The sequence below is a fragment of the Melanostigma gelatinosum genome (genome assembly GCF_949748355.1).
Source record: "Melanostigma gelatinosum genome assembly, chromosome: 13".
Classification (NCBI taxonomy): domain Eukaryota; kingdom Metazoa; phylum Chordata; class Actinopteri; order Perciformes; family Zoarcidae; genus Melanostigma; species Melanostigma gelatinosum.
This window is the reverse complement of record NC_136646.1, coordinates 23,823,606-23,967,784: the sequence shown is the minus strand read 5'-3', so window position 1 is coordinate 23,967,784 and position 144,179 is coordinate 23,823,606. Positions and strand designations below refer to the sequence as shown.

General features: G+C 44.0%; 1 protein-coding gene across 1 annotated transcript; it reads right to left on the bottom strand.

Annotated features, from left to right (window-relative positions):
• Positions 1 to 30,105: 30,105 nt before the first annotated feature.
• On the bottom strand, positions 30,106 to 88,977 carry LOC306787538 (shisa family member 6; the record flags this gene model as incomplete). Its single annotated transcript, XM_079282707.1, has 8 exons — positions 30,106 to 30,779; positions 37,485 to 37,613; positions 38,532 to 38,552; positions 39,989 to 40,051; positions 77,970 to 78,038; positions 78,443 to 78,538; positions 83,573 to 83,730; positions 88,415 to 88,977. 8 exons carry the CDS (start codon positions 88,975 to 88,977, stop codon positions 30,106 to 30,108), a joined length of 1,773 nt encoding a protein of 590 aa, XP_079138833.1.
• Positions 88,978 to 144,179: the final 55,202 nt, after the last annotated feature.

The following is a 144,179-nucleotide window of genomic DNA, read 5'->3' as shown; positions in this document are numbered from 1 at the left end:
TCGCTGCCATCTCGAGGCCAAACAACATGATTCTTGAGAGTAATGTGAAACACATAAATCTTGCATTCACCCGTGGCCTCTAAGGTGCAACAATGCAGTGCACCTTTTAAACAAAGTGCATTCACATTTTCCTCCATATCTGAGCCACTGGACTGTTTTGTTTTTTAATACGGCAGCGAGACATGAATGCTAATGCAAACCACAAAGAGGAAGCTTCAAAGAATATATTTGTATTGAGCCAAAAGAAGAGATTTGAGAAAAACAAAGTCATTTTCAAATAGCCTCTTTAAAAGTAGAATGTGGAGCAGGTGACCTGGAGGTGTCACTGCCAGTGTGCACTCAGGTGAGAGATCAGCCTGAATGAACAGCCTGTGACGACACAGCCTCAGAGGCTCAGTGGTGAACCACGCTGGCCGGAAGAAGACACTCAAAGGGCGATTTTCACACTTGAAATTAATAATTTGATGTTTTTTCTGAAACGTTTTCGAATAATGAGTCTGTGATGAGTCACGTTTTTTTGGCCCATTTTAAATGAGAGAAAAGGCGAGCAAGAGAGCAAGAGACGGCCAGCAGCCCTCTGACAGAAACGCAGCAGAGGAAACCTTGACTCAAGGAACGGCTACTCGAGTGGGATCCAAAAAGCTTTCAGCAGTTTCATTTTTAATGTGGGCCAGATTGATGTCTACATGAAGATTTATGTAAATTGTAATTGTATTTCGAAAGGCTGGTGCTGCTCACCTGCTATAACATTTTCATATGTTTCAGAGGAGTTTTGTTTCCCAAATTTCCGGAAGAGGGCGGCGAGTTTATCATTATCACGCAGATTCAGAGTGTCCACGGTTCTGACACTTCCTGGAGTCTTGCTATCATCGTGGTTTCGGGCAATTTAACTTTAAGAAGTTACTCCCACAGCCAGGAAATATATAATCCATAAGTCAATCATAATAATATTAATCAATGTAAAACCACAACATGACGTTTTACTTTCATGTTTGTACAGATTAAAGATGTACGTGTAATTAGTAAAGGTTTTAGGAGGTGGATTTTCTCATGTTTTTTATTGTTATTATTGAAGGCATGTGTTCAGGATTTTGAGCGGGAACCAAATACCTTTTTGTATTTTTGATGCTGGTCAGTTTAATTTCCACACATTATAACTGTAACCAACAGATCAAAACACTTTCTAAGAATAATAGCTTCCATCTCGATTCAGACTTTCATATTGAACTCCATACAACTTTCATCAAAGAGCATCAGAGGTGTTTTATGTTTGGAGGACCGGCACGTACCGCATACTGAAAGTGCTAGTCAGAAATATACAAAAGACTGTGTGGAGTACGGCTCACTTAAGGTGAATAAGGGCTGCGTGAAAGGGTTTCTCCAGTCCTCCGGCTAATATATACAGCCTGCAGAATGTCTAAGAGAGTACAAGTGTGGTAGAAATTGTGTTAAAAACAGCCATACTGGAATATATGTATAAGAATCTCACTTGAAATTCCAAGTCTCAGAATTATCCGCATTAAGGCAACACTTTAAAATGTGCAATCATGTCCACTAAGTGACATAAATGTACCTAGAAGTATATGAGATCTTTCAAGTTTTGGTTCATTCTCAGGTGTTGATGTCGGCCGCAGCAAGTGGGGAAAAAAGCTGTAAAAAAACCTCACTGTACTCCACCTGCTCAGCAGCAAACAGCAGACAGAGAACGTTAGAGACCAACTGGTGAACATAGTGGAAGCTAAAGAAAGAGATATTTCCCTCAGGAGGTGGTGGAGACCAAAACCAGAGCTAGAAAGAGAGAATATTGGTCTTACATTCATCAGGGGACAAACACAACGACTCTTAATGAATGATGATGTTGCTCCGTAACTATTCCATGTTTGTCAACTAAAAAGGTGATTATATTATCGTGTTGTGTTTAAGCTGTTTCTGCTGTTGCTCTCCAAAAACATCAGTTATTGGGAGTTTAACTGAGCCTGTTTATTTCATTCTTGCTCTTGTTTTATTTCTAAATACAGCTAAACTTGACACTGGGGTAGAGGGCTATTATTTCTCTGTTATGGAACATCTGCGAAAGCATGTTTCACAGCAGCAAATGTTATTAATGTTAATTGTTCCTTGGAATATGAAAGTCATTACACACCAGGAGCATGACGAATTGACGACGCGAAAATCTGAAATACTCGCCTGTGAATATTATTTGTTTTGGGCTTTTATTGTAAGTGGAGCGGATCTGGTCTGTGCTGCTGTTTTAAAGTTGAAAGGAGTATTCAAGTTTGCAATCCTGGTCTGGACTTCATGGTGATTGATTTATAAATATAGATGTGACCGATTTCGATCAACTTGATTGGTTGATGCTTTTATTCACGGTGCGAAGGCTCAGAAATATTGACCTTTTTGTGGAAAAAAATGACTTTTTCGCCGTGTGATATTCGTGTTGTATGCAAGTACTCAAAAAGAACAGTCAGATGTTATGTAAAGGCCTTAGGTAGAGCTGTAGCTTGATGGCTGACCAAGACAACGTAGACGGGGCAGATGAAGGAACAAGCTCCGCTCACATCAAGTCAAACGTCCCCGAGAGAAGGACAGTGATGTCACAGGGCTGGACGCCGATTGACATGTGACCTCTGGGAACGAAAAGGGATTTTCCAGTATGTATAGAAGACTCTGGATGTTTGTCAGAAACAAAAGGAAATGTGAGCCGACAAAAGACCTGTGCTGCGAATATCAAATTTTCAAGATGTCTCCGAGGATCGTTATTGATGTGAAAGCTCGCTTTCCGTCAACGAGGAGGGATGATGTTATTTAAAACCTTTTAGCAGGCGAAGGCCAATCGCCCAACACAGAAGATTTCGTGACCAAACAAAGAAAGTGAGAGAAAAAGCTCTCAAACTAAAAGTCTGATAAACACCGTCTGTTGCCTAAAAAATAAGTTGTCTGCGCAAACCTCTCGGAAGCAATAAAACTCTTAATAGTGTCAGCCCCCGAAACGGAGTCGAGAGCCTTCGGTCGGGGTTACAAACCCGAGTGAAGCAATATAACAGCGAGTTATGTTGCTTCATAAGAGAGACTCTCACATCTAATTGCAGATATCAAGAGGGCTCCGGCTTCCTGAACCATGGGAAATAAGAGCAATCTAGCCGGGGTCAAAGCGATGAAGGCGGTGCAGCTATCCCTGCCTGCGTTCATGACGGAGTCATCCCGTAATGCGGATGTTTCCATGGTGAGCAAAGCTGCAGTGTTTTTGGTCCAGTCGGTCTTTGCTGAGGCACAGAGTTCACAGGTCAGGGCATTGACATGTCCCGCCTTTTGATGGAGAAACCCTCCGGTCGATGTCGCTTCACTGTCGTAGCTGGAGTTCATTTTGGAAATGCCAATCCCCCCACAGAGCAGCGGTGACCAATCGATTCATATTGATCCACATGCCCATCTGCCGAGAGAAGAGGATCCCGCAGTCATATGGATGAGTATTTTACCTTCTTCCGTATTTCCGTGCGGACGCAAAGGAAGACTCGCCAGCAGTAACGTTCAATGGCGCTTTGATGGCCCGAGGCTGTGCAGACGTTCGGGGCCTAATCAAGATAAATGGGAGCCTTTTGTTGCATGCTGTACAAGTCAATACGGTGGTCCCACTGAGCAATACCTGCAGCTCCCTGTGGAGCGCAGAGGCCTGGCAGACTTTAGATTACTCCGAGGAAACAGTTCGGGACTCTCGCTGCAGTGACAATTAGCAAGTTTCCCTCTCGACTGTTCCCTTATTCTGCAGCTTCAGCTCCTCAAAATTCAGAAGAGAGTTTAGGAGGCGATTCAACAACATATCCTCCAATTTATATGGAACAATAGTTCGTCTCCAGGATTTATTATTGTGTAATCTTAATATGTTGCCCTCAGCATCATCTGTGGCCCGTGTTGAAGTCCTGATGAGATAACGCGCTGACAACATCCGATAACAGGCTGGCTAGTATACTTGTCTTTGTTGCTTGGGTTGGTTAATTTAAGGCATGAAGAATGAGCGGTTAGAATAAGTAAGTTCGGTATCAGGGTCAGCCAATCAGAGGCAGAGTAGAGCGGGTCATGCTTTCGCCATAATAGGATATGAAAACATTGCAACTGGGAAGGTCTAGTGATGTCATTCTGCATAATAAATGAGCCATATTTGCTTCAGTTTGTTGTAATCTCGCAGCACTGGGCCTTTAGTACAGTGAGCTTTTCTTTTCAGGATAACAGGCTGTTGGACAAATGGGGACTTCTTTTTGACGATTGAGGTTTCAAAATAATGGGTTGTCGGAAACCACAGACTGTAGATAATAAGTGGACGTAGTCATCGGGACGTCACCCATTGGTTTGTGGACTGTCGTTTTGAAGTCTCGGGTTCGGCTATGTCGTCGTCGCCATTTAGTTTTTTTTCGCAACCACTGAACGGAAGTTACCATCTTTTGACTGCAGAGGAGTGACGTAGAGACACCTGTCAATCATAGTAGCCCCGCCCTAAAGCATCCCCTGCTTTATGGTCTGTGTGACTCTAAATGGACCATAATGTACTAAATGAACATCATGCTGTATTGAAGAAGACTTGAAACTAGAGATTGAGACCATAAACTCACAAAAGGTTGCACATTCCTTTATAAGCTGGATGCCAAATACTATATGTCTGTGATTTACATGGTAAAAACAATGATTGATTCCAGCAGATAAAAGCTGGAACCTTTATACACAATTCACATGAAAGCCTGGTGTAGTTTTTAAAAGCATCTTAGCACCCAAGATGCACGGAGGAACAGGATCTTAAGGACTCGTGTTTTACAGAATATCACTGTGAAAAGATAACGTTGCTGTTGGGGTGCATAGATCAAATCTCACATATCAGGGATCACATTTGTTGGTGTGAACACAGAGAACCAGCACTCGCAAACACTCAGCGTGACGAGCTGCCTCGGCCTCTTGGTGCCTTCATGAGGTCATCCCATTAATTTCCCCCTCAGCGTGGAGACGGCACATTGTTAGATGAAGTAAGACCTCCTGTTCAACTCGCTCCATTTATGTGTCAGTCCGAGGAAAACACGCATTGATTTTATGCTCTTTTGCTGATTGTGTTGTGTATTTGTTGCATCGCTTGTCATGCAGGGTAGCGTTTAGCCAAAGCAAAGAGAAATTCAGTCACTTTGAGTCCGGCATCGCACATGATCGTAATCACAAATACTCTTAGTTCGGGCAGCCCTTTCCTCTCCAGAGAGGTTGTAAAAAAATTACAATACCCATCATGAACTCCTAAAGGGACGCCTTCATGAGATGAATGTGAGCAGAGCATTGCTTTAAATGTAACTCGAGGAAAGAAAATAATTGATGGATGTAACGCTATGACGGCTTCTGAATGTCGGCCTTAGAAATAACAGTTTGACTGTGACTATGACTATGAAGAAAACTCAACTGATTCAAATGATCTTTTCCATTTGTGTCCTGGTGTTTAAATGTTTTAACAAGAAAGCCTCAGTTGACTTTTGTCCATTTCTACAGCAACCAGAGCGTGAGGTCGGGGAGGTCGGGGGCCTTTTTAAAGTTGGACGCTGACATCGCTGAGACTATTTTATCAATGAGCCGCTCCAGCTGATGATGCAATGTATTGATGACATTCCTCTGTGATGATGGAAGTCTCACTTCCACCGTGCTGTTTGAGCTTGAAAAGATTTCATTCAGGTTTAAAGATTTTGTTCAGCACTTCTCCCGACGAACAAGCGGAGGAACACTAACTCCCTCAGATTACGTCGAAACAATTGATTTCTTTCTCTCCATCTTCATCTCTCTATCGAGACAAACATTGATTTCTGGTTGGGGTTTTTTTTCCACCCGCTTCATTTCTAAAGAGGAACAGGCTTGTGATTACAGCAACTTCTCTGTGTCTGAAGACTCAAAACAAACCGGTTGAAAATGTTTTTCATGCAAAATTACTCAAACTGTATATCTGAGTGTATTTGTCACCTCCTTTCTGCACGTTCGCGCTTGTGCTTTGCAATTGACTCAAACATTGTCAGTATCAACACGTTCTTGGCAGCTTCACTTTCTTACACTCACAGTTCATTACAAAGTGGTGTTTGCTGAAAGACTAGCGTTTTGAATTATTCATGAGCCGATACTCTTTTTCTCCCCAATCTGTTTGTTATTTTTGTTTGCTCAAAACTGTCATATCGCATTTTAATTATTCCGCTGCCTTCACAGACCTCTAGTGGAAACACAAAGAGGTTTGACCTTAACGGGGCAATCTTTTTGGCATTTCAGATCAAAACATTTATACGTTTCTTTATTTTTGCTTTAGCAGAATACTCGCAGTGGTTGGCAGGATGGTTGAAAGGTCAGATAAAGTGAATGAAAGTGAAAAAAACACCTCCTTTTCTCACTGTTTCTTTCTCCCACCAGAGAGTTCAAACCATTTAAACAGTTTGTTTTTCTTTATCAGGCTTAGTGAGAGCTGGCCCATAAATCCACATTTAAGAATTCCTCGATTTGATTCCTGCGCTCTCGTACGCTCAAAATCAATACATGTGACTGTGAACGAAAAGCCAGAAACCAGAGACTCAAACTTGAGATAGGAGAGCCGGGAGCCGGCCCGCACTCAGTGAATTAGGGAAGATAGTGGAGGTGAGTGGTGGAGCTTCCAGGGTTATTTTCTGCAGATATAAGAGAAAAGCTGACAACGCAACAAACGGATGAAGCAGAAGAAGTAAAACCTGCAAAACACAACAAAGAGTTTTTATAGACTTGTTCAGTTATAGTCTGTAGTTTCCATTCCTTACATACATAATGTATTTTCAAAATAAACTTCTGTCTTCACAGAAAGTGAGGTTTACGCAAGATGAGCACTTAGTTAGGTTCAGGAAAAGATTGTGGTTGGTGTTGACTTGACGGACGACCGACTCACATGACGAAATATGTCACTGTTGTCCTTTGGTGTCACACAGAACACGAACAGCGGCCTCCTGGGTGAAAGTCCTGTGCTTGTTTGACCACACCTCTTGGTTGCCTTTATGAAGCCGCGCCATCTTGGATTTTTGCAACCAGTGAACAGGAAGTGACCATCTTTGGACTGTGGAGGAGTGACGTAGAGACCTATCAATCACAAGGTAGCCCCGCCCTAAAAGAACCCTGATTTCTTGGACCGTTTTATACCGTCATTGACTCCTGACACCTCTTCACCGGTCGGTAGGAGTTGCGAGTGATCAACAACGACTTTATTTTGGACTCTTGTTTCCCTACGGATTATGAATTGTTCCTTCTTGATTTGCACGCCTTCAGAAAGACAACAATGTAATGTGTAACTATCGCCCATCTAGCATATGTCTTCTTGTCGGTAGCATGATAGCTAGTTAGCTGTTAGCAGCTGATGGGAGTCCTACGGTGTGTTTGGCTAACAGAGCTAACAGCTAACGGAACTAAATGCACAGCAGGACTGACAGTTTCTCTTCAGAGGAAGCGTTGAACAGTCAACATGAAGCGTAACAGCGAGCTGCACGGAGCCCCTGCAGACAGCTGCATAGATCAAAATGAAATCCGTTGCATGATGCGTGCATGAGAAATACGTGCCTGACACGGTCTTGCATTGTTTGTATTGATTCAATAAAACATTACGTTGTTGAAACTGTAAAAGCAACAAAAACTACAACCTCAAACGGGACCACAGAGTTGAATCAACAAATCTCTGACAGTCTCAACATAATGAAGAATTGAAGAGTATACAGGTGTTATTATCTGTACTTTGCAGCCCAGTTATCAAACAAAATGAAACCTCAGATTACTGCCTATAGGCCTCGGAACCTCCGAATAAGCACACTGAACTGTATAACTCGTGAATGTGAAACAGCCTTTAAAAGCTTTATGTCCTCTTGTCGTCGGATTAAAAAGACATAACTTTACACCCCTAAAATGGAGCTCTTATCTCCATCTTGCTTCTTTTCAGCCGAAAGCGTTGTGAATCACCGGAGCACATCAATAAACACACAGCAGTTACCTGATAACAAACCAACACTCACACTTTTCTCTCGGCTTCAGGTAGCTTGTGCAGCACTGGGTGAAATTAGCACTCTGATTTGCCAAACCACAGGAGGGAAGACACGTTAATTAGGTTAGCAGTTAGCCTGGTTTCCCACATCCCAGGAATCGAATGTGGCACTTTTCATTTTGCATTTCATGAAGTCATTGATTGAACACAGCTTTTATGGCGTGTGACCCCGTTTTTTAGGTCGCAAAATCCCGATGACCCCAATTGCAGAGATTTGAATGGGTTCCCAGTGGGGGGTTGAGACAGGCTCAACTTTACTTATGCATCCTCAGTTGTTGTATGAAAACAGTTCCAACAACGTGGACCAATAAAAAGAAGATGGCAAAGAAACTATTCTGTACGCTGAAAACGAATGAATTGCTTCGGCTGAGTACGGCTGCAAAGTCAGAACATGAGTCTGGTTTTGCACTTCATTAGGATCCAGTGACTTAGTTTAAATACACAAAATATTCTACTATTATTCCGAAAATGACAATATTCTGAATTTGATACGGCTCACACCTACTTTTGAAAAAAACAACACATATTTAATGCAAAGAAGCAAAATGGCACAAGCAGCTCCATATTTTGACGTGATAAACGACACGTTAGGGCACGGGTGTCAAACTCATTTTTACTCTGGGCCACATCAGCATCATAGTTTTCCTCAAAGGGCCGGTTGTAACTCTAAAACTGTATAGATGTAACTAATCCCAAACATATTGTTAACTAACTCTCTGCATTTGATTGTTGTTCATTCAAGTGTGGTGGATGCGAACAAAACGACGCCACAATCGCAAAAGACTCGGTCCTTCACAACGGTTAAAAGTAGGTGTGTTACTCCTGATTTTCTTTTGGGCATGCATCTCTTCTCCAGCTTTGAAAATAGTTGCATTGTTGGTTCGTGTTCGATGCACACAACCCAACAGGAAACAGGAAAGAGGCCTGTGTCGCAAACTGCCGTAAAGCTCCCATTGAGACGTCTGAATGAGCTGTACGGATGTCCAGAGAATGCTCTTAAAACCTGAACAATATTCGGCCCGCGGGCCTTGAGTTTGACACGTGTGCGTTAGGGCATCGACCCGTCAAACACAGAAGAGAATAGCGTCGACGTGGCGTTCACTGGCCCCGTTATGAGGATGCTGCATGGGGTCTTTTACATTAACCGGAATATGCACAGCTGCATGTAAACGAGAATATTAGTGGATTAATCAGTCATTAGCCATGTAAACAGCTCAGTAGGAATATTGTCTTTTTCAGAATATGTGCAAAAACTGGAATATTTGATGCGTGTAAAAGTTAATGCTATTCCACTTTCAGACTCCACGTTCAAAATGTCATCCTCCCTCCGCAGCCTCTACACTGAAGTAGGCTGCGACCCATCACACCGCTCAAACACAAGGTGCAGCTTTTCCTTTAGGCTTAAGGAAATAAAACGGTGCTCTGTAGGTTTCTCTCCTGGAGAAATCAAGGCCACACAGTGTCTTTTTAAATCTAGGACAGCTCTCCTCATGAGACAAGCTGTTCATCCATCTCACATTAGGGTGGCAGAGCGATGGTGGAAGCGAACAAAACGACGCCACAATCGCAAAAGACTCGTGCAGGTTTATTGCACAGCTGTATAAATACTCCCCTGAATCCTTTGTACTCATGTAAAATCTACAACTGGACCCGGTGATCCACCGGGCGTCACGGTGCGCAGTCTGCAGCGTCCGTACTGTTGATTGATGAATTTGTGATGTGAACAGCCAACCGTGCTGGAGGCCTCTCACAGCTGTTTACTGGCTGAGAAATGAATGAGCCGTGGTGAGTACTTTCTTTTCTTTTGTGTGCTTTTACTCTGTGGCCCTCCAGGAAATCCCTCTGAGAGACTTCAGCCTAGTTGCCCAGATTAAATAACTCTGCCTGTAAGTGGTCGGTTTGAGCCGACCTGCAGCTTTTAGTGAAGCAGAAGAGTGAGCTAGCCTCACTGCAAATAAATGTCAAAAATGTTGAGGAGCAGATGTTTTAAACCCCTCACTTACAAAGTCTCATACATCCAACACTTGAAGAATAGGAACTATAGCGTGGAAAACAGAACTCACACAAACAAGCGCCGGTCTCTGTTGGAGGCTCCCGCTGTCAGATAGTTCTCAGCAGGATGCCGTCTGATCAGCAGCATCTCGTCGCGATCATCCTCGTTTCATCATGTTCAAACAGTAGGAAGCCTCACACCATCACACCTCACCTCAGCCCCCCCTCCCTCACACAGAGGAAACAGGAGGTGCCTCATCATGTTCCTGTGTTAGCACCAGAAACCAGACCAGTATAAGTAGTCAAATGTAAGCATGTACTCTAAGAAACAGAAAGTGTGCCATGAGGTTATATTATATATGTAACATTAAATACTTTATTGGGTTCATATCCTACGTTTTTCAAGTCCTGGAGGTCTACGTTCTTGTACCACACCTGTTGAATGACGGGTGAACGATGTACAGGACTCTGGTTTGGGTCCTGAATCGTGTTTAGGTCTCCCACCAAAGGCACTGGATCTAATTTGTCCAAAGGGGGTCCGTTTGGGTCCACAAACAGACGTGAACACAGGCTCACTTGGCACAACCTGTTGCGTTTCTGACTGGCATTTACGGTGGAAAAAAACGTTTTCCACTATTCATATTTTGCAAATGAGGCTTTCAAGGGGTCACGGACCCCCCAAATCCGCACACTGGTTTTGGCTTTTAAGTTAGTTAAATCCGGAGAATTCTTCAAAAATCGTGTTTTTGATTCAATATTGAAGACGTAAACATGTCCCGTCTTCTGCTTTGAGTCGGCAGTGACTTTTTAAAGATCATACCAGGGGTTCTCAACCTTTTGTAACTTGTCTCTTTTCCTTATAGCAGATTTTGTTTTGGCTTCCCAACACGTCCCGGTTGCTTTGTGTTCACGCGTCTCTGGAGCTTCGATGGTTTAACACACAGTGCACACAGTCGGCTCAGCATCACTGACTGCCATTATGAATCCAAATTGAATCCAAGTGAAGGGATTATCTGACAATTATCTCTTGTCCACTCTGTACCACTTTCGTACCCGTGGACGCGGAACATACAACTTCAGCTTTACAGAGTGGACAAGAGATGATTGCAAAAAGCAAAGCCGGTGACGACCGTAATCCAAGATGGCAACGACCAAATCACCAAACTCAAGGCTTCTAAATGACAGTCCACAAACCAGTGGGCAAAGGTTGTGATGGCTAACATCATCATCTCATCAGAATCACATTGGTGTCCACATGATGAATGGAAGTCCACTATTCACTCTGCTTTGGTCTCCACCAGCACCTAGAAAATCTCTGGCTCTTCAGCTGCCACTTTCTTCCCCTGCTCGTCTCCAACTGTCCGTCTGCTGTTTGCTGCTGAGGCGAGTAAACACACAGAGTGGAGTTTATCAGAGCTTGTTTTGCTGACAACAGCCTGCTGTGTCTGGAATCTGTGTTTTGAGCGCTGACACGGAACCGAACAGTAATCCTGTAAAATATAAACTAACGAGCTGCAGATTTGGTGATAATAAGTCGTGAACAACTTTTGTTCAGTTATATTTCACCTCACAAGTTTTGCAGCAATCCCTCATTGGAAAAGTTTGAGTAAAATTCAACAAGTTGACAAATTGCTGGTTTAAACTGGCAGGTTGTCTGTTCCACATAGAGCAGTTGATAAACCCCTGAGCTCTTTCATTTTGTCACAAGGTGTTCGCTCAGATTGCTCTATATATTTATAGATATATATTTATATATTCTGCTGGCATTTGATCAAATGGACATATGAGTTATCTGTGAGTCGGTCTCGGCCTCTGGAGAGGGGCCTGATCTCTGGTGTGCTGCACATTGATCCGCTCTGTGGCCCGGACTCGTCTGAAGTCTGGGATCTCTGCTCGGCTTTATGACTTCAACTCCAGACTGGGGAGAGATAATAAAATAAAAAAACTCAAAGTGACATTGACCGGAAGATGAAAATAGTAAAATTTAAAAAACTCAATGTGAAGAGAGGAAGGAAGGAGGAGAATGACAAGAGAGGAGTAAGAAACCGGTGTGTGGAGAATTTAACAAACCACTGCCATTGTTATCTTGGCAGCAGATGGAGACTGAATTGTGTGCATCTTCTCTGATTAATGAAGGTGTTTGTCCATAAGACAAAGCAGGCGGGATATTAATTCATCAGTCTGGCAGGAGGCTCTGGCTATAATTGAAGAATGTTTTCTCTGGATGTGGAGCACGTAGAAATACGACTTCATATAGAAACAAAGCGGAGAGTTGTGTTCAATGTCATAATGTAGCATAGTGAACTATATTTGACGTAAAAATCTCACCTCAAGGTCCATTTGGGCAGCTTTCTATCACATCACATGGTCTTCAGCTGATTTTATGCTTAAAATAAGTGAAACGTCAACAACGTAACAAATTAATGGAAAACACGTGACAAACATCGCTAACGTAATTTCAAAATAATAACACATTGGGACACTAACACCGGTCTCCTGGTTGAAAGTCCTGTGTTTGTTTGGGGTTAAACTTTTCTGTTTCTGAGCATTAAACTATGCTTCTAAATTTCATTATTTTGCATCCAATTATGGGCATATATCTGTTTTTGGTAAACATGCATAAAATAGTCCTTAGATCATTTAACCAGTATCTTAAAGTTATGTATACACTAAATTAATTTGGCAGATGCTTCTGCCTAAATTGGCTCACATTTGGTTTTTACAATGTAGACATTTGGGTCCACATTGGTACTTTTGTCTTAATTATCCAATCAAACAGGTTTGAGGTAAAAAAAGAGAAAAAGGTTTTATTGCAACTAAGAAATCTGCCAGTACATCGAGTAGAAGAATGGGAACCCGTAACAAAACAAGTCGCCAGCTTACCATCGTCAACGGAAAAAAAGGACAGCGGTCTTCAGGAATTTGTTTCGATTGGGCAAGTTTTTCTTGTTATTTCATGTCAGCTAGTATACGCCATGTTTCACGGCATCTGGAGATGAAGAAGAGCATTCAGTTGAGGTAAATGTTGGCGAAGTCAGAATGTTTTCGGCAAAGGCGTTTTGATAATCCATTTCAAACCCCCACAAGTGAAAAACTGTTTTGCGCAATTGTGCTCATAAACATGCCAATGGTGACACGGCTAATGCTAATGTGAGCATGTTAGCGTGCTGACGTTAGCATATAGCTCAAAGTGTCGAGGTACACCCTGGCTATCTACATCTTCTTCTTTTTCAAACAAAATAAAACAACTAAGTAGTTTACGTATTTGTTTTAATTACAAATAGGCCTATCTTTTTTTCCAGGAACTTTCTTCAATATCTTGGCTCTAGAGCAGGGGTCTTCAACGTTTTTCAGGCCAAGGACCCCCAAACTGATTGAGCGATGGAGCAGGGACCCCGACAATATATATTGTATACAATTGTGTTTTATATTAAACTGGGCCTCGTGCCATGTATAAAGATACCTCTTTATTGTGCATTCAATACTAAGTTATTCAAATAATACACAGGTTCATATATTCATGTTTTCATTTTAAACATGTGCGAGGTACAGTGAGTAGGGAGGCCATGCCACTGACATTTATAAACATACCTTGTCAGCTGACACCAATGCCAATATCAACATTGTCAATTGCATGATAATCATCATACAAGCTGTTCAAATTGATGTTTTCATTTTAAACGTGGAAATGAAAAATGAGTCATGGCCAATTAGTACCACTGCCATGCATACAGATACCTGTTATCTTTCATACAACACTGAACTATTAAAATAATGGACACATTCATGTTTAGAGAAAAACATATACATTTTTTTAATTGTCTAATCAACCAAACATTTTGCAGACCCCCTGCAGTACCTCCGCGGACCCCCTGTTGAAGACCTCTGCTCTAGAGTAACAACATCTTCTTTCTGTGGTCAACTCAGCTCATCATTTATCCTTTTGTTTTACCAAAAGCGGGCGTTTTAATATAAAACCAGCGCTGCAGCCGCAGTGGTAAACACACTACTTTCTGAATGCAGTGTTCCCTGATGAGGATATTATCATGATATTTGAGGAGGGATTTCATGATGAATCCCATAATTGTTGTGATTGCAATTATGCCGCTAATCACCGTCATTACTTTGCGGTCAGAGTCCTCGTCCCCGATGCTTTGTTGGCTCAGCGGGCCGGTAACTTCCCTCGCTGGCTAAAACCGACCGAGCTGATGAAGCCTGAGCACATTCAGGGGGAAACTGCGGTGCTTTGCAAAGCCTCATTACGAAACTGCTCAAATCATGTCCGAGTCATAGATCACACCTGCAGGTAGCGTCTTCATAGTCATTAATATCTTCATTTGTAAAAGATCTGGGTTGTAAAAATAAGGAGAGAGCTCACTGTGAGGACACGGCCTCTGCAATTAGCCATTTTGGAAGGAGTACAAATTGAAAGTATTCGTGTCAAGTTTTTGGTCCCAAACCTCCAGCATCTGGTGGACGATTCACTGGTAAGGAATCCCTTTGGAGATGATGAGTTCAATGTTTCCAGTTGGAATAAAGCAAAGATCTGGACAGACAACAAGAAAATAAATAACGCCATACTACAATTTCCACTCTTTTTACCATTGATATTGGGGAGGAGACTGATTTCTCAATGTCAAAAGAACACGTCTGATTTATTCTGGAGAAATGGTTTCGACATTTTCCTTTTGCCAGTGATAAAGAAATCTATTACCTGAAACAACCTCGATCACGAAGGTCAATGTCTTCCATTTGAAAGAATCTCTAGCAACCCACCCCCCAAAAAAACCGGACATTCAGATTGTCTGAAAAGACAGATTTTTGTGGATGTTTCCTCTTTAGGCTGTAGTTTTGACAAATCTTTCCTTCCTCATTCAACAACTATCCATTCCACTGCAGAGACACTCGGGCCGTCTCACAGACAGCTCTGCTATTGACTGCTCTCATTTAAGCAGTGGTGAAGCAGCGTGTCGGGGGGGGGGGGTCGGTCGATACCAGCCGCCTATGAGCACCACGTATGTGTGTGCATGTGTTTGTGTAGAGAACTGCCTCGGCCTGTTAGCTGCATCCATCATCACACTCCCGGGTGGCATGCACGGTCACCAGTGAATGCCCCGCTGTTTCCGTACCATTAACTCCCTGCATTTACATGGTGCACACATCCACTGGCTTTCTCCCCGGAGGCGAGGAGCTCGAGCTGTGGACCATAACTAACAGGAGCTGGGCAATTTCTGTTCAGGTTGGATGCTGTTGGTTTAATTGCAGCTCAGTTAATGGTTTCTATTTCTGCCCAGGTGTTTGGTTAGCAGTGGAGAGTAAACGAGTACATTTATTATTTGAGCATTTCCCTTTTAATGCAGACAATGTTCTACTTTTCAGTCCATAGTATAGGGACTAGACACTGGGCCCTGCTGGAGTCTGAGCTGACGGAGGTTCTGGTGATCCTGAATGTCTCAAATAGTTTTATCAATACAACTATAAAGAAATAGCCAGTCTTGATTAAAGAGTGGCATCAGTATGACATTTAGATTGTTTCATAAGCAGTTGAAAGTTCATTGTAGTAACTTTAATGTAGCAATATTGGTTCATGCAGCTTCAACCCCTGTTGGTCAGACTGTGTTTGTTTGTGTTCTACCGGCTCTGTTCCACCCGGCTTCCTCCGGTCCCACTGTCCTTTGTTTGGCACATCAATCACTCGGAGCAGAACTTATCCCTCGCCGTTTTGCCGCTTCTGATCGGATCAGGTCGGCAGTGATTTATAAGGTAAACTGCAGCCATTTTTTTTTTACTCTGCCAGTGTTATGGAAGAATTTTACCTCACAACAAGAGAGAAGGCCAGAGCACATGTGACTGCCATGTGGCCGGCTTTGTGCCGTCGACACACACGCTGCGATAATAACGCTACCCAAACTGGTTCACAATTATAAGGAATTTAATTCCACTGATGTAAGCACGATTACAGTTATACATTGGAGTGTACACTCCTATGTATAACTGTAATCGTGCTTACATCAGTGGAATTAAATTCCTTATAATTGTGAACCAGTTTGGGTAGCGTTATTATCGCAGCGTGTGTGTCGACGGCACAAAGCCGGCCACATGGCAGTCACATGTGCTCTGGCCTTCTCTCTTGTTGTGAGGTAAAATTCTTCCATAACAAATTTGGCGAACCCCAGATGGGACAGTCTTGCCGGCCTCGCTGTGTGTGCTGACGGCGACGTTAGTCAAGCAGACAATCCTGGGCCCACAATATCGGTCGGCAGAGCCGTTTCATGAAATCTGTGAGTTAGCTACTAGATCTTAGGGGAATCTCTGCTTGGCTAAGCGCTGCTAACGGCTAGCGCTGCGTTGCCGGTGGGTACGTTCCGACGAGGGAGGCCATGTTGTTCCACTGAGGTAAGTACGATTTGCAGTCTGAAGAGAGGGGACTAGTTCAGTGAATACTGAGATTCAGAGCGTTTGGTAAACTGCGAGGACTGGGAGCGCTGAATCGATAAGCGTTGATGGGCGGCAGCCCTGATAGGCCGAACTGCGTGTTCTTTGGGAGTGGCGGACCAACACTGCTCGGTATAGGTAAGAGCCCGATGTCCGCGGATTACCTCGCCGGCCTTACCTAGAGTTTGAGTTTTGGATGGTGTGGTTCAAAATGGAATAAATACACTGACAAGAAGGAGCTGGTGAGCCAGGACAGCTTCGGTAGCTTTGGAAGCAACCAGGCACTGCTGCCGGGAATCGAGTCTGCAAAAGGTAAGATTGCCGCGGGGTGCTGGGAGGCTTTTGAATGCAAGATATTAAAGGACGTTCGGGTGGGTAAAAGATAAATAAGTCCGGTAACAATTGTGTCTTGTCATGTGCGTGGTTGCCGTGTTGGCGATACGATTGTGAGAACACACTGGGTGAAGGGTTATATACGACGATCGTAGGGTCTGGTTAAACCAGAGGGTTTAAGGAAAAAAACCGGACGATAAGTCCGATAATACGTGTGACTAGTCTGTGTTTTAGCAGCGTGGAAATACGTTTAAAATGATGACTAAATAAGTCCAATAATACGTGTGACTAGTCTGTGTTTTAGCAGCGTGGAAATACGTTTAAAATGATTGATATTGCATGACCGCGCTGTGAGGAGCTAACGCTAGCTACGTGTAGCTCCGGCGTTGCGGGACCCTGTATGTAAAATAAGTGCTTATAAAATAAAATAACGGCTGGATTGAGAGAGGAGACAGAAGGCGTATGAGTGGAATTAAAGTGTGGGATTTTGGTGATACTTGTGTGTGCGTACGCTTTATCAGAAGCTCCGTTTTTTCGTTAGCATTGCGGATAGCATATCTGTAAAAAAGCCGGTTTCATGACAACTTCCGGTTTGGCGCAGAACAACTTCCGGTTCGGCGCAGACGGCAAGGCAAGTTTATTTATATAGCACATTTCAAAGTGCTTCACATAAAACCATTAAAAGCATCAGAACATAAGGCAAAAGAAAAGGAGATTTAAAAACAATTAAACAGAAGAAGGACTAACTGCAGGTAACCGTAAAGAAGTGTTTAGAATCTGAATTTTCAGAGATTCATTGTCTAAGAGCTGTGAGCTCATATCCTGACCTTAGTTTTAATTAAGCATTATAACTTTAGTCGTTGACTTTGGTTTTAGTTCAGCATTTTAACAAAGATTAATGGTTTCAGTTGTGTTTCTTCAATTCTTGAACTTAATTGTGACTCAGTATTGTGCAGACCAGAGTGTAAGTGCAGTTCAACAGTTTGACTTACATTGGTATTTCTGATTGAATATCTTTGAACACAGTTATTGATTTTTAAAGTTGAATTTAATATTTAATTGATTAATTATTCATTGTTTTTTAATTTCATTTTACTTCCAATTTTAAACCTTTCAAATTCTGATTTGGAACTGGATTGTGACTGTGATTCGGATTTAGATGTTGAGTTTGATTTCGGAATTCCAGCTTCAATTTTGGATTCGAGATTCCTTCACATATCCAGTATTGACTAATTTTGGTACATTTACTAATTTACACAGTTCCTAAGAATCAATTTTGACACAGACGGCGCAACATATTTGAGAGATCGTTGACCTCTCTTACACTACAGACGTATGCTAACATTTACTGCTGAACTTTTGGCAGTTCTGTGTTTGTTTCAGTCAAGGTGCGTGGCTGAGGGTCCAGACCTGGGAAGTGGAGCAGCGGATCCCAGTTTTGGAGTCAGCGGCCACACGCCATACAGCACAGAGGGTGAGTTGACTTTGATTCAGGTGATGACAAGCATGCACATTTAATACACACATTTGAATACTCCTAGGCTGCATAATGTTTACATTAAAGAAGCAGAGTAAGGAAGTAGGAGCACTGGTAAGAAGACTAAAATGTGAAGTAACAGAAGTAGAACGCATTAGAAAAGATTTGCAACAGCAGATAGAGGAAAGACGAGCAGAAAGTAAAGAAGACGAGGATATAAAGAGAATGCAGCGGCGACTGCTGAAACTGCAAGTAGCAGAGGTCGACAGAGAATTAAATAGAAAAGTTCAGGCCAAGAAACAGATGATAGCAGCAGAAGCCCAGCAGCAACAAAATCTAGCAGTACCAGCCCCCACGGTGGTGTACAATCAACCTCCACCACATTATAGAGGCAGAGGACGTGCACGTGCATCCAACAGAGGCAGAGAATATGGAAGAGGCAGAGCTTACCAAGCAGGCGGATATGGCCAACCAGGAAACAGAGAAAACCCTGACAGGTTTGGTGAGTGCTACGTATGTGGGAGATGGGGCCATTGGGCCCGAGACTGCCCAAGGCAAATGGGAAGAGGAAGACAGATCAGTGCAGCACCACAACATGCTCCGTTCCCACCACAACATCAGCAGTACCTACGACCAGGTCCAGCTGGACCTCCTCCCGTGAGACATCAACAGATGCCCATGCTGTCACCAGGACCATGGGGGGGTTCACTGTATAGGCAAGATACATAGATGGTTGCCATGTGATCCCTTACAGCAGAGATATCGAGGTGAAGGGGGGATATGGTAAGGTGTCAAACATTTATGGTAAGGTGTCAAACATTTTTTGTAGATCCACATTTAGAATCGTTTTCAGTAAAGGTGCTACTCACAAATTATGAGATTTAATAACGTCATGATAAACCACAACTAGACTTGCTAACTCTAGAAATTGAGAAATATACGGGAGCTCTAACTAACATGAGCCGAGTGTTGTTTCCTCAGGTGACAAACGCAGAAGCAGCAGCTGACGAAAGGAAGCAGGCTGATGTGTCACCAGGCAGTCTGGTGTGGATAAAAGTCCACAAACGCAAGTGGAGTGAACCAAGGTGGACCGGTCCATGGGAGGTAGTATTGGCAACCTCACATGACACCACCTCACTCACTGTGCAGCAGCGAAGGTAACGAGTAAGACACTCGCAGAGACAGGATTGAACATCAGACAGGAAAATTTGAAGTTAAAGACACCTCAAAAGAGGGTTTAGACAGTACTGACAATGACGTTTCCCCCACAGTTTAAGCGAGGCTTTCCATTGGGAGACTCTAGCTTCAGTAGGTTATGGAAGTCTGTAATTATTTTATTCCTGAGTTGAGTAGCTTCCCTCTTAGTATGTGGAATTAACCACAGACAGGAACCAGAACACATGCATGACTACATCAGGATTCGACATTTAGCCTCAGTAGCTAATCAAACCGATCTTAGACCACGTAGAGAGGCTTCTCTGACGACACTCACCTATGAAAATGTAACTCTCACTCTTATGTTCAAAGAAGGTACAACATCAACGGTCCAGTTCGACTTCTGTGAAGTAATTTCCAGTCCCAAGTATGAACACGCCTGCGGGTGGATGACCAAAACCGTGTGCATCATAACTGACGAGTGTGGGCCTGCCACACATAAGTATGGGAAGCTGTTATCATATTATGCCTGTGATGTGTACAAAGGGGGTGGGTAGATGTAATCCTTAAGACTTACCTAAATTGACTGACTGAGGACTTTACGTAATACAGGGAAAGGCTACTGATAGTCCTGTCCCACAAGGGCTCATTAGGATTATTGTTAAGCCTGTAAAAAGACCAGGTTCGACATACGACTGACGCAGAGAATGAGGTAAGGGGTGGAAACTGGAATGGCAGATGGGAATTTATGGTGGGTACAATATACGGCTTCAAGCCAGTAGTACATATTGTATTGTGTGTTTAGGATCTAGACCCCTAGCAACACCAGTTCCTTCAAGATTCAGACTCCTAAGTCCTGAATTAGTTGTATTTTAACTCTGTTTACTGATGACACTTTGCCCCTCCAACACACTTGTCAGAGGCTGCACTGGCATTACCCACCTGTAGAATATAATACCCCACCTCTGTTCAAGGTTTCAGAGGGTCCATTTGATTGTATAGCCTCAGATACAGCTATGGGGCCCAATGTAGGCAGTATTATTGAAGCAAATTGTAGCAACAGTCACCTATATCTTGCCTGTCACTGATGCAACTTATGGAGAACTCATCTCTCCACGCCCACATGCTAACAGAAGATCCAAAAGAGATGCCGGCGGCCCGAAGGGGGCCTTTGATGACCAAGTGTACATAAGATGTCATAAAAATGCCAAGGGGGGTGTCTAATGATTTTCAAGCCAGAAATCAAATAGCAGCAGATTTAGAATCTGTTTTCTCTCAGAGGGTGATGATTAATAAAAATGTCGATTGGATCAACTACATTTACTATAACCAACAGCGTTTAGTAAACTTCACCAGTGACGCCATATCAGGACTGCATGCACAGCTGGCGAAGACTAGTTTAATGACCTTGCAGAACAGAATGGCATTAGATATGATTTAGCAGAGAAAAGTGGCGTGTGCCAGATGTTTGGGTCTGCGTGCTGCACTTTCATTCCAAATAACACAGCTCCTGATGGATCGGTGACCAGGGCTCTGGAGGGACTGACAGCACTCAGCCAAGAGCTAGCAGACAACTCTGGTGTCACGAATCCATTCACCGACTGGTTGGGAAGTATGCTTAGCCAGTGAAAACATACATTTTTGGCAATCGTAATTATTCTGTGTGCTGTCATCATAAGCCTCCGAGTTGTCTGTGGATGGGGGTTCCCGTGCATCCGTGGACCTCTACAGGGGTTTATTGTTTCACCGATGAGCCAGACACCAGTCCAGGCAACCAGTTATGTGACGAGGATGAGGACGAATTGGAGCTTCTGATGGCCACAGTCTAGATGAGGCCACCAGAGGGACTTCACGAGCGGTTCCTGACCATCCTCTCGGAGATCCTGAAGGACCTGATAAAGGCCCAGATGGACTTCTAAAACATCCAGTGAGATGTTGGAAGTTTGGAAAATAGACGGATTGTTTTGGATGAGTATTTGGAGATTAAATTTTTTGTTTAATTGGGTTATAAAGGGATTTTAGGGTGGAAAAGATTAAGAAATGTAATTTTGTCACGTGTAAAAGAACAGTCAAGGCTTCTCAGTATGTGTTCTCTAGCCTACAGACTGTATCCTGATCCTGCCAGCCCCAAGACGTGGAAGGCAGTGACTCTCAACGCACTCTATCTTGAAACGAACTGAACAGAAATACTTGAAATGATATCTGGGTGCATGCATTCTTTGCCTCGGTTTAGATAGATAGGGAGCCTTTCCCTGGATTGAGTAGGGGGGAGGTCTCCAGGGACATTTGAAAAACTAACTACATTTGAGTAGCTAACTCACAGTGAACTGTGAGTTAGGGGGGAATTGTAAGAAATTTGAGTAAAAAACTGTAGTTAGTAGATATAATAAAAGTGTTTAATAATTCATAATTAATAATTCATAGTTAGTCATAATCATAAGGGTTTTGAGAATGCATAATTAAGATAAACATAAGCATAAACATACATGCAGAAGCATGAAACTTCTGCCAAGTGCAGAAGTATAACTTTTATTTTGAAGGATTATTATAGATGGGATTAAACAATAACTGACAATCATTGAATGTGTTAGCTGCTCAGAAGAGACAGATGTGAAGACAGGCGTTTGCTGAGCTGAGGGTGGGTAGCCAATAGAAATTGAGATAGACGGAAGGGAGGAGTCGTGAATTAATATGTGGGCGGGTTAGAAGCGTTTTTTCTGCCTCTTTTAGCTTGTGAATCTGCGGGACGGCTGTGTCCTGGGACCTGAGGTAGTTTTTTTCCAAATGGGGTTGTATTGTTTTAATATGTCATAGGAGTGTACACTCCAATGTATAACTGTAATCGTGCTTACATCAGTGGAATTAAATTCCTTATAATTGTGAACCAGTTTGGGTAGCGTTATTATCGCAGCGTGTGTGTCGACGGCACAAAGCCGGCCACATGGCAGTCACATGTGCTCTGGCCTTCTCTCTTGTTGTGAGGTAAAATTCTTCCATAACACCAGTCAATTTCAAGAATAATAGAACAATGTGAAATAAAGGCGTAAAGTTCAGACGTCATCCCTGAGCTCTGCATGTGTTTTCTTCCATACAAAATGGAAAGGTCATCCCATCAGAGCAAGACTTCAGTGATACACAACGACTGAACGGGAAGATTTATGGACAAATGTGGATGTTTTTCATTGTTGGCGGTGGCATTTAGTTTGAATAGTATTTTTCCTAGAGGCACAGACGAACTCCTCTGATGGTTAAAATACTGATAATAAGAGTGCATGTTATAATACACACAAGAGCACCTTTGTGGATGGTAAATAGATAAAGAGTGGTAGTTTGAAGCAGCGTAGTGACATAATTCACATGATAAGTACAATAACTAAATTCTTGAATGGCCAAACGTTCGACTGTTGCTCCTCCATTTGGGCCACATTTGTCCAAATAACCTTGCTCCTTTTTTCCCATCTAAATGCAAATGGATGTTGAAGGAAATTGAAACAACCTCCATTTGCTATCTGCCCATTTGTCTCTGTGCACTGTTGCAACCATACTTTTTTTTTTGTCCGGTATTGTGAGAAATACATTGGACGCTCAACCCTCTATGAACTTCAAGGAGGTTTCAGACAGCCCAGGATGTGATGGGAACAGTGGGTATTAATGCATGTGTCATAGATGAAGTAGGAGTCTCAATGCTTTTTAGTTGATGGTGACCAGATGTACAATAACAGTTTTTAGCTTGTGCGGCAAAAAGGAGATTGGGATATCTAATGATAAAACAAAGGATGTCTGTCTGCGTGTCCTTCGCATACCTTGAGAACCGTCTGCCCGATCTACGTCACACTTGGTGGGTGTTTTACTGGGGATCCCATAGAGTGCTATGTCGGATTTGGTGCAATTCGGACACACTAATATTCATAAACTTTGACTAAGTTAGCGAACGGCGTTCCGTGTAGCAGCAGGGGCGGAGCTTCAGGGCTCTGCGGACTTGAACACGTCGTCCTCAGTGAGGCTTTACAGCCCACGGTTATTGATTTCAGTTCATTTTTACAGCTGGGCGTTCCCGTTCGTTGCACGTTTGGAACGTGTGCAACGAACGTGAACGCCCCCAGACAACGCTGTGAGCAGCAATTACTGGAGCCAAGCAATAGATGGCTCGCAACGGACACTTCACTACAGTCTTTCTTGTGGTTTTTTTGTGCAGTTTTGAAAAATATTTCAGGATTTTTTGCATGTGTTGGTGAATATTTTTTCCACTGACCAAGGTACGCAGCTCTGTTCAGAAGTTTTTAAACATGCTTCCTGTTTCCTGTCTTTATTGATTGTGCACAATGTCAACCACATGTCAGTTTTTATCGGTCTATAAACTAGAAGAAAGTTGTTCTCTCCAAACAGCTTTCTCTCCGAAGAGACTTGGGAGGGGGGCTTTGTCCACAAGGTCACTAGTATCGACTTCCATTCTTGGACATAATGATCACAGATGGAGCTGCATGTCGGGAACAACAACGCAAAAGAAAATAGAAGTCTTTTGACCACATCTTTTAACTACAAGATAAAGGGATTGGAGATAACACCTTACAAAGACCGGCTCTAAGTAAATGGTTGTTCAATCACATCCTGAGATTGCTTTAACTCCGTTAGTCTTCTGATAGTGTGAGAACTGAAAAGCATCACTTCTCAAGTGCCACAATCAATTACGTTTACGGTTGCGCCTCCATTGAACCGTGAACAAAGATCTGTGCTCTCTTTGATGAAATGCAAAAACAACCCTGTGATGGAGGAGGCAAAGCAACGGGAAGAGTAAAAATGACTGGGAAGTCTTACCTTTATGGATAAACGTACATAAGCTAAAGGAGTTCCAACACCATCAACACAAATGTCAAATGTTAAGTATAACGAACAAATTTGACATAAACAAACTTCAGCGTTCTGTTCCAGAGGTAGGAAAACCTCATTCAAAATCCTATTGACAATTGTAGCATCGATAAATGTTCCGATAACATTTTATCCTCACCGATAACGATCCAATACCAGTGTGTTAAAAACAAAAAATTGTATATGTATTACTCTTTTTTTAACCACTGTAAATTACTAACCGTGTATGGATGTGATTTGCTTTCAATGCTAAGGTCTGGCTCAGGTTCAAACCCTTCATAAGACATAAACAAATACATACAGGGAACCAATGTCATAGAGCTTTCTTTTATTATCCAGTTTGACAGATTTTCCAGTCATGCAATTTTGCCAAATTGCGGACATATTGCTCGCTCTTGCTCACGTCACACTCTACACTAGCCCCTGCAACTCTCAACAGAGACGAGAAAGAAGCGTTAGCTACTTCCATCACTGACTTCAGACGCAGCGACCGTTTTTTAACGTAAATGACAGAATGTATGGATAAGCTGATGAATGATATGATAACGGGATGGCGGATCGGTGCAAAGGCTTGTATACTCGCCATAGCCGAACAGCATTTTAAGCTGTATCAGAGGCATTTCTGTTACAGTCATTGCTATCAGAACAACTCTCGTAACAGCTATAATAACTAAAAGAATACAGCCTTTTGGTGCAAGTCGTTTCTGTACTCACAAGGTAATCGTTGTTTAATTTTGATAAAATCATAACGGTTTTATTTAGCTCTCATAACTTTAGCTCTCTATACTGCTGACAGCTAATTTAGATTATTCAGTACAAAAAGAATCAAGTTCAGTCAACAGTAGAATCATCATTGTGCAAGGGCTTGAATACTAATACGTCCAGCCTGTTTCGTCTTACTGAAGAAATGTTCTCACTTTAAAACTTCTAACCAAACTCCCGTCCGAAATGTAATTAATTTGGTCGACAAAGCCGACCAAATACCAGCTCACCTCCAGGATTTATGACTCAAAACTGGACCGTAACATTTATTCATCTGCATTATTTTGCACACCATGTGGGGAAGTCCTTTGCGATGGCACTTATTCCGTAAATATGTCAGGGATTAAATCGATGTACACAACACACATGATGTGCTTTAATAGTTTGTAAACAAACAGAAAATGCACAAAAACAGTCGTATTTTGTTGTTTTGAAGCCTTTAACCTTCCAGTTATTTGTGCAATTACACAGACACCTGTTTCATTCATACCACATTTAGGTCTATTACACAACAAACCTCCTCCTTGACTATTAAAGACAACAGCTCTAAATGGAAAAAGGACAACAACGCCTTTATGGCAGCGAATGAACCTCACGACATTTTAGAAGTGGCTATAGTTATGCTGCATGACGAGCGAATATTGCACATCGATAAAAAGGCTCTTGGGATGACATCATTATTAATTCAGTGACAAGAAGTTTGATTCGATTAGTTGAGCGAGGTGGAAGGGTACAGATATCCCTCTGAAGCAGTCTACTGAAGAAATAACACTCCCTCTCACCCATAGCTATCAAATGTACTTCATTACCTCCAAAAAACAAAAACACATTATATGTACAAAGACAGTCATTTGGGGGAAAAACTAATTGACATCATTTATACAGTCCTGGCATTACAAAAAGGGAAATCAGCACAAAGTTACGATAAATTAAAGAAAATGAATTTGTTGAATTCATTTGGACAATGTTCCACATCCCTACAAGGTCATCAATTATTAAAAACACAACATAGACAGATGAAGAAATAATGTGCAACAAGACATGAGCCCATTGCAACATACCCATGGATTCATGTGTAGTGAGACATTGCTTTCCTGCGGTTGTTCCAATCACAAATAACTTATCGTATTCTTTATATACAGTAGCGTACAACTTAATGATCTGATCATAGGAACAGCAATGTTCCTGTTGTTTTACTGGTACATTCAGGTTTTCATCTGATCAATGTTGATCTCTAAGATGATTTCATAATTGTTCTTGGCATTTTAGGGAATGGACAGTGCAAGTCTAGGAAAGACAAAGATTTTCAGACTGAAAGATTGTTTATTGTCAAACAGTTTGAGGGTAAAAAAAACAAGCATATTGTCAAGGCCATTGGACTCTTTATTAGAGGGCTTCATGGGTCCGCATTCTGGACTCACCATCTTGATTTGGGACTTAAAAGCTTGGGTAGGTAACATTGGTGAAACTAACAAGAGTACGCTAGATTTTAAACATCATCCAGCTTAAAATCCAGCCCAGTGATGACAATTATTTTCCGATAAAAGTAGCTCGCAGCACTTGCTCCAACTGTTGCTAATTCTAGCAAAAAAGTCAACAACACAGCAGACATATAAAGATACAGCATTGGAGGCGTGGCCACGTTCATTGCTATAAAAGTTGCTCAGTGGCGCATTAAGCAAAAAAAGTTTGACTTCCAGTCATAAAATTGGCCGGATCTTCCAACGATCTTCCACATTATCGGGCCCATAGAGCACGCTCACGAGAATTTCCTTTAGCCCCACCTCCCAGCCCATGGCTTCGTCTTGTTCTCGGAGGGAGAGTAACTCTGGATTCAACTATTTGTTAATTTTACAAATTTTAGGACCTAATGAGTGTTCAAGCGTTTGTATCGGGAAAATGATTTACTTCAAAAGAATGTATCCACTGATTTACAGATGTCTTGTATGTGTATGAATGTTTTTGGGCCCAATGGCTTTACGTGACCGACCAGGAAGTTATAATTCCACCGTTTGGCCACTATGTCGAAATTTCATCAAAAGTCCCGTGCTTATCTTTAAGGGCCTGGGCAGCCGCCCCCTCAGGCCTTCCTCTAAAGTGACTCCTAAAATGATCATTATGAACATAAACAACAAACATGGTCAACAAGTAGGTAGGAACATTTGATTTTCTGATTCCTGTAAGGATGTAATACGAATTTTGACAAGTATAACAAAAATGTTTCTACAGTACATTACCTACTTTAGCTTTAAATCTGGATTCATAAGACTTGACTTACTCTTGTCTGTCTAAACAGCAGCAGGGGTCTCAAACTCCCGGCCCGCGGGCCGAATCCGGCCCGCCACGTCATTTTATGTGGCCGCGAATCCACCAGCACAAAAAAAAAAGTTTTTTTAAGTTAGGCTTGATAATAAAAATATCCCCATAGTCGAAATTATGAGATAGAAAGTCAAAACTATGATAGAAAGTCATAATTCTGAGATAGAAAGTCAAAACTATGATAGAAAGTCATAATGATGAGATACTTAAACACAGAAGCAGCTCTTTGGCTGGTTACTGTACATTTTAAATGGAAATGTATTGTGAGAACATTGAAGACTACTTCAAACGTGGCTTTAAAAACACATGAAATACTTCATGTCGGATTGTGCAAACGCACCCTTGAAAGGATTTTAAGCATTGAACAAAGTTATTGTAATAACTTGTGTTTGATATTTGTCTTTGCTATTTTCTTTAATAGTTTGGTCTTTGATAGAGTAATGTGGGTTTCTTAACCCTAAATTAAAAGGATTTAAGTTATAATAACAGAAATGTGCTTAAATATATGTTTACATTTATATAACTACATGTACAATATTTTTACACTTGAATAAACAATAATCAAATGCAGAGACAGTTATTTACCAATATGTTAGGAGTAGTTACATTTACACAGTCTTACATTTACAACCGGCCCTTTGAGGCCGACCGTGATGCTGATGTGGCCCAGAGTGAAAATGAGTTTGAGACCCCTGCCATAGAGAGTCCATTTGGATCCACTCAGGTATTTAGTCATTTTAAACAGACCAGAGGCTCTAATCCGACCTGAACTTACCAAACTGCTGAAAACAAAAAGCACCCATGAGCCCATAAACCTACAACAAAGCTGATTCAGTAAATGTGATTAATGTGACACATTTAGAATATAGACACCCTCTAGTACATATTGATTGTTTTCCTCTTAAAGTTTGAGACTCCTTCAATTGAATTTAGTGTTTTTGAGGTATAAGTACTGTATCATCCATCACTGTCCAGGGCTTTTACTGCTGGTAAACTATTATCCATAATATTGAACAAAAAGCTGAGACAACGAGACGAGCGATAAAAGCATGATTGTTCAATTAAGAGCACATGGGATTCCATACAATAAGGCATTGCTTTAATGAAAACATCTGGACAAACAGTTCACAGTTTTAATTAATGCTTGACTGACTAGCGATTATGACGTCTTTTTGATTGTTTCAGTCAACACAGCGTCTCAAAACTACGAGCTATGAGCTCCGACATAACGGGTACCTGATCTGTAGAGATGGAAGCAGCTGGCCAATCACAAACCGAGCAGAGTGGGCGGGACATCCTCGAGGATGATGAAGTAAAGGAAATGCGTGAACAGAAATTCATCGAATTTAAAGAACCATTTTTGGGCTCCAATTTCACATGTGGAGTTACGTTTGCAGACTGAAGCTGCCAGTCGGCAGTGGTAAAAGGTTGTTTCCATAGAAATAGAATAGAGTAGAACAGACATTCCCATGCAAACAAACGTAGCAGGGTGAGCGGCGGCCATTTTTATGTATCATTGCCATTGCTAACAACTTCTGTATAAACTAAACCGACTTTAGGGAAGTTGCAGTCTCACTGAGGTGATGTTTTACAGTAAGATTGCTAGTTAGCTAGCTCACTAATTCCACCATGCTTTAATGCTACACTTAATAGAAAATGAGCCCAACAGCGGATTGGTGCCGAGCAGCAAGCGCTGGGTCCAACATTCCCTCTGCCTCCCCCCGGTGCTCTGGAGAAGGACGAGCTAATTAGCCAGCCATCTGTCTCCAGAGCTTCGTCCGCTCTCTTCCCGGCGAGCAACACTTTACGGATACGTGTAACAACAGGCACCATTTTCTTTTGCACTTTTCAAATTACCTCTGAAAACAGTGTAATGTCCATTCTACTCCTATTCTATTCCAATGTTTTTTTTCATACTCATCATTCTATGCTACAAGCAGAGGTAAAACAGAAAAGAATACTCCCCATATACATATTACATCCACATATTTTGCAGACATCTGTGGAAATAATAGTCGATTTTTGCCTTATCTAAAATGAAAATGATTAATTGGGAATCCAGGATAGATTCCAGGTGGGAGAAAACAAAACGATAAAATCAAAAAAGGCCAGCTTTTCTTGTTTTAATGCCGCTAATTTAGCCTATTTACAATCTTCTATTGTATGCAACAGAAATGTCTGTTTTTACTAATAAGCTGATATGTGCTGGCCGTTTATCAAAGAAGAAGAGTGAAATAAACCAAACGGAAAAAGGGAATTCGTTAATTGTGCTTTTTAACCCACAAATCCACTTCATCGCTGAAATGGGGCAATTTTAAGGGGCACCTCTTGAAGTGCTTACATCAGTCAATCTCTAAAGCTATAACAAGGACTGAAAATACAAATAGTAAATATAGTATATTTATATATTTATAAAGTTGATACAATTCCCTGCCAGTCCCATGTAGAGTTTAAAAAATATTTTCTTCAGGCTGTCAAACGTGTGACATGAAGGATCCGTCTTTGTGTCAACGCGCAAAGCCCTTATGATGCTCTAAGAGAGAGAAGTCTTTGCCGGGGTCGATTCTGGATGACACAGGAAGCGTGTGCTAAAAAGCAGGACATTTTTTTGAATGTAGGAGGTCGTTGTCATACGAAGACAGAACGTATCTGCTCAGGAGATTTCCCTTGACGTCCTTGGTGTGTCTCAGGAATCCTTCAGCCAACCACTCAGCGGTTAAACAGTTACCTCGTTCTTACTGGCAGTGCGGTATGTGTGGTGATGGCCGGGAATGTACTGTAGGTGGTCCACCGTGTGTGTTCGTCGGGAGGCAAACGCCTGCCTCTTAGACGTGGTCGCTTGGTGGTTGACCGTCAGCGTGTTGTAGGAGTCGTTGAGGCATGCAGAGGCAGTGGGTTGAGAGTGCATCTTGGTCATCTTGTGGCGGTCCATGACTGGCGTGACGGGCATCAGCATGTCGGCGTGCGACATCGCCCGCGCCATCGCCTTCTCCCGAAACTTGTCGCGCCTCATCGCCGGGGACAGCAGGGGATCCTGGGAGTGGAGGCGGTCCGCCGACAGCAGCTGCTCGTCCGAGAGGTGGCGGCTGCTGCTGTACGCGGCGGCCGCCATGACGCCGTACGAAGATAAGCCGTAGTCCCCGCGGCGCGGCGTCCTGGGAGGGGACAGCACGTGGTCCTGGGACATGGCCCTCTGGACTCGGCGGGGACGCTGCCGCTGCTGCTGCTGCTGCTGCTGTTGCTGCTGCTGCTGATGCTGCTGCTGCTGATGCTGCTGGTGCTGATGCTGCGGGGGATCTGCATTCAGCTTCACCATGTGGGTCGGACCACGGCCGCCAAAGTCAGGATGGTGATGCTTCCTCATGTAGTACTCATCTACATCCTTATCACCTGAGGAGGAAGAAGACAAAGGTTATCAGGGGGAGACGACTGCCCTATCAAGACTGACGGCTTCACTATGAATGAATGCACTCGTGGATACTTGTACGATGTGAATTGCATTCTATTCTACAGAGTCCTACATTTCCGAGAAGGCCATCCAAGAACACTCGCAACCCTGCTGCATTCCAGAGAAATCTATACTTTTTATTCAGTATTCAGTGTCGTACACACTCGGGGAAGTCTTTTTGTCATAGTGGGGCATTAACACCACGACATATTTGAGTCATGAAACAGCACCTGGGCCCCATTTCAACTTTCACAAAATGCAAGTTGCAATTTGCAGCATGGAGATAATTCCCTCTCCTGCATATTTTTGACACATTTCAAAAATCAATACAACATTATTATTAGCGATACCATTTTTTCCTTCCTGATCGGCTGATGTGGAGTACTGATACAATACCATTGTGTTAAAACCAAATATATTTATATTAGTTTTGAATATCTATGATAAAATAATGATTTACCTTCACCCAATACAAATCTTTACGGCTAACATTACCTAGCTCTTCTCCAGCACTATCAAGGAACAAATAGAGTGCAGAGTGTTTAACCACTGGTGTGTAGTAAGAGTTTGCACATGTGCAGAACCGATCAGGCAGGATGTACGGATCGAGTAGCGGGTGACACATGTTGTTCCTGTGTAGCGTAAATGAGCTGATAAATGACATGATAACGAGATATCAGAATGCAGCAAAGACTGATCCAACATTTTATTCTGCATCGGAGGCATTTACAGTACTGGTGTCGTAGGCACTCTAAACATTACTGCAACCCGTGCATAAGCATGCAAGAGCCCTGCAGGACTTGCAAAGCTAATTGCAATTAACAAGCTCCAGTAATTTATGATGCCGCCACAATTTGAAATCTGCCTGTAAGCAGTGCTCACAAATCCCTTTTGTGAAACGGGCCCTTCGGACCACAAGGGCCACGAGGGATTGAAAAGCACGAGGGAGGAAACATTTGACAGGTTACGTTCCCGTTACGTCTGTCCTGCACTTTCTGGCTGCTGTTGCAGGGGATGAGGTGATTCAAACCGTTTTCAATTCTTATCGTTGTAGTTAAACCATCAGCAGACCCTCATCTGTGCAGCTGTCCTTCAGCGTCGAGAGGACTCAACACTTCATGTTGTGCCTCAACGGTCAACCAGTTGTTGACTTCCTCTGCCAGAAAGCAGCTCGGTCTCTCCGCTGGGCACTCCTAATTGTTAAGTCATTCACGGCTGGATTAACCACAGGCGGCAATCAGCTCTCGGCAGACTTTTATCTCCCTGTTTTTGGCAGCGCTGGCACGCAGGGGGACGCGACCACGGAGGCTCTGTGATTAACTGTTGCGGCTGAGGGGTTGTTACCTCTGCAGTGGTTCATTGTTGCAGAACACAGCGGTCGAATGGACGGTTTTTAGGTGCGCACCACGTCGCGGATGCTCGGCTCTCTGGGAGAGGTGGCATGCCTGGATGCAGAAGGTCACCCTATTGTCCGTCCATGAGGGGTTTCATGTCCACTGCTCTGTGCATTCCTAATGAAGAAGGCCCATCGTTGGGCCGTGGCGCTGTGTCTCCCGAGGGCTTGGTTTAGATGTGACATTATGGCAGAAAATGTCAACGAAACTCAACCAGAGGCTACAAGTATACAGACAATCGAGACGCCGTGGCCCGTTGATAGGTCAAACGCCAGTCAGCGGGAGAGATCTGTGGTGATTATACACTCAGATGTTGATGTGGTAGGACTGTATCATGTCCTGCTAGGATACGAAAAGACACCCAACATCTCAAATAAACAACCAAAACTCAGATAAGAAGAAATGAACAAAAACAACAAGGAGGTGGTCATGTCACACTGATGGCCTGCAGCTCTGACTCTTTTAACTAAGACACTGTTTTGGAACAATTTCCTGTTGCTTCGATATTCTGATATATTTCCAAAACACAAACATTTAGAGGGGGGGATCGTGTGCTAATCGCTGGGGACTGTTGCAGGTCAAAAAAGGACCAAAAATATGTCGAACGTTGACCAGGAACAGGAGAGAATATTATTGATTTCCTGGAAAACTTTTATTCTGTGCTAATAACGTTCGCTTCCCTTAATGGCAACTTTCCAGCAACTGCAAAACCGAAGCACCTGGAAATAATTTGTGAATGAAAAGGTATTTCTTTTAAACGGAGAAACTCAACAAACCAAGACATTTAGCGTCTGTATGGGACCGTACATCTGTACAACTCCATGACATCATCAGACCGTCAGAGCAACTGATGCAGTATAAAGAGCAGGAAAGACTGCGTCGGATGGATGGGTCAAACAAACACAGGACTCGAACTCAGGAGGCGGCTGTTCATGTCCTGTATGAAACTAAAATGTAACGTTATTTAAACCTTTGTATGATTCAATAACTTCTGTATAACGCAGTTATTTCACGTGAGAAACATAATTATGTTCACCCAAACCGCAATCTTTTAGGAGTTTTGTTGTGTGAGTAAACCTAGTCATGAAACTGTGCGTTTCCTGTGAACATGGAAGTTTATTTTGAAAAAGAACTGCATGCAAGGAGAATATGACAACATAGGGCCACCGATCAGGCGTCGGTATTTGACGGGTTACCATCAGCCAAAGGAACTTTAAGTCCTCCCTTATGTAACTTCACATAAGGGAGGACCTCCAATCGTGTTGATTTCTTTTGTAATTGAATGAGATGTTTGACCACTGCAGCTCGATATCTGGTGTCTTATGAACCCATGAGGGTTCGGCATGTTGTATGACACGAAAGTAAAGAAATCAATCAATTAATCACATTCAATCAGGAGAAATAAGGCCTCTCTAAAGAAAGACTTTGGCCACTAGTTGAGGAAAAGAAGGTTCCTCTGCTACCTGGAAGAGACTCTTCCTCTAGAACTGCCTTTTTCCGCCACTTGATTTAAGACCAGCTTTTTATACGAGCGTACACATGTTACACCGTTTACACTTTAAGTGACTGAAAAGATTAAAGAGGGGCGATGCATATTGCTCCAGCTCATCTCTGTGCCGATAAAATCCAGCACTTTACAATTAACATGATTGCGAGAGGCCCAAAGGTCCCGAGCGTGAGGCGGCGCTGCAAACACAGGAAACGGCTCACAGCGGCTAATTAAACCCCGGCTCCCACTCTGCTAGATTACATTCAATATAAACAGCATATTTATGTGTCAGCTATTGATCACAGAAGACTGTAATCATGTAATGCACTCACACTCGTGAAACTGGTGCAACATCACTTATAAAGTGATCTTTGGAGCGGTTTCAAGCGGTGAAATAAAGAAAAGGGGGAAATGCAGCAATTTCTTTGAATTGTTTTTTCTTTTTTTGGGAGGATTAAAGGTGGCTTGTTTGTTCTTAAACGGTGTTTTAATCCCTTTGAGGGTGGTTAAGGTGAAAGACGGCGGAGGCGGGCAGGATTCTGTGCAGGAGATGAGCGCGTTGCTTCAGAGCAGGCACACACACACACACACACACACACCGTTTGAAACAAACCATACTAATTTAATTTAGCCATCATCAGCTCCCCAGATGGTTTAATTAAAGTAATAACAAATTATATTGCTTTTAGTCCTGTTCCCAAAGACTTCACTCATGCTTAACCCCCCCCCTCCCTCTCATTTTTTCTTTTCCCCGAGTGGAAGTGCTTTGTTCAAGGGACGACTTCGCTTGCTTGTTTGACAAATTCTGCAGGGCTCCTGTCTCCAATTCGAAAAGCCTCTTTGCAGTTCAGCGTAATTCATCTCTGTGGTTTTTCTGTGTGTGTACAAGGCTCCAACGAGATAAGAGCAAAGCCCAGAGTTGATAAGGGGGAGAGAGAGGGAGAGAAAGAGAGAGCGAGAGAGAGAAGGCTAACGTATAAAAGACGAATGTTGAACGCGCTGAGGGGAGATTGCACCGAAGCATGTTTTTCTATGGCACAACCAAAGACACATTTAAATGGCTTTCTTTCAGCCGGTAACGTCTCTTAAGATTCAAGGACGGTGAATGGTGCATTCACGCGTGCTCCGTTCAACTGCGGAGCAAGTTGAAAATCTGCTATGCATTGAATTCATTCCCGCATAATGCTTTGAAGGAAAAGGTACGCTGTGGAAAACACCCTGCAGTGTTTTCACTGACGAATCACCGTGAACACAGAACGGCTTCTTCAGGCGAAAAGAGAAAGTTATTTTGAGAAAAGATTTTCTGTCAAATCAGTTGGATGCGATAACTCACGACACACCAGCAAGCATGCAGTGCGTTTCCACGGCCGTGCTGGAGTCTAAACGCCCGACACGTGACACATATTCAACGTCTGTTTACGCCAGCGCTTTCAAAAGAAGGTAAAAAGCTGCGAGAGGAGACGAGTTCAGCCGCAAACGCAACGTCATCTCGGATGCATGAAAAAGACATGTTCTCCAGCGGAGGATCTGAAGTGCGAGTCGTCAACTAAAAACACTCGTTTACAAAATATGTTTGCGCCTGTTGCTTTGAAAGGCTTGTTTTGAACCGCGTTTGTGAAACCCTCTAGAGCTCTGCATCAGTTTGAAGCAGAAGAGATAAATTCATCCACAATTCTGCTTTTCACAGTATCATCTGGAACATTCAGGTTAAATAAATGAGTTACACTATCTGCATTACATTTTTTACTCCATTATACTGAACTTAATGGGTATACAACAGCAAATCAGGCCGACTGCATCCGTTACCGATCTACAAACTTCACACATTTTAAATTGAACCCTAAATGCCCCAAAAAAACTAATTTAAAACCTTCTAAATCCTAATCTGCGCAAAAGGAGCATGACAAAAATAAGATACTTCATAAAATATTCTACAATATTTACTTTGATAGTTACTGCGTTAGCTACGATTCACTCACTTTTTAACAAACCAGAAAAACAAAACATGCAATACGTCAAACGTTGACGTTTCTGAATCCCCAAAACACGTTCATCATCAGCCTCGTGTCGCTCGTCGAGATGCACAATGACACATCGTTAACGTTGGTTCGGTTGAGAAAAGAAAAAAGACTTGGTCTCAGTTAGAAAAATGTTTATGTTAAAATAGTAACGTAACAACGGAATTACCGTAAAAAACGGACGACTGCTCAAAGCAGACTTTCTAAGGTAACATTACATAACAACGGTAAGTTTTTGTTGAGAAAACAGCGATCTCCTGAAAGTCCTGTTTAGCTTCACCCACTCCATGCTAAGATCATATGTAATGTCATGAAATCCTTCAAGTGGTCGGTCTGTTTTGCTTGTCATGCGCTCATCGGATCCTCGTTCGTATGGTATCTTACGAAACACTCACTCCTCATTTTTCGTGCGTTTTCCTATCAAAGCCAAAAACACGTTACATGCTTGCGGTCTTTTCAAAATAAACTTCCGTCCTCAGAGGAAACTCAACAAAAGTACTTGGTTAGGTTCAGGCAAAGATCGTCGCTTGGGTTAAAATAACTTAAGTTACGGAACAAAAACATCAACACTGACTTCTTGTTTCACGCCGGGACATCTATGGATTACGATGCAGTCTTTTTTCGTAGGTAAAGCTACGAACGCCAGATGAGACCGGCCTGTTCCACAGATGTCTCCAGACCGGCTCTGTCTGGTTGTTTGTTCTGTACCAGAGTTCATTTGACGGCTTTCCAACCAACCGCAACAAACCAGACTCAGACAGGTAAGTGACCCAAAGTCCACTTGAACCGCAACAAACAAAACCACTGGACGTGTGTAAACAACAGCGACCTCACTGGACATGCAGAGACAGATTCATACGTATCGTTTCATTTTGAATGCCATTATTTGTGATAGTCCATAGAACGCTTGCTGCTGTTTCAAACCAAGAGTTAGTTCTTTTCAACACTGAACACCATCAACTTAAATTGGAAAAGTCCAACCCATCAGGCAATACGCCACATTGAAAACACGTTCCATGAAGAATGTCAGTGACTCTGTCATGAATCGTATGTCTCATCTCACTGTACCCACTGTGAATGCTGTAAATGAATCGTATGTTATTGTTGCTGTCGCTGTTTTGTGAAGGAGGAAATGTATCTCAAGAGACTCGCTGGTTTGATCAAAGATGAGTCAGTAACAAGAAAATCCAGATCAACAACATGCGACCGATGAAGAACACTGGGCATGCTCTCAGGTTGCATCCGCGTCTTCATCCAGCCGAAAATGTCACAGCGAAGATAATGAACTGTAGCGTCGCTGAAACATGAACGCGCCATATTCAGCTGTTAATATGTCATAAAGAGACATTAGCAACATGACATGGGCTGCAGATGGAGCCAAATTACAGGCCGATTAGATGCCAGTCGATGGGCCGATATGAGTCGATGGGAGGCGAGTGGAGGCTCCGGCGCGCCGTCATGCATTTTAAGAAGTTAATTTGCATAAAAAGGTGAGAAGATGATCTGCATGACGAGCCGCCAAACATCTGGAGATGCTTATCATGATGCATGTCTCTGTAATGGACATTCAGATGTTTCTCATCAGGCCAGACGTGGAGAATGTGGCGACCCTTTAATGCGCAGGGGGCATGAAGGTGACGTCATTCTCTCTCTCTCTTTTTTTTGTGTGCATCAGGCAAAAACAAGGCGACGAAGGACGAATGAAGGACCACCTACTTAATGTGTGGAGAGAGGAGGAGTATTTACTTAAGTCAGACTTGAGGGCCAGCTCGTAGGAGGGCGGCAGATGGCTGAGGTTCTGGAAGGATCTGGACAGGGACAGGTTGTAGGGCTCCGTGGCCGAGGTCAGGATGTTGTTCATCCGCTGGGGTCGCTCTACAGGGGGGGGGGGGGGGACAGGGTGAGGAAGCGGTGCGGTGCAGTCAGAGAGATGGGTCACACACATGGGAGTCTCTAGAGGAGAGGAAAGGGAGGGAGGCCGAGAGCGAGCTGTGGATTGGAAAGACTGGTGCTGGAGGGCTTTGGCTTTTTGGGAAACAACGGCTTTGATTTCGACCCATTTGCTGCAGAATCAGCAACAGAGCGTCGGGTTATTAAAGCTACAGCTGCAGGTCGGGAGCCGCTTCACTTTATGAGAACTTTCTTGCACTGTTGTGTTTATTTGGTACAAACAGCCAATGCACTGATACAATAGACGCTGACCGTACATTATGTTCTGTGACTCATTTAAATCCTTAAAAAATAAGGAAATCTTGTTCTTTTTTTCTGTTACGCTGTGATTGGCCTTCGTTTGAGGGGCGGGACTTAACGAAGGGTCAATTGGCAATTGTGAATTTTCTATATTCCCACATCGATTTTGAACTGGTTACAGACACATTTTAGAAACTGGTGTTTCTTCTGGTGAGGAAATCTAAACCCCTTCATCCCGTGACTCCCGTTGCTTCACTCTTTGGGACGGCCAAGTGACTACTGTGTGAAAGGAGGACAGGGACACACAACACCGAGGAACATATGGTGCAGAGGGGAGACATCCACTGAGCGTGGCTTCGTAGGGAAGACAGAGCCGGTTAGGTGGAGTGAAAGAGGAAAAGATGATGTGTGGAGAAGAGAGTTTTGACATCGGACTAAAAGGTCATGGACTGTAATGTAGCACCGTGAATTGTTGTGACAGCAGCAACAAAAAAATACACAAGCACTCAAAAGAAAAAAGACAGAGTGCAGGAATGTTTGATCTCTACATGATATATGGAATAAAGAATACACATAAACACCGTGTGTATGTGTATCACTTACCGTGTCTCATTTGTCTGTGGGCTAACGAGTCCAAGTGAGAAAGAAAGGATCAAAAACAATCAACTTTGCACAGAATGTTTCAACCAAACCTCCCGCGCCGGAGGTTCAAAGCCCGGATTGCAAGAACGTTGCCACGAGGGCTAACACGAAGTCCAAAACTAGCAAAGTGTGGAATCATGCATAGCCGCTACGATCCCTCTTCAGGCGCTAAATAGACTTCAAAAGCGCTGTTTTATTTGGTGCTGTAAGTGCTTTTGAAACCCATTTACTCTGTGAACAAGGGCCGTGCTGTTTAAGAGGCAGACTGTGGACCATTAACGGTGGGAAGGTTGGTCGAAGGACTCAACGACACTGCGGCCTTTAGAATATCATGGAGGAAGATCTGTTTTTTAAACATATATACATATATACAAACATACACACATGCATGCATGCATACATACATGCATACATGTATGCATACATGCATGTATGTATACATGTATGTATGTATACATACATACATACATGCATGTATGCATGTATGTATGTATGCATACATGCATGTATGTATGTATGCATACATGCATGTATGCATGTATGTATGTATGTATGCATACATGCATGTATGTATGTATGCATGCATACATACATACATGTATGCATACATACATACATGCATGTATGCATGCATACATGCATGCATACATGTATACATGCATGCATGTATGCATGCATACATGCATGCATACATGTATACATGCATGCATGTATGCATGTATGCATGCATACATGCATACATGTATACATGCATGCATGTATGCATGTATGCATGCATACATGCATGCATGTATGCATGCATGTATGCATGTATGCATATAAGAAGTCCGGCCAGATTTCCTCTTTAATTCCACAGCGTTTTATTTCATCGGCCGTTTAGATGCGGGAGCACTCGATAACTCCACACTAAAGGCTGATCTCCCTTCACAGAAAATCACATTTAGAGAAATAGATGGGACGCAGTGACAGTAATTGAGTTTCCAATAACTGCAGCAAATCGTGCAGAAGATCCTTTGATTATCACACGTTGAGCTTTTCAACCCCCCCCCCCCCCCCTCCACGACTTTATCAGCTTCTCAGATTTTAATGTCCCTGTGAAAGATATACTTTTGTCCTTGAAATTGGAAAAAGAAAAGTCAATCACAGGGAGTGTTTGGCTCACTTTCCTTTCGAGACGGTTAATGAGGCAGATCATTTGGGAAAGTCAAGTCGGGTCAATCACCGCCACTTAAAGTGAGAGCAGCCTGGAACTTTACCTCAGCATTTAACAGCTGCAGCGAGGTGCGGTGGGTTGCTTTACTCTTCTGCATGCCTCCCACACCTATCGTTGCTACTTCAGTTCACACAGAGACGCTCTGCGCCGCATGTAAGGTCACCGCTCCAGGTAACGACTGTACTGCTTCACTGTGTTCTCTTACCCAGTTTCGGTGTGAGCGCGGTCAGGTCCAGGTGGCTGTGCTGATAGTCGTGGTGATGGTTTCCTATTGTAAGAAGAACAGAGAGTCAACGCCTCATTTCAGAACGATAGGTTCAGGTGGCAAGAAGAAAATCAGACATTTCACCAGACTATTGATGTTAACGGGTCAGTTCGAGCAACTTAAAATATATATATATTCTCCTTCTTGACCTTTATCTTAAAGGACGTCCCATTTCCAAAAGAAATGCATCTCAAGGAGTAAGGAGGCTTGCCAGATGAGCTAAACTCAGGATACACTCGTGCGTCCTTGGTGGAAGTATTTTTGGCACCTGTGACGTAAAAGAGAGGCTGTTGCCTCGACTCCTCTTTCCCTGTGCCTCTTCCTCGCCTCCTTGTTCGCGAGGAAAGGAATCGAAAATGTACAAACTGTAGAAAGAGAAAGGCCCTTACAATCCTGCACCTAACTTGTTTGACCTCATGTCTGCAGTCTGTAGATCCTTTACAGTGTAGACACAATCTAATTCAGAAACTCAAGATCAAAAGCAGTGAAGTGTATTCAACTAATAGTCGCCACTTCAACTCAGGCAGGCAGACGAGACATTCAGCGAACATCAATGTCAAGTCACACCGTTAACCCTTTATTTATCTCTTTTATCTCTTTTTATTTGCCAAAGTTATGTAAAATAAATGGTGTCTTTTCTCTTCCGTGAAACACTTTCAAATGTTTGCTGAATCTTCCTGCAGTCAGAGGCGTTTAAAAGAAAATGAAGGCAATGAGACTTCGGGCGACCAGCTGGGCCCAGCGTTGGTACGTAACCGTGTTCGTGGACCGTAGAAGCTGACGGAGCATTACGAGGAGAGAGAAAGGAAAAGGTGTTTGGATGTCAGCGGGTCACGCATGTTTCCAAAACAATGTGACCGAGGTTTAATTCAGTCAAGGAGACGGTCAACAGTCCTCTGTAGCTCCGTCCCCGCGCTGACCACGCATGTCATCCACAGCCATCCACATCCATCCACAGCCTGCGGGAGCCGTTTGTTGTTCAGTGTCTTGCTCAAGGACACATCGACGTGGACTGTGATTGAACGAGCGCTCCACCAGTGAGCACAGTTGATGGGTGGTGCATTGAGTGCCATGATAAAAAGACCTTTTCTGCAGCTGTATAGAACCCTTTTTAAAATGTTTCTGACAAATGTTGCCCTCCTGTTCGGCTGTTCCGTCCAGTTCGGTCAGTGTTTGCTCCCCCCCCCCAGATATGAGAGCTTTGATTTGTTGAGAGCGTCTCGGGTGAGCGGTGAACCGTCACGGCTCAGTTGTGGGACTGCGAGTGTTTCTTCATTTGACAGAATCCACAGAGTACCGCGGCTTCGCCCCGGATGATTGCTCACGGCCTCTTTATCCGGTGACACGGAGGCAGCTACTCCTCCCGGTGATCCATCTTCGGATGTAAGCGAGTCATTTGACGCTGCGCTAATATGGTTGCGGGTTGTTTGAGTGGTGAAAGAACAAAGCAACATCACCCGAGACCTCCATCACCGAGCAGCTATGGGAGTTTGAATAATTTCAGAGGGGGAAAATATTGCCTTTATTCAATTACGCTTTGTGTTTCTGAACAGCGGAGCAAACAAAACACGGATATGTGATAGTTGTGCCTTATTTGCATTTAAATATGATCATTTATCATCCTGTGAGAGAGCTAAAGATGATAACACGTCACTGATAGCTCAAACCTACACATACGAGCGCTTTAGAAAGCTCTCGACTGACTACGGGGGGCTTGTGTGCTGCCTTTGTTGAAGATCAGTGCCTGTGTTTCAATGATAAAGCTTCCCCCGGCGGGTGGATGTGACATTTCTGACATATGTTATTTGACTTTTGCTGAGATCTAAAGCCAGTGTAAAGATAAATCCTACAGTGTTAAATGTGGTGTTGGGATTTTGTGCCAATCTCCACTGAAATTGATATTCAGTTCAGGAAACAGGAGGAAGGTGAAGACTTGGGTAGCTGTGTACCGTGATTATAAAACCAGGCTGTGGTCCGTCCTCCCAGCAGCTGTCCAATCACACAGGTCTGATCAACGGACCAATTACAGCGCTAAAGAAAGCTCAGCTAAATTACTCTGCTGTGAAATTAAAGCACTTTTTGCACCAAATAAATAACATCCTTTTACTATCTGTGTAATTGCAGAAACTCCTTTCTGTCTTTCTTTCTTTCTTTTTTATTCACAGCTGAGAAACGGACGGATAAATTCCACACATTAAGATGCACAGCGAGTGTTTAACCAAGGGTCAAGAGTTCATCACCCTGCAAGGATTTTTCTTTTCTCCGAGATAATCTCCGGCTCAGGCTTCACACGTGTGCGATCCGATTATCATGTGAGGGATCTGACTCTTATTGCTGCTATTGTGCAGCAACTCTGCCCGGAAACAGAGCACACATTGCATTACTTTGTCGGTGAGGGAGGGGCGGATATCACGGTGAAGTCTGGTCCCAGCAGTCGCCAGATGAAGTGAACAATCACACAGAAGCAGTCGGACGGAACACATTCACAGCAGACGCAGTTATTTCTGCTTGTTTTAGGCGTCTTCACACATTTATCGCTCCATTTGCACTTTTCTACAAATACGTGACGTGTGCAGATATTCTGTCACACATTTAAAATACGTGCAGATATGGAAAGAAGTATGTGAACACTAAACGATTACAGCCGTTGTTTAACGTGCCCTTCCAGATGTTTGAACCGGGCTGCAGGGGTTTGCTCCCATTCAGCCAAGAGAGCGTCAGTGAGGTCCAGCGCTGATGTTGGGTGATCAGGTCCAGCTCACAGTTCATCCCAGAGGGGTTGAGCTCAGGGCTCCGTACAGGCCAGGCAATCTCAGGCTGGGAAAAACATGTCTTTTTCACAGATTTGAGAGAGTTTTCACCTTTATTGGGTGGTTGGCAGTAGAGAGGCACACAGGGACAGGGGATAGAGGAATGACATGCAGCAACCAGGGGAAACTGTGTCTCTAAGGACCTGACTGTGCACAGAAACTTTGTCAACTATTGGCACAAAGTTTGAAGCCAACTGTGGTCAAACTAAGACAGTATGCTGTATCTTTGAGATATGACATGCTGACCTGATTAATCCACATTTGCAGTGAGTATTAGTGGCAGCAGAACTGTGTGTGTGGGATTAAGTTAAAATGAACTACAGTGTGTGTGTTCATGGGGATGAACGAACAACACTCACTGATGTCTTTTTAATTGTTCTTCGACAACAATGGAGTTTGGTCTTTTCATGGGATTTGTTGACAATAATTATTAAAGTCTTTTGTCCGTTTTAAATATCCAAGTGCAATAAGAACGTCGCCAGCCATCTTTAAATAATGTCACGAACGAGTGAAATACTCTCATCATTGTGCAGCACCACACTGAATGTAATGAGTTCCTCATTTTCTTTCCAGAGGCTGAAAAAGGTTCAAACTGTTGCTGCCGCAATAAAAGCTGTCAGAGAAAAGTCCTCCTCTCGACATCCGTTTCATCATTCACACTGAGGCGTAGACGTGTCCGACTCCGCCGGACACAGAGCTCAGCGCTGTGCGAGGTGTGTGGAGGAGGATTCAGCACAGAATGCAGCAGCGCTCACTGCCGGTGGAGTGTGTCACATGGATTGGCTGCAGAACGCCGGCGGCTCTTCTGTCACAAATGAATTGAACGCTTCCAGGTTCCAGCGGGTGGACAGAGGGGGACCCCGCTGTGACCCAGATCCATTCTAAACGGCTCGCTCTGGGGGAAGCTGATGGACAGACGCAGGCTCCGGGGAGAGGGAGAGAGAGAGCGAGAGAGAGCGAGAGCGAGAGCGAGAGCGAGAGCGAGAGCGAGAGCGAGAGCGAGAGAGAGAGCGAGAGAGAGAGAGGACTTCTCCCTCTGATGGAGAAATTTACATCTGAAGCACCAGAATCTGAAGAGGTCAATCAAAACTCTTGCGTCCTGTTTCTTTGACTTCCCTCTGTTGTCCTGTGTCTCACCTGTGTTGGCTTTGTGTCGTCAGCCTTGCTCTGTTCCCTTGGGTCTTTCTCAATTCCTGATTTTGTGCCTCCTTGAGTCCTTTCCTCGCCTCGCGTCTTAGTCCCGCCCATGGGAGATGCGAGCGGAGGAGGCGAGGAAGAGACGAGAGGAGTCGAGGCAACAGGCCAAATCCTCGGACCGTCGTTCTAAAGCGACGTCAACTAAATGTGCTGCGTGGCACAGCTGACCATTGGTCTACAAGTCCTACAACACAAGAAGGAACAGTTACATGTGTAGTGTCCAGTCGGGGTTGAGATCATTACAGCCGTGTGTCACGTGCTTAAAACACTTCCTCAAAGGACACACCGGTGTTTCCTTGCTCATAGCTCCTCCAGCAGGCTTCCTCATGTTAGGAGTCAGGATGTCCATCAAGATGGAGCGCTGAGACCAATTTCAGAGGTCGGAGGAGCGATGAGGCACAACATCAGGGAATGAGAAAGACCTCCTTGTGTTTCTGTCAGCCGGCCCTCGAGTCCGTCCACGTGTGTCTTGTTATCGGATTAGTTTGTGTATTTAGTCTTTTTTACCTGATCCGGTTAGTTCGTCTTTTTGCCCGTTTCTGGTGTTTGGATTTTTTTTCCCTAACTTCTGGACTAACCTGCCATGTAAGTTTTGTTCTGGACGTTTTCTTTATTACAATCACAGATGGTAAACCTCATGCTCCCTGTTGTTTGGGTCCAACCTCCGTCAAAGTTTGTGTCAAATTTGAATCGATTCCCTCCAGACGTTCCTGAGATATGGCTGTGTTTTTAATAATGTTGTATTATTGACCTCGCTCAGGCAGAAACAAGAACAGGGATGTGAAAGACAAGAAGCTACATCCATGACAGTAGCATGAGGCACCTGGCCACAAAGATGGAGACGAGTATTGATGAGATGTTTGCAGCTGTAAGGGTGGTTGTGAGTTGACAGAAACAGACTCGTCTTTAATGTCTGGGTGAATGAAATGAAACAAAATGGCAACTGTGTGATTATCAGGCTGACATCAGAGTGTTTTCTAATTTTCTATCGGATTGCTGAAGTTGGACACAAGCTTTCAATCTACAGGTTTCTGAAGCACATTGAGCTCAATGTCCAGATAATCAGCAATAGAACACGTGAACCACTGGACTCCCACCAGCTGCCGTGATGAGAGCCCGCGGAGTCAATCAGCCCGTGGTGCCGATCCTCCAGTTCCATTTAACCGTTGCAGAGGAAGACGACGCGGCGCGATGCACAAATAAAAGCCACGTACGTCAATACTGCATTTCTGTTTGCTCCAGTCTTCTCCTTGATTTACAGAATTCTCGGCATTTCCACTGGTGCTTAATGCAGATTTTCAATTTCTGCATGAAAACCCTGAGTGGATTTGTGTTTGTTGTGATGTTACAAGGAGCTCCACTGCTGAAGCAAAAGCAAGAGAAGTGAATGTATGTCATGCATGCAGCGGATGCTTTAATCGACTCATCCTTAATGACGCGTTGGTATCTTGTGGACACCACATCTGCCTTCTTCTCCTCAATCAAACAGCATTTTACACTTTCTGCACTGAACTCAATTATGGTCTCTCTCGCTTGAATGAATCTTAATTCCGTCTGGAAATGAACTTTCTGAAATCATCTTCTAAACACGGGGCTTCTTTTTTCCCGGTGACATCCTTTGCAGACGATCAGCTCATCTTGCGTCTCACGAGCTGCAGCTGTGACACGCACGGCCACTGCCCGCCTCACGGCGCCGCATCAGTCGTGGAACAGGAAGCCTCGGGTCGTCCCCTCACAGAGCTGGACCGTCGGCGTCTCGGGGGAGTCTGTGAATTACTAACAAGGATAAGCACAGATTTATCTGATGTCTTCTCCGATACGTCAGAAGTAACATCATACAAAGCTGCCGTTATCCTTGCCGTGGAACAGGGGACTCCGTGAAGTGAGAGGCCGACAAGAAGACAACGAGGCAACTGAAGGATCCACGTCGCCGGCTGATGCTGGAGTGATGCCTCGTCTGGAGAGAGAAAGCTGCACATTCTAAAACATGAAAACAACAACATATGGCCGAAAGTATGGAGGGCAACGCTACAACATAAACGGGTGAACTGTTTTCCAGTAACAACGTGACTGGACATCAAACACCTCATGGATGAATGGAACAGCATGCATGTTGAGGTTTGTCCGCATGTCGCTGCAGGGACAATAATTCTGTCAGAAGTAATTCAGTGAAGACTTTCTTATCAGGCTTCATTTTGAAAGGAAAATAGAAAAAGTGAATTTCCATAATTACGCTTTGTGTTTTGACTGTAATTACGTTGGTAGTTTGGCACAAAGCAACCGATGAAAGGATGCAATGAAGGCAGACTTTGTGAAGTCGCCACAAACTGGAAAAGCTCAACGGAGATCTTTTCACGACTTTTGCAATTACGAGGCGGCTGCTTGCCGGCATGTAACAGACTGTTTAAGAACGCTAAATCTAAATGTTTACGTCTCTCACTTCAATCTACGGGAGCGTTTCAGATGAGACGCGTCGACTTCTGAGTTCACAAGAGTTTACGCTTTGATCAGACGCGATCGCGCCGTCGTGCGACTACTCGGAGTGAACTGGAAAGTCACCCTGAACAAGTGAGCCAAGAACACTTGTTGTGTTTCCGATGTGAAGCCGGAGGAGAGAGGAGGAGGCGGCTCCTACTTGAGAGTCTGCCGCCATTTCTGTGCCGTCCTTTCAGTCGCTCTTCTATAATTCTGACAGATCAGTGCGCGTCCAGACAGCCGTCTCTCCTCTCCCGAAGAGAACAGAGAGCCGGCGGCTTCCCACTCGACTTCCCACTCGAGGGCCCCTCGAGGCCGAGGATCTTCGTTTCTACTTTATTGATTGGGGATTGTGTGTCGCTGCTCCTGAGTGCAGCATGCTCTCCTGACATGTTCTTTTTTTCCAGTCAAAAGGAGTCACAGTCTGTTGTCCCCCTCCTCCCTCTCCTCCCTCTCCTCCTCCCCCCTTCAGGCTGACCTTGTCACTTCAGATTCCTGCAGACAAACTCTTGAGCTGCCGGCCACTAAAGGAGGAGAGAAAGCCGGGACGTGTCTTTTTAAATACGCAATGAAAAATCTCCATTTCTATCCAGCGCTGGAGCCACCAGCTCATGGTTCTTTGTGTTGTTGTGGGTTTCAGTGGCCTGGCGGAGATTTGATCCTCCAGTTCAACACTTGGGGACTCGCTCACTGCCCCGTCTCAAGGTCTTATCCACAGACGATTGCACTTTCTACTAAGGGGAGCTTTATTCATTGATTTTTCAACTTTTTTTGCATCTTGCATCCCAAGCTAAATGAATTTTAGCGGAGCACGACAACGTCGCCTCCTGGCTTCAGTTCCCACCAACTCTCTGAAGACGCTAATAATCTCATCTCATAAGCTCATCGCTGGGAGTTGGACTGGTTTTTGCAGTGAGGCTCATTTGCATGGGAAGGAGTCCATTTTTTGTGCCAAATGTCTGCATGTTACCACATTTAAATAGATGCAAATAGCAAAAGGAGTCACACTATCTGCTTTAAGAATAACGCGTTTCTTTTTGTCTTATTTGTGCAGGTTTAGCGGCCCGCAGAAGCCGCACAATCCTTTCGTGAATTCGCGAATTCGTGAATTTTATGTTATTAAATTTGATATAAATCAACTCATTTAAACATTGTACCTTTTAAAAAAATGTTTTTGTCTTTAACAAGTGAAAGTGTGTAGCATTAGGGTAATATATTTGCAGAAATAGAATATAATATCAATACGTCGGTTTAATCACCTGCTACTAAACATTGTGTTTTCGTCCTGGTCACGGAGCTGGCCGCCATGTTTCTACCGTAGCCCAGAAGGGACAAACCAACAACACTGGCTATAAACACTACATGTTTGACACAATCGGCAACCTCGCCACTAAATGCCGCCAAAACCAAATCACTACACCTTTAAAAAGAAGGCCTCACATGACGACCAAAAGGCTCGATGATACGTTTCTAGTGCATGAAGATTAGTTACGTGGGCGGGTGAGAAAATACTGGAAACACAATATCAGTCTGTGACTCATGAAATCCGAGCAGAGTTTCTCTGCAGATTGGTTACTTTCTTATTTTAAACAAACGACAGACTAACCTTGTTCCTCGAGGAAAAGCAAGAAGGAAACGGCATCGATGTCTCGCCATTTGGTGACTCTCTTTCTCAGGAGGATTTCTAATAAGTGGGTGTTGTTTTACAGCCTGTTTGGAACATTTCTTGGCTCAGCGCTGAACGTCTTTGAGTGGCTTTGTCTCCTTCACACTTCTGCCACTTTCACAGGATCAAAGCTACGAGCCCCCTTCTCTCCCTTCTGCCTCGTGAGTAATGTGTGATGATTAGAACAGATAATTGCATCTATTTACATACAAATGTGATTGATACTTGTCCTACGGAGTTAAGCTTCCTTAAGCCGCTGCAGGAGCCGTTTGCTACTGATCTCGTGATCCATCCGTAATATTTGGATCCTCCATCTGAAGTTACCTAATTAAATGATCATTCGCCGCGAGTAAACAATCGGGGGATGATGACGCTAATTAACGATGGCTTGAACACTGAGAGGCGCTCCGTGTTGGGAGACGCCTAATGGTGTTTGTTCGGAGACTTAAGATTAACACTGCTTCATAAAGACACAGAATAAGATCTGTTTCTGACGGATCTAATTGATTCGACGCCGTCATCCACAATATCCACCGCCCTCATAATCTCAAATGACCTACTCCGGTGACAATGCCGGCGCTCGTTAAAGTCTGAGCGCAGTGGGACTTTTGCAAACATCAAGGCGAACACAAATGGTTTCCAAAACAACAACAACAACAACGTCTTCATTGTGTATTCAAAAATTCAGAATACAATCAAGCGTTTGCTCCGTCTCCCCCGCTGTGCTTTTTTAATTTCTAATCGGCCGTGCCTGAAGCCCCTGGGTGAGGATGTTAAGAACATTGTGTGGCCTCGTGTCCTCCAGTCAGGTTGCGCTTCAGCAGCAACACAGTCGGGCTGCTTATTAAAACGTTGGCTTCCAGCCCGAAGAGCCTCCGGGTTCTTTTTGAACCTGCGACGTGGCCGCAGCTTGCCGGTGGGCTGCAGGTGCAAACAGTTGGCCCAAAAGGTGCGCGGTCGGAGCTTTTGGCCGCGGGGGTCGCGCTGAGCCCTCGCGTGTCCTTTGACACGCTGGAATAACTCTGACACGCTTTCACTCACGCTGCATGTCTCACGAGGCACCGGGACCTTTCCTTTCCAAACACCACGACAAATGTCAGCGTCGACCCGGATTGTTCTCAAAGATGTGACAGGATTGCACGACTTAAAGAAATAAATGTTTTATGGTTTTTAAACAAAGCTGAAATCGTGACTTCAGCGGATTACTTGGGAATAAACATCTGAAACAAACAAAAGACGCTGTCGTTGAGCTCAGCGGACCTGTATCAAGCGCAGCCCACAGGCATGATCACAAAACTGTGCGATGGAAGATGGTCGATTTATACGGTTCTAAAAACATGGACTCTTCAGCAATACGTCTCCGTTAACCAACTGCATGTCTTATTGGGAAGTATTTCATCAATAAAGTTACTGAAATATGTTGAAATATATGTTGAAATATGATATTGACTTACGGCAGGTGTGTGTTGAAGATATGAAATAAATGATCTGATGTTTCCTGCAGCCCACCGGCAAAGAACTGACGTGAGATCAGATTACCATGACAGGAAGAAAGGATTCGTTTCGATCACAGCAAGTGAGAAAATGTTTTGCGGACATTCCTGAATGCTTAAGAATAATAAGAATGAAAAAAAAAAAACTTTCCCACCAAAGTCTGAATCACTGCTTCCTATCGGATCTAACGCTTTGTGATTCAAAGGACACGAGAGGAGATAAGGAGCAGGTGAGAGGCTGCAGATCAAAGACGGGGCTGAAGGAGGAGGTATGAAGCAGTGAAAATGATTGTCGGGCTTTTGTGTGGGAGCTTTTTGAAGAGCCGTCTGGTGTGAACAGCAGGAGGTCAGTGAAGAGGTCAGGGTGGAAGAGGTGGTCCGTCATACGAAGAAAGCCCTCACTGCCACACAGAGGATGAGAAACAGGACGGATGCAAAGAAAAGGAAGATATCTTCTGACCCAAGCAACATCAGAGAGGTGATGATGATGATGATGAAGAGCGAAAAGATCAAACCTCTCCTCGAAGATTAGATCTTGGTTTATGAATAACTAGATGTTTCAAAAAGCTACGTCTCATTTTGGATGAGTAGCAGCGCGCCTCGTCTTTCTTCATTCTTCTCATTGACGAATACGCATTAAAACATTTCCAAAGTGTTTGTCACGACGGAGTCTTTGACTCTACACAAGATGTAAAAACAATCATTAAAAAAATGTAGTATTCAAAAGAAAAAGAACATTTGTTGGTGTTTAATCCCCAGTCAGCGCGTCCTCACGCCGACATGACGGAATAGATCGCTCGACTCCCAAAACATGTTTGCCCGCTTGAGACGGGCGCACGCCGTGGATTGAAACTGGAACGACCATCTAGCAGAACGCTCATGCTTTAGGTTGAGATAAGTATGTTTGCTAAGTGAGTCTGGTTACGTACTTAGTTAAGTTAAAATAACTAAACCCAGTCGGGGTCGCCAGCCAACAATAAACCTAAATATGGGCCTCAATAATCAGTTAGTTTGCTGTTTGAATCAACATTGATCAGCTTCCCCATGAACAGACTTCACTTGGGCGAGCCGCTCGGGGATATTAACGGCTGCAGACACTTCGAACCTTTTTTTAAAAAGGTCCCCGATTGATAAACTGGACCTTTGGCCCACTGAAGCCCTCCGCTCAGCCCTCGTTGGACTGAAAGAAATCTCTTGAGCCATCAATTTATCCATATTGTCTCAATACCATTTCCATTTTCAGCGACTGCAACGTTGCGCAATCGATCGCACACCAAAATCTCCCTGTGAAGGCTCGTTTTTCCTGGGCAACATTTGCACCTCCTGCTGTGAGGACATTTGTAACACCATGAGCAACTCCTGCTACAGAAAAAAGCTGCTTTCTTTCTCCTGTATAAGCACCTGATGTGTGGATTCAATGGCAAAGTTTAGCCCTAAAAAGCCCAAACAACACCTCTTGATAGCTCCAGCTCTCGCTGCACGGGATCCGGCATCCTGCAGGGATCACAAAAGCCTCACATTTGGATAAAAGCTGCACCAAAAGAGAAAATAGAAACAGCTCCTGGTGCTCTGCACTCCTCTATATGTAGATGATGAACACTGGGAGACCTCGGGCGATGGTTTACCATCGGGGCTGAAGAGGAGAAACCAAACAACACTTTGCGGGATTGATTGGTTCAGAGCTGCGTTGTGTGTCACACGGTGGAGTGAATGAAGTTCCTGCTCCTCTTGAAGACTCCTGCTGAGAGTCAGCCTCCACCAGTCACATCTTGATCTTTGCTTTCATGTCTCTCCCTCTAACCAAACAGCTCACTTTTTAATTAGACCCAGGAAGAGGCTGCATCACTTCTCAAGTTCTCTTTTATATTCATTTTTGACCTAAAATACATGATTCACTGTGAGAGATATTGCATTAACCGAAGCAAGATTTCTCAGTATCTACTGCGAGTATGAGCCCCGTGGCTGATACACTGTGGTCGATCACACAGACAGCACTTATATATATATATATATATATATATATATATATATATATATATATATATATATATATATATATATATATATATATATATATATATATATATATATATATTATATATAATTTATATATACACACATACATACATATATACACATACATATATATATATATACACATACATATATATATACATATATATATGCATACATACATACATACATATACATATATACATATATACATGTATACATACAGATATATATACATACATATACATGTATACATATATACATATATACATACATACACATATATACATATATACATATATACATACATATACACATACAGATATATACATACATATACATATATACATACAGATATATATACATACATATACATATATACATATATACATACATACATACAGATATATATACATACATATACATACATACATACACATACATACATACATACATGTATATATATGTACATACATACATATACACACATATATACATATACATACATACATACATATATATATATATATCGAGAGAGAAGAAGAAAAAAACAACAGGAAATTGCACTTCTTGGGATCTGATAGATGAAAACTAAATAAAAAACTGAGCCTGAGACAAAAGTGGGAGATGAAAATGCCGGAGGAATCGGTGTGCAAGGGAGTTAAAGAACAACAACTGAAAAACACACACCTCTGCGATCCGCTGGAGCAAACAACATGCAGGCACAGAGTGACGCACTAACAAGCCCTCCGAGCGGCTCGTCTGCCCACCTCCCGCCGCGGATGTTCACTTTGGGTGCCAGACACATCTGTCTGCGGGTGCGCGGGGTCACGACGGCTTGGAGATGACATCCTACTGCACTGCATGATTGGAATCCATGTAGCGACTTGAGCGGCTGTCTGCCGTCGGCTGTTGCTCCCGACACGGGAAACGTGATGTCAAAACAGGAGCTTCTTTTCTTCGGAGGATTGCAAAGAGCAATCTGAAGATGAGCTCACTGGACAGGAGGCACCAATGAGCTGCTCCACAGAACAAAATATACAGGCCGTAAATAAGTGTCTCTGTTGCTAATGAATCCCTGCCAACGGTTTGCAACTTCAGCTGCTCCGTGATGAAGGGCAGCACGCGGCTTTATTTCAGCTGTGAAGATAAACTATATCACCAAAAGTACAGATTAAAAAAAGGCAGATTGTAAACGGTAGAAGTGTCTCGTTTCCATAATTGACTGTCGCTCTCAAGTTGCAGATAAACGAGTAAAGTTGCAAGTGTGGTGTTCAGGTGAGGGAATGATTTGTCCATTAATATCCATTTTAAGCATTCATTTATTGTAAAATATATTATAAGTTCATAATAATTGAATTTTTTTGGATCTCTGCTGTATAACAAACTGTTAATTGGTGGAATATTCACACCAGTTTGCTCTGTTGTTGGTATTGTAGAGCTCGATGGAGGTCATGGATTAACTTTTGAAATGATCTGGTTGACAAATCATCTAGATCAAAGCTCTTCAAATCATTGAAAGTAATTTAAAATTTAATTACAAAAAAGGTCAACTTCCCCAGAAATGCTGACCAGGAGCGTGTGAAGTAATGAGCCTCGGTTATGAGCTGTGCCTCCTTTACTGCTGACACGGTGAGAAAGCTGTCATCACCGTGGCAGATTAAAACAATCCGCCGCAAACATTCCAAATGCAGAATTCATCTCCAGCGCGGCGAATGAAGCCAGACTGGAAAAAACTAAAGGTAGCATACGCCGTTACACCGGGTCACAGAGAGAAGCAGAAATAACAGAACAGCGTAAACCAGATGTTAGGATGTGAGCCACAGGGTCTCCTTTACGTCTCCAGTCTGAAACGTTTCCCACTCTCAACTCATTGAATGTCGACGCTCTAGGTTCCCCTCTGGAGTTAAAGCTACTGTGAGGAACTTTTATCTGGTTCTGAACCAGTCTCAGTGTAGTCCTGATCCTCTATCAGACCTCCATCAGTAAACAAGACCATCAGAGAGAAGATGGTCTGTTTCTATAGAGTTGTTCTTGATGCTCGTCATCGGAGCCACCGGGTCCTCCAGCAGAGACCGGTCCACCGTGGACAGACCCAGATCCTCCAGCAGAGACCGGTCCACCGTGGACAGACCCAGATCCTCCAGCAGAGACCGGTCCACCGTGGACAGACCCAGATCCTCCAGCAGAGACCGGTCCACCGTGGACCGACCCAGATCCTCCAGACCCGTCCATCCAACTCGACCTCCTCAGTCAGTTGCTCTGATTGTCTCATAAAGACGTTGATGGGTTTACGTTGGAGTGAGTCGATGATCCCTGCCCGTCTCATACAGACGCTAAAAGGTGCTTTTGGCGCCGAACGTCACCGCGTTGTCCTCGCATGAAACGGAATGAAATGTCCCCTAAAACTATTCAAAAATAAAGAACGAGCAGCCAGCAGGTGGTCTCCTCTCACTCATGGCTTTAGACCATGTGGAGCCACAGTCCTCTCCGTGTGACATGGGTCAGTCTCAACGGTCAGAGACCAGATGTGCTTCCAGCCATTTCAATTACGCCTGTCAAACGAGCACAGTGAAGTAAATGTCTTATTGGCAGTTGTGGGCTTAATTGTGATATACTTTTAATCTATTACGCAGAGTAATGCCATGCTCATCTTTATCTTTTATTGTGAAGCACTTTGTCCGTTTTAATATGAGTTCTACAACATGAAGTGATTCTCCTCCTGTGACAATTCATTTCCTGCATCGCTCAGGTGAATGAGAATTTAAAAAACCCATAAAGGTCGTGCATCGACTTGGCTGCTCTGGTGCTGTTGGACGACATCACCAATGGAATCCAGTGGAAGTACACTTCCTGCTGTTCTTTGCGTCAGCAAACTGGAGTTTAAACAACCGATACGAGCTGAAGATGGATGAGAGTTGTCATTTATTCTCTGCAACAGGACAACGGTGTAGCAATTGTCCCGGGCTGCTTCTCTCATCCTTTCCGACACTAAGAAGGATGCTGGAGAAGGAGACGAGGGCAAATGAACCCGTGTGGGAACTCTTAAAATACCCCTTTAACTAGGGCAGCACACCAGGCTCAGGGTGTAGCACGCCGCATGGCGAACCCTGTCCACGAGTTCCATAAACATGTGACACCGCGGGACCCCGCTCACTGAAGGCTTCTGACAATGAAATGTGTAAAGGCGTGGCGAGGGCCTGCGACGTTGAGCAGGATTGATCAGCTGCCGCACTCTGGCCTCCGGAGTTCCACACTTTGAATTTCAGCACCGCCAGCGAAAGCAACTTCAACAACTGGGGTGTTTTAAAACAACCGAAATGAAGCGGCGGTGGTTAAAGATTCACGACCTGCATATTCACAGCCATCCGTTCCACTGATGAGGTCTACGGCGAGGGATTAGGGGAGCCTTGCATATTGTTAAAAGTAAATTGGTGCCTTTCAATTCTCGCAGCATCACCCCAGTCTGTCCTGCACATATAATGAATTCCAGTAATGAACTGGCCTTATACAGGAGAGCACACTATACGCTTTAAAGTGTTGTACTATGCAGACCACATTTGTCACCATTACAGTCTATATTTGGTGACTGCCACAAGATGAATGTGGCCCTGGGGCCAATGAGAGAAGCCCGGTGTAATCTAATGCGAGTCATGATAGTCTCTGCGGCTCCTGTAATGGTCCGCATTATACAATGCAACACCAGCTATTCTCCATCACTTCACCTCGATGCTCTTCTGTTGAAGCAATATTACTTTTACATTAAAAATGCAAAGCCGAAGAAAAGAATACGACAGCAAAAAACATTGTGCCGGAATTCAGTTCTTAGTAAGAGCTGAACTTCACGTTCATTGTGAGGCATGAACGAGCTCAACATTTACAGACACAATGTCCTCCTTCTTTCCCGTTTGTGCCGATTGTCTCCGGTGACCGAGCTTAACGCGGAATCAATTCAACGAACTGGAGACTTTGAATGGAACTGTTCTCGCCCGGCTACTGAATTTGAACTTGTTCAGCCAGTGGAAAACAAATGATGTTTGTGTCCATTAGCTCCGTCTTCAATTAGCTTCTTCAACTCTTGATTTGCTCGTTATGTTCCCCAGTAAATTGTCGTTAAATTCACCAGACATTTGGTTCCATTGGAACCTCAGTTCTCCGAGTGAGGACAACGTGCCTCCAGCTCAGATCTGCTCGATCCACACGACTCCTGAACTTGCCTGAGAATCAGCAGCTTTTTTACTTTTCTTCAATATAAAAGCAATCTGGTGATAGCAGTCTGTGCATCCACAAGTACACTGCAAACAGGAACCGCTAATAGCGAATTCGGCATACTTTTAATGGTGTCAGGTCCCCAAATTTAAAAAAACAAATAAGAGGCAAAAACAGATTATAGCCCAGAGCTGTTCGCGACGTCTCATTTTAAAAACCATTTGCCCGACATGCAGCCTGACATGTTTCATTTGGAAACATTGCGATCACTAACATCACTAAAGTGGACCTTTGGGAAGAAATTGAGTTTTAAAAGTTTCAAACTTTTTGGAGGTTTATTGTTTGAGCAAATCTTTGGGATGTCTCTCCTATAAAACCGACCTTCCATCCTGTGATCTGTTTTGCACCACGTACTGCTGACAATGCACCACTACCAGAGCACAGACATGTGTGAGGAGGCGGTGAGGATGCAGACTTGGGCCACTTCAGGAGCACTCAGACCAGGTTTGGGCCAGTTTTATCATCCAGATACGGATCAGCTCATATTTGGGTCATTTATCACCAGTCTGGCCACCAAGTGCTCGATTCAGAGCTGTACTGAATCAAATGTGCTTGGGTCTTAAAAGTCATGATCATTTAATGCCCCTTTAACCTCGACGTAATGAGAACGCTTCAGCCAGCTGGACTCTCCTCAGAGGACAACAGCTTGCTCAGCGATTCGCACTTCAAGATTTGATTTCTTCCCCCCTCCCCTTGACCAGGTAAATCCAGCCACAGACCACCAAAAGCCATCTGACCGTGAAGGATTCATTCCTCCAGCTGTGTTAAGGGCACCGTCCTCACCTTCCCACCATGTTTGTGTTTATTCTCCTGCGGCTTCGTGAGAATCTGACATCCACTCCTGACAGGAAGCTTGTCGACGGACTGAAGGAGAACGCCTCAGGGCCGCTCGGCGTCTCCAGCCGGGAGCCCGGACATCAACATGCACGGGAAGCACGAGGCTCACGTCCACATACGAGTGCATCGTGTCTAACCTCCCTTCAGGCCACTGCGTTTACAAAAGCTGTGTTGCCATGGGTAACGCATTACACACCGGCCCGCCGACCCTTTTCTTCATGACGTGTGAAGCTGCGTTTGGTTATCCAGCCGCTCTCATGTGACTTGCGCTGCTACAGACGGCCCTCAGAGACTCGCTGGTTCAGGGGAGTGTCGTGGAGCATTTAGTCGCTTTAGAGTCAGACGTTTCCCCGCAGCAGCTGGTGGAGACCAAATCGGAGCTAAAGAGTAGAACGAGGATCGTCGGTACTGTGGAGTAAGAGTTCTCAACCTTCTGTAACCTGAGGATCACGTCAGGATTGTTAATAATATGCTGAGGACCACCTTCCCAAATCAATGAGACAAAATAAACTGTGTGAAAATGTGTTATGCCTCCATCAGCCATAACAACAAAATAAATCTGAATCCATATTGAATGCATTCGGGGTCATATTTCCTCACTTTTACTGACGCAGGGTTGTCTTCTGGTTTGACTTTTTCCATTTCAAAAAACGATGAATTGTACGTCATCGCATCCGAGGGAACGCGAGCAAACTGTTGAAACACACGTTGGTTTCGAGCGGATGACGTTGGGATTTAAACCAAACCCGTCTTTGAAATGATGCGTGTTAAATTTGCCAAACATGTCAGTTCTTGAGCAGTCCTTTTTCTCTTAGCTTGGTTTCAGTGTAATGAATAGTCATGAAGGGAAGATATTTTAACTGATATCTTGTTGTTTTTCCTTCCTTTTAGAATTAGCGACTAGAACTAGTCAGAAGTTTATCGTGTTGAACGAGACTCTGGAGTCGAGGCCACGTTTGGAAACAGTCTTACATGATGCGGAGAGAGAAACATCTAATATCGGAGGAAGCGGAGAGAAGCAATGTAATCAGTGTTTGAGTTATTAATTCAATGCCTGATGTCGACAGTGTTAATATTAGAGCAGTAAGTAGGCCATGAATCCCGACCAAGGATCATGTCGTTTTCTGAAATGAACTCCGTCGGTGTGAAAGCAGAGACGCACCTCTGTGCTCACGCTCCATGATGTCACGGAGGTCAGGGGTTAAATACGTCGCCTGTCAGAGTTTCATTTCCTTCGTCTCCCTCAGATCAGCATCGCGCTGCCTCTCTGTGTCCTCGCGCTTCTTTCTGCGACACTTTAATTGCCACAATAGCTGAAATATATTACCAGTGCATCATCGCAACTCATTTTAACCGCGACGCAACGACATCAACGTCATGTGCAGACTAAATATGAACGAATAGTGACATCACAGCAGCAGAGGTTTTATCCTCAAACAGTAAAAGCCAATTAAAGGCCGAGGACATTGCTCTGTGTGACAACCGCTCACACGTGAGTCTCTTAAAACAAAGTGTGGCACATCTTGTGAGAGCCAGCAGAGCATCTGTTGACCTTCTCTAATCCCTCTTCCAATATATTTGACTCACTCAAAGCCAGTTCTGTTTTGTGGAGCTGCATGTTCGCCAGTTGTTTGTCGAAGGGTTCCTCCGTAGCCGCGGTGCTTTCCCCTGAAATATCATCAACTCGTCAAAAAATGTGTCTTTTCATTTGAGAGCCCCGCTGACTGCTCGGCTAATTGCATTTCCCTCCATGAAAACACGTCTGCTACAAAAAGACTCAATCTCCCGGAGTAACGCGCGTGTTAAGAAAACATCTGACAAATACATTTCCTTTACGACTCAAGTGTTTAGAAATACTGTGAAGTCACTTTACATTTCATTGAAATCTGGCGAGATCATGGATGGATTTCTGAAAACCTCACCCAGCACCGGCATCAGGGGCCCTGCGTGTGATGGGGCCCCCCTGGCCTTCACCTGGAAAACGTCACTCGAAGAGACACGTGCCAACCAGGAAGAGATGCAAAGAGACCGCCAAGGGACACAACACGACCAATAAATGACAATATAACACGAAAAAAGACATAAAACAACTAGAAAAAAACAGAAAAAGGACAAAACAACGACGACAACACACAAAACAACGACAAAAAGATATGAAACAACAAAGAAACACAAAAGCCAGACTAGGGTAGTGAGAAATAAACACTTTAACGTGGATGAAACTTATGAACTCATGATGAAAGTACTGTACCGTTTTGAGGTACTTGAGTATTTCCATTTAATTTTACAGGAAGTGAAAAGTGTGACAGAAGTATTGTTCCCTCAGTTACTGTAATTTAAGATGAGGCTTAAATCTTAAACCTAAAGAAACAAGCCAACATTACAGATGCGTCACTACAACTAGAACACAATGAGATGGAGTGTGTGTAATCATCACAAATGCATCCGGGTGCAGCAGTTAAACGGAGAGTCTTGTGTTCATGTGGCTGCTTCTGAAGACAAGCTTTTTCTAACTCACCTGGCAGAAAGTAATCACTCTTTAAGAAGGTGAGAATCAAACCCTTACCGCATTATTGTGACACTCCTCTAATAATCTCATTCATTGCTTTACTGGAAACAGTCATTTCCTGACAGTAACGGTGTTTTTCTAGTCCACGGGACAAAATGAGGACGATCAAAGCGACTCAAGTTCCCGCAGGTCACCAGGAAAAAGCCGGCAGTAGACCGACTTCACGTCGTGCTTTTTCTTTTGAAGCACTCGTTAACCGGTGTGCTGCCCCTCATCAGTCCAGTACCCCCCCATTGTGTGAGGTTGACGAGGAGCCACAGTGTTCATCTGCCTCCAACATGTCTGGCTGCAGCAAAAAGAGCAGCTGGAGCTCATATTTATGACTCGTTTTGTTTTTTAAGCGAACAAGGATCCCTGATGAGTCACAGGGAGGAAACAACATCTGTGCACAGCAGTCGAGGCCGTCAGGACGTCTGCTGCGCTCGCGTCCTCAGGACATTCAGAGTCTTTAGGTCACAGTGGTGGGAAGACCCTGATGGACATATACGCTCACGCGTGAGCCCGATGCTCTGTGCAGAACTCAAGTCATGACGAAAACAAAACATCGAATACATTTACAAAACCTAAGAGGTCCTGCAGAAGATAAGATATAAGATCACACACACACACACACACACACACACACACACACACACACACACACACACACACACACACACACACACACACACACACACACACACACACACACACAACAACTAAATCTGTATTTTTTCAAGGCACAAATAATAAAAGCCCTCACTGTAGCGTGCATGTCAGTGATGACACGGCCCCGCCCCTGAAGCTGCAGGTTGAGCGCATTCAGGTGGCTCGTGATGTCACACGGAAACGCCACTTCACACAGAAACATTTTATTTCGGAGCTCTGTTGTGTCTTTCCCTTTGCTTTCCATGAACTCACAGATCTCCTCACGCAAATGGTAAAATCTTTGGGTGTAATCCCAAAACCTCTTCTGTTACGCACAGGCTTGAGTCCACTCCACGGATGAAAATTGACAGCTGGGCAGTATCAGAAGTGTCTGTGCTCTCATCCGCAGCAAGGGAGTCTGCGATGAAATCTTTTCCCTTTCCCACAAGCTGTTGCTGGAGATTGGCAGCAAGGTGACGCACACGGTCAGCAGCGGTGTTTCGGCTTAGCTCACATTTTAAAATGCTTGCCTTTTTTCTGGGCACACGGCGTCGTAAACTTTAATCATGCAGTTTTTGACAAATTGCCCCTCGGTGAAGGGCCGGGCTGATTTTGCAACCTCTGCTGCCACAATAGAACTGGCCTTAACAGCAGCCTCGCTTTGTGATTTGGGTTTAGTGGACACAGCCTGCTGTGACGCCAGACTTCTTTTTAACTCCTCTACCTTCTGTAGCCTTTGTGTCGTGTCCAGATGCTTGTATCTGTCTTGGTGTTTCATAGTGTCTTCTTATTTTTGTATTCTTTCATGACAGCCACACTGTCTCCGCACAGAAGACACACAGCTTTGCCCTTTTACATCCGCGCACATATACTGTGCCGCCCACCTGTCTAGAAAACTCCTGTTTTCAAATTCCACCTTTCGTTTAGCCATTTTTTGGGGCGAGGGATAGTTGAAAGTTGACACAAGTGGTATGTAATACAGACTGTGAACGACCATTGAGAGATTGGTGATGGGCGAACAAAGGGACACGGACGCTTCAAATGCAGTTAGAATGGTGAGAATCCATTCAGCCTCTGTGGACGTATTAATGTCAAGGATAACCGTCTTTGGCAGCAATATTGAGGGCGTATTTTTGGAGGAGTATCGCATCAGAAGGCTGGAAGCTGTTGGTGATTTCAACATATTGACCCAGGGAGACATAAAAAACAAAAATAAAACATAACAAAGTCCTTTGAGAGGTCTCTTTAATGTGCCAATAAGAGCATCTTCAGCCAGGGAACATAGAGAAGCTCCCACTTCTGCACTTCTTTGTCGACTACATCTATTTCTGTTGTGTATTCTCAGAGCGCTGTAATGCATTTCTGTTTGGCTGCATTGTAATTTGAATCTCTACTCTCGGTCCAGAGGATCTTTGAAGTGCTCAATGACAGCAGCAGTCACGAACCCTCTGGGGCTGAAGGCTTCTTGGGTCGTACAAATAAACTTTTCCTGAACCGAGTTAAACGAGCTTCATCTCAAACACCTGCGCTGGTCCTCGTTATGAGACCACCTGCACCTGGAAGCTGATGCTTAAAGCTGGGACGGATCCCATGAAAGCGGTTGACGGCACAATGTGTGTTGCTGTTAAATTAAATCGAAATATTCCATGTTTCTCCAGTGAGACGCAACATTACTCTGAATTTAACTGTCGAGTTAGAAATGTGTTTTTAAAGGCACGTCAGGACTGAAGTGAACCGTCTCTTCACGGTAACAGAAACTCCACTGGACTGAATAAAGAGCCGAGTTATTTTTCCTCTTCTTATCCACTCTGTTCTCAGTGCTTTTCACACCCCTGTTTGACATTCAGGCAGTCTGTTGGCATGAGAAAAACAACAAAATTCATGAATTATTTATCTGCGGCACGGCTCCGAATGCAAGGCCCCCTCTATAGATTTCATCAGTAATTATTTCGTGACACAGGGAGCTCATTGTGCAGTGGAACTACTCACATTTTTCTTTGAATCATCGTGCTGAAATCTGGATGCATTTCTGAAAAGATACAAATAAAAGCCTGCACTCTGCTGTAGGCTCTGCTCAGGACAGAGAGGCATTCAATCATCTAATCAAAAAGGGGAAGATTGTGCTTCACCAGATAAACCTTCCAGCGAAACGAGGTCTCTCTCTGACGTCTTTGGAAACGGGGCCAGTCGAACGAGAACGTGTCCAAGGCCTGCTCTCCATTGAACAAAGGGCATCCTTTCTTCTCCCTTTGGCAGCTGGCTTCGTCATGTTTTATATGAGACAGGAACGTGACTTTTCATACACCTTTGCAGTCGACCACGGCCAGACGGCACAGGTGCCACGTGTGGTCGGAAGTGTGTTCGAGCCTGGAATGACTCCGTTTCAATATCGCATCTGGTTTCTCTGCTTTTTCTCCTTCAGCCCCTCTGAAGAATTAATTAAAAATAATATAAAAAAAACTGTTTGCATCCAATCTCCCCAACACAATGCGCGACGCCTCCAGTAATGAGGTCATTATTATGCATATCACAGATATCAAGAGGAATGAGCTTAAAAGCTTACGCGTCTAATTGATTAAGGGGAGCAGGCAGCCATTACGCTTTGTGTCAAAGGAGGCTGCTTTATTTAAAGGTTGTGAACGACAAAGAGTTCGAATTAAATATCAAGACACTTTGACTTCTATAAATAAATGGACGTCATGCTGAGGGTTCAGCCGCGGCTGAAACATTGACAATGTTTTGAAAAATAGTCGCGATGCGTTCTGCTTTTGGACCGCGGGGATTCCTGAGCTGCAGAGAGGATGACTTGAGACTTGAAAACAAGTCAGACTCGAGTCAGCGCGAAGGTCTTCAGGGACTCGCAGCTTGTATTTTTAAATATTAAGCATAAGTTTTGAATGGACAATGTTTGCAAAGCTTTACAAGCAAAATGTTCAGATTCATGACGAGACTTGATTTGGACATGCGACTGGTCCTCAAGGACTTGAGACTTGATTTGGACTTTTCTGGACAAGACTTGAGACTCGATTGGACATGACTTGTGACTTGTCCTCGAACTTTGGCTTTGTTGGACTTGAGACTTGATTTGTTCTTTGAAAAGGACCTTTGACTTGATTGGAACCTACTTCTGACTTGTCCTCCCGGACTGAATTTGGACTTTGTTGGACAGGACTTGAGACTTGTCTGGACAGGACATGTGACTTGTTTCCAAGGACTTGACACCTGATTTGGACTTTGTAAGACGGGACTTCTCTGACTTCAATAGACATGATTTGTGACTTTCTTCGAGGACTTGAGGCTTTACCTTGACCTGGTTTCACACGATGCTGATTCTGGACGTTTTTAAAAGCCTCGGTGTTCAGATGGTTTTCAGCTTTGCAAAATTGAAGAAAAAGCTACATTTTCTTGCAGATGCTGACAATATTTCTGTAGCAGTACTCGGGATGAAACCTTCATCCCATCGGAGGTGAACATCAAGCCAGACTCCATTCAAGACATTTTTGAACAAGCCAGTGGACCGAGATGTCGTGTAACTGAGCCGACCTGAAACACTTCGACCAAAAGGCTCTTTGTCGCGTACGCAGCGATTCCTCCACCTGAGCAGCAGCAGAGCCTTGGAAGCCCCGCTGCACTCTGCGGTGCGATGTGACCTGGATGAGAGCTGGAGGGATACTTATTTAATTTGGGGCAGCGCAGATTGCGTTGTATCCACGGGGCCGGGGAGTGGATAGCTGGGAAACGTCAGGGACACAATCTGCTTAAAGCAGATAGAGATGGCCTACTCTCTCACGCTGAGAGCCTCCGGTCTGTTCCGGCTCTGCCTCTGGTCACAGGCCAAAAGGATCAAATGAGAGAGAAGTAATTGATTCGTTTACTCCCTATTGATTCAGTTTCATCAGAAAGACACTCTGTGTGGAGCATCAAGGCAGATGTTTTAAAATGCATATTTGTCACATTTCCTTTTTACTTTACCCTCTCTGACAATGACCACTACTGGGAACAAATTAAATTACGTTTAAATAGAAAAAGTTAACTTAAAAATGTCCTAAATTGTCAAAAAAGCGATGTATTTGCTATTTCTCGACTGTGGAGCTCTGAAGTAAGTTTAACGAGATTCGTTCCCTCCACCTGTGTTGGTCCTCGTTAGTGAGACTACCTGCACACGGCTCTGGCCCCGAGGCCGCTGGTATGAGTTGAGTGGGGATCACGAAAGGTTTATCACTTGGTGGAATTAGAGGAGTAAAAAGAACACTACCTCAACATAACGAGCAAGGAAGTAGCACGCTTTAATGCAAGTGAGTGCTCCAGGAGTAGAAACGATCTCCACCACATCGTCTTTGAATGTGTGGAGACTGTCCGGTGTCTTTAGGTGCTTTCAGCTGCTGCCAGTGCACTCGTCTGCCCGGTGGTGTTTCTTTAAACGTCTTCCTTAAAATAATACAGATAATCCACGATGACTCAGCATTAATCTGAGGCGAAACCTGCCTGCGAAGTATGAAGGCAAACATGTTGGTCCCAGTCCCGTTAGTCTACTCCTAGAAGCCCATCCCGGCGTCGTCGTGCTCAAATAAAGTGACAGAAGGTTAGTTGTGTGCAGGATTACAAAGAGCTTGACAGAGAGGGGAGTTAATACCCTCCCATAATTCCACACCTCGGCACACTTGGCCGGTTGCAGTTGGTGTGATTTGATGGATTGTCTGTTTCAGACATAAATTACAAAAATAATCTTCCGAAGCCGATTTTGCTTCGAAGCATCTTGCGGTCGTAAAACTAACCCAGACCACACGTGAGGAATACGAGTTACTGGTTGAACGGATGAATGAGAACGTTACATTTTGGGTTCATGAAAAGGTCGACGACAGTTCAGTTTCCAGATTATTTAAATATGTTTTTGTGGGGTAAAACAATAAAATGAGCACATCTGAAATTGATGGCTAGTCGCCATCATCCGGCTGTTATTTGTTAGTGTCTATGCCGCAGTTTAATTCAACAGTATATTACTGTTAACTTTGTTACGCTATTCTTCAGTAGAATGTGAGGTTAACGGTGTTTCATCAGGTGCGTATGGTTGATGCGTACAGTGTAGCTAACCTGCCAGTAATGTACTGTAATCTTTACAGTGTCGCTGTACTAATCTCCATTTACGGTTTCTAACTGTCGTTTCTTAAATCCTTTCCCTCGTTGTCGCTACACATTTCTTGATCAGAGCAAGTGCACCACAAGTCAGGTGACGTAGTTTAAAGTCAGGTGGGTAAAACAAACATGACTTTCAGCAAGGAGACTGCTGTCTGTGTCCCATGTGGAACCAAAAGTCAACGGTTTTTTGATGCCGACTACTCAACCTAAGAAACACTATTTTAATCCAAAACATGATCTTTACCTGGCCCTTACGTCGCTAGCCACAAACATACAACCGTGCACCCATGTGTGGTGAGATGGCAACGAGACTGAGCCGTAATTGGCGAGCAGAAAGCTTAAAATTCAAAGACATGATGCAGAATGTCCTTAAGAACTGGCGTGCTATTTAAACGCCTTCCCATGAGATCTCGTTGGTCAAATTGCTCCCGTTTCCGAATTGCAATTGTATCATTACGGATAGAAATGACGGCCTGAACTACCAAATCGAAAAATAATTACATAATCCTTTTAAACCCTCTGGATTTTGGCGGACCGGCCTTAATCCCTGGCGACCGACCCTGTCCGGACCACTGACTCATTATCGCTAGAACGATTATCAGCTGGACAAGATGGATCTGTGAACAAATCTGAGCTCTTTCCAAATAATGCCCTCTAACAAGAGGCGGCAGCATGACGGCACGTCTCGCCCACTCTGCTGCAACGTCCCACAACTCAAGCGGCGCTCCGGAGACATCTTGTCGAGGAAACTGACCACGGATGCAGTCAGTCAGCGCCTCTGGGCTCGGCTGTTCCTTTGTCACGAGCCAATGTAAGCGCGGCTGCACACTCGCCTCCTCGGGGCCGGATGCTGGTCCGTACCCCGCGGATCACAAGTTCAATTCATTTCACAGTTGGCGGCACCCACAGTCATTTCGCCGGGGTCTGTTGTCTGGAACCGGGAAGAATATGATGCACCTCGAGCTGGAGCCGCTCCTTTCTTTTTCTCCTCCTCGCCTCCATCCCCCTCCACCCATGAAAGGCTCCAATCGCCCGGAGCCAGATCTGATCCGATAGGGCCACGGCTCTGCAGCATATTAAAGCTCACATCACGACGACGAGACATTACTGCTCCATAGAGACGTCTCTTTCCAGCTCGTTCAACAGAAGATTTTTACAATTAATCTGAATTCACCAAAGACTTGAGTTAATTGACAGATCATATCAGTCGGACGTTGTCTTGAATGCAAATAAATGAAGTCCAGCTCCACATAAAATCTGTCAAATCTCTCCTGAGTCTCCCACTAACTCGCAATATGAACATTTCAGACGTTAAAGCACACAAACTGGAACGGCAGCACTCCGAAACCCTGAAAACAAGTCGATACTCTGGCCTCGGTTTGCCATCTTTATTTTCAGAGGCTGCTGTATCTTTCTGCAGACGCCACAGGAGTGGTGTCACCCTCTGATTAGGCAATCATCTGCAGGTGTGTTGGTGAGGCGCTGACTTACAATGACTGATTAAATTCACTCCACACCTTTTTTTTTAGTAGAAGGATCACAAGTGCATTTTATTAAGTTAAACACAGCAACATTAATACTTCTGTAGTTCTTGTTTGAGCTTTGAATATCATTACATTTGTATTCAGCTCAGACTACTTGGACATTCTGTCATCGGGCAGAAGCTGGTTGCTCGTATTCTATGAGGTCTTTGATGACTCACTAGAGCCTCAACTCAATATCTATCAACCCATCGCTCCTTTTTTCAATACCGACCCTTCAGTGTCATCAAATCTGACAAGCCACAGAGTTCTCTGGCAGGATGTGGCACAAAAACCATGATGAAATGACATCTTTGAACAAGAGAAATGGGTCAGAATTTTCCAGTTGCTCTTTTGAAATGCATTTGGACTTCGAGGCACCCTCAATCACTGCCTACACTGTGACACATCACTCAAACAGAAAGAAAGGAGGCCGAGTGTAAAATAGACCTCGACTGGTGACCGGTCGGACCCGAATCGACCACCGCTGATCAGCTGCTTACACGACGATTCAAAAAATGCTGAAAGATTCGTGTGTTTCTGAAGAGGACGTTAATATAAACAATAATAATCTAAAGTGCCCAGTGAATTGCATATTAGAAAACTCTTTGATTATTGCTGACGTTAACAATAAGTATATCGTAGCGAGGCCTACCGTGGAGTTGTGGGTGGGCATCACTTCCTGTTTGAACCCTGACACGGCCTTCCATAACCTAAACCCAACTGTACCGAGGCTAACGAGCACAGATCTTTGTGGAAATAGCTCATAAAAAAAAGATTTGCACGATAAATGTTTCGACCTTCTGTACCGCACGCCTACGACTTGAGACTCCAAGTGTGACCTTCCACCTCTGATCTGCATACCTTTTATTTTATTTTTTTTATTGCTAAGTAGGAGGAAATGCAGATGTGGCCTCTCAACCTCTGGTGTCCACACTGATTATCTACACGTCTGTACTTTGGAGCCGATGCCATGCATGTATGCATTGGCTGATGAGCAGAACGAAGTGTCCGGTTCACCGATGGAAGGAAACTAAAGCAGCCAGAGGAAATCCAGGAAGCGGCCAGCTCCCATCCAAAACCTCTTTCATACCGTGAGGCACAAGAGTTGCTCTGCGCCGCGCACTGATAATAATGCTGATGGCGCTCTGCTAACCGCATTGTACCCGGTGACGAATGAGCGCAAAATGGGTAAATATTATAATGAACCATGATGCATATTCCTGCAGGCACTCAGCTGGTGTCGACTCTTAATGAGTGCTGGAGAAAAGTGGCCACACTGCTCGTTGAAACATCTCTGATAGATGTTTCACATTACAGGGTGCGAGAAAAAGAATCTCCAAACCTCACAATTCAACCGGCTCCCCTTTTGGCTTTGCTCTCCTCTCTTTGCCACTCCGTCGGGCAGGGCAGTGCATGCTGGGTGCTTTACCAAGACAACACACAGAGCTAATCAGAGCTCTTACACCGATGTCTTACACCACAGATTCACACAGTAGTGAGCCTGCAAATCAATCATCTTACTGTCGCAGCGCGCTGCTGTGCAGAATGTTTTAGTGGTGCAGGCGAGGGCTCCTTCACATCGCTGCCTTTTAGTTTTAAAGAGCTAGGCGTGTGTGTGTGTGTGTGTGTGTGTGTGGGGGGGGGGGGGGGGGATGCGTCACTCCAGCGATCGTAGGTCAGCCCAAAGGGTCACAGGAAGCTGGTGGGAGGCGGGCTGGTGTTGGAAGCGCTCGGCTTCTCCCATTCACAGAACACATTCAGAGGCAGAGACCAAACGAAGGATTTAGAGGCAGAGACTCCGGCGGTGACGCCGACCTGCAGATGAGTCACAATTTGGAATTTCTGATGCCGTTCTACGCGCAATTACCAGCCGCTTGTGCCCGGAGTGAGAGCTCGCAATTTGACACCCGAGCAGCGGCGGCAGCAGCGCTGTGTGGAGAGAGTGGGAGGTTTGAATCACATCTCTGCCCAACTGGGCGCTGATTTGTTTGTGTCTCTCTGATGAGCTCATTGTGTCTTCACCAAGCTCTCTGTGTGGAGCGTGTATTCTGATTACAGATGTGTGGGCACTCCAGATAAGAACATTGTCCTTGTGTATCGAGCCAACAAAAGTTACATTTTGTCAAATACAGCTCGAGGGGAAAATCCCATTCATATTCTGAATTGGATGATCGGCCATCATGTCGTCACCGGGAGATATGAGATCGTGAAACGACGGTATGTGGAAGTCGGTATGATATCAACCTTGTTTTATTCACAGTGTCGTGGAGAAGTACTCTTTTATCCACAATCCTTAAACGGCAACGATTCTGATTGGTGGAGCTCGCTGTCACCGCAGAAATGTTTATCGTATGAGCTGCTTCGGGATTTCAACATGGTGGATTCTTGGAAACTGGAAATGATTGAATTATGTTTCTTAAAACATTTGAGGTCTTCATTTTAGATCGACAACGGCAGCGTTTTCGCAAAAAAACAGAAGTGGCAAGTCACCAATTGCAATAGTTTACGACATGAGTAGTTCCTTCACTCCTAAACATAATTATATACTCCGTATTGCTTAGCAAGCGGTCAATTCTGGAGACTTCGCCCCGAAACGACAAGTTTAATAGCATGGAATTGAGAGTATCGGTAGTAAAAAACCGAACACGACAGTCGTAGTAATGCCTCCTCTTCTATTTGCATGCCAGTAGTTTCCTGTTCTCATGTAGAAACCTTTTGCTTACAAACTACCAGCGTGTGAATCTCCTGCGTGGAGGCGAATGGAAGCGTCGTGAAGTTGAGCCCTCCTTTGTTTTCCGAATGAGGAGATTGTCCTTCACAAGCAGCCATTAACACTCGGCCTCCTCTCGCCTCTCCAACGCCTTCTCTTGTCTTTTTCTCGTCCTTGGGTGTCGGCTTCTTTTCGGGAATTATTCTCTCCTTCTGGCAGCTTTCTGGTTTGAATGCAATCCGTCCTCATTGTAGAGGAGGAATACTTTCCCCTGTGATAACGCACCGCCGCCTCAGGCTCGCTCTGCTTCCTGTATCAGAGCTAATGCTTTGCATACCAACACAAGCCGTCCTCTTCTAAGTGTTGGGATTTGGTTGTGCTGACGGACGCATTTCCATGTCCGGCTCTGCCCCGTCCTTGCCCTCCTCTCATACTAGATATTGACAGGTGCAGCGCAGATAATGCTAATCTGCCTCCTAACAGGAGTCCACGTGTCGTGTCGGGCTTTCTCACCGCCGCCGCATTCAATTTGGAACTTTTGTTGTCCAGCTAACAGCGTTTCACGGCGGCGCAGCCTTCAGAGGGAAGGATGTGAAAGTGGAGCCTGACTCGTTCACAGGTTTGCTGTCTGAGGTGAACAGGTGAACTTATGCTTATTGATATATATATATATATTAAAGATATAATATCACTAAAATGCAGTCGTAATAGATTTAGTGAACAAACGAGGAGGCTAAAAATGCAAATGTTATGTTCTAATGTTGCAGGACTTTAAACACTAAGATCAATTTACAGAGTGTAAACAAATCTCCTACAATCTGGAGGCATGGATGTTTGAATAATATATGTATTCTCTCTCTCTGGTCCTTATCTGGTCTCTTCTGCCTCCAAAATAACAACTTGAGTCCTCAGAACGGTTTCCATGAACCGACGGGTGACGTGAAGACGTTACGTCCACTTCCACGTACAGCCTGTGGTCTGCCAGCTCCTCATATCTCTCGCCATTTCAGAAATGGTTATCCTTCCTGCTTCCTTTCCTCCACACCAACCTGCTTGTGCAAAATCAAAGCATTTGGATGTTAAATAAATGCTCCAAGATGAATTTGCTCCTCAGTCGTCCAGGCTGACGAGTGATCTCAAAATACACACAATACTCACATTTTAAAATCAGGAATTTTACGAGGAATTTTTTCCACTTCGGTCCAGATTCAAATCACATTCCCCAACAACCGGAGCTGATATTTGAATTCACTGGAATACGCTAATATATTCTGAAATGCCTGACACAAATATATACGGATACTATATGTGGAAGCCGTGATGGGGAAATCGAAGGACGAGATATTTATTTCCAATTTGAGATAAAGAATGTTTGGTGAGGGCTCGTGGTGCTTTAATGTGCGATGTCGACGTTCTGTCCGGTCAGCTCTTCAGATGTGACTTCAGTGTACAAACATGCACTACATAATGCATGAGGAGCAGCTGGACCAGAAGAGGTGTTAAGAGGCTATCTGTGTGTGTGTGTGTGTGTGTGTGTGTCAGGACGCGATGTATGAATCTCAGTGTTCACTCTCGGCCGTGTGGTACGAAGGCTTCTGTGAGTTTCGTCTAACCAACCCAGTCAGGTTCATTAGCCTCCTATTTCATGGGCGGGCGAGATGAGGAGAGGAATCAACTCATATTGTGCATCTGTGCGCCGCGAGAGGACGGCCTCCCCGCTGCTCCGAATCACGCTCATTGAGGAGGAAGCGGAAATGACCCACTCCGGCGAACGCTGCGCTGACTTCAAATGACCTGATGAAGACCAATCAGAGGCTCGCTGCTGCCTGGAAACTGCCCGGCGACAGAACGAGGGTTTTGAGTTTTCATGGATTTTCACAAATCGGGTTGAACTTTTTACTTCTATCAAACTAAAAACGAATATTCTACGTTCAACCTCTGATAGATAAAACATATCAGTGATTGTGAGAGATCAGCTTAACAAATCCCACCCTTTACATGTGGGACAAAAATAACGTAAATGTGACAAACTGAGACGAGAACAGCTGCCACAAGAAGACCGTTTATAAGACTGAACACCATTCTCATTCTTTGGAAATGTAATGTTGCCTATATTTTGACATATTTATCTTTGTAAAAATATTCATATTAATATATCGGATGTTCTTCTGGACCTTCTGATTGTTCCTGATTCACTGAGAATGACTGTTGCCTGTATTTCATCACTTCATCCTACGCTTAAGCGAACGGATGCATTTATTCATGAAGTTGTTTGTCTTCATTCACAGTTTGAGCAGTTTTTAGCTAAATGTTGGCGAGGTGGGGGCAATGCTGCTAGTTCAGAGGCCGATGCTTTTAATGGGTTCTTTTATGTAAATGTGTCCCATGATGGCCCAAAACCTTTATGCAAATCAACCAATTAGTGTTTGGAATAAATACACATTGATTTCTTTGTACAGAGGCACAAAAAGTGGTTCATTTAACTTTGAAGTCACCTTTTCTCGTCAATCTTAGGGAACAAACGTAACAAGTTCAGTCTCTCCTGCTTGTTTTTCGGCATTTTTAGAGAGAAAATCTTTCTACTATCCGAGTCGAAAGTGATGCCGTTTGGCCAAAATGCCCAGCTTTACTGGATTTATGTGAGTCTGGCTTCATATCGGGGCCAGCGTGGGCCGTGACGAGCTTCCACCTGTCACACAGATCACCGGGATGAAGAGTTCACAGTTTGGTGACAGGAGGCTGAGGGGGAAAGCTTTCACTGCTGGTTCACTCGGTCTGATGCCTCGTCTTTGAGTCTCAGAGCCATGTGGGTGCTTTGATCGACTCGAGACACGAAGCCTTTGGTGTTGTATGTGGTGCAGCATTAATGTGGACAGGAACGTTTTTACAAAGGACTGTTAAATAGGACACAGCTCTAACAATCTCCTGACTTCATTAGCCGGTTTGGTCTCAGCGTCGCTGACTTCGTCTACGTTCTTTCAGCCAAGTTCACACAACTGTAAAAGTCCTCAGATAGCTGCACTGATCGCACATCTTACTGTCCTGTAATCGAAGCTTGAAGTGGTTTCACACTCCATGACTGACCGATGACAGGGCGTCACACACGACAAGATCTGAGTGTCTGGTCTCCACACTACGTTTTGTCACGAAAACACGAAAGAAGTGAGACAGGACGTGGCTTAACGTGCATAGCCATGCTTGTTGTTGTTAGCATACGAGTTCACAAAACTACTTTACTGTCTATTTTACTCAAAGGTGCCCCAAGAACTTTGCTGCAACACGTAGCACACACGGATACATACCAGGAGATCCAGGTATTTAAGCGGCTAGATATCTGATGATTATAACAATAATAGTGCGTCTGCAATGCACCGACTCGCGTCTTTGAACACAGTGCTTTCTCATCCATCGAGATTCTGAGGGATCGGTGTCTTGCCCAGGAAGCGAGACCCGGGGATCGAACTTTAAACCCGGAGATGAGTGGACTACATGCTCTACCTCCTGAGCCACAGCCAACCCCATCAACACACGGACTACAACACCAACTACAATATGAGCAAGACAATGAAAGAACCATGATCAGATATTGGAAATGGTTTCATCTTATCGACAGGAAAGAGGATCCGCTCCACCCGGACGCGAGCCTCGTGTTGGCCGACCCAGACGCTTCTGCGTCCGCACACAGTGACGAAGCTGAAACTTTAGAGTGGATTTCGAGCAGCAGCAGTGAGCGAGCTCTTGATCCAGGAAAAAAAGACTTGATTCACCGCCGTTCCATCCCTTTGGATCGATAGAAAGCGTCACGGTCCGGTCGGTAAACACGAGTTGTGCAGCGTTCTGATGATGTCACATTGCATTGGTTTATCGATCTGCGTCTCAAGTTGAAAGTGTTCAGTCACCGCCTGCTCGAGCTCAGAGCCGCTGGCTTTAAAGACACACTGTCGGCCTGCAGGGATTACAGCGCGGGGAGCTGGGAGCACTGCAGCAATGCGTCCCCAAAAAGGCAAGGTCACCTCAAGTGAATTGGGATGAGGGGGGGGGGGGGAGCAATTCCTTCAGGACGAAAACAGGGAGCAACTCGTGAAAACGTAATTAAGCAGGATGCACATCAGTGGATGCTACAGGCGGAGAAGGCGAGGGGGGAGATGAATAAACCCCGAGGACGAGGGGGAATGTGCACAACTTATCTGGGAAGATGTTCGCTAAACACACCCAACAGGATCGAGTGACCTCGGACGCTTTTGTGCTTATTTTTAAAAATATTTTCCTCAATCAACTAAATCACAATATCAAATGTGAGGTTTGGCTTTCCTCTGCGTTATGTGATTGTTAACTGAACACCTTTCTAAGGTTTTAGATTTTAATTAAACATTTTGGGGTTCAGTGTCGTGCTCCAGGACACATGGACATGCAACGAGCGGAGCCAGAGCCGGGGATCGAACGGTGATTGACAGGTCTCTACCAGAGACGTATGAAAACCTCTGCGATACAGTCTATCTGTAAAACATGCTTTTTAAAAACTAGTTCTTGTGAATTCATATGAGGGTTTTCTGCCGCCTTCGTGAAGTGTTTGGCTCTGTTTGTAAACCTCTTGGTGCATGCAGGGGTTTGTGAGGAAAAGAATTCTTCATTTCTTCCCCAAATCAGTCGGTGAGATATGAATCTCAAGCATCTCAAACCACTTTCGATCACAGTTTCCTCATTCAGCATTCGGCGTCTCATTCCGTTTGAAGGTCTCCTGTGAGACAGACACTCGCCTTCAGCATCGCTGTGGTCCAGAGCGTCACCACAGACGATCCATCACAGGGAAAACATGGCGGGACAACCGGTGCCAGCGAACGCACCGCCGTGCCCCGAGGCTCACCGGTATCAGGCGTGTATTCGCTGCCAAGGCCTCACACGCTGTAGCAGGTGGAACAGCGGCGTCTGTGCCGTGTGTGATATCACGGATGAATGAATCAGCATGAATATTAATGGCATTACTCGGAGCTTTGCTGAGCAGCTTGTTGCCTCTGACGTGCCTGTGAATCGGTAGTGTTCGTGCTCTTTCCTTTTTCACGACGACGCTCCCACGCAAACAATGAAATGTTACACACGCAGTGGAGCTTGAGGTCAGAGCTGCTCGCGCTCAGACGGGCTTTGTCTTCGAAAACTGTGGATTTTAAAGGAACGATTGAAACGTTTTGTTTGTCTAAAGCGCCGAACCTCTGAAATGCAAATAAGAGCAGACTGAACACGCTGCTACTCAAAGGTTTTTATGTAAGAAGAACATCTGCCACAATATGGAAATACCCTTTCACAAATCCAGCTCATGAATTCTAATATTTAATCAACAAATGTCAGACGTAAAAGGCACTTCTGCACTAAATTAAAGTGCTGATTTATTCATGGTTTAGTCTGGTTTTGCTGTAAAAAAACCCCAGTAGGAATCAAGGATGAAATGAAGGGAAAAGGATAGAATGCATAGACGAAATATGGAAGGTATGTAAGGAAAAAAGAAGGTGATGAAGCAAAGAAAGGAGAGGATACGAAGGAAGGAAAGGATGGTAAGAAGTAAAAGAATGAAAGAGGGGAGAAAGCAAAGCAAAGAATGAAGTAAAGGAAGATGGGACAAGAAAGAAGGAACGGCCTGAAATAGAAGTTGTCGGCCGTCAGATGTATGTAGCGACTGGAGAGTATTTTGAAAGGACTGAAGGACAAAAAGAAGTAAAGATGGAACAAAGTGTCTACAAAGTGCGATATTTCCCATAAAATCTTTAAAAAATGACCTCAAAATAGTACTTGGACGTTAAATCAATCGTCCAGCAGTTAACCAGTGTCCTGCTCTTCACATGAAAGCAGAGTGACGAACCTCGAGAGAGCAGGTGAGTCACATGACCTGTGCAGATATAGACGTTATCCACAGGAGACACGAGGCGTCTGTACAGCAGCGCTGGAGTCAGTCAGCGGTGACACGGTGCACACCTGTCAGTCTGCTTCAACCCTAACAGGAGGTGTGTGTGGGGGGGGGGCAGCTGTTAAACTATGACACGTAGGACGGAGGCCGACAGGACGGAGGCCGACAGGACGTCCGCTTTGAAGTGACAGCCGTCGCCATCGGGCCGCTAAAGCGTGGCCCCTAATAGGTGCAGCCAGAGGGTGACGGGGACAGAAGAGGGTCGCTGCCTCGGGCGCCTTTTTGAAATGTGTGTCTTTGCTTGAGGCCGTTTGAACACCATTTAGACCTCACGAATATATACGTGTTATAATCCTTGCTGCTTTTGAAAATGGGGAATTCAGTTTATTTAAATTCTTGAGATTACTCCAGCGAGTACGAGAGTTTCTGTATTTCTGTTTTGAGCCGGGGGATGAAATACAGTTTTGCCTTTCTTCAGCGTGTGACAGTCACTCATCTTCAGGGTTGAGTCATTTTAACATGTCACCAACAGCAAATGTCAGTCAATTCATCATCAGCAAAGCGGGTCATTTTAGGAAGATAGGCGTCCTCAGATTTGCCTCATAACGGTCTCAAAGGGCCACTTAACAACTTGAGAAATAGTATATTATACAAAGTTAATTATACATCCTCCTTTTCTTGATGCGTGGTTTTGTTTAGTTTGGTCCTCAATTAAACTGGTAATAAACTTTCAATCACATTGAAAAATAGCAATATAAATCTTTTATTTCATCCAAATTTAAGCAGATTTTTAAGAAGTCTTCTGCAAATAATCAATGAAGAACACACTTATTTGGTGTCTTGAGGTGGGCATATGCAGTCTTTGTGTGTTAAAAGGCTATATAATATATTTTATATAGAATATAGCAACAAAGCCGACACACGAGTCAATATAACTAAACGTCGGGGAGTAGAGGCTTCGGAGATCCAACAAGAAGAGCTGTGTTTGAGATGCTTGTGTAAAACTACTAAAGCACTGGCAGAGAGGATTGATGGATAAAAACGCATGGAGCAAGTTGAAGAAAGGCTTTTTACCTTTTCAGCAACACCAGACATATTTTGTGATCTAGCAAACCCATTTCGACTGCGAAACTTCTACTCGCATCGATGGTCGCTGTAAATCACGGAGACTCTAAAATAAAGGTTACAATCATTGGTTCAATAAAATACACCTCTTGAGAAGAAATACCTTTTGGCACAGCGTTCTCTGGGTATTTATGTCACTTCCAGCAGCAACAGTACATTAACTTCAGAGACTATTGGACCTGATCTGAAACAGACCAATGGAGAAGCTACACAAAAATGACAAGCATCTATCTTTTCCAATAAGAGACCCGAGAGAAGTCACAACCAGTCAGAAATTAGTTTTTATCACTTCAATTGCAGGTGGACGGCGTGTTTATGAAGTTCAACAAGGATCAAAACGTGTCCTGATCATTTAAGTTATTGAAAACGTGAATTCATATTATAACGATAATATAAGCTCATCAGTGTATTGGTTGGGATCAGACGGCAGCCTTCAGTTTCAAGTGTCCTAAAGCTGCATTCTCTCTAGTGTCCACCAGGGGGCGACTCCTCTGGTTGTATAGAAGTCTATAGAAAATGACTCTACTTCTCTCTTGATTTATTACCTCAGTAAACATTGTAAACATGAGTTTATGTCTCAATCTCTAGTTCCAAGTCTTCTTCAATACAGCATGATGTTCATTTAGTACATTATGGTCCATTTAGAGTCACACAGACCATAAAGCAGGGGATGCTTTAGGGCGGGGCTACATTTTGATTGGCAGGTCGTTACCATGGTTGTCTGGTCTGGGAGTGTTTTCACTTCATGAAAGTTAATTGTAACATTTTGCCCGGCTAAAAATGTCTTGTTAGAGTTCGGTTGTACTTAGCTCCACCCTTTCATGTCTCTTCTGGTTGCAAAAAACAAGATGGCGGCGACCAAAAACCAAGATGGCAACAGCCGGAATGCCGAACTCAAGGCTTCAACACCAGAAGTCCACAAACCGACGGGTGACATCACATTGACGACGTCCACTTCCTATATACAGCCAGGAGTGAATCAGGACCTCCAGCATTTGGATCGATCGGCTCATGTATTCAGCTTTAATAAAATGATTTCAAACCGTGAAGAAAACGTAACGCACATACACTGCCCTGTCACACGTGGCTGAGCAGACACCATTTAAGCTCAAATAGCATCAAGGAAATGGACATCAACATCAAGCTAACACTGTGATTGATACAGAGCAAAACCACCACTGGCATGGTCACTCAAGCACAGCGGAATGCTTCAAGTTGAGTGTTTAAATCAAACTTTCACTTACCTTGCAGACACCGAAGAAGAGTTCATCAGCTGTCAAGATTAACACTTTGTTTTGACACGCTCATCTGTTCATAAAAGCCGTGCAGATAAAGTGTACGGCATTCATTCAAACCTGCTGACAAACAATCACCAGTGGAAACATTTTGGCTCACAAAACCACCAATGGGGAAAAAAATATATATTACGACTTTTGGCACCGAATGACTGCTCTGTGATTATCAGCCGAGGGCGCTCGGCTGGTCGGTGTGCGTTGAAGTGCGAGTGACTTTTCCTATCTGGTGCAAACAGAGAGCCGGTTCTCCGGCAGAAAGCGGAGCATTTGTGGAACGTACCGTAGGAGAGAGGGATGTCCATATCGCCCTGCCAGGACATCTGCCCCGATTCGTCTATAGAGTGCTGCGCTGTAAAGACAAAACCACAACAACAACGGGCCGCTTGTTTACAGCTCGTTCTCGCTCCAACGCTGCTTCGGATTCATTAAAACTCCAAAGGAAGACAATAGCCGGGAAATCTACGACTGTGCCGTGCTGCGTTCACACTGGCGGGAAGTGTTAGTTTGTCAGTGGAAGTGTGGATTTAATCACAGATAATAAATGTTTGTGTGGACTTTTGCAAGATGTCACTTCAAGCCATTATGTATTGGCATGTCCAACTTCCGCTGAGCTGAAACTAAAGTCACAGTCACTTTATTATTTGGCAGAAAGAGAAGGACAGCATGTCACAGTGGCTCTGTGAGGGAAACGATTGTTATTCTGAACTTCGGGATCCTGTGAAGAGAAAAGCGCTGAACGAGGACGGACTTTACCTTTCAAGTGGCCTCGTCCGAGTGTCACGAACCCAGAAGAGATGAAGTTGTGCATGTCTTGGCCTCCGCCACGCAGGTTTTCTTTCCCATAGTGCCCTGGTGGGATAAACGATTGTGGGAAATTAATATTTCAGCAAAACCTGGGGCTTGGTGTTGTCTTTATCTAAAGGTCACGTCAGAATGTGGTGCAGTGGAATCCATAGAATAATAGCAAGCTAACTAGCGAGCAACATAGAAACACGTCGGTGCTAGCTCATCAGAAATTCTTTGAATTTTCTCTGTCGTGGGGCGTTTACTCCCAGATGTTGACGACAACTCCCATGGTGTGACGAGTGTCCGTTTTCAATTTCCTCAGAAATATCTGCCATTTTACAACAGATAGCCGTAGATGACACGAATACTAAACGGGGCTGAAATGGCACAACTGATGAAACCAACTCCAGGGAGGGATCACCAGCTTGTCAATATTGCTTAAAGATGCCAAAGATGCAGTCTGCAGGTCTCGGGGCTTTCTCCAGTGAGTGACATATTACATATGATTGAAAAATAAAACTGCAATGCTTTTGGCTTCTTAGAGGCAGGCTGATTGGAGTTGGATACACTTGATTTTAGAAGGATAGTACACACCCTTGTTGGATTTCCCCCGTGTTAAAAGACCACTCCGTAATGCAATTTGTACCACATCACTGTTAACTCTCCTCTGCACCAGTGCTGTAATTGAGTCTGTCCTGAACACAAAGCAGCAAGACGAGGCGCCTGCTAGCACCCCGACAACTTTCAATTGTCCTGTCAATCCCAGACAAGTCTTGAGAAGAAAGAAAAGAATGTAGTGTCGATGAAAACAGCAGAAAAGAACAGAAAACATCCAGACAAAAAGCCTAGTTCATCAAACCTCCCCTCTCTCCCCCCTCTCTCCCTCCCCACATTAACTGGCGAGCAGTTAAATGCCTCTTTCTCCACTTCAAAGCCAATAACATCACTCAGACCTTTGGCCCTCGGGAAGCCGATTTCGAAAAGCATTTCAAATTATCATAATGAAAAGAAACACCCGGGACCTTTAGGCCTGGTGTTCATCACACCAAGGTTTGGCACTCAAGCCCAAGCACCGCGGCTCGTTTGTTTCTGTTCATCAAACCCAGAGGAAGAATATTACCTGCTTACTGACGCATGCTCCGCTAATGTGGGACCTTGGAAGAAATCCCGCAAATATGAAAAGAAAAGGAATTAACGTATTTCCCTGCATCTTGTGATTTTGTCTCTGCCGATGATGCAGTTGTGTGTGTGTGTGTGTGTGTGTGTGTGTGATGTCTCCCGGGGGGGAAACGCAGAGATGATTCACCTCTATATGCTCCAAGGACGACACCGTGGAGCTGAAATCAGGTAGCTGGAGACGCTGACTGTGATATGTGGCAATACAAACATAGAGCCGCTTATTATCTCCGGAAATGTTGCTGAAGATTGCCTTATCGACGCTGCATGACGAGGACGGATCTAACCTTTTCTGTTAGGGAATAACCATTCTATTAAAGCTTTCATCACACATTCATAAATGAAGGGCGAAGTCTTTTATTTCAGAGATAAAAACTCAAATCTCTGGATAAAAGTGAAATTTACAAACTTCGATTTGACTCGGCCTTCAGAGGAAAATGAACAGTTTTCAAGTGAGTGAGTCAAGTGTGCACGTTCATGTCAAAGGGGATCGTATAACGTGGGTTAATCCTAAATCACTGCTGTTAACTTAAGGTCTCCCAACTCATCGTAAGATGTAATGCTCGTATAAAACATCCAGACTGTTGAAATCGTTTTGTTTGTGCATATTTGACTCGGATGTGTAGAGCACAAATCCAGCCCATACAACACTCTGCATTGTGATTTACGTTTCCAATTAAACATATTTAGTTGTTGACAAATCACGATTAGGTTTTCAAAAAAACAAGCCTGGCTCCAACCGATGGGAACGAATGTTTGCGATTCATCATCTGTACAGAATGTTGAACGATTCTCTTTAATTTTTGGGGAAGTTTCTTTCCTGTTTCGACATAAAACTGCATCCATGTATGGAGCCAAGTCCATAAAGAAATTACTTTTACAGCTTTGTTTGTGTTTTTATTATTTCTTCACTTTTTGAAAATAATAAAAATGATGAATCATTTTTATTATTTTCTCTGCTGAACCCAAAACAAAACAAACCGAGACCCCAGAAGCGTTCTACCCTTAATACAATATGAACTTGTCTGTAATCGTGACTTTGCAGGAAGACTCACTATCATCAGCAACATGACATCATTCTTTCCAAATATCATTCCGAAGTTTGTCTCGTGTCATTTTAGAGTCGGTCAACTTCTGCAGGGTTTTAAACCCGGAATGAACCAGCTGCTCTGAGATGAGTCCACTCTGTCTGCAAAGTGTGGGAAACATTTGTCGCCTATTTGTTTTACATTATCGTGGAAACTTTAGAGCAGAAAACAAAATGAGAGAACGGAACTGTGGGAAATTGAAGCGGTAATGCCCACTCAAGGACAGCCGTGGAGAAGTACCATCCACAGACAACGGCGTCTCATCTCGGGGTAATAACTCTTCTGGAACATCGAGTGGGAGAAGTTCACATCATACATTGCTGATGTTTTTGATTTCAAATCCAGATATCCACCATTGCATTGTCTGCGTCTCTTTATTGTTTCCCCCTCGAGGTTAATACTTTCCTATTTGGAAGAAATGCCATAAAAGTGTCTTTGCTGAATTATTATTTTAAGGACACCTTCTTTTTTATGACTGAGGGCATATTAGAGCAGTAATAAATAGGATTTAAAAGAGGGAATAAGCTTCGCACTATACAGGACACACACTGAGTGTGGCTTCTGACAGCAGCAATTATTTATCCTCCTTATTGCTGCTACATAACAACAAATCCATCATTGTCCTCTTCACTCATTAACTCTGATCTGTGACCCAGGAGATGGTTTCAGACCAAAGAATCTCATAAAGGACCTCTTATAAACCAGATGTGGATCATGGAACATTATTCTTTCTCAACGCAGTGGGAAACATGATGAAAGGAGAATGTGTTCCGCAAACTCACAAATGGGTTAAACATGCAATATTGATTGGAAATGTTTCTTTTTTTAATTAAACCCTGTTACTCACCTAACCTTTCTAGTCATTGAAAACCAAAGTAAATACTGAAGGTGTGAAATCAAATTGACATGTTTAGACCTCGGACCTCTGTCATACCTGATTGCATGTTCACATTGGTATACTGTACTTTAGTAGTAACGGTGTCCCAGCGCATAAGAGCTCATCCTAAATCTACGAAGAGAAGCCCAACAACGGCTTTAACAGCATCCACAATCCGCCATAAAAATATCATGAGCTTTGTTTCCACACTGAAGAAAGAACAGAGCCGTCTTCTGTTTTAAATTCACATCGCTGTCATGAATTTGTCATAAATCGGAGTCGCGTCTTCCCTGGAGTGCCTCCATCTCTGCTCGGACACCCTCCCGTCAAAAGCACTCACCCGAACAGTGTCACGTCCCGCTCACACGGCACACGGCAGCGGGCCGATATGACACGGGTCGGACGATCAGGACATCTTTCTGTGGGCGCTTCATACTAAATGATGTGTGCCTTTGTGAATCACAGATATTTGGTTACGCTCGCGGCACTGTCGCCTACAACGAGCAACACATCACGTTTAATAATTATGATTGCACAGAAAGTTGCACCAGGTCAAAGTGCTATTCATAAGAATATAAATGGCCATGAAAGGTTTGAATAATAAAGCCTGTTCCTCTCTGTGTGTCCCATATCTCCTCAGATAAGTTTAGACTTGTGCTGCTGCTGATAGAAATAATACAGCACTTCACCAACATGAGCCACGACCAGTAAATAATAAAGACCGATTCCAGCTCAACACTGGACAAAGAAGAGGAATAAATGTCTTTGGTACAAGGTTTCATGTGGATGAAATTTAGATTTTGTTGCAGAAAATTCAATGCTTTGATGTTTCTGCATTTGCCTTTCCCAGAAATGCTGACTAGGGTTGAATGATCTTGAAAAAATATCCAATGGTGGCCATTATTCTCATTTTCATTGAAAAACATCGACGTGTCATTTTTTTCCCTTAAGTCTGTAGAATATGATGATCGAGCACAATTTCAACTCAGTGTTTGCTTTCAAAATACATTTAGACCCCAAAACTCACCTCCAAGATGAAACCTTCACAACAAGTATGACCGCAGGTGTTGCATATCATCTTAATTCATAACGAGCTTCAGTGGCGCATGCAGGATTATCAAACAAATTTGCAATCACTTAAATTAACACCGACTTGAAGTGATTGGTGGACCAGGAGGTCTGGGACGCTGGCGCGCTGGACCGTTTGCCCGCTTGATGATCTATTCATGGTGGCTCCTTTTGTATGTTCAGCCTCGGTGGTTTTACTTCTTCTGTTGCAAACAAACATGCACTTTCTGGATTCCTGGACTTTCTGAACTATCTTAAATCCCATTCATATTGAAGGCTAAATTGCTGCTGTGTGAAAGGACCTTTCACCTTGATGAATACATCGGTTTGTTAAAGATGAACTCAATGGTTTGGTTAAAACGCTCAAAAGCAAATTCTCAAAATGTCCTCCCAATTTTCATTGATTTTTTTAAGAACTCTGCAAAGTTTAAAGTCTGAAAACATCAGCGGTTTTCAGCGAAAAAGCCGACATGATCTATATAAGAAAGATGATACTTTAAATATCGCAGACATAATACAAACAGAAGATTATTTAAAACCGGGTTGGCAGAACGAGAACATATTGAAAATGCTGCAGAAACGTTGCTCACATCGTGCAGTTCAGGCGTCTGTATCAGCTCTCTTCCCTCATGTGTTTCGTCCTCAGAACGATTGAGGGGGAAAAGCTTAAGATTCAAGGTCCATCTATTTCAGTGGACGTCAATCAAAGAATGCTGTGGCAGATTAGGGAAAGCGAATGGAGTCTCTTTGCGATACTTAAGCTTTACCATCGTAATACCAAAGTTGTATTTATGGAGTGGACGCTACACAAGACAAACCATTTGGCCTTGAACAAGTCACTCACAGTCGGAGCTATTGATCTGTGTGAAGCAGAGCAGCGTCACCTACCGTGGTTTGACGCCTTGGCGTGAACGGGCGTGTAATGATTCTTCGAGGTTCTGACCGGCGTCTCATCTTTGGGTGATCCATCAATCGCTGCAATGTTTTCATGTTCGTACTGAGATATTGGAACTGGTCCCTGTTGCCTCAGAATGTCTGCCAGGGCTCTGGAAAGAAATCACACAAATGAGAAAAGAGCAATTACCAACATTTTCTTTTTCTCCTCGTCATCCCCCTGAAGGTCTTCCTAATTTATTTAGCTCCAGCTCCAATTTGAATCATAGAGGTACGGGGACAAGGCAGAGAGGAAATCCTAATTGCACCCAGAGCCACAAGGGAGTTAGCTTTTCAATAGCGCTGAACACAAGGTACAGACCAGTCCTATTATGCTTGCCAGACTCGAGCTCAAGGCACACACACGAGGAGTTAGAAGTCCGTGTCTCTTCTTTGAAGTCACAAAATAAAAGCAATATTTCACCAACACCATTTCCAACTTCTGGTGGAAGAGTGTCCGCTTGTGAGATGGAGTGCCGGCTCCGCGTTTTTCCTTAAAGGAAATGAAAGGACAATTTAATTGTGTCAATGTCAACCTAAAGCAACCACATATTCCACTTTTCTATAACTCTGTGACTTTGGGAGATACACAGTATATTAATAGCGTTTCCCTTCCAGGATGAGAACACTGTAGCCGTTTCTTTTTCGCAGACGGAGGCGACCTGATTTTGCAGTGTCCCAGTTGACTGCTGTGTCGTGTGCAGCAGGAGCTACAATCGTTTGCAGAACAGGCCGGACTTTGAATGTTTTAATGAGAAAGATAAACATTTTGGCTGGGAAACAAAACCAAAAAAGTAAACTTTTGATTGTTTTCAAGTCGCATGGAAACTGCAGAAATATTAGTCAGACACGATGTGACTGTTGATAATCCCAACAGAGCCTGATCAATACTGCATTCTGGGGGTTTATACTAATATCGATATTTGGGAGTTCAAAACGTCTGTCAACAATACAGCCAATCTTATTTTTTTAATATCCTAAAACCGTTTTTGATGAAAAGCGTGTAAGCTGAAAACAACAAGGGGCCAAGAATGGGCCCTTGGGGAACGCCACAATTGAACTGATTTACAGAGAAACGGACGTCTGCTATAACAACATAAAGTTCTGTCCTCTGAGAGCTACGAACACAACAGTGTTACACTACCTTAAACAGTTTTTATATGAGCAACAAAGCAAATGAAAAGACCTAAGCTAGCAATGAGTTGACCCTTCTAACAAGCATTGTGTTTCCAAAGTCAGATGTATCTTCTTCCTCTGTGCCATAGAGCGCCATTGTTGTGCAAACACTATTACAAACGTATCAATGAGCATCACTGTTGCACTGGGTGACGTGTTCCTTCACCAACACTTTGACTCAATGCCACACACAACGTCCTGCTGCCACAAATACTCACTAGAGCAGCAAATGTGGATTAATCGCCGCTGAAAATTGACCCCAACAATTGCGCTTTTTCTTCCTGTTTGTTTAATATTCTCTAAAAATATCAGTGCCTCACTATTTTAGGAAAACACTAAACATAAAATCAAATTGTAAAGATTTAGATCTCCAGTGGGAACCTCTGGGATTGAGTCTGAGGGAGGGGAACTCAGACAGAGACACAGAAGACCACCAGCATTATCATGTTACGATGAGGCCAACAGACTGATCCAACTACTCAAAAGCAGAAACAAAAATGTCATCATTCTCTTGTGGACAAACTAATGACGTCTAGAACAGATCTTCGCCATCGCTCTGCAATCTGTTGTGATTTATTGTCCAAACCTAAAATCAGCTGACATTACATTCTGAGTTAGACTTCTCATACACACTTTGAGCCTTTCTCTCCCTTTTGCATTGAACCTGCAGCTATTTTTGCCCATTCAGTCGTCTTTCCTTTCAACTCAGTTTCTCAGTCTTTTATTCTCACCACCATAGCCGGCACACATTGCCTCTCTGTTTAGCCTTCAGAATGTGATCAATACCGCCTGTTCAAACCACTGGCTTCAGCTCTCACTCTGCATTCATTGTGTTTCGGTGAAGGTCACAGACCAACCGGCAAAGGTCTGCCAACAGCTCAGTATTCTGCTCACGGTCCTCCTTCAGTTGCAGAGGTAAGAGACCAGATTGCCTTGGAGAAGCACCCACTTTTTAGCAGCAGGCCCGTGCCACATATACAGCTAATCCCATGTTCCACTACTTATTTTCGGTCACGGCTGTCGTGGTGAATGTCTGCTGCCGGCCTCCGAGCTCTATCCCGGCGGACATCATTACGACAGCGCTATGTGCCAAATGGCCGGTGAAAATAAACAAATCATAAAAAAAATACAAAATAACACCATTGAGCAGCCAGCAAGCCATGCCTCCTCATTTAATCGACCTCTCGCTCCACTCTCACGGCTCCTGCTCACACTGGAGTGGTGGCATTAAGCAGCTCCACTTTAAAGTACGCCCCGCGGTGAGGACAGCAGCACAGCGAGGAGACACAAACTTCACCATCTCTCCGAGCAGAGATGGAAAAAGTGCTGCGTCATGAGCTCTGTTGTTCTTTTTCGTTGTTTCAAATGAAATACTGTATTGTAAAGTCTCACTCGTCCATCTGGATATTAAAAAGCTGACTGTGCCAACTTTTGAGACGACGCTTGGAGCAATCACTGGAGCTTGAATTGAATCTACCAGAGCTCCTTTGTGTTGTTGTCAGGGCTAGAATTTAGATTTCTTTTTGTCAGAAAGAACTTCTCACTGTGTTTCTCAGAAAGCTGAGTAATCCACTCTGACATTCTCAAAGCAGCAGGTGCCGAAGTCCCACGACTGAGGGATAACAATGCTTAATTATACACATATTGTTAAGTCAACGCAATACGTCCTCCTCTGCTCTGTCCGAGACTGCTTAATGGCAGGTGACTCAAGTGACTCTTGGATAAGAGCGATGACTAAGTGATTTTTCTTTCTAAATCAGTGGGTGGAAAACATGCAATTTTAGTCAGATCTAACCTCAATTAAAAACCCATTTATACTTTTTAAAATAGATTTTCAACACCTGCTTCAGTGGGGCTGGAGAATATCCCAGCATGCATCACATAAAAGACAGCCTGGACACTTATAAAGCCTTTCATGCCGTCGAGAGAATGAACTGTGGGAGGAAACCAGAGTTTAAAAACCTTGCCTCAGGCTTTTCCACACAATACACTAACCTTAAGTCTGTGCCAGACGTTGAGCTGCAACCAATGATTATTCTGTTATTATTGATTAATCACCTGGTCTGTAAGATGTTCGAAAGCTGCACATAACGGACACCTATACAGCTCAAGCTGACATCTCTAAATTGCTTGTTTTGTCCGGTCAGCAGTCTAAAAACACGAAGATATTCAGTTTACGATGAAGAAAGACGAGGAAAAGCAAAGTCTTCATTTTTGAGAGGCTAGGACGGTCGGATGTGTGGCCTTTTGACTTAAAGAATGACAACTAATCATCAATAGTTTATGAAAAAGTGTTCTGGCGACCAATTAATGGTCGAATGGCTCCGGCTTTACAGGATTCGTCCACTTTTAAAGGCCCCGATTGCATATGTTCATTTTTTTCTTGTATTTTTTTTTTTACTGGTTTAAAGTGGGCGGGGCGCAGTGGGAAAAGGATGATGTCACAGACTTATGTGCACCAATCAGAATGGAGCCACATTCTCATCAGTAATCAGTGATGGGGTTGTTTGCATTTGTTACTGTCAATAACGTGACGGTAACACGCTTTGATTGTCACGAATATTTAACATCATCAAGAAGGAAACTCAGATATACAACTGAGCTTCTGTCTGCATGGAAGGATGTCTCCCTTCAGTTCATCAAAAGAGGCGGAGTCTTTCAAATGGCAAAATCTGCCCGAAATTTAGTGTAAATCTATTGAGACGGACTTAATTCAAAACCGACGAGGCTCTGGGAGGTGTGTGTGTGTGTGTGTGTGTGCGTGTATATATATATATATATATATAATGTACATTGATGGGTATTTAGGTTGCCTTAACGCTCATCGAGCAATGCAGTGACCACTGCTGGTGCACTGGTGTCATTGTAGAAGAGACCACTCCCATCAGCATGAACATGATCACAATGGCTTTCAGTGGCATTCACTTTTATCCCTCTGGGGTTGAACGGACGCCGAACACCAGCCGCTCCCCCTCCTGAGATTGACACAGGATGGCATGTGTAAAATCTAGATATATTTTTTGTGAACGGGAAGCTCTGGGGAAGAGTGTAATGGCACTGTGTTAAAGGTCATGGGCTCGTTTGAACTGGTGATATTGAGGCTGCGAGCAGAGTAGGCTGCTGTCAGTCAGTCGAGTCGTGTCGGTCAGGATTGCACACAGCTGAACACATGCAGCGTTACGTGACAGTATTTCTCTTCAGTTTATAAATGAAGATCAATTCAACATGTTTTCTTGCTAAAATGAGAAACAATGCAGTGACCACACTTCATACAAAGCTCCAGGGATACATGATGGGTTTATCCCTGTCTGCGTCTTAAAGGCACAGTTCACCCCAAAATCAAAACCGCTCTTACCTGAAGTGCTATTTAGTTTTGGAGATATCAGATGTCACCAAAATGATGGGACTATCACTCGGCTTGAAAGATATATATTTGAAAAAGTCAACAGCAATGTCTTTCCAGAAATCATAACCCGGTTACTCAAGATAACCTTGTTACCTTGTTGTGAGCAGTTTCATAGAACTAACTGTCCCTTTAAGGCTGACATACAGAAACCTATGCTCCAGACATGTTATCACGCTTTTTCATCATCTATGAAAAAAAACCAAGGACAGACTTACCTGTGCACGTTCATTTCCTGAGGGGGCTTGGTGGCTTTATCATAGGCAACTTTAACAGAAATCCCAATCGCGATGACGAGCGCCACGACCCCGCAGGTGATGTACACCGTGGTGTTGGTCTGGTCCAGTTCCGGGTCGTACGTGTCACCTGTCGGCGCCGGCGACGGCGGCTGGGTCTTGATCCAGTCCGGTGTGTTGTAGTTGGTGCAGCTCTTCTGCTCCAGCCGCTTTCCCCGGTCCGCGCAGCAGAAGCGTAGGAAGCAGCTGCCGCAGCAGAAGCGGTGGTCGGTGTTGTTGCAGCTGAACTCCTTGTCGTACTGCCCGCTCACGTCGTAGTAGCCCATGCAGGTGTCGTGCTGGACCGTGGGAGCCTGGACCTGGGTGATCTTCCCCGGGACGGCAACGGCCAGCGGGAGCGCGGTGGTGCTGCCGTTGACCTCCTTCACCTTTGGGTTCCTCCTCGGCGGGTTTTTGCTCTTTTTGGTGGTGGTGGCGGCGGCGCACAGGACATTCAGCGGGTCTAAGTAAATCAAAAGAAGCAGAAGGTGCTTTATCCCCATCATTTGAGGACGCGCTGGTGTTTGTTCTTTGGCCGCCACTCTTCCGTCTGATCTTTCCCTCAGTGTCTCTCTTCCACTTCTTACCGCGTGGAGCTTCTTGCGGGTTTCTTCATCGCAGGTAGGCTACTCCTTTGTGTGTGCCAAGCTCTCACTGACGGACTTTGACTGGCATATGTTGCGCTCGTCGGACACGCAAAGCATCTTCTGACTTTGCTGTCGTCCAGCGTGAATCGGGTTTTCTTATAAAAGTTCTGCTTTGGACAGAATGTCCTTTTTTATTTCGTCTGCAGAGACGAGATGAAGACGCGATGTCCTCCACGGAATCTTCACCATGCGTATGATCGAAGCTCGTATTACGCTGTGGAGAAGAGAGGCATGTACAGAGGGATTTAGTCTGTAATAAATGACTTCATGTCATGGCCAAGTATCCCTGAGAAAGCGTATTAATAAGCAGGTTTGATAGATAATTGGGGGAAAACTAGATATTTTTTTGACCTTCGAACACTTACAGCACCACGGACAGCGCCCAAGTTTCCATTTGGATGTTTGGAGCGCTTCAGCATTAAAAAGTAAAAAGGTTCGATCTTTTTGTGATTTTCATTTCACTTCAAACTAGAAAACGGGTTATTTAACTGGAGAACAGACACAATTCGTGCTCCTGAATGGCACAAGAAGGAACAAATGCCACCGTGCAGCGTTTTTCTTTGCCTCATTCGCCTCGATTTTACGCATGAACTTACTTCTATCCGACTTGTGGAAACGGAGCTTTAACGTCTATATTTCTTCTTTGAGAATGAATGAACTCATAAAAAAGACAGAAGATGAGCAGTACTTACCGGGTAAACGGTGGCCGGTAACGGAGTTGTCTCAGCCACTGCCACTGAATCAAAGAGCCTCAGCAAGACAAGAGGCAAGACCTCTCTCTCCTCTCCGGCCCGCCTCCCTCTCTCTCCCTCCCTCTCCCTCTCTCTCTCATCACCCCTCCACACACGTCACCAATTCGGTACCACAGTTAATTATCAATCGGCATCAAAAGAAACAGAAAGATAACAGTGTAGAAGTTGTCTGCAAGAGGCGAGGCGCTGCTGTTGGTGTACATTTACGCATCGGTGCGCACACAAGCTGGATCCACTCACAAGTCACCAATCACGTCCGTTGTGTGTGTGTGTGTGTGTGTGTGTGTGTGTGTGTGTGTGTGTGTGTGTGTGTGTGTGTGTGTGTGTGTGTGTGTGTGTGTGTGTGTGTGTGTGTGTGTGTGTGTGTGTGTGTGTGTGTGTGTGTGTGTGTGTGTGTGTTCAGGGAAATGTGAAAACCTGCCCGAGCTGGTTTACTTTAGAATTATAAATCAAATGCCATGCATGCAAGTGCCGAGGGGGAGGAAAATGATTTGGTTGCTTCAAAAAGGTCTGATGCCAATTGGGAATTTTGTTATTTTGACTTTTAAAGTAAAACGTGTTATTACTGGATGTATGTAAAGAGCTATGGGGAAAACGTTTTGATATTAAACACAAAATTCTGACTTGTCAGAAATTAGGTTTTTCCTGAAATTTGACTTGAAAGATTCTCTACACAATATCCAGAGAATGATTATAGCAGCAGATAACTGTTGTGTATTTAAAGAGCTGATAATGCTGAAGTGTAGCACTCTTCAAGCTGCCGGCTCAGCCGCCGCCATGTGGTGGCAATAGAAATGCTCTGACTTTCGAATTTAGCACCTTTACTATTGACTTGTTTTTACAGTTTATGTTTATAAAAACAAATGTCTGCAAATGTCAAATTGGCCCTATTTGGGCCAGTTTTTGGGTTGTCCGTTCTGGGCTACTGTAGAAATACGGCGGCTCCCTCTGTAGATTGAATTCAAACATCTGACCAAAAAAAAGCCTTTATCCTTTATTTTCCTCCAAAGTCTGAGAATCGGACACGTCCTCTTGTTTCATCCAACAACAACCATCATTTAATTCATAGATCAGTTAACGCAACAGTTCATCTCCACAAAGGCATTACAAGGAGAAAAGTGGGAGTGGAACACGGTTATTATTGAGGTCCAGTATTGTTGGATGGAGGTTTAATCGTATTCACAAATGTGTTTGAATCTGGTAAATCTGGTTGTACCAGATGGTGAAAATGACCACATTAAAACATCCCAGACAGGTGATTTGACAGCGAAAGGAAACCATATCAAATTGACTTTCAAATACTTTGCTGTCATTGCCTCAACTCCGCTGTCCTCATTCACTCAGTTATTATCCGGCGTGTCAAAGCTCATCCATCTGGTGTCCAGACGAAAAACCACGGCCAAAATGTATTTGTCTTAGTCGGCCGGAGTGCTGTTTGATGAAGGTGAATGGTGTTTGACGGAGGTCTGCTGTTATTACTTTTATGGCAGAGGGGTGTCATGTCGCCCCAGAAGGCGAGGTGATTGTACGTACTGTTCTCTGCAACATTTAACTTCAGTGAAGTTATTACACTGATGAATGTAAAAATAATCACATTTAGCCCAAAACAATTTTTACCTACACAATTACATAAACGTGTCCCAATGACAACTGTTGAGCTTCCTCAAGAGGCAGAGAGCCTGTGATTGGCTGAAAGAAGAAATGACATCACTGCTTTTCACCTTATCAAATACTGAAGTACATGAAGTTTCCCCTTCAGTTGCTTTACAGGCGTTAAAACCATCTTTTTCCCAAATTCCTCACTGTCTGAAAGTATCAAATATATTCCATTTTATCTTGTTTCAGCTCCTTGTTGAAGCTTCATGATGTTTACACAAGACTTCATGTTTTTTTATGGCTGTTCCTTTCCCACATTGGACATGTTCTCGATGTCTTGTGCATCGTTTCAGACACTTTTTTGCACCATAAAAAGGGTCTGAAAAAGTGTTCCAAAGCATTTTTTGGAAGCTTTAATATCTTCACTATAATTCTGAATAATGTGAGGATTCACAGCACACGTTAATACTGTTTTTTCCTCAAGCAGGTTGTCCGTAAAGGAGTGTCCTGTTGCTTCAAAGATAGATATTACATCTGATGGCAAGGACCATGTTCGATCCCCTTTAACAACCACCTGTTATCACATGACTGAAGGTCCACACCTCGATGACAGATGGGCCAGTTTCATTTGCGAACGAGATGTGGTGAAAAGCTCAGAAAACGACTGATTCTGCATTTTGGACGTGATGATAATGGCGACAACGATCAATCATACAGATGATGAATAAATTAGGGAAGAAGAAAAAAAGAAAATCTGCTCCATGAAGTTGTTGTTTTTTCATATCTAATATAAAATACTGTAGACGTAGGAAGGATTTTAGATTCTCGAGTAGGCATTGTGCCTTTCTGCAACCGTGATACGAGGCCGATGTGAAACCTCGTTTTGGTTTGAAACGTCGTCCTTCAACGTGTCCTTGGTTTGTGGAAACACACAATGCCAAATAAAAGATTCTGGCCACTGGGTCGCTCCTCATTATTACAGGTGGATTCAAAAGTCATTCCAATAATGAATCCTGGCGGATTTATACTTTTCCTTCTCGACTTGTTCTTTATCTCCCGCTGGTAATTTCACATCCCAGACAGAAGAGGAAGTGGACTTTAATTGCCCGGCCATGCTTTACACCAGTCATGCGACCTACTCGAGCGGGCCTTAGAAATAAAGTGTGATCAACTCCACGGCGCCCCTGACAGCGCTGCACAGATAATATGACAAGGAGACATGAAAAAGGGCACGACGCTTTTGATGAATGTCTTTCCACACCGGATGCTCTGGAAGCCAGCATTTGTAAATTGGCCCCTCCATTCCAAATCACACACCAGGTAGCATGTTGAGCACAAAGGGAAGAACGATGGTCCATTAGCGTTCAACAGCTCCGAGTGCACAAAGCTGGCCTCAGCAAAGCGCTGACAGGTAACGACGGGGTCGACATTGGCGGGAGAATAATGAGACTGTATTTTGACAGACGAATGAAATAATGAATGACGCTAAGAGATCTCGAGCTCGGCGGTGGCTTTCCACGCGACAGCACAAAACAATGACACAGGGAAAGTAATACAGCACTTTACACTCGCTGTGGGAAGGCTCCTGAAAGCACTCTCCTTGTAATTGTCAGGTTGATTAGCATCACAGATATTTGCCCCACATTCTCTCGTATCTCGTCGGTCTATATTTCGTCTTTCAATCAGAGATTTTATGTGGGTCTTGATTTGGCTGAGCTCAGAGCACCAACCAAAATGTCTGCCCCAGTTCTGGTGCAGAGGGGAATTGCTCTCCTCCGACACCGGCCCTGTTCAAGGGTCCGCTCCGTCGCCTCTGTTAATGAGCCAGGCAGTCTCGACGCGTTTCAAAAGCTCAACACTCGATGCAAAGTGAATCTTAACACCATTTTGGTACGAATGTGTGTCCCTAAAGGGGCCACGCTGCTCATATCGACCTTGTCTGACACTCCATACTGGGCCCGTTGACTCTAAGTGGTACCATTTAAATCTCAACTTTACATCAAACACACAGGCCTGAAGACAGAGCCACGATTTTTAGGTTATCGGCATATAAAGCGTATGTTGTTAAAGGTATGAGCAATAGGTAAAGAGGATATTAAGTGAGAGGTAAAGTTGGGAACATAAAAGGTATGGAGCCCAAAAGAGTTAATATCAAATAAATCATGGAACAAGAAATGAAACACTTTTAACAAAAAGAAAAAAGTCTCCTGATATAACAATTCTCAAAGCATGTAATGACAGATAAATGAATAAACCAAACGGTTACCATAGGGAGATAACCCTACATACTGATGCTTGGTCAGTGTGGCTAACGTTGTAAATTCAAACCAAAAGACTTGCTTGTAAAACGTAAACAACAAAACAAAAGTACAAAAAAAAAAAAAACCCTGCGTAACTTCAAAATAACTTCACAACAATTTGAGAAACGAACACTGGTGTCCTGTGTTTGTTTGACCTGAGTAAATAAGACTCAAGGCTTCTGTAATATTGCCAATTACAATTCCGCTGCATGAGCAGGACACTTTTGAGATTGCTTGGTAGTTTTTTTAATCACACGGATCACCACCTTAATGTGATGGGATAACCTGTAGAGACTTCCAGATTTCAGATTTTTCCAGATGCAAATGATACGTTAAAAATGTAAAACATGTGCTCTTGATTGTCCCCAACTTGGATTTGTTGACTGTAAATTCATCACCAAAACAAATATTGCCAGAGTGGAGAATATTTGGTAAAGAAGCAGCAGATGGTGAGCCAGCACTGAAGGTCGTCTAGTGAACAGTTCGGTGAATATATTGACAGAAGAAATTAAATGATGATCAAAACCTTCACAGTTTTGATAATTTTCCAAAACTCCGATGAGTTATTTGCAAAAATCTGATTTGGCTTTTATAATAATTTTTAGACAGTTATTCCGTTGATGCCTGAAATTCAGCCAGTCAGTCAGATGATTGGTGATCTTGTCTGTCTTCAAAGCTGCATCTCTTACAATATGTTGGGGAGAACCGGATAGAAAAGTGTTTTAATGTTGAGTTTATTGAATATGTTGTTAAAAGTTGTGTAAAAAATGATTAAAAAATGATCAAGGTCAGAGTGCTCCAAAACAGTTAAAAAATGAGCAGGTTGTTCATTAAAAGTTACGCATGTTTTGGTTCTAATGAGCTAGCTAACCCTGCTAATACTGGCTTTACACTTTGATGCTGATGCTAATAATAGCCTACAGACTCACAAACTAGCCGAGCTAGTTAGCCAGCTGATGCTAGGTAGCATCAGTAGTGTTGTTAAGCTGAGGATTAAAAGTGACAAATGTTTACAAACTGCGTTTGTGTACTGTGTTTATTTACAGCAGCAGCCTCTAGTTGGTTCATTCAGAGCAACGTTAGCATTGTAGTTAGCACTGGCTAACGGGAGCTAACTGGCTAAATTTGGTAAGAGGGCGGGGACAACACCACTTACATAAAATGAGTCAAGTGGCATTATGAATTTTGAATAACTCAACTGACACACGGTAACATTGTTGATTTGAGTTTAAATTAGTTCTTCAATTGTTTCACACATGTTTGGTTCATCGATTCACTTTACACAATTTATCCACATGTTTATTTATTTCATAATATATTTTCTACACTTTGAGGTTCCATAAAAAGGGTACGTATAAACACTTTGTCAGTGATGCTTCCTCCATGAAATATTCAAGAGTTACGACCGATTTTTATTCAGCTGTGAGAGAAAAAAAAAGGTTTTGACAATTTTACTTGCAAAATGTTATTTATTAAATACAAGACTCTCTTGAGGCAGAACAAAATATTGCAGTTAATAGATGAAATGTAAAGTGATAACAGGGAGCCAGTGCACTCTGACTGAGCTCGTTCAACTCTACCAACTCACCTGTCACCACAACCTTTATTCCCATCTGGCAGAGATGATGGTCTGATGAATTATTTAGCAAATATTATGTAAATGAGGAAAAACTCTTTTGTTGCCTTTTTTTCACGGAGAGAGCTTCTCACACCCGAGATGGATGTGTGGATTTGAGAAAACTACTGAAGTTCTCTTGCTAGTCTTGAATGCAGCTACATGCTGAACATGAAAATGAGCCATGTGTTTATTTGATTCATTACAGTACCAAATGACCAAAATGACAAGGGTCTGGTCTTCAATAGATTTATTGTCGTTTGAGTTTCACAGTCCTTGTAATACGTCTTGCAGTGTGCGGGTTAATGGTTCTGTTACGATGTGGACAAACCTAATTAAAGGAATAAAAGCTCCACGCTTTAATGAACATCTCTAAAGATGTTCAGTCTGAGGGGATCAGCAGCCTTCAGACCGGATAAATACGAAGGAAACTCTCTCCATCAAACTCCGAGCAGCCAGAGAGACCGGTCGAACGCTGTGTTCTGTCTCTATTTAACACACCTCACTGCGCTGTGATGCATAGAAGGGGATTAAAAAATACACTCCAAATTTGGACCTGAGTGACTGGATGAGTCGCACCTTAAAGAATGCGTAATGAATTCCTTAAGAATGCAAAGGAGGGCCGGGGGAAATTAAAACCTTTGGCGTCTTTGTTTGTCTAAATGTCTGTTTTTGAGATGTTGTATAAAAGCTGAACTTAGGAGGAAAAAGATTGCTGAGATTTTCTCGCAGGAGATCAATGATTGAAAAGTAAATATAAAAACAGAAGCCGAGGACTGTCTGTGTGTGTGTGTGTGTGTGTGTGTGTGTGTGCGTGTGTGTGTGTGTGTGTGTGCATCACACCGTCGCAGGTGTTTTGTGCTGTATTTCTGAGAAGACATCTGGCTGTCAGAGTTGGTGAAGTGCTGTTTAAAGAGTGAACAGTCTTTTAGAGGGACATTGCAGCGCACTGATACATTTCTGCTCTACACGTCAAATCAAATAACAACAAAAAAGTCAGATCATTGCAGAGAAGGAGAGACTTCTTGTCACGATCGTGCATCCTTATCCTGCTGGTTTATGATAAAAAGATGCCAGAAGAAGCTGCTGGGAGAGCTGATGATTTCCTCCTTTTCATGACTTGGACAACTCTAATGATCTGGGGGTGTAAACTGTAAAAAAGAGTGCATTTGTCTTGTTTAGTCTAAGATTGTGGTGCTAAACTCATTTCACCTCCTGCTCCAACTCCATAATTGCATGCCCGGGCGGTTGTTTGTGTTCAGGAGAAGCCTTGGATCGCTGGAATGAACGGAACCGTCCTTGGGCGCAGCCATTGCTCTCTTTTTTCCGTGTTTTCTTAAAAGCGGCTTTCATGATACGTGATTACCGTCATCGGCGTGAGCGACTGCCGAAGGAAAAACGCACGGTGAGGACACACAGTGAACTCCTGTTGGCAGCAGGGGTCACAGTATCTGGCCAATCATCGCTTCATTTCTTCTCCTTAAGTGTGTCAGAATTGTAACTGTCCGTGGCCGGTCCTCACCAGCATTAATCATGAGTGACAACCCCGGAAATTTCATTTTCCTGGGGCCTTAACGCGGCCGGCACGTTGGATGCGATGCCATTATTTTGTGTCAAGCCGGCCTGACAGTATCTGGGGAGGATTGCTGCTGCCTGTCGGCCCCTCGTGTTGTTGTTTGTTGTTACTGTTGTTGTCGTCCGCTCTGGTGTTGGTGCCTGGACTTCGCAGGTAGGACGCACCAGTAAACACAGCCTGCAGCCCGAGTGGAGAGCACTGCCTGTGACAAAGTCCATTCTGTCAGTGGCTTCCAATCAATAATGGCCTCGGCAGCATCCCACTGCACAAGCTGTGTGTGTGTGTGTGTGTGCGTGTGTGTGTGTGTGTGTGTGTTTGGGGGGGAAGCAAGGAAGCAAAACGTGGAAAACAAGCCACCTCTCTTTTTCCAATCTTTTCTCTCATGTCGAGAAAGGGGGGGGGGGGGGCTACCTAAAACACAGAACACAACAACAAAGAAAGAAATAAATCTCGTCTCCCCTTTCCCCGGGTTTTATCCCCCAAACCCCAAGAGGACACTTGTTAAATTGTCGCTGCATACTAACAGCTTCCTCTGAATCAATTACCATTTGGAAATAAATGTCACAGCTTTGGAAACTGTCACCGGGCAGAGACTGAGAGGAGCCGGTGCTTTATTAAGGACGGAATAGACAGAAAAGACAGATTTCCAATGAAACTATCATCTTTCACTTGGATATGCGTTGCAGAGGAAATAGGAAATGGAAAATCCACTGCCCACACTGTTGTGCAAAAGTGTGCAGTAAAACTCTCCCCAGAGACTCTAATGTGTAAATCCTAGAAGGTATCATAAAAACCTAATTATGCACAGCAAAGGCAAACACCATAAAGACGATGGATGACCTTTAGCAACTCTGGCAACGTAAGCTTTGAATCGAAACAGAAGTCCAAAGAAAGTGTCCTCAGATCCAAGCGTTCACCGTCGCTGTGGAGAAAGCAATAAGGCCGAGTGATTGAAATGCCAATAGAACTTTAACTTTTAATAACCTAGAGGCAATAAGGACTTGGCGTGTATTATGAGCATGGGAATCTCTTCAGCCTTCTTCCTCCTCACACGGTTAGAGGACAGTGTTTGTAGAAGAGAGACGAAGCGCCGATGCTCAGTCCAATCCGGATTGGAGCCATTGCCTTGACTTCATTCAGAGATATTGTATCCAGGCTGCAGAAACAGTGGAGCTGTGTAACTGGGTTTCTGCGATATCGTCTCGGCATTATGAGCGTCGAGATGCGGGCGAGTGTCGTGTAGTGTGAGTCTCAAACCCGCCACCGCAGATCAGGTTGAGTCTCTATCTGGTTTGCAAACCTCAGACCGGAGGACAGCTGAGAAGAACACACGCGCTGCCGGACCAAGGACACGAACATCGCTTGTTTGCACTTTTTTGTTATTGCACTCAAGAGCCGGATGCGACGTCATTTTGTTCGATTGTGCACTCGCACCATGCATAGCAGCAATGACGACAAATAAAATGTTTCTTTGCCCAAAAGTTTGAGCACTAATGATATTTAATTAAATTCCAAAGCATGTATTTCATAACAGTATTCCTGATAACAGTCCCAACTGAAAGATAAATAAAACTGATTCAACTCAATGTTCATCGCAATAAATAACAAACAAGCTGACGTAGAAAGAGACGGTTTGATGAGAGAACGTCCTTTTTATTTGTGACTCCCACTCGTCCACACTGATGAGTCCAGGTTTATGCAGTGAGGATTAGCATGAATAGAGTAATATTTTCCTCCTCACCTGGCGCAAACAACCTAATTCCTCATCGAGACTTATGTCCCAACATGACGCTGCTCAGACATCAGCTGTTGGCTAAAGAAAGAAATGCCCTTTGTGTTCGCCCAGTGTGCAGATCCACTTCTATTTCTTCGTGTTTGGTGTTTAGTGCCTCAGAGTGTTGAGACTTGTGAAAGTGAGTGAACTTTGAACACAACAGGAAGAGGAAGCGTGCGCTCTGTTAACTGAGTTACAGCACACGCCCTGCAGAGCTACACGGCCTCTCGTCTCCTCTCCCCCGTTATTGTTTTTAAACCGAATTTCAACTTGTTGGTGTTTCGCCAGAGGAAAGTGAAATCGAATCAGCTTATTATCGATATATAAGTACAAATATTGAATTGTGCATATTGCAGAAGGTGCGGGGAGAATGTTTGGGTCCAGCAGCATGAAAACACGTGAAGGAATGAACGAGAAGGAGGCGATTAAACGCCGGCTGAGGACGAAAATGTGGAAACTCTGGAGGCAGAAATGTTCCTCTGCCCTTTCGTTCTTTTGTTCACACTTTTGAGCATGTGTCAGTCTGTGAACGGCGCTGGCATGAGATGATGGCTGACACGGTCCCATCTCACTGCTCACGGAGGATGAAATGGAAGACACCTGGCTGGAGATCCTGCTTAATTTTGCCCACTTAACGGTCCAGCCCCACCAGCCAGTCGGCCTCTATCACCTCCATCACTCCACTTAATCAGAAGTGCTGGCGTAGGAGTCCCTCTAATCAGACCAATTAGACTTCAAGGCCTCGTCTTTCTGGCGGGATGTCCTCTTCCTTCAGGAAACACTCTGGCGCAGGCCCAGCCAAGCTTTCACAGAACAACCTTCAGCAATTTATATTACAGTTTTTATTTCCCACATAACCTTTATTTAACAAGGGAGGTCAAAATGGAAGAGAATGTTTCTCACTATGACGAAGATAAAAGCCTCTTGAGGGTCTAAAAGGAACTTGGGTTATAACACAACAACACACAGCCAACAAGATTTATTGAATAACATAGTGTTGCAAGACTTTATCCATTTTTCTCAATTTAGTTTCCTTCGTAGGTCCACTGAGAGAAGACTCGCCGGCTCCCTCATCTCGTCTGTAACATCCGTCGGCGCTCTGGCAGTCTTCAGTCGCGCAGACAGGCCTGTGAAACCTGCCGGTCTAAACATCAAACGTGTGCTTTCACACACTGCAGCGTGACGGCCGTCACAAACGAGGCACACGAGCTGCTGTCAGATGGAGCTTTTCTCATGAACAATATTCTAAATATTTTTAAAGAGAAGTTCATACACTCATGTTTAGCGCTGCAGTCATATTTCATGTACATTACAATGTGAAGAACCGCAGAACCGACTCCTCCCGCCACCTTGTAATAGTTTTTGACATTTGGGATGTCTGAAACATGTTTAATCTCAGGATGATCACGGTAAGTCGGACAGCACTATCCATCATAGCCCATTGTAATTACCTGCATATAGATCACTGTCACATGAAAAGGGCCATTAAAGGGAGCTCTGTGTGTGAATAGAAAACATTCAATCAAAATGCCACAGGCGACACCACCGGCAGCCGAGAGCAGTGATTGAACAAGAAGCCCGAGCGGGACATCCCACGCCGATGGCATCGTTCCCGGGTGGGCTGCTCTCCGTGTGACAGTCACAGAAGCAGGTCTGTCGGCACGGCTCAGCTGAGCGAACGGTCCAGGTGGACAAACAGCATGCCTCATGATTAAAGGAAATTCACATTTCTTTTAAACATGTTTTCTCAGCCTGAAGTCGTCGTGTGTGTGTTGCATGTTGGAGGGCGGAGTTGTGTCCAGTGTGAAACCTAAAAAAGACGACTTTAAGTGGCACAATACGAGATTGGGAACATTTTGAACAGCTCTCAACACTAAACGTGACCCTAAACATGATATTTTGGCCCAAACCAGACATGCAAATCATCCTTGAGATGGGGGTTCTGTTGATACGCTTTCCCATGAGTTCCCATTGATATTCTTCATAACATTATGGTTTCATGAATGAATGAATGAATGAATTTTATTTATATCGCGCTTTTCACAGACAGTAGTATCACAAAGTGCTTAACAGAGCAGACATTTAAAAGCATAAAAAACACAATGTGACCCAAGGGTCAATAAATGATCTACACAGAGAAAAATAAAATAAAAAATAATAAAAAATAAAATAAAAATGTAAAACATATTTTAAGAGCAGGTCTAGGACATGGGTTTACTTTTACACAAACGCCAGCCTAAACAGGTGGGTTGTGAGCTGGTTCTTAAAAGTATCCACAGTATCTGCGAGGCGCAGCGTTGCAGGCAGAGCATTCCAGAGGGGCCACTGCCTCAAAGGCTCGGTCACCTCGGCTCTTACATCGTGTGCGTGGGACAGAAGACCTGGAGCGTTTCATCACCGATATCTGATCAGCATTGTGTTTAAAACAAACCCAGCTCAATGCTCTCTCTGCTGCTCCTGTCCATATCGCTGTCTTCACAAGACTACAGCAACAAACAGTCACTTTACTTCACCAACCCTTTCAGTCATTTCCAAACGTAGCACAGCGACTGCTGACTTGTGCTGGCGTTCACATTATCCATAGTTCTATTGATTATCTTACTGTGGTAAACTACATCGCTGCTTTTTGCTGACAGCTGAGTGTTCCCATTTATTTCGGTTAAAGCTCAGACTGGATGACTGACACCACTTCCGACCGTGTGTGTTGCTCACTGGATCTTTGGTGATTTCTCTCAGTGAAGAGTGAAGGTTACTGTGCAGGTTGAACAGACAAAGCTGTGAATAAAATGCCATTTCAAAGACACTGCAGATCATAAATGAGTGATGTGAACGCTTGGAGAGAGAGAGAGAGTGAAAGTGAGAGAGTGAAGAACAGGCCCACTGCTTTACAAGATAATTAAAAACAAATTGATTTCGATCGTATGATATCAAGGATTACGATGGCTATCAGCTGGCGCCATTGAGTCAACCTCAAGCATTTAAAATGTTTGGTCAAGTTCTAAATGGGTGGAAGGGAATAGTATTGATATGTATTGCAGCAGAGTGGATCAATGCACTCTGCATGAAAATAGAAAGATATTGTTTTCTTCAAACATTCATGTAAAGGTCACGTCGTCTCGTTATCTTTTGAAAAGATGCCCGTCACTCAGATGATCGCTGCCTCTTACATGTAATCCAAGTGATGGTGTGACGGACAGGAATATAAGTGGTGTGCATGCAGAGGTCTGTGTGAATATGTCACGTTTGACGAAGGCGATCGAAGGTAATCACAGAGAACATCCTGAAGCTTGCTGCAGCTTTAACACAATGGCTGCTGGAGTCACGGTGCACTCCTGAGAAGCTTTGTACCGAGGAGTAAACATCAGAAAACTAAATTGAAAGTAAGTGTCTTATACGTATAGGTAAGCTTGCGAGGGGTCAGAGAACACGTTCAAAATCTGTTTCAATGATTTTCTTGCATTAAAAATAAGATATATGTTTTAAATATTTAAAGGGGACATAACATGAAAAATGCACTCTCGCAAGCCAATCAGAGCAGACTGGGCTCTCTCGGGAGGGGGGTCTTAAAGAGACAGGCGCTAAAGTTTAGTCCACACACATGCATACTATTTCATTCATCTCAGCGCATATTCTAGCTAATTTGATAAAGGGTACAAAACAATTCCTCTATGATGAGATACATGATTTTGACTGAGGAATCCTAAGTTTTCTTCTCCGCTTGCCAGTTCAGGTATAAAACGGTGCTTTCTAAATGACCACATGGTGGCGCTACCTGCCCCAAATCAGGAGGATTTGAGACTGGCACGTTGATGTGAGTCATGTTGATATTAACGTCCCAGAGGAACAGAATATTTGAGCGCTGTAGTTACAAAGAGGGATTTCAATCAAACCCTTTGCATTTGGCTGGACCGCCAGAAACGTGCGAGCTGAGAGTTTAGCCTGATACGAAGCTACAGAAGACGGTGGTTACACACACACACACACACACACACACACACACACACACACACACAGACCTCCCTCGTTGAGTGATGGATGTCATACGATTGGTTTAAACTGGTTGGTACTAGCTTACATAAGCACACTTCATATTTTGTTTTACAGGAAGAGAAGTTATTGGATTTTTGACATAAAAGAGACGTGTTTGAATTTCATTTTACATTAATCTCGACTTTACAAACAGGTGATGAACAACTGAGCGTGATACAAGTAAGACCAGGGCCCAAGCTGCAGGAGCTTTGGAAACAATGGAGTGTATAATATGTAATGGGAGTAGAGACGAACTGCATGGACAAAGACGTCCAGTGGTCACAAGGTGAAACTTACCGAAATCCCTCACGGCTGTTTCTGGAACACTGAATTGCGGAAACTTTGGATTTTGACGCTGTTGCAACCTGCTGCTAGAAGACGGGGATGAAAAGTCTTGATTCTGAAGTTTGCATAAGAAGACATGTCTCCAAATCACGGAGTAACACGAGGACCCATCTCACACGTCATTAAGGTGTAATTAAGTTCCTTCAAAGTGCTTTTTCATGGTGTTTTCATGATTGCGTCCGCCCAAGGTGTGCATCAGGATGCTGTGTCCATGGCACAGCGATATGGAGCAGGACTGAGGTTGTGGAGCAGCTTGCAGGGCGAGCCGTGCCCGTCGGGTTTGGTTCTCTTGCTGGATCTCTCGGCTCCCCGCTGAGGCTGTTCTGGTGAAATGAAGTCTCTGAACTGGGTCACAGCTGTGCTGCACACAGTGGCACCGTGGCACATTTCTCTGTGAGTGAGGACTATCTGAAGGCCGGGGGAGAAAATGAGCGTGCTTGTTAAACTGCCCCCCCCTCCAAGTAAGATGAGAAGAGCGAGAAGCCAGAGCAATAAGTCATTAATCCACCATAAAGGGGCTGGGGGAAGGAAAGGAAACGTCTCTCTGCCTTTTAATGCAGCTTGTACCTCTGCCACCTCGGTATGGCCCTCTGGAGATGCAGACAAACAACAATACACAGTCGAGAAACGAGAAACCAAACAAAGGTCTTTGAATCGTCCTCGATGGCTCTGAGGGCAAAGCTCAGCTCAGTGGGTCCGAATCCGGCTGTGTCTCCTCGTTCATCACTTGGAGCACAGCAGTCAAAACCTCTGCTGCTCAACTCTCACCATCGAGCTGAATCATAAAAACGTCAAAATACATAATGCAAAGGAAAACATTACAAAAGTGTATTCAAGGTTTAATAATGTATTCATGCAAAGCTAATGAATTTAATTCCCTCCCGGACTCCTGCCAGTAAATGACTGCCTTGCCCTCAATATCCGTCGGGAACAAAGATCACGGAGTCAGAGCCGAAGTGACGCAGATGCTCAGGTTATAAATTAGTATAATCTATAACTCTGTTGGCCCAGACTGTCATTAAGAGCCTCTTGTGCACTCATTGTATTAATGACTCAATCGAAAGCGTGACCATGTCCCCACCAAGGTTTTTAAACAATCTTCACGATCAGCATTAATGTGGGGTCTGAGGAGGTCAGGTCGTAAAGGTCTCTCAAAGCTAAGTTGAAGATTTGAGTGGAAGGGAATCAGTTTCCCTCCCTGCTGACAGGAAGTAGCAGACATCTTTGAACGACAAAAAGGAAGAGAATCCCACAGAAACTTCTTTCTTGCTCATGTTTTTTTTTTATGTATTCATGTGATATTTGTTTAATGTTTGTCTGGAACCCAGGAAGAGTACAACAGGCCAAGTATTGACAAATGAACAAACACATACAAGCTCACATGAGCTCAGATACTTGAAGGCTTCCATCAGCAGGATAAAAAGGTTTGTGTAAAGAAAGGAGAAACCCTCGCAGGGTTCCATGGATCCTGATACCTGGACCGTGGTCCAGCATCCTGCTGTGGCCCTGCTGACACCCACTGCTACTGTTATTATCAGCTAGGTACGCCAAGAGATACTGCTGTGAAACATGACATTAACATCACAAGACTGAGCTAAATGCTAACATCAAGATGCAATCATGGAAATGCTAACATGCTGACGTTCAGCTTGTCATGTTCACTGTCTTAGTTTAGCATGTTAGCATGCTTTGGATTACGGTGGCAGTTTTAAACATGTGATTAACGTACCCCCCCCTCCTCCTCCTCCTCCTCCAAAATGTAATTGACGAGGCAGTTTGGTTGCATGGGAAGATGATTTTAAGGAGACTAAGCTGAGTGGTGGCCACTGAACATCAACTCAGTATTATTTTGGATTCTGAATGCCGATAATGCATCACACATCTGGGGTATTTGGTCAGATCTGCGTTGATTCTTCTTTTTCTCCATCACTCACTCACTAAATGTTGGAGAAACGCAGCAGTGGGAGATGAGTGGAGGACCGGGAGGCTGCTATTATTACACGCTGTTCTATTGCGAGGGCTTACATGATGTCCTTTGAATGGAGGTCAGGTCCTCTGCTCACAGACGGGCTCTTTGTTTAACTGCTGAAGTAAAAGAGCTGGATGGTCTGGAGTTATGCGACGGGTCTGGAGACGAACAGCCTTTTCTTTACTGCTAAATACGCAAAACTACACAAACTTGAGATGATAGAGCACTTGGTGCTCAGTCTTTGTTGGCTGGTTGTTCTGTAGGAAGAACTCTCGGTTTCCTTGTTGCTGATGTGATAAAGTTATTTATGTGGAGGTATCTAGATGTCTGAAATCACAGGTGTACTATCTATAATGGGCTGCATTTTGCTTACAAATTGGGGAAAACATTCAAAACTAAATAATCCTGAGAAATGGTTTCTCATTGCGGCCTCTCGATGCACCTCCTCCGATGTCTCAGCTGTCGCCAGCTAATTGCAGCACAACCGCGCCGCTATTAGCCCGCCATGGCCGAGCTTGCCATTAGCTGATTACTGCAACGCCCACTGTCTTATTAATGTAAATCCCTGAAAGAAAATATGGCCGAGGCACAATATTTACTTTGCAGGCTATTCACACGGCACACAGTCGCAGTTGGCTGCGGCTCGTTATAGAGATTTTTAATGAGTCTTAACCAACCACCAAAGACGACGATTTATTATTCCGCCCTGCTGCCCGCTTGAGGGAAAATAAATAAGAAAATAAATGAAAAGAGAGCAAAAAAAAAACCCCGTTCTTGCAGCAGGAGGAGGCGCCTGCTGAGGTGAATATGCTGCATTTTAATTGAGTGTTGAGGGAACAGAGGTAATCCATCTCAACAAATATCATTTAGACCCCGCGCTGCACGGTGACACACAATCCTCTTCCCTTTGTTGACTCTTTTGTTGTAAATGAATCTGTGAGCTTGTCCCATCTCTCATCAGGTGGCCTAGGTGATGTCGTCTGACTGCCACTATACTGCCTCCTTTGCAAAAAAAGAATTATAATTGATAACAGGCAAACGTTATTGATTCATACAGATGAAATGTCTTGTTATCATATTTGAACAGGCAGCCTATGACATATTTATACATGTCCTTGTGTATCATTTGTATTTGTACATCGACTCATTATAATTAAAGTGCATTCAGCGTTGCAACACTGCGGTGGAGGCAAATTTCTGCAAACAACCATTTACCCACTTTGTTGTTTTTAGCCACAAATGCTCCGTGCGTCTTCTCCCTTATTAAAACCAGAGAAGATGTCACCTCTTGGTTGCGGCCGACGTGAAGCCCTCATCCCGCCTCGTGCTGCTTGGGCGCCTGCCAATACGTCCTCATTTAAGGAATCGTCCGGGGTGATGAATGGCCACACTCTCTACCGCCATAACGAGTGGTGCTCAATCTGGCGTGACAAACTTTGCCCCCCCCCCCCCCCCCCCCCCCGGCTGCATCCAAACTGGGTTCTGTCTCACTTACAATTTTACCTGATTTGCAGCAATGCTCTCCTCTTCCCCCCAAAAGTTCTAAGTAGCGGAGATCTTTCCATGCCTTGAACCTTGAATCAATGAGGAATCAATACAGCGAGCTCCGCTGTCTCCCCGTGTGAGAGCTGTCTGTCTTCTTTCCGTTTAATTAGCTTTCGGAAATAAATTAATTTGACCTTCCTAAAATAGAACATGCTCAGCGATATATCTCCTGCATTATCCAAAACAATTCCAGTGCCAGAGTCCAATTATTTCTCAGATTACCATAACCCTTACCACGGGTGAAGGATTTATTCCACTTCAGACGGAGCCAGAGAGGGATGTTTGGGCCAGGGTATTGCTGCCGAGGGGGGTAGTAACCTCTGTCGTCAAAGTGGGCTCAATTTGGTGACATGTTGGTTTTGGACTCTCCCCGTGTCTGCTGGTTGGGGTTGTTTAATGTGGCTCCTTGTCACAGTGAGCTGGCAGAACCAGGACAGAGTTCCAGCCTGTCCTCCGTTCTCCATCCACTGCTAGTGGTAGTACTGCTAGTACTCTGCACTCACCGTGACGGCACAAACAAAATGATGAACGACAACCCCTGGACCGTAGAACGGATCGTGTAGAGAAAGACTGAGAAGCCGTGTCCACCGAAGTGTTTCCTCAGTTGAAAATGTCCTTTGAAAACACAGAGTTGGAGAGTTTCAGAACATTTCTCTTTACCTGAGACGCTTCGGTCGCGTCTGGTTGCTGTATGGAGGCTGGACGGACCTCCAGGTCAATACGGCTACTTGTGTGGGCAAGGAAACATCTCGGCGAGTACCATCGATAAGTTCAGACTCAGATCAACGTCATCGGTCCAGTGCTTCAGACAGGAGGACACCAGGAAGTCCGAACCAATCTCTCTTGGTTTCCTGGTTCATTTGGATCCAGCAGACCTTCTGAACTGCGCACTGTATGATGATTCTGTGTGAGAGCCGATGTAGCGCAGCTTTTAAAGACAGACCTTTAGTAACAAAGGTTGTTTGTTCATCCGCACTCTTCTTGTACACACAACCCTGTTTGTTGCAGTACTACACACTGAAATGTGCCCAGAGGGACTCATCGACTAAAAAGGTTCAGTATTAATTACTTTATTGTTCCCGAGAAGCCATCCACCCACCCATCCATCCATCTGCTGATGGAACAAAACACTACAGGTGGACCCGTTTGCTTCATGTTTGTTCCCACAGATGAAATGGGGACATTCATTTCATTATCTTGATGATCTTTTACAGTTTTACCTCAAGCCGTTCTGCATTTAAAGCAGACTCGTGTGCAGGTACATGGACTGCAAAAAGCAACAAATTCTCTTGCGGCCCCTTTTCTTCTCAGACTCTTATATTGGTGTGTAATTGTGCTTGCTCCACAGAGCCACAGTGCAGCTTACACGGTGCATCATGTGAGGAGAATAAACAGTGCAGCCCCAAGACAGCAGTTCGATGACCAGCACAATGCTAACAAAGCGCAGGTAAACACAGGCCTGCCTGTGTGAGCACCTGCTCATAGAGATGAATGTGAACGCATCGTTACCATTCAGTCTTATTTAGTTGGCTCTGCAATACAAGGTCAGGCCAGATGTTCTGGACAGAAAACAGCTCATCAATAGTGCTGCATCCTCATCACTGGGCAGGAATGTGTTGTACACACGTCCATCCTCAGCTGTTATTAAAGGGATTGGTGATGAGTTTGTATTTCATAGTTTGTACAATATTAGAGAAACCTGCTTCAATGAATCACAGAAATCCAATTAGCAAACTTTTTCAGAGGAAACATCTGCTCCGCTCATCGTGGATGATTGCTTTTGTCAAAACAAAGTGAGATCGATAATTTAACTCATTTGTTAATAAAAAAACGATTTCGCTTTTTTTTTTACCTGATAGCCCGAATTGACAGCATGCGACAGTAACAATGTGTTATGAACGCACAACAGTCTCACAACAGGGCATGAATAGTCGCAGAATAGTCCGGATTGGAACGACTTCTTTTTGGGACAAAATTTGGTTAAAAACTAAAGTTTCCGGTTGGCCGGGACGCACCGATCTAACTCTTTCTGTCCTGATATTAATACCTGGGCTTTGTGCATTGGCTGATGAAATATGACCTACAACTTGTATTTAATGGCTTCTAAAAGAACGAATTTCAGCTCCTTCAATTGGTTCCTCTGGGCCAGTCGGTGCTTTGAGTTAAAAGGAGTCTGATGATAATTCAGCCCCGTGCTATTTTCATAAACAGCATGAAAAAATAAGTGTTACAGATGTGATTGTGATGAAGTGGTAAATTACTGCCAGTCGTACATCTCTTAATCAACTCGCTGACTAATTGAGAGTCTGAGGATGAGTCACAGTGGGTTTGTGTGGTGAATGACAGATAAATAAGTCAGTTATTGCCGAGTCAATTCATCCAAAACACAAATAAATGAAGCGTTGTTCATAAAACTGTTCCTCTCGAGGTTTTTGTTTAATTTCCAATGCATTCAGCTCCACAAGTGACATTTCCTTCAAGTCTCATTGGCAGATATCTTCAAACCAAATAAAAATGAAACCATCTGCGCGGCTAAATGTCTTTTCACCCCCGATCGGCTTTTCTTGTTGTCAAATTTATAACCGCTTCCAGAAATGCAATTAAAAGTTTGAATCCACAGTGCGTACAAACAATAAAGTTTCAGAATGTGACTACGATGGATTACCATTTCCATCCGAGCCTTGTTTCTCTTGAACCCTGACGTTGTGAAAACGGTCGATCACAGGTGCAAGAGGCTCAGACTTTATGTGAAAGCTCATTTCTTGGGATGGTGTAGATTTCATTATCCGTATAGATGAGCCCTTGGCACCTCTTTAAAAAGGAACAACTGTCAAGTACTTTTACTGCTATGCACTGTAGTAAACTATACTATCTACCAGCACACCCAACATTATGACCCTTTGCATCACAGAGCTGCTGCAAACAAAGCAGTGACGTCAGGATGCGTATAGAACAAGGGGAGGAAACGGCTGCATGAGACGGACAGCGGTCCTATCTTCCTCAGCGAGCGCTCCATCAGCGTCATGCTTGTGATTTGACTGGCTGGGGATGCTGCGCGGCAACCTCATCCATCTTTATCGCCGCGCCAGGAAGAGCGCGCGGTGACGGGCGTCGGGTGACAGGCGCAATAGAGCTGCCGGCTTTATCTACCGGCGCGTCTTCTCAGCTTCACCCCCCGAGAGCTTTGAAGGGCAACTTCCTCAGACTGATAGCAGAGAGGTAAACGCCGGGATGAGGCCCGGAGGCCGTTCCCTTCCTCCTACACCGTTGCTCCATTTCTCCTTTCCTAACTTCATTCCAGTGGCGGCTGGTGGAACATGTTCTAGGTAGGGCCATCCTATCAATTTCAGCATCCCAGTATGATTTAATGCAAAAAAAAAATGTAAGTATCAAACACGCATTATTACTTGGCAGTTAAATATTTAACATGTATTCCAACACGAAAACAATCAGTAAATAACACTTATATAATATAATATAACATGTTCATTTATTGAGGCTGATCAGGCTGATCTGATATCAGCTCTTTGGCTGCAGAATCTCCTCAAAGTTCTCCTCTCAAACGGGTCTTGGAGGAGGAGTGCTCGCCTGTAGAGACTTCTCCTGACGAGAACGTGCAGCGAGGGGGGCCTGATCGTTCTGGCCCACAGCTGAATCTATTTGAGGGCGCTGATTGGCTAAATTGTATGTCACTCATTTATATCTTGAATCAGCAATTGGCTAAACTGCTTCATAGACCCGCCTCTTTTGGGCCAAAACGATCAGGCCCCCCAAGCTGTGCGTTCTCAGAGTGTCGTGCACACAGACAGAGACCACGAGCAGAGAGCACACAGGAGGAGAGCACGAGCAGGAAAAGCATATATTTTGCGCAGATATCATATTTTACACACATTACTGGGTACATTCCATAGTTCAAAAACACAAATATTGACAATTTGTATAATTTATGATTATTATAATTTTTTAATTTTTGTTTTGTGTGGCTCATGGTGGGGCCATGCTCCATGGCCCTCTATTGACCAGCCGCCACTGCTTCATTCATAGTATTCATGTACAGGGCCGCCGCTGCTGCCTACGAAAAGCTGTTCGAGCTGCCAGGCTGAGGAAGAGCCCGTTCGGTGTGACTTTGCAGGCAGATGCACAAACAAGCGTTGGATACATTTTTAATCAGTGCAAATAACGGGGGAGGCTGCAAACATCTCCTGATTACAATGGAGCTTTAGCTTCAGACCCCAGAGCACCAGGCAGGACAACACGTTGACTCATTGAACAGCATCGACCGACAGAAGGGAGATTTAATTCTTTGTTTTCCATTAATCCATTAACGAGGATGATTTATTGGCCACGTCCTGGCGTGCACATTTCCTTTTCATTTCATCAACCTTTGTCTTTCTATTTTTCTGACATTTTGTGAAACAGCTTAATTCTTCTCCCGTATTCAAGCTACAAGAAGTCATCAAATGTGCAAATACTAATGAAACATCAACCTCCACCCCCACTGCCATAAAAAACCCACAAAGTAAAGTGAGACAAATCAACTGGAGCTATTAAGATACGCAGCTTAATTATGAATGAGCTATGTGTGGGTGTAATAAGCATGGCTGATACAATGGCTCCGTGCACAATATGTGCCTCGGAGTATAAATTAGAGCCAGTTTGAAAAGGAAAAGGGGAAACACTCCACGTTACACTTTAATTATGAAGCAATAATTACATTATATAGCTGCAGGTCACAGGTTGCTCATTCATTGGTTTAAGCAATGAAAAGAGACGTGCGGTTGAAAAGAACAAGCAACTGTTGCCACTGAGGGAGTCGAGCAATCTGTCTCCAGTCAAGTAACAACCTTCTGAATAATTACATGACATGAACTGAAAGTCTGAGGCTGACAATTCTTTGTTAAGTTAGAAAAATGGAAATAAAAGATTTAATAAGTGATTTGTTTGGAACTGAATCAGAAGCAGAACTCTAGAGCAGCCGAACTGAGAGCACGGGGGAACAGATGTTTTAAACAACGACTGAATTAGCAAGTAAAACACTTTTGCACTGTCAAATCAAGCGAACCCCCCCCCCCCCCCCCCCACCATTGATATGCAACAATGGGCTGAAGTACCTTCAACATGAGTTCATGTGTCTAGTTGCAGACGGAGAACACAAGATGTTGACGCCAGGAGGCTGAAATGCTTCATAATGTCTCATGTTAAAGACTTGTGATTAGAAAAAGTGATTATATGCAGAGAATGTAGTTAGACGCCATTATTCTAGCCCCCCCCCCCTCACACACACACACACACACACACACACACACACCATTAGCTCGATTAAAAACTGCATCTAACATGTGTTGGAATCAGGACAACCTTCAAGAGCCCCATTACATGTTTGTTTACGTCTTTCTCTTTATTTGGTTCTTTGTTTGAAGGAATAGTCCAACAATTATGGATTTATTTTTGTGGTTTGCCATAAAACGACATTTAGATGGAAAAATACATCAGTTTCCTCTTTACGTGTTCAGCACAGAGCGGCAGCCTCCTGAAGAGTGAAGCCAAAGCTTCATGTGTTAAAGCTGCATTATCTCTACTGACCACCAGGGGGCGACTCCTCTGCTTGTATCGTAGTTAAGTTTAGAAAAAGATCAAGTGTTGTTAATTAAGTAAGGAAGTTAAAAAACAAGTACGCGTTTGGGTAAAAATAACCACAGAACTGCCGTTGGTTTAGTACAGAAGTTACGTAATCAATAAGTTGATGTCGGGGTTGTAATTTAAGCGAGTTTAGTACAAAAGTTACAAAGAAAATAAGTCTGCGTTTGAGTTAAAATAACTACAGTAGTGACGTAAGTACGAAGGTTGTGTGACAGAGCGGACACCAACAGCGGCCTCCTGGGTGAAAGTCCTGTGTTCAGCACGAATCCACCTCAGCCTCCTCCCGACAGAGTTACTCGTTCTTCATACGACGTCGCCGTCCTGCTTCACGATCACGTAGCGCTCACTCAGGAGAACGTGAAGAGAAGCTGGAACAGTTCATTTATCCTCTTGTGAGAGAAGTCCTTCCAAAAACCTTAAATCACTGAACGGTAACCGGCTGAGTTTTGTTCACGGTAGAGTTTTGACAGAACGGGTAAAAAATTTGAAAGAGAAATTAAAAATCGATTTCATCAAAATAAAATAAAAGTAAATATTCCACAGAAACACACAGTGCGAGCTCCTCTTTCCACATTTGCTCATGAACAGCTATTATCCGTCCTAATAATAGTTGGGATGACGAATACTGTGCAGCGATGTTCCATTAACTTGTATTATTTTTTAAGTGCTAGCGGCCTATTAAGAAATTCACCGGGTTCATTTTCTGAGCCATTTCACGCTGGCTATCTGTATGCTTGTCAGCCAGAATTAATGTGCAAATTAAGCTTTGAGAAGTAGCTGCAGGCCTCCGTCACAGGTCTAATGCATTATGGGCTTGGGTGCATTGTCACAGAGGCTCTCTGTCCATAAGGAGAACATCACACCGTCACTGTGATCACAGCCTGCCTGCGGAGGAGTTACAGACGATTACAGCTGTGTCAAAATAAAAGCCCTTTTCACTCCGGTAAACATACTTTGTTTACTTGTTGACATTTTGACGACGTTGCCATTTGAAAACTAGAAGCGTGTTATCACATGCAGGGTATGAGGAACTCAGCTGTTCTACTTTAACATCACTCATTTTACTTCCCTTTAGTCCACTGATCTCACCGATCTGCCGGGTATTTATTTTAAAGTATTTGATCTGACGCAACCGTCTGTACGACTTTCTGAAGTGCGAGAACCGTGTACTCATTGTTGTTTTACTTACTTTAATTAGATTCTAGTACATTTACTTTAATACACTTCAGGACATGTTTGCTTGTACTTTTCAGCTGTACTCCACTACATTTCATGGGGAAACATTGCCCTTTAAACTGGACTATATTTGACATGAAGAGTTAACATATAACGCATTGTTGAAGATTAAACCAGTTGTTCCCACATGTTTGTGCCCTGTTGTCTAGTTGAGGCCTCATGTCATATTTAAGTTCCACCAAAATGAAGTTAGCCCGGGGCCCGACCCACAGGTTGGGCCCCACTGGACTAAACCAGCTAATTGTGCATGAAGTCGTTCAAAGTGTGCTCCTCTTTGAGCAGCTACAGTAAAATGCTTCTTGGCGAATGCTACAAATCAAATGATATAATCAGTCACATGGGGCTTGTTTTGCAAAGCAAGTCTTTTGTCTCTAATACTTCTTCCACCATTGTTCAATAAATATCCCATTATTTAAAAGGTGATTCTCTCTGTGCATCCTTTTCAAAGTAAAGTAAGAACATACATTCAGAACAAGAGATGAAACGTCTGCAACCAGAGAATGAAACGTCTCGAACACTTGGCAGTTTGCAGGATATTCAATGTCCCGGGTTGGGTTTGTCATCATTTGTCTTCCGGGCCTTACTGAGACATCCATCGCTGGCAAAAGTATGAACGAGGAGGAAAACAGAAGTTGTGGGCCATGATGAACTGTCAGCCGTGGTCATCTGGAGGCAGTGCACCGTCTGAGGACGCGTCTGCCCGGCTACAAATCAAAGCGAGCGGCGAGGAAGAACATCCGGGAAGCAATTAGTCACAAGACGTCAAGGGGAATTGCACGGAGGCGGTTTCGTGTCCGAGAAGCCCCAGGATGCTGGAAGCCTGCTGCGCGTTACAAACAGGCTGCTGGTGAACATATGAAACTCCAGAATCCAGACGGCGTCGGTGGTGGCATTGCCAAATCAATGACGGCTCGGGTTCGAACGCCGACCTCTTTCCCTGCGAAAGTTCTCTCATTTTCTCCGCATCCAAGTTTGGCTGAGGAGGAAGTCGTCTCCTGACTGCTTTGCTTTGCCCTTTATGAAATTAAGAGAGGGGGGGTGGGGACAATTCCATCAGTAATTCCATTTTCCTCTTCTCACACTATTGCTCATTAAATATTAACTGACAGGCCTGAGCTTCCTTGCATTTTGATTGTTGTTTTCTAATATAATTATTTATGGCCGGTTCAAACTGTCAATAAGACCGTTGCATTGAAGCAGATTGACAAGCAGCAAAACAACCAATTTGATGTTTTCTGAATCATAATTGCTTTATAATTCACCTGAAATGAGAGATTCTGACTCTCAGTGATATCTGGGCGAGAATGATTCTTTACCTCCAAGAGACAACAGGTATGACTGGTCGCTGAAGGTATGGAGTCCCAGAGGTGACTCTAATCGGCAGTTTGAGTCGTCGAGCTTGTAATTGAATAAATAAATAGAAAGATAAATAAGTAATAAGAGTGAATATGTGATGTGGTCTTCTTCTTTTATCTCTTCTAACATTTTCACTTCTCTCACAATATTTCTCGTCGTCCCTGTTCATTATCATGATGAGAATGCGTTTCTTAAGTGGGCTGAGATTGGTTCTGTGTGTCAATGTCAACATTATCATTCATTTTTAGTCGTTTTTGTATTAAAATCTAAATTGTTCTCACTTTTAGCCGTTTTTGGTCCCTACCAACGACGCAAACAAACACAGGAGACCGCCGTTAGTGTCCCACGAGAAAGTTAAAGTAAACGTTGACAAGTTGTCACGAGTCGTTTGGTCACGAGTCACATTTACTGGAGTCGCTAGTTACGTGACATAAGTCTTTAGTCAGTCAACTTATTAAAGTCATCCACGCTCTTTTCTTCATGTAACTAAGCGGTTTTGATTCTAAACTTATGTTTGTTCAGTAAAACCAGAATGGAAACTGGCACGCCGTCCCTGACACGTCCAAAGTTGACCCCGAAGAGCCTCGTAGTCTGACGCGTAGAGCCAGACTAGCGTAGGTAGTGTCAACGCGGGAGCGCTAACGCGTCGTCGCTACTCCTCTAGCATCAGCTTTGGACGTGTCGGTGTCACCTCGTTAAATTCACCGTTTATTTTCAAGAACTTGGTCACGCGTCAAGTAAGTTACAAATCTAAAGTAAGATGGCGTTGAGTTGGTTTCTCAGGACACAAACTACGGTCTCCTGGGTTAAAGTCCTGAGTTAGTTTGACCTCGTCTCTCTCTCTCTCTCTCTCTCTCACCCTCTCTCTCTCTCTCTCTCTCTCTCTCTCACCAACAGAATCTAAAGGCTGCCTCGATCTTTGATCTTTATGAGTCCAGATCTTATAATTTTTGGGACAATCTTGACCTTCTGGTCTTATCACAGACCCACATGAGCCCATGAATTACAATACAACTGAATATTAGCCAGTGATGAATCAGAAACCGTCTGTTCATTTGGAAACCTCTCATTATCATATAAGCAACTGCAAAAACGGGACATTTTAACATGAATTAGAATATTTTAACTGACTGTGTTATTTATTTATGTATTCAATTGTACTTTTGACTGATCATTGGAGACATTTATCGCCAGGACGTGGCGTCGTGGCAGTCGAGGTTTGAGGCCAGACTGCAGAAGAGTCACTGGCTGCATTGTTGGCATCGCTGCCTCTTCACTCCGCTGTCCAGACACCAACGTTTGCTGCGATCAAATGTACCAGCAGACACGCTCACTGCTGAGATTTCATTACCACTAAGCTGCTGCATTGAGAATATACTTGCCATTCGCTTTCTTGACAAGCTCTGACTAGCAGCCGTCCACCAGGCTAGTGAATTATGAAAACCATTGATGGATGAAATATGAACATCAATCTTTCTCAGCTCCTGTCTGCTGAATAAATTACTTTTGAAGTTCACTGCCATGTTTGCAGACATGTGCTTTCGGAGAATGCCTCCCTGCTTCCCTTCTTGCGCAGGTTGTCTTCTGAGCGGAGGGAAATAATCTCTGTGGAAAGCAGAGTGAGTTGCAGTGAGAGCGGGAGGACAGACCCACTCATCAATCCGAGTATCCGGATAGATGAGAGGTTTGTCCTGCCGAGTACACGAGTCACGGGGCGGGTTTGAAAGTCGTGTTGATTGTCTCATGATTTGTCGTATTTTAAATCGACAAAAATAAGATACAGTGCTTTGAAAATGCCCCGTGTGGGAAACCGTTCACTCCGACGCGGCTCACAGTCCGCAGGGTATTTCTGCTGCTTGGCAGGAACATTCCTCAAGTTTTACAAGTATGAATGGGGTTGTATTTCTCTTCTCTTGCCCAGAGTGCCTATAAATAATACACTTCTACACAATAGAGGGCGAAAAAGAGCGAGGTGGTGGATGACATTGTCTGGATCAATTCTAAAGACATGGGGGGGTTCACGAGAGAAAGCTCCGAACTCTGAATCCTCATCCAATGTGGGTCCCATCCCTTATTAAAATGACGCCGTATGTGGGCAAAATATGCGTCTGAGCCAAAGTCTTCTTGAATTCTGTGTGAATGTCTGGACTCGTACATCTTTTATGGAACAAGCACATTTTAAAATGCAAGTACATGTTCCGTCCGCAGACAGTAAGAGAACGCTCGGTGAGGCGTGACGGTGAAACAGCAAGGTGGAAAGTGAGAATGTGATTTTTACACTTGTGGAATATACAATAATTATGAGATGATTCAAAAGTAGGAGAGAAAAAAACGTTTCTTGTCATAATCACAGACTGATAAAGGGGGGGGGGGGCGCTACTGATGAAATATTACAATATTCATATTCATATAAACATGAAATATTATTATTCTGGGGTCCTTGTACGATGATGTGGTTTCTGGCACTTTGGCCTTATATGATTTTTACACCAAGCATTCCTTTGACATTATTTGCTGCCAGTGCACCTTTATGAAACCACTTATTCTACTGCAGCAGGTCCGACAGTCTGCCCCGCTCAGTCCTGGTTCTGGTTCTCCCGTGCCTCCCTTCCCCACAGCGGGCCCAGCAATACGGCCTGGGTCTCCAGCACCTCGGTCTGTCCGTGGCGGGCTGGTTGCTGCTGGAGTCTGAGCTGAAGGAGTTTCTGATGAACCTGCATGCCACACATTGTTCCCTTGGTGTTGCAGGCAATCGGACCCAATGACGAGAATATAGAAATGGCCGATCTTCTCGCTGATGGTCTTGTTTGCATATATGTCATATGTAGGCTTCAGCATTACATCGAGTCTGTTTCGTAACCAGTTAAAAGTTCCTCACCTACAGTTGGAATATTTGCAGTGTATTAGGAAGTGTCTAATATCGCTCCATCATACAGCAAGAGAACGGTATATCCCTGCTGTACTGCAGTCTATTAACATATTGTAACCTCATTATAATCTGAAGGCCATTATAAACCCTGTCAGCCAGCAGTATGGCTAATCATCTGCAGATTTACATTTTCATTACTGTGTAAGATGTCAAAAGCCTCTTCTGCCAATCTCCACTTATAAACACATGGCACTGGGCCGCATTAATCCAGCACACATGGAAGCAGCAGTCAGCCGTCATTATAAATACTCTGGTGAACCACAGAGTGGAGAGAGATCACCAACCCCACGGCTGAAGCTGTGGTTCAATGTTCAGTGAACTGGAAACCACCAACACAAACTTTGGCCAAATGAACAAGTAGTCCCTGTTTTTCGATAATACAGGTTTCTGTCCGACCACAGCTCCGTAACACTGCTTCATATATGACAGTGATTGAATTTTTCCATTTATACATTGTACAAATTAAATCCACATTTAAATGGTAGACGCTTTTCCCCGGAGTATTCCTGCCGTCGAAGCTCAAAGAGCTGCTCGTACAGAAAGAGGTTCATTACTCGGGGCCGCAGTGGAGGACATGCACTGTTCACGATGGACGGATCTCATCCTCTGGGAAGCATGAATGTGCTTTGTATACTTCATCACAGTTCGTCTGCTTTATTCTTGATGTCATTGGTGTACAAGTGGATATTTGGTACAGAGAGTTGCCACAGAGAAGAGCTCAGAGGGACAACACCAACATAATGAATCATCCTCTGGGAACCACGAACAGTCACCGCAGACTCTGTGAGGCTTTAAGCTAAATGCTAACATGCTTAAAATGACGTTCTTTTGAATTTAATACTTGTTTTGTTTGAAAACGGATACTGTACATTAATCAACATTCAAACTCATTTCAATTTCCCTGAGTTAACTGAACAGCTAGTTTTCCTCGGCAGTCCCTTTGCCTGATGTTTTTAGGCATCTTTGAACAATAAAAGTATTAAATGTACAATCGTTAAAAACACTGTGCAAGAGGATGTGCTTGGTAAAATAGGGACTCCTGACGATCTGAAATCTTCTCTCAATCATCTGACGACAGAGCCGTCATCAGTATAAATGAGATCACTTTTGACACCATATGCTGCGTCCACATTTTGGCTACAATTTGAAGCAAATTATGACCAGTTTGTGCTTCAAAGACAAATAATCAAACACATTTACAAGCAATCATATCATAAACAGATTCTATTACCGCTCTCATTCCCTTTCACTCACCCTGATGTTCAGGTAGAATTATCGAAAATAACAAAAACCAAAGAAACATACTTGAACATAATGTCGGAGCATTGTCTCCTGACTCTGAAAGCATGGCCTCTGGCTCCGTAATGCCGTCTCTCCCACAGTGCAGAAGCCGTAAAGTGGAGGCCCGGGCTCTCAGTGTGATCAATAATTCCCTCAGCCGCAGATTCACCACTGATACGGCACTTTGATGTGGACAGCAGTGGAGGAGCGAGAGACCATCCTGGGGGGGGGGGATGAGGGAAAGAGGCTTCATTATTTCAGACAGCTGTCATTGGGTCATATTCTATTCGCTATAATACGTTTGTCAGGTTGGAAAACAAAGCAACAGTATGGAAGGGAGGGCTGGATTAATAAATAAGTACATTTGGGGATCCTCTCTCTGTGATGCTGAATCAGAGCAGAGTGCACAGCGGGCGGCCTGAGACACATCAGAGCACGAGCACGTTGTGAAAGCAAACACAACAAGAGATGCAATCAGCTGAAGGGCTGCTAAAACCCCAATGGACGACGCCAGCAGACCATTCCATCTGCTCTGAAGCAGGTTTCTGTGGCTCCGTTTTGGAGACGAGAATCTACAACAAGAGTCTTGTTTTGTGCAAATGTTACCTCCAACGTCTGCTGAAGAGAACAGGCCCCTTCACGAGTCTCCATTTAATTTCACCGGATTGAATCATGTGATAATAACTTGTTCAACTGCTATGTGCAACCTGAAAGCGGATGTAATGTTTGCTAATTAACTCTGAGACGAATGGCCGTTCCAACAAGATCATTGCGTTTGATCTTTTTCTTTTAAAATGGGGCTCGTGTTATTTGCACAGGGTCGGGAATTTAACGAAAAGCAACTAAACCTGGAGCAGCGGAACGATTGAAATGACATCAGCTTAATTTGCCTCTTCTTTATTTGAATTAGGTCGTCAGTGTTTGCCGACACTGTGATTTACGCGACAGACGGAGGATTCGTCTCAGCACGCGTAAACAAACACCGTTTTTCTTCTTCCTCCTAAACGGCTCCTCTGAGGTTTCCTGCTACATTAAATATGTGGCTGCTGTCTGGAGGAACCTGCAGACTTTAAACGGAAGAATGTTGAGCAGAACGTGCGATGAGCTGGTGAAGATGTAAGAAAAGTAAATCATATACACAATAAAGAATATCTAGGATTAAAAAAACTACAGATCTAGCAGATCTACTGTAAGTAATTAGTGTTTGTTTGTCAAAACGTGCTGTTACAGCCTGTGTTGGACCTTGTGGAGCAATTAGCTCCACAGACTTCAGTTACTTACTCTTCAGTGTACTCGTGGATTAAAAACACGGCATCAGTGCACTTCATCTTGTTGTGGAAGTCGATGACGAGCTGGAGAAGATAAAAACAGTCTGAGGAGTGCACTAAGCAAACCTAATGGATACTAGAAATAGAAAAAGCAGAAGAGTCTGTGCTCCAGCAGCCGTGGTTTAAAATATCCAGCACTGTTAGAAGTACAATTACGTACATTTAGAAATGAATATGTGGGGGAAGTGGCTCATTAAAGCATGGAGGCATTAACATAGTGCCTTCAAGTGTTCAGACCCCTTCGCTCTTTAAGTTGTGTTATGTTGCAGCCATTTAAATGAATAATTCCCCTCATCAACCTTCACTCAAAACACCATCGAGACAAAGTCAGGAAGTTTATTCAAAAACAAAAACCTGAAATATCACATTAAAAGAAGTATACTCCGCTCAGGTGTCTTCCCACCTTGATTGGAGTCCAGCTGTGATGAATTCAGCTGATTGGACACAGCGGTCCTAATCGGGTTCATCATAAAACACATTGCAGAGCATTCCAGGAAGATGAGCATTCAGCAGAAACATGTGCTGAAGTTTGGTTGATGCTTTTGGGATTGAACTGGTAGAGAAGCGAGGGTCGTGTCTCATGATGGGAGACATTATATCTGCTTTATGAACAGGGGAGTCTTTGCTCCTCGGCTTTGGAATAGTCTGAGACAGGACGAGTCTGTTGATGCATGTTAAAAACCCACTGCTGCACTTTGTTCTCATCCTATTCCCCGGGTTTGAATCATCTAATCTAATACCACATCTGTCTCTCTGCTTGTATGTGTTTGTCTTTGTTATGGACGTTAGTTTGCTCTTTAAAGAGCTACATCGACAACAAACTCAAATGTCTTTAATAAAACTCAATTTCATTTTGGTTTGAACTTGGATTTACTGAAAAGAGGTTAGTTCGTATTTGTGCGACAGAGCTTTGCTAAACTCTAAATCTGGATTTACTCATTTTAAACCTACTTTTTCTAAACGCTGATTAAAACTAATCTCAGATTAAATGAATCCTTGCTGGTGCAACGCGCTAAGAGGAGAGAGGAGTCGGCAGTCACTGATAAAACATCGTGAATCCTCATAACCACGAGAGGTCCTTCAACATAAAGTCTTAAATGAGAAGAATTCAAGATGAGCTGTGGACAGACGGGTCGAATGAACTGAGAAAGCTTTGTGTTTATGTTTGAAATTATAAAAACAAATACAATACACACATGACTGACAGTAGAGTGCTTTTATTACAAGGAGAGAAGAAGAAGAAGAAGAAGTATTCCGGTGCAGAAGACGTGATCGAACATTCGCCACCACATGATTTGGCCTCTCTGATGACGTGTAGTCGCGGCCGCTGTTTAGTCCTCATGCATAATTCATTTGACACGTATGACCCGTGATGCATTCTCTATTCGTCAACAGGACAATGCTCATTGTTTTCCCTCTGCTTATCACGCAGCCTCACAGCCAAAACTAAATCAATCTGCGTCTCCGGCTCCTCTTTAGGTCGGGCAAATACTGCTGAGCTCCGTGTCGTCCCCTCTGCGCTTCAAATCCAGAGGCTGCCTTCAGTCAGGAGCAGAAAAAGAAACCAAAGGGATCAATCCGATTGGGAAAACAAAGCCGGCCCGTTTGGTGAGTACACGCCGATCTCCTCCGAAGGCTGGAATGAGGGTTTAGATCAAAAGCAGATATGAGAAGACCGCTGCAGCCAAGACACACGTTGTTTCTTCTGCACGAGTCTCATGCACCAATAAATAACGGAGCATAAACAGCCGGGCTGATGTTTCCTCCTCTGAAAACCGAAAGAGGAAGAATGTCACATCAAAGTCCCGCTGATATCCTGGAGCATCGCTGCATCTGCATGTGGAGTGAACGCACGGCTCATTATGTGGCAGCGAAAGGACAGACCAGACCATTTCACTGGGCACACATCAGGTTTCTTTCATCTGATTTATTCGTTTCAGTGCCATCGAGACGCCGGATATGATAGCATAGCGGCTGTCGTTATATTGCATGTAACCACAAACTGCTAGCTGGGCCTTTTGCACGTTGTGCCTCTAGCGAAGCTAAATCTGTTAACTGCAGAACATGCAGGATCAATAGACAATCAGGTTGTCCAGTTGTTTCCCCTCAGTTTGGTAATTACTACCTCGCAGGTCTCTCACATAGCTTTCTCCTGCAATCCTACATGTCACTCAGTGGAGCTGGTGGAACATGTTCTCTGTAGGGCTCAATCTCAGCAAACATCCCAGAATGATTTAATGCAAAAACATTAAGGCATCAAACACACATTACTACTTTGCAGTTAAATATTTAACCTTTATTCCAACATGAAAAAAAGCAGGAAATAACACTTTGACAAACACGTCAGGACATCTTACTTTAGTCTCCCTCACAGGGAATTCAGTATAATGTAATAATGTATATCATATATATATATATCTCTGTCTTCTTTAATTCCTTTTGACATTTTAAAGAAGCAATCAATCTTGAAGATAATTGTCAGATTGATGGATAATGATAATAATCAGCTGCAGATAGAGGGATTGGGAGCTTGTAATGTTCAGGTCAGACGTTCAGTGAACAAGATGAGTTTGGATCAGTAAAGCTGAATAAAATGACGACACTTGTGATGATTTTCGTCCTCTTATTTCGGGCACACTGACCCGACACTGAAACAAACTGTCGTGGAATCTCAGAGCGTACTTCCAGTAACATATGTGACCCTTCTCTTCACGTTTAACCCCCGAGTGAACCGTCTCTCTGTGGGCTGCGACATCTGCCGTGCCCTGGGCCTCTTTAGCGAGGAAGGGGGGGGGGGGGGGTGTGACGGCTGATACGGCAGCCTGATCATTTCCCCAACAGGATGTCCTCCACAAAGTCAAGTCACACTTCAGTTGCCGATTTCCTTCTTCGTAAACAAGTGTGTGTGTGTGTGTGTGTGTGTGTGTGTGTGTGTGAGGCCGGCGAGGTGAGCACCGTGATGCAAATAGGGAGTGATGGGGAGGGCAGCCGGTGTCACGGGAGTTCACAGGTAGGACCCAAACGCAAGACCACAGGAGACAGAAGTTCATGTGGAAAACAACAACTTCCTTCTCTCCGGCTGCTGCACCGACAACTTTATCAGCACCATTTGGCCTCACGGGCGATTGTGTGCACACATTGCATAGTTATTGATGTTTAAAACCTTTTGAATTGAATTCCAGGTGAGATTGATCAAATATTTGTAGCATTTTCACCCAAATAAGAAATGCAAGGCGGCTGCTTTGGCCTTCAGAAAGGCTTCAGAAACTATTCACAGAATAAAATTCTGTCTTCACAGGAAGTTACTCAGTTAGGGTTTAGGCAACACAACTACTTAGATCGTTGTTTGGGTTAAAATAACTACGGAAGTGTCGTAACGGAAGTTACGTGAGAAATAAATCGACTTCTCGTTTGACATGAGGAACGAACAGCCGTCTCTTGGCTGAAAAATTGCTTCTATACCGCTCGTGGCTATACCTACAGAAGACAATGCACCACTGTGAACAAAGTGGACGGCTCCCTCTCCTCTGGGGGTGTTTCTGGGAGTCAGCGTCTGATAGGCTGCGGGGCTGTGATGACTGTCCCCAGGTGTTTCATGTAGATCTGTCTCCTATAGCGCTCCTCTGCCGGGGATGATTATGTCTGAGGCTGGAAGGGACAGCTGCCAACTGACGGCGCTTTCAGCCAGAGAAAGTGCAAATGTGGGAAGTGACGATAAAGCCACTCTCTTTTCTACGTGTACGCTCTTATAGTCAAAGGCCAGACCTGGCCAAGCTTTCTGTGACATAACGGCTGTATCATTGAGGGGAAAAGTAACTTCTTCACCTCATGTGATAGAATCATCACAACACATCAATACGACGATGGTACAGATGTTGATTAGTGATCCACAGATTATCTTCCCGGACTGCTCTGCTCTGCTGTTTTCTGACCTTTGAGTTCACAGTGAAGTGTTTCTGTCTCAGTCAAAGGTTCATCTTGAGGAGTGTGATGAAATCTGTTGTTAATGTTGTAATATTGTGAGCCAGCTTTAAAGACTCTAAAGCTCTAAATACCACTTTCATCCGCTGACATCGGCCTTTTGTCTTCAGTGGGAAAAGTCGACATTCATTGCTGGGAGAAAGGACTCTTCAGTAAACACAAGATATTATCGTTAAGACGAAGAACAGGTTGTCATGGTGAGATGTTTACTGACCGACGTTGAACGTGACACACCAGGAACAAAACAGAACCAAATTCTGGCAACGGAGTCTCTCGCCCGTGTTCAGTGGGGTTTCCTGCGTTGGAGAAAGCTGAATATTTGCTGTAATCTGGTGGAAAAGGGAATCAGAGGAAGATTTGACAGTCATACATTTACCAAATCCCATCATTGGACGTGCGATCCCACGTCTACAAACCAACCAATCAGAATACAGCATGAAAAACAGAGTCGAGTGCACGATATATATAAACTTTACATTGCAGGTGCATTGTTAGTAACAGAACATAAAATCACCAGCCTTACAATTCTGGAATATTTTGCCGCTCATAGTGGGCGGACACTGAAAATGAAGGTCTTAAATCAGCTTGAAAAATGTTTATTAAACGCTCACATTCCTGACTCCACCCCAAAATATGTAAAAATGAAAGCAGAAATACCTGCATCGCTAGATACCACAGATGTTTTCTTCAGTAATGTAGGTGAACCATTACTTATAAAGAAACCTGCAGCAGAGAAAAACAGCACGCACACCTTCCCTTGAGGATGTGTGTGTGTGTGTGTGCGTGTGTGTGTGTGTGTGTGTGCGTGCAACAGGTTAAATCACCTCAATGGTGGTGAGAAATTAGGTGAAGGACAAACTGGATTGTGATTCATTGCCTGCCCTCACTTCATCCCCGCTTCTAGTCGGTAGAAGAAGTTAAACCACACACACACACACACACACACACACACACACACACACACACACACACACACACACACACACACACACACAGCTCCACTAGCTTTCAGGAGCTTGTTCTTACAGCCGCGGTGTCCTACTTAGGATTCACTGTCAGTACCGCTGGCATCGGGGCTCCGTGTGCAGTCAGCTGCTGCCGATGCGGCGCCGCCGCGTCAAACACACACTGTGCTAGTCATTAGAGGAACAACGGCTGAGCCTGATGATTAAACCGAGTTACCATTTTCAAAGGAATTTTCTCCAAGCAAGAGAGCTAAAGCAGTTTTTTCGGCTCTGTGATGAGACAAGGAGTCCGTTTGAGCCTGTACGCTTCCATAAGGTGATTAAGCGGCTTCACTGATTGATGCCAGACGCTGTGAAGGTGATTTGTGACTCCGTGATGTTTCTTTCTTTAAATGCCACAAACTTTGTTTATGCCCGACAAGCGCTGATGAGGGGAGGTTGTGATGAGGTCAGCCGGGTTAGACAGTGTTTTATACTGTTTCATACTGGACTCTGGTTCCACTGAGATCAGGTTGATTTCGTTGCTTAACGCAAAGATAGTACGACAAAGCAAAAGATACAGAACACCATATAAAATGCTACGTTGCATTTAAAACTGTAAAATCCTTCTTGAACGCTGCATTAATCTAAATTTGATTGACAGATTCAAAGACGACGCGTACAGTGACGAACCCAATAATCAGGATAATTATCCAGCGTCAGCTCCGTGGAGTCTTTCAGCTCATTATTTTGGTTTTTCCGGCCCGTAACTTTACCGCTTTGGTTCACCCTCACTGCTCGCAGCAGCAGGCAGCTGTTTTCAGTACAAAGCAACTGTGCTCTACCTGCTCAGCAGAAAACATCCGACAGACTCAGTTAGGGACTAACTGGTGGACACAGTGGAGGATTTAGCAGCTAAAGAGACAGATGTGTCCCTCAGGAGCTGGTGGAGACCAAAGAAAGGAGAAAAATGAACATTCATCATGTGACACAAACACAAAGACTCCAAAAGACATATAATGGTCACCATAAAGCCGTGAGACGCGCCAGGCTTTTAAGTAATTACAACGTGAATCCAGCCGCGTCATCGTGAGACGCTCCGCCGTCGGTGAAGTATGAAGAGTGAGGAATCCCACGAAGGGAGGAGAGGTTGGTGTTAAACAAACGCGGACCATCACCCAGGAGACCCACGTTCATGTCGTGTGTGACACCAAGTCAGCGTCGACTTATTTTACTTTACTCACTTATTTGATGTAACAAACGTAAACCAAACCAAGATCTAAAAGCTTGACAACTGTGTGCATGTAACTTCAGTACTTATGGTCATCGTGTTCCTCCGTGTTGTAATGTTACAGTATCATGTGTTACAGATGTTAAAGCCCTTTCAGGCTAATTTGTGATTTGGGGTTGTATAAATAAAAATGTCTTGACTTGGGTACTTTACAAAATATATTGCGCTATTGAGTTCCAGTACATCATTCTGAGGTTCATGAATCAATGAGGTAAAGGAGGAAAAGAACAGGGAGGAGTTATGGAGCGACTAAATTCCCAGTCACCTTTGCACCATCTCCTCAAGGATTGGTCATACGTCTTCAACGCAATAATCTCACGACATTTACAGCTGAGCGCCAGGACACACACACACACACACACACACACACACACACACACATAATTAATTATGGTAAAATACCGTCCTGCAGAAAAGGAGTGACGTTTAAGGTCGACTGTTTCGGTTACACTGCCGTGGACTTTCCACATCCTCAGACCTTTCAGTCGGAGAGTCCTCTTCACAAGGTGTCAAAAGATTTCCCATCCGAGGCGCATTAAAATGAACAAAGTGCTCACCAGCTCCCATTAGCTGGAGAATTTCTTTGAATCCGAGACCCTCCGGGAGGCCTGTCGGAAGAAGAAATAGCTCCCCTAATTAAGTGAAGGGATTGTACGCCGAGTCAAGAGTAGCGAAGCGAGTGGACATAAACTTTGACTGGAAAATAAAAGATTTCGCTGCGGAAGCACTTTCTTTCATGAAACCCAGGGGCAGAGCAGAGCAGGAGAGTCGTGTCACGAAACGCACAGCGCTCGGAGTGTCCGTCTGACAGCCGTGCGCAGAGGACCGTCGGGGGAACGCTGCGCCTGCAGCTGATTAACTCCAATTGAGGACTCATTAACATTCCTGCCGGACCGTCACATGCACAGTTGTTGATGAAAATCAGTAGTGACAGGTCTATAATTACGGGACACTTCTGAGATCGGCCTGGATGACCCGACCCCTTCCAGGATGAGACGGGGCGTTACGAGGAAAAACTCAGAGAGGACAAAACTGACATTTGCAGACTTGGGCCGGTTCCCATTGATTGCTTTGTCAACATGTAATCTCAGCGTGTCATGGCGAAGGGGGGGGGGGGAAGGTCGTCGTAGGATGCGAGAGGGCCCCAGGGGGAGAATGTGCAGATAGTGTAAGTGAGGGAGGGAAGCTCTCGTCCCTCCTCCCTCGCCCTGGTCCTGCTCCAGTGCCCTTGTCGTGTCCCACTTTCACAATGGGCAAGATTTACCACTTTGCAGACGGAGGAGAGCACACTGTCACCGAGATGAAGGCTATTTATTCCCCCCTCCCCTTCAGCGCTTGGCAGATTGAGAGCTTGATATACAGGTTATCACTGGTGTATCTGGGCTTCCTCCGCTGGGGATCGCACTCGCAGCCACACACTGTGCTCTAGCCCAGTTGTATCGGGGGGGGGGTTGCTCTCTGCCTGGCGGTGCCTTCATTCTGGTGATCATGGCATGCAGAAGTGGAGCTGGAGAAGAGAAACATGGCAGATGATAAAACATTGAGTCACTGTGATTAGAGGCGTGCGTCATGAGCCTTCTGAGTGCTTGCAGTTCCTGTTAAGTGGGAAGGAGGTATTGTCCATGTGGAGCTGCGTGATGAACAGATGTTCCACGCGAGGCTTTCTCTGGCAGCGGCTGCTGGAGTCGACAGATGCCCCGAACCTTGTTCCACCTTGGACATCGTGATCAACACCACCTGTGTGAAACTCGCCGGTAATTGAACATCTACAGCCCACTAATGGCCTCCGCTGCTGCTGTTAACCACCTCCCCGTGCCTCCTGATGTCGGGACCGGCTCACACCGGCAGACTGAACACCTCAGGGTTTGGTGGACAAAATGATAAAAGAAAAAGTACAAAAAGAAGACGTCTGGTGTTTCTCAAGTTTTGTTTTTCTCCTTCAAATCTCGTCGTCTGTTATTGTCTTTGAAAATGTCTGGAACCCCATCAGAGAGCAACATGTTTGTTAGTCCACAACACATATGCCCATTAAAGAGAATTCCATTTGCCACCTGAATGGTTCGATTTAAACAAGAAATACTATTTAGTTTAAGTTTTGATTTGAAATAAACAGTTGACTGTCGGTTGGAGACGGGATGCCACAAACAGGCGGTAAACTCCAGTTCTGAGAAGTGAAGCCACAGCTGAAGTGTCTTAAACCTGCATTCTCTCCAATGTCCATCCCTCAGTGTTCCCCATACATCACAGGACATATGCTGTACCGACAGTAAATCCCTTTCAGCCAAAGTTATGATTTTGGGGCCATATAAATACAATTGACTTCCCTTTAGAGTAACTGCATCTGGTCGCTGTTCTTTTTCATCTGATCTAGTTATGTAAATATGTATTTTGCAATTTCTGACAGTGAGCCGTGTTGACATCTATGCTTGTTTTTTGTGTTCTTCCACCAACAAAACATTAAAAACACTCACCTGCCACTAACAGGGTTTCTTTTCAGCGATAGCAGAAGTAAACACGGCTCCTTACTGCAGTTTCCTGCCTTCAGAACGACTGCTGCTTGTTATTTTTCCTCTGTAACACTCGTTAATAAGCAGAGGATTATTTGACATCCTGTTCGTTTCATGTAAAACTTCATCCGAACAACGTGGTTCAAACACGATCCTCCTCCTGACGATCGGACCTGCTAACGTGTGACATTTTAGACATGCGGGCCTCCTCATAGCCTCCTGCTTCCATCTGTTTCACGACAAAGACAATTCAATTAGTGACTTTCTATCACAGTTGTTAGGATATGAAGTGACACATGGCGTTCCAGCAGGTGATTTGGTGGCGGCGAGCACGGCTTCCGTGGAGCAACCGTTGGGTTTGACAGAAGCGGTACCTTGGGGTGATCTCGTACTTTTGGCCGATCGACTCTGCGACTCGGCGAGGCAGACATGAGAACGTCGACGTCGGTGGTTGCGCAGCAGATCACATGAATAAACCCCCTCGATGCATCATTCTCCCGCCCTCTGGCCTGGACCGCTGCCCAGAACAAAGAGATTGAAAGTCATTTGAATCAGGGGGTGCAGAGCAGAATTTACACGGAATGAGAGCTACCGACCGCACCGTCGCTGAATACCAATCAGGCAGTGAAGGCCATCAACGCGATTAAAAGAGATGGGAGACACCGAGAGGCAACCTATTCAGGTTTAGAAAACATGCAACCCTTCGTCTTTTCAACGAAACGTCGTGCAACACATTTACGTTTGAAGTTTGAATCTGGCATTCTTTACATGCATACTTGCCAGAAGTCTTGTTTTTCACTACCTTTGTCTTTTTGTGCACGTTTTCACCACCAGAAGAGACGTGGGATAGTTTCAAACTACAGGCCAGTTTCACAGCTGACATTTAGACTTTTCTGCACTCAGCAGCGTGCAGATCTCCGGCAAGAGTGTCTGCAACGACCACTGCTGCATTGTGTAATGAAATGAAGACAAACCCCTTTTGGAACCACCCCTTTTTCTGGAAATGTCGCCACAGACGGCAAGTTACTAATACTGCAAATATATAAATACTGCAGTACTTTCATCAGTGGGCCACAGGCTCGGTCACCATCGGTTCCTCCTTCAGCAGTACATCGTGACTCAACAGACATTTATTGAAATGAACATTTTACAGATTGTCACTTTTAGGTCTTTGAGCTTAAGCCATTTGTCCTGCGGGGGGGCGCTCGATCTTCTATTTAGTGTGGATGTACTCCTTACTTCCTTTGCCTGTTTGACCGAAGTGTTTGATGGTCAGTCGTTTCTATCCATCGGCCCTGCAGCTATGGGACGTGCTGTGACTTATTAATGCTGTTCCTGTTATTAATATGCAGGAAAAAGTCCCACTCATGACCAGCCAGAATTACAAGGAAGGAGTTCATCAAACAATACACTTGCTTCTGTCAGTCCAATAGAGGCTGAACTAGCTGGGCCTTTTACTGCTCAGTTAATTGCCTTTTGCACAAAAAAAGACATAAGAATCAGTGAAGCTGCAGTTACAGTGGCTGGGTTCAAGTCCAGGAAATCCATTTCTGAATATGCTCCGGCTCAAACTGAGAAAAGCCATCAGAGGTTCTTATCGTTACTACCTTTTGGTTTTATCTGTTGACTGAACGAGGAAACAAAAAGGACTGTCACGACTTGAGCTGAGGGCGTTTTCAAATAACACACGTCTTGGTTTCCTGCAGCAGCTGTTTCCCTGAACCCTGCTTCACCCAAAACAGATAAAGCGGACTGTTGAACAATATTTACTTCTGTAAGAGAATCAATGCATTCAGATTGTAATTGAAATCACCTTTTGCCAAGAAATTTGGCGCAGACATTCGTGATCCCCAGTGGATGACTTTTAATCATTTTGAGGATACACTGAAGAAGTAAAGTAATCACAATAGATGTGTGTGAAAATTGCAGTTATGATCATGGTCGTCAGAGGATGAACTCGCATATCCTTTTCTTCAGCAACAGTCAGAGGCACAGTACGTTTGAATGCAAGACATCTCTACATATACTGGATGGATTGTCATGCTCCCCAAAGGAGGAACCATTTTAATTGAGGTGGCAACTCCATCTTTTGTGTAGCACAACTCATCTTTCATACACAAGAATCTTGGTTGTCATCTTCCATACGCATCTCATGCTCTCTAATTACTAAGGGTACTCAACGCCCTTTGGTGCATTGTAGCTCTTAAATTGGGATTTGACAGCACTGCAGGGACAAAGTCAACCTTATGAAGACAAGTGTTTTGACATTTTGCCAGTTTATCGTGGCTCACATTAGAGTTGGAGGACAATGAAAGGACAACAGTGAAAAGACAGAGGAAAGTCTGATTTGATTGGTATTCATCAGTTTTACACAAACAACACAAATCCTTAAAACGGGATACATGACATCACTGTAATGCTTCATCATGTCAGGTGTGGTTCCATCCTAAGAAATGACATCCTCCACATGAGGAAGAACAGGTCCTGACGGCCTGCAGAGTGAATAAATACAAAATCTGTTTCACTGCAGAAAGCTGCAGCACTGCAGCAGAAACATATCTAACTTACTGTGACACTCGTGATACAGACACATCGGAATGCAATATTCATACAAGCCGTAACTTATATTGTGAAGCATAATCTCACCGTCCCTGCAGAATTATAAAACTGTCATCCGCTGATTATTTGCTGACAGACAGCAGGTGAGTGTGTTGGTGCAGAGAGTGAGTTTGAGAGACGAGCTCTTCAGCTGAGGAGGAGCAACGGTGCCCATCGGCGCTAGCAACACTTCTGCCTTCTGGACCAGAGCGCTTTAGTCCATCAAATCCTGTTTACAAGACACTTTGCAGGACAGAGATAAGGGTTCTTACTCTTTCTTGCCGAAAGAAGAAAATGTGTGTTTTCATACAGATGGATTTAAAAAATGCTGAAGGTGCAACAAGATGAAACGTGAAGGTTTTATCATGGACTCTGGTTCCCAGATACACGATGAGTTCGTCCTCTGTTCGGTGTACAATCAATGATGCTGAAGTAACACTTACAATCAGTAGTTTTAATCCGCTCTGTCTAATACTAAATCATTTTCCGAGCAAATAATGGATCCCATTCACTGTGGCTTTGGTGGCGTGTGAGTTTCAGATCAAACTCAATAAATCTTACATCATGTGATGGTGTAGGTCGGATATGAAATTGATGAACAAGACGCAGCTGTCCTTTTCTGTCTCGCTGCTCATTGGAAGAGAATTTGCACGAGAGATATCTAAACTGCGGCATCCATGTAGAATAATAGTAACCAACCTTAACCCCAAAATGTAGGTGTGTCAAAAGGTTGTTTAAATGTGTCTTTTGTAAAATATTCTGCTATGAGAGTATTCCACCATAGACTCAAAGAAGTGGACGTAGTCACTGACGTCACCAATTGGTTTGTGGTGAACGGTTTTGAAGCCTCAAGCTCAGAATTCTTGCGGTCTTCAGGCCGTCACCATCTTGGTTTTTGGCTGTCCGCCATCTTGTTTCTTTAGAAGTGATGCAAGAGGGTGGGGCTAAGGACAACATGACGCAGAATAAGACATTTTTAGGCGACCGGAATGTAACAATTAACTCTCACGAACTGAAAACACAGTGAAAGGGTTAAAGTTGTAAGACAAAAACGTGGACAACTCCCAGACAGGACAACGGCGTGGTAGCCACCCGTCAATCACAAGGTAGCCCCTCCCTAAAGCATACTCTGCTTTATGGTCGCCATCTTGAATTTTGGGCATCACCTCTTGGTTTTCTGAAACCAGTGAATGGAGGTGACCATATTTAGATGACGGAGGAGTGACGTAGAGACCTGTCAATCAGCGTGTAGCCCCGCCCTAAAGCATCCCCTGCTTTATGGTCTGTGTGACTCTAAATGGACCATAATGTACTAAATGAACATCATGCTGTATTGAAGAAGACTTGAAACTAGAGATTGAGACATAAACTCATGTTTACAATGTTTACTGAGGTAATAAATCAAGAGAGAAGTAGAGTCATTTTCTATAGACTTCTATACAACCAGAGGAGTCGCCCCCTGGTGGACATTAGTGAGAATGCAGCTTTAAACCACTTTTCAGAACCGAGGAGGTTGCCGCCTGATTCCAGTTGTGCAGTTGTAAATGTAAACACATCATCCTTCTGTCTCCCGCCGACTGCGTGAACCACTTTCTCTGATTTTTTAATTTTATTTTCCTCGTTCCCGTTGGAGATGGAGCGCTGATTGCCTGTCCCCTGCTGTCCTGCAGCATGGGAGTGATCTGCAGGCGCGAGGACAGCAGGCCATTATTCAGTCTTTAGATGTGCTGCTTCTTATCAGTGCTCAGGGTTGACTGAGGCAGCTGCTCTTGTCAACATGCCAGCACCCGAGCGTCCTCTGGGGGGGCAGGATTTGACGGGGCCACTCGACAAACCCCTCCGAGAAAAAAAATACAAGTACACAGCAAGTGTTGTGCTCTTGAAAGTGCACACGTGTAACACCCCCCCCCACACACACACACCCAACGTCATCACCCATCTCCCGCTCTCACTGGGGGCCGATGTCAGCGTGGAGGGCGTGGAGGTGTTTGACAGGTGACGGCTGCAGAATGAGGGTGACAATCTTTAGTCACTTCAAATAGAGAGAGAAGATGACTATCTAAAATGAAAAGCGCTTCCCGCCGTGTTTTCCCCCTTTTCTCTTTGGTCATTTGCCAGGTTGGATTAAAAGATATCGGCTGTGATTCCTGAGGGTGTATTTAACCCGCAGTGATTTACTCTGTTGTGATGTCCTCGTGTCGCTTCTTAGTTTAAAACAAGAACAATCAAGTAAGTTCTTATCAAGTGTGATAATAGTTGGTGACCCAACAAGGGCAGGGCCTTGAAGCCCACAGAGAAAGTGGAAGAACCATCGACTGTACACAGGAAGTGGACGCAGTCATCGTGACGTCGCCCATTGCTTTCTGGTCCCCAACTTGGATTATGTTGTTTTTTTGCAGCCAATGAACAGAAGTTACCATATTTGGAATGAGTGATGTAGAGACGCCGTATACGTCTCTGGTAGAGACCTGTCAATCACAGTAGCCCCGCCCTAAAGCATCCCCTGCTTTATGGTCTGTGTGACTCTAAATGGACCATAATGTACTAAATGAACATCATGCTGTATTGAAGAAGACTTGAAACTGGAGATTGAGACATAAACTCATGTTTACAATGTTTACTGAGGTAATAAATCAAGAGAGAAGTAGAGTCATTTTCTATAGACTTCTATACAACCAGAGGAGTCGCCCCCTGGTGGACATTAGAAGGAATGCAGCTCGAAGAAGGAAACACATGAGATGTGGAAGAATGTGGCCTGAATAAAAGCTTGGTTGTTGGTCCAAATACTCGTTTTCAACATTTCTTTGTTTACACAAACAAAGCTGGCCGTTGCTTCCCTTTTACCTCATCCGCCTCATCTTTGCTGTTTTTCTAAAGACAGAAAACATTTTGACGTTGAATCGATTGCGATGATGCAAGCTCTCCACCGGCATTGAAAACCCTGAGTTCACCGTCAGAAATCGAATTATTTCTGCTTCTACCTGCAGCGCTGCATGAAAACTGGATGATAATGTTTGTTTGTGTGTTTTTAGATCATTTAGATCACCACACGCTAAGGTTTGCATCGATCGAGCCTCCGGCCGCCTCCTCTTCAGGCGACCGTGCGTATTAACCGTGTCGTTCACCAGTTGGGGCTTAAAATAGCAAGTGCTCTTGTCAGAGAATCCAATCTAAAATGAAGCCCTGTTCAACCATACACAAGCCAAATCTCAAAGGAAGGCAGTTGAATAATAGAAGAAAAGGGACGCCGATTGTGTTTGACATCGAAGTTAACCCAGAATGCAGCAGCAACACTCTGCCTCTCCTTCGTCCAAACACGTTGCAGCTCAACAGCATTTAAAAACAAATCATTTCCACGACCAGAGGGGATGCTGAGAGCGGCGTATTCCTTCTCTCCGTCTTCATCGCTTTGCATTTTCACTTCTCGCATGACTGAGGAGGAAATACAACACCCAGAATATCTGTGAGTCTGTGTAGAATATTTTAAAAGGTGTGTGTGTGTGTGAGCGGGGGGGCGGGGGGCAGTGTGCACGAGGGGGCTGAAAGATCATGTTTTTTCAGCCTCGAAATTTCTCATGTCAGGAGGTGTAATGAAGCGGCAGCACGGAGACTCTGACTTCAGTCAAATGAAATAAGCATCAAACCAGCAACGCACAATGCTGACAGCCTTGATTCGACCCTCGATGTGTTCGAGAACGGCCTTTTCCTCACACGAGGTTCTGCGACTGAAACACAACAAAGAGAGCTTTAGTGAAACACAAGTTGTTAGGTACGGGAACATTTCTTGGAAGTTGAAATCTCATGAATTCAGTGTGATTAAGATACACAGTCTGTGTATTTCTTGTACTTTACTTCCTACATACAGTATTATGCTGTGTATGATGGGTTATAATAGAATCTAATAGGTGCAGAGTGTTAGCCGGCGTTAGCGTTGTATTTTACAGTCTGGTCCTGGTTTCTAGTTTGAATTCAGTTTCTATTGTGATGATGATGATGAGACACACAGAGAAGCAAGAACACAAAGACTTTGTCGTTGTTTCGCCTCCTTCGGTTGTTGTTTTGTGTCTGAAGTGGTTTTTGGTCATTTGGCGTTTATTGGGAGCGTCTTTGTTCTTGTTTGAGATTCTTTGTCGTCATTTCGAGTCTCTTGGTGGTGGGAGTCAAACACGAGACAGCATTGAGAGTTGTTTCGCCTCTTTTGTGTCTCAGTCGTCGTCAGACATCTTTCACGTTTATGTGTCTTCAGAATTGTGTCATGTTGAAGTTGTTTTGCCCCTTTCGTAGTTATTGTTTGTGTCTTTGCAGTCGATGACGTGTTGATGTGTCTCATTGGCTTCTTGTGGTCTGTCTCTTTGTGGTGGTTTGGTCTCTGGTTGTGTTTGTTATAATTTTGAGTCACACATAAGACACACAGACATAATAGTTGTTCATCGTCTCTTTGTGCTCATTGCTTTGCCTCTTTTGTAAATACTTTGTCTCTTTGTAGTCGTTGGGCATCTTTCATGGTTTTATGTGTATTTGTGGTCATTCTGTGTGTCTTTCGGTCGTTTTGTCTCTTTGTTTTGCCCCTTATTGTAGATATGTATGTGTCTTTGCAGTTGAGTCGTCTCTTTCTGGTCATTCTGTGCCTCATTGCGGTTATTGTGTGTCTCTCTGTGTCTATTTGTAGTCCTTTTATGTGCCTTTGTGGTCATTTGGAGTCTCTTCGTGGTCGGTCAGCGTCTCATGAATTGACATTTTGCAGGTGAAGGCTAGGGGGGCCCCGGAGGACCCGTTCAGTAAAGCCATCCATGATCCACTCACAAGATGCCTGTAACTGTTCTCTGGTAAACACCCCTAACACACACACACACCCACAGCAGGACATGTCTCCGGCTCTCCGGCTGGCTCTCTGACAGCAGCATCTGTGAGAATGTGAGCGCTGCCGTGGATGACACTCTGCTCTGAACTGTCACGGGAGCAGATGGTTTATCAATTCAAAGCAAAAGAGGGAAAAATAGAGATTCACGCTTCAGAAAAGCAAACAAACAAACAAACCGGCGAGCGATCAAAGTACCACTGGCCTTTGGATCCCTTTGCTCTTTGTGAAAAATGCATGAAAGGAAGAAGATTTATACATCCAGCAGTCTGGGAATCATCCTTAGAAAGGAAACCGTGTGTGGTGGGCAAATGTTTTATTCTCTTTCAGATTGATGGGTGGAATATTGCAATCGAGGCTATCTTAGAGAGAAACACTCGTTTTGTGTGTGTGTGTGTGTGTGTGTGTGTGTGTGTGCTGCATGGTGTTAGAATGGAGCCGTAATGGAGGAGCTATTGAACAATAAAATCCATATTGACCTTACTGGGGATTTAATGGGATAAAATAACAAGCCGCTTACACATAAAAACACACAAATGAGTCCAAGTTAAGTGCTGAGTTTGTTTCCAACGACAGCTTGAAAGTGATTCTGTAACGTGTTGTTGGAACATTGTCTGCAGGTATAGATGAGTTTCCTCCTGTGGATCAATGTCCGGAGGTCTGAACACAAACGACGGCGCGGCTTCGTTTTCTGCCGCTCTGAACCTCCAGGCGTCACCGAAATGATAAATTCATTCCGTGTGCCTCAATTTGCATCTCCAGTAATGAGTTTACAATCAGTCGGATCGAATGCGATACGTCACTCATGGCGATGCGGATTTTCACGGCGAATTTGAGTTTCTCCACGACCTGACAAGAGGAGAAGGAGGCCGATCTGACTCCAGGAAAATGCTCTCATAATCCACATTCAGTGATTTGTGGAGGCCTGAAGGCTCCGAGTTTATCCGTCAGGTACTAACAAGCGCAGCGAAGGTCCTCCTTAAAGGTCAGCGGTCCAGGTAGAGGCGCAGACTTTCTGAATAATTCATCTCCGCTGTTATCCTTTGTAAATTGAGAGCAGCAAATCAATTCCACATGCATGGCTCCACTGTCCGTATTTACCGCCTCCGTGTCTCCGGCAACATTTGCTCTCCAATTAGCAGATAATCAACAAGTATAAAGGATTTTACAAGGTGGAGGACCGGAGGGTAGCGGCGGAGCGAGAGTTCAGTTTCTGAGGATATCTCGTCTCCAGACGATGAAGAGACTTCTGAAAGTGTCCACAATGTTGGCAACAAGGTCAAAGTCAGTGTTTCGGGGATAAGGCGGTAAATCTGTCAGGTCTCAGGATGCTGACTGTAAGGAGGGTGCAGCCGTTGTTCTTTCTTTCTCTGCAGGTTCATCCTCCACGTGCACCCCCACCGGTCTCACCGGCCCGTTGAAGAACAACATCAATGTTGGACGATGTTGTTTCATGTCCGAAGCAACGGTTTCTACAAATGTTTCTGCAGCATCTGTGCATGGAACTCGAGTATAGAACACACGAGAAGCAAGGTGTAGTTAACGGTGTTCAGAGCAAATATACATACATACTGTATACCTTCACAGTTAGGTTCAGGTTATAGGCAACAAAACGTTATGATTGGGCTTATTAAGATAATGATGTCAGGAAAGTAAAACGTAAACAACGTAACATAACGCGTCATAAACATCAAACTTCAAAACAGCGCTTTGGGACACGAACCCTGGTCTCTTGGTTGAAAGTCGACCCACCATAAGTAGTCTTCCTCACCTTTTGTACGACGTCACTTTTTATTATTTTTGTATGATTTTAGCATATTCACGAGTGTGCATTTACATTGCAGTCGGTACAGACTACTTTGTCTACTTGACTACTACTACAGACTTTTTGTCTTTTCTAAAACCTGCCAAACAAAATGAATCTTCCTACATTGATAGTTTCCACCAAAGTGTACATGAAGAAAATAATCAGACTCTTTATTTTCTCAGCTAGCTCTCCACCGCCGGCTCCTTGAAATAATAGAGCCGTTTCCAGCGTGTCGCACTGTTGTTCTTCTTCTTTTGCACTGAAGTAACATTTGTATTGGAATTCTGTTGGAGTAATTTGGACAGGAGGCCGGCTGTCTGTTTACCTCCCAGTACGAGTAAACATTACTTATTCAAAGATGGTTCCCCTGAGAGACACACACACCAGTAGCGGGACTGTCGAGAGATCCCATACATAACAGAGACAGAGTGTGTATACACATGCACACGGTGTATAAAACACGATGCATACGCTGTAAATCCTGAGATGAATGGGGATTCACTCACAACACCAGCGCCTTTTAAAAAGGCTCCACAAAACCTGCAGTGAAGACGACGACTGCAAGCTGTTAAACACGGACGTAAACGATGCATGATGGGAAAAAAACGACAGGAGACACACGATGTGTTACGTTGTTAACGGCGAAGGTAAACTGGAAAGAAACTTCACGGCTGAGAACTTTTAACCAACTGACGACCAGTTAATGTGATGTCCCGGTTTCATTTTGTGGGATCAAGATTTTAACGACACATTTTGTCGGACATGATGGAAAGTCAGCCAGTGTCCCCCCCCCCCCTTTTATTTGGCCTCTCAGGTTTCATGCAACGCTCCACCTTTCTGGTGATTGTCTGCAGCTTGTTAGGAAGACTGCAGACACTACTCAGGGCTGAAGAAACCTGCATCTCCTCTGCATTAATGTGTAAAAACAACTATGATAATTTAGCTGTTTTTAACTTCCTGAAAGTATGTTAGAACGTCATAAATCAAACATGTCGTTAAAGTCAGATCTCTTTGGAGAAAAGATGTTAAAGCAATATTTATTGAGTTATTCCAACTCAAAAAGCAGCTAGAATTTTCTTTCTCAAACATTTTTACATATAACATTTTTCATGAACTAAGAATCTATCTATATACATCCTGACATTACTGGAATATAATATTTTCATTTGTCGTTTTATCCATTTTCAGATCTTATTTGATATAAAATATAAACTTCATTAAATGTAGATTGTTTATTATTCCTAGAGGCTACATTATATTTATCAATCATTTTATCTTTGTCAACAAGTTGTGATATTTCTCTGCACACCTCTTCAATGCTCCCAATAGAGAGCTCTGTTTGCTTCTTAACAAATATATATAATATATATATTTGCAGTATTTTATGACTATTTGCAGCTGAAGTGACCCATTTTCCTCACAGGGATCATTAAAATCCATTAAACTTTCATCTGCTCTGCCTCTAATTTAAGACACGAGACAAATCACCCACCAGTCCTGCCGTCCAGGCGTCACTACATCCTCTCCAGTATGGAAATCTGCTTTCAAAAAAAAAAGAAAGAAAACCTCTCCAGCTCCATAGCAACCGGGCAGCCCGGCAGAGCCAATCACACGGCAGCAGTCATCTTTGGGCCCCTGTGGGTGTCGTTTTAAAGAGCCCGTCGTCACAGTGGAGGCAGAGGGATGATGGTGGGAGAGCACTCCGTCGTGGCCGGTGGCAACACGGAGGAGTGAGAGCGCCCCGCTTACCTTGTGATGCCCTTGAAAAGACCGCTGATGTCATTCTCCGCCCACACAACATCCATTCCCTTCAGACCTCCTCGTCTCCATTAGTCAAACGCACAGGCGAGAGTGTAAATATACGTCCTGACGTCGAGGTCTTAAACCTTCAAACTGATCAACTCTTAAGAGTTTTCTCACGTGTTCAGACCCGTCTGTCTGCAGGATTTCTCAAATTTGTTGAAAAGTCGGGCCAGAAAACAGAAGAGCTGATAAATCTTTGGGACGGATAAACATTTAAAATCTTTAATAAATGTGTCCTACAACTGGTTGCAAAATGATTCCAGATGAAAGCTGTTCCGTATAAACGACTAAAACTCTTTGCACAGATCAATTCTGCTAAATGTGACGACAAGTCTGAGAATTCCGGCTAATTATCGTGACTTTAAATGAAGATCAGGATTGCAAATATTTTCTGTTCTCATTCAACAGCGTTGTCAAAAGTCTGAGCTCTCTTTGTGCGTCACGGTCGAAAGATTTAAGAGATGTAAAGGTTCATCACATACAGTGTATGAAGTACCGCGGCCTTCAGGGAGCTCACTTTTTAAAGAGTTTAAGTCTCTGTGTGTTTGAGTTGAAGTTTTTTTAAATTGCACCCCGACGATAACGATGACGGCAACATGAGCATACCGTTATCTTTATTTCAGGAGCTCAATACGAGCTCAGAGCGTTCTGTTCCCTTCACACGGCTCTCAACATGGCGTTGGCTGAGACGGCCGCTAGCAGCTAACAGTGCTAACATGCTAACAGTGCACGTGTGTGATTAATACAAACGTATAATTGAGTGTTATCTTGTGGTGCACCGCGCAGGTCAAATACATCTTCTGTTGGTTAGTTGAGGCTGAACTGTCTGTTGACATATTATTCTGTTGGATGTAATTAATTCCCGAATGAATCCATCTTCACTCGAGCTGACAGCACCGACGCCACGCCGTGTCACCGGATCACAAAATGAAGGATAATTGATTCTACAGATTTCTTTCTGATTGTGCCGCTTAAAGCCAATCACCAATCAGACGGTGTGATGTTGGTGTCATGTTCCTCCAGACTTTACAGAGACCACAGCTTTATTTTTTGTTGTCACGATGAAATTCCACTTGTTTTTCTGCAGTCTGGCGTGCGTCCATATAATTAACTGCTTTACAACCAGTGAGAGCTGAACAGCGTCCCCGGGCAGCAGTTACTTCCTGCACAGTTTTAGCAGACGACACCGTCCCTCTGACGGCTCGCCTGATGAAGTTAACCTGAGAATCTGGGTAATAAATCAAGGCGCCTCGCTTATCCAGTTGATAACACCTCATACGCAGCAATTATCTGCTGAATCAGATTGGTCACCGCAACGTCTAGGGAGCCATAAATCTGCCGCACCGTCTGATCCCTCAGATATGTCCGAGGGGAATGAGTACGGCGAGGAAGCTGCTGACCGTTTCTTTTGTTGTTGTTTTTATTCCTCTCAGGAGAGAACAAAGAGAAGGTAACGAGAGCAGAACATGTTGACTGAAAGTCATGTGAAATGTGAGATTTCATGCGAAACACGATGCTCTGTCGGCGCATGGAGCTGCTGAGTATGACTTCGGTGACACAGATCTGAGGTATATATGCAGATACTTTTAATGACTGCCAGGATGATAACTGTGACAACTGGAAGGTGCAAAACCACCAACTATAACTCAGTGTTTGCAGAAACAGGTTCATGAATGGGCATAATGTACTCTTTTATACGAAGGTGGACCCGTGCTACATTGTACCTATAGAGGTTTGAACCATGAGAGATGGGAAGTACTACCAGGACTAGTATTACTCTGCTCATCGTGCTCAGATACAAATGCAATTATAAAAGTCTGTTTCTTTCAGTATTTGCATTTATTTATTTTATTTATATTTGTTTATTTTAATCTATTTTATTACATTTTTATTTTAATATATATATATAATATATTTTATTTTGTGTATATATATTTTTTATTGATATATATATTTAAATGTATTCGTTTTATTCTATGTGTATATATATTTAGATACGAAGTCACGATCTCCAGATTATTTTCACCATTATTATTGGTATTATTTGAACGCCTTGTCATTTGAGGTCTTATGTCAGGGACTGTTCTGTTTTATTAAAATGAAATAAGTAGAATTGGAGCTGCTGCATATGTTCTGAAATGAGCAGATTACAAGAGAAGCCACAGTGGGAATTTCATTTCCATGCTGATGACCTCCGAGAAATAACTTTTGACACCTTCAGCGGCCTTAATTGAAACCAATTCCACTGCGACGCCGGCCCGCAGCAGCAAATTGGTTTCACTAAGAGCGCTGACAATGGTACCAAAGCGTTAACCGGGATAAATACCCGCTACACGAGCTGCTGGAGGCAACAGACCAGACGAGTTGCCCTCTTAGCGGATCACTTCTTCAGATCACAGTGACGCCTCACACACGCACTTCCATCAACCCACGTACCTTCATCCAGCGCCTGACTCACAACCTTCATTTGCATTGACGCACAGCCTCAGGTATCGGTCCAGCGCGGGTAGACTGGAGTCGGTTTCCTTGTGCTCGGTGACAAAGCACTCCCGGGCCCACCTCCTCTCTTTCACCGCTGCACGGCTCAGTGGTGCAGGTACAGGTGATCAATGGTTTATTTTGCTCTGCGTTCACCACAGTTGCTCAACTTTGCCCGAGCCGTTTCCACTCATAGCGCCGTCTGATTTATGTGGGAACATTCAGGCGCTCGAACTTCTGCTTCTGCTGCGTGGAGCCGATGACGCCGAATGAATCCACGACTTCAGCTGCAGCAGAACACGGAGAACACGTTGGTGCTCGTGAATAATGCAGCTGGGTCGATCTCACGAGAGCTGCACCGTGATTTTCTTTTTTTTCATGTTTCAGATGGAGCTGCACCCGCATCCCTCACGACAATCAGCGTGATTAGTGAAGTTTTGGGTTGCCATGGAGAGACGAATCATTTCACAACATTTTAGTGACTCTGTGAGGAGGACCTGCTCCATACATCCATATGAAGGGCTCGTTCTAAGCTAACAGGAACACAACAGTGATTTAAATGACAGTCCATTTCTGGACAGCTCCTTTAATGTTTTGTAAAAAGTTGCCAGAACTAATAAGAACTGCATGCTGGAGGGAGAAGATCTTAAACAGACTGACGCGCCGGTTTTTAGTGCTGAATGCTGAAATAATTAAAGACAGAAGAGTGTTGTTAAATAATGATGAATAAGCTAAACATTCTCGTTATTTGGAAAAAGATGATGCAGAGCTATTGAGGTTGTTTGTGCAACTCGTCTAAATCTGCAACTGGACATATTTCAGGTCCATTATGGGCAGAATACATGTAGAATCCAGTGAAACCTCCTTCTTTTGACCCAATGAGTGGATCAGCTGTGCTGGAGAACACTTTTCCATGCAGCGTTGAGATGGATGCGTGTGTGCAGGTTTTGTCAGCCTCTCTCTGTGTTCCAGTCGGGAGTCTATTAAACTGGAGGACAAACAGCTCAGGGTGCTCCGCCTCCATCTCAGCAGCCACACACGACATCCTGCTGCATGTTTCATCTCCCTGATACCAGTTCACACACACACACACACACACACGCACACACACACACACACACACACTCTCTCTCTCTTTTGTGTTTTCTCCTGATGCTGCTCAGATCTCGTCGATGTTCTTCTTCTCTCCCTCTCCTCATTATGCACGACCCTCCTCCCTGTTTGTCTGCATCCTGCCCTTGCATGCTGCCCTCCGCTGTCTGTCACACGGCATAATCGTATTCACACAGTGGAAGTGACATTACATATTAACTGCCTCTGTGGAAGGGTTCAGGGCAGCGGCTGGACAAGCCTAATGAACGCCTAACCGTCAAGACGACAGTCATAATGTCGTGAGAGGAGCGTTCCCAGAATATCCCTCAGCTCTGCTCCACCCGTCGCCCTGCTCCTCCGGGCGACAGGTAACACACTCTCATCCGTCACCCTGTTCCCTCTGTCCCACTGTTCAGGGTTGTTTCTGTCTC